Source organism: Eretmochelys imbricata, chromosome 2, assembly GCF_965152235.1.
Source record: "Eretmochelys imbricata isolate rEreImb1 chromosome 2, rEreImb1.hap1, whole genome shotgun sequence".
NCBI classification, from domain to species: Eukaryota; Metazoa; Chordata; order Testudines; family Cheloniidae; genus Eretmochelys; species Eretmochelys imbricata.
Genome location: NC_135573.1, coordinates 122,377,103 through 122,521,281, shown reverse-complemented (window position 1 = coordinate 122,521,281; position 144,179 = coordinate 122,377,103). Strand labels below are relative to the sequence as shown.

At 42.9% G+C, this 144,179-nt stretch overlaps 1 protein-coding gene across 1 annotated transcript; it reads right to left on the bottom strand.

Annotated features, from left to right (window-relative positions):
• Positions 1–84,244: 84,244 nt before the first annotated feature.
• On the bottom strand, positions 84,245–141,937 carry RNF152 (ring finger protein 152). Its single transcript, XM_077809147.1, has 3 exons — positions 141,759–141,937; positions 140,529–140,652; positions 84,245–85,474 (listed from the first exon to the last, which is right to left on the bottom strand). Exon 3 carries the CDS (start codon positions 85,299–85,301, stop codon positions 84,690–84,692), a length of 612 nt encoding a protein of 203 aa, XP_077665273.1. The 5' UTR covers positions 85,302–85,474; positions 140,529–140,652; positions 141,759–141,937; the 3' UTR covers positions 84,245–84,689.
• Between the last annotated feature and the right edge of the window lie 2,242 nt (positions 141,938–144,179).

Below are 144,179 nucleotides of genomic sequence, written 5' to 3'. Positions count from 1 at the left end.
CATAACAGGGAGATAAGATGCTTCCATTAGGACTACTTGCAACCGTACTAACATCAAAAAGACCCATCGTCACTTGTACCTTCTCTTCAGGACAGTCTACCCAGTGATCACTTCCTTAGATCAACTATTTTTTCTCCAGTTGTTTGACCAACATTCTCCCAGCGAAGCATGGATTCCAGTGATATATTTTCATACTCGTCTGGGTTAGGTCAGCTGTGCTGCAATCCGTAGATTAAACACTAGAATCTTGTTATGCAAGATTATTTGTTCGAATAAAGACATGTTCAAGCTATCTTTTGCCATCGTGTCTAGCATCTGGGATTTTTCAGCATCAACACGGCTTCCCCTAGGGTCTCAGAATGCATAAATCATATCTAATTCATATGACGTTAATTATTATGCCACTGTAGAGTGAACCCTGTGTCCAGCATCATCATTTCATCATCAGAATTCTTTAATTATTTCTAAACTCTGTATTTTGAGGGTAATCCCATTAGAAACTGAAACACAATGGCTCAAAGAAAGTATAATGCTTGCAAAGTCAAAGGTGAGATTAAAGGCAAAAATCAATCTTCTGTATCAGCCTTTTTCATTAGAAATAAAGTACTGAGGCCCAGATTCTACTTCTGATGTGAGGATGAAATTGTATGTAAAGGATAAAGTCCATAACGCCTCTCTCTCTGAAAGGCTCAGTCCCCTCCTTGCTTACAATATCTATACCTTGAAATATAAGGGATTGAGTCTATAAACTTTACACAGACAAAACTTCCACTGACGTCTATGTCAGGCTGTCTGTGTAATGACTTCCAGATTAGCCCTAAGTAAAGAGACCTGATATTCCTATTTATGGAATGAGTGGCCACTCTCAATAGTCCTTTCTAGCTTTGATGGACCAATGGTCTGATACACCACGGCAAATCCTTTCCTGTTATGTTTATTTATACTAGTTTAAGCACCATGGAGCATCTCATTTATCTGCCACACCACAGGGACATACAGTATATTGCCTATGTTTCTATCTTACCACATAGCATGTTTTACATATAACACACCCTTCTCTCTAATCAGACGCTCGAGGACTGAGGAAAAAATCCCCCTTATTCATGATAGGGAGTTAAGCACTATCCTGTCATAACAAAGTTGTCACCTCCCATGAGAGAGGCTCAGTAGGGAATATATTCAGCCTGGTCCCCCTTCACAGTATTTCCTGAGATCTTTTTTCCCAGTCAGGGGAGAAGAATAGGGTTTGCATTCAATCCTTGCCGTGGAAGAAGAAGGGAGCTCAACCCAAGCCTTGCAGCTACAGATAGCAGAGTCAGAGCGTTATTTGCACAGAGACCCTGGGTCTCCACACTGCCTCCTGGCTCCCTGCCTCTCTCTTTGATCTCCTTGCCCTTGTATCCCACCTTCACTGCAGTCATGTTGACGGGATTCTCCTTTCTGTGGGTAACAGCCCCTGGAACTGCCCTTTAAAGCCCTAAGTTTCTGAGCACATTCGCCATAAGAACAATGTGGCAGAACGATATGTCTCCTCCTCCTGTCCCTAAGCCCTTGCTCCTGGCCCCTCCCCTCCTCGGCCAGGAATCCATTCCAAGCAGAGCATCTCTAATCATCCTGGGAAATGGAAAGAGTGCTGAGAAGAGGGGTGAGCTGAAAGGAATGAAATCTGAAGATGGAGAGTCCCATCAGTGCATGTATGATAGGGTCAGTCTGACCATTCTTATGTTCCTCTGGGTAGTTTTAGAATCATAGCCTGCTTGGACCAGAAAAATCTCTCAAACCATCCCCACTCCTGAAGAGAAGAGCATGTTTTTCTTGAGATATGCCTCCATTTCTGTTTCAAGAATAACGCCAGTGATTATATATTTTTTTCTTTTCAGTGCTGATATGCTAGATAATAATGGGCTTCACAGAGAGAAGATGAAACAGAATGTTTTGTTTCACTCTTGACAATAGTTTATTAAAAGGTTCTCCCTTTTTTTTAGCATCATCATGACCTTATCCACTTCTAGTTAATTTCTTCCTCCTCCATAGAACCTTATTGTCTTTCCAACTCCATTATGTAACCCTTCTATTGAAAATCACAGATCTTGCCACAAAGGTGTCTCGCTCTAAGAAGATATTTTTAGGGCTATGTGCTGCTCTCAAGCCAGGCACATGACCTTCAATGGGACTTCTGTCACTAATTGACAGCAATCTCTGAAACTCTAAACCACATTTTCTTTTTGTCTCAATAACCTAAAAACCCCAGGCTCCCCACCATGGTTTGAGTTAAAATTTCTCAGTTTGATTACAGATATCTAGGGCCTGGGCCTGCCGTTGATCTATGTTCAAAGGGATAGATTCTCTTTTCTTGTTCCAGCCACTTTGCCCTGTTCAGGTGGCAGAGTGGTCGGAACTTGGCCCTAACCGGCCAGCTGAAACAAAGAATTTCACCGACATAGGGGAGCTCAGCTGGCATAAAGTGGGCACCATCTGTGCCCCCACTGGCATGGAGGGCAAGTTAGGGCTGAGTGGAGTGTGTTTGCCCTCCACCAATTCTCAGCTTGTGACCAGTGTTCCCTCTAATTTTTCCCACACATGTGCAGAATGAATTTTGTTATGTTCACCAATAGGGAGGTGATGTGTCACACTGGTGAACATAACAAAATTCATGTGGCAGGGGTGGGGATGAGGGGCTCAGAGTGTGGGAGGGGGTTCAGGGCTGGGGCAGAGGGTTGGAGTGCGGGGGAGGGGGAGGGTCCAGCTAGCAGTGCGGGCTCTGGGGTGGGGCTGGGGATGCGGTGTTTGGGGTGCAGGCTGCCCTGGGGCTACAGCGAGGAGAGAGGACTCTCCCCAGCTCTCTCTCCCTGCAGCAGCACCTGGCCTATGGGGAGGGGAGAGGTGCCTCTCCCCGCCATGGCAGCTCTGGGACTGGGGCGCAGGTTAGGCGCCTCTCCCCCCAGCTGCGGCATCTCTCCCAGCCTCAGCCCTGAGAGCCTCTGCAGTGCTCAATAGGCTGCTGCGCAGTCACACATCTCACAGGGAACTGAGCTTGTGACCGTGGCCAGCTCTGGGCTGCTTTACCTTATGCTGAGGCTCAGACCAAGCATACCCATCTCTCGAGCTCACCTCTCCTTCTCTTTGCTGTGCAGACATGGGCACAGGAGACAATTTGGGCAAAAATGTCATTGGCTTCACTTGAAAAGTGTTGCACACAAATAACAGGACTAGGCTCTCAAGCAAGTAGGGAAACCTTGGGGAAAACTTAAACACACATCACTGGAACAGAAATTCCCAAAGGAAAACCGTTTAAGCTGGCATTGACGTTGAGAGCACATACTACTAGTTTAAGGGTAAGAAAACATTGCAAGAACTTTGCTCTTATCCTAAAAATAAGCATTGGAAACCAGGAAATTCAGAGTCAAATGTAAAAGAACCTCAAAGATGTCAAGGCATGGAATCCACCCTTTCGAAAGTGTAGCACAAAATAATTACCGTAATGCTGAAGTAGGCACTCAGGTGTAATGACAAATGCAACAGAGAATAGTCAGCCAGATAATAACTCTCTCTTTCATCACAGATGTGAAAACTTAATAGTATAAAACCAAAACACTCCTGGATATGTGTAGCCAGACAGCCAGCCCCCCCTCCCCCTCAGACCAGCATTGCTGGAAACACAGGAGGAAGCCGGAACAGGGCACTTCCAGCACAGCCTTTGAAGCTGTGAAAGCACAGGTGTGCTGCTACAATGTGCCTCTGGGAACAGATACAACGATTAAGCTCACAGCAGGCAGAGGCCCTGTGACAGACATGGCTCTTAGCCCCTACTAAATAGCGTGATGTACACACACACCAACATCCTAGGTGGGAAAATATTTACCCTGATAAAAGAAATGTCCAGTAGTCGACACTTGTTGTTTCTCTCCCTTGCAAGTGTAAACTACTCTTGCGAAAGCTGGCGTCACCCAGACAGACCAGCCTCAATTTGGCATAAGAAAGGAGAAAGAGAATAAAGGAGTACAGAGGTATAAGTAGGGGACCTACAGCACCATGATTTTTGAGTGCTTTTCACTATCTATCTGCTGGTCAGATAAGTGACAGCCTCCCAAGGCTTCTGCAGCTAAGAGGGTCCCTAAGCCTTGTCCCTTATTCGTCTTTCCGCGGAATTGAGTGACCGATCCTGGCTTGGCACCGCTGGAATCGAGAGATGCAAGGTGGGTAAGAAGCACCCACACTGATCTCCTATCTTTAGTGTACACATATTTTGAAATAGAGCTCTATACTTTGTTTTCTTTCTTTGGGATTGTGGCTTCAGTTTTGTAACTTGTTTGTGTGTGTAACATCTCTACATTTAAATAAGTAGGCACTAGCAATTTTGTAACCACATGATTAGAATCTAGCTTAATAAATTTTGGTAACCATTTGTGCATAAGCCTGACTTGTTTTCTCTGGTTTACTGTAAAGCAGCCAACACAATTAAAGAACCTCAGCCGTTTTGGCTCTAAAGCCTGACCATTAGGTGAGAGTACTAAGAGCCTAGCGTTGAGTTGTGCCGCCTCCACGGGGCAAACTCTTGGGGCACCTGTCAGTCAATCCTGGCTGCCCGCTGCGAAGGAGCTCTGAGCTCTAGCAGTTAAAGTCACGGGTGTGGAGAGACTCTTAGTGCTGCCATTGGGGCACCTGTCAGTCAGTATTGACTGCCCGCTGCGAAGGAGCTCTGAGCTCTAGCAGTTAAAGTCACGGGTGGTTAGGACCTTGGGGCATCTGTCAGCCTAGCCCGGGCTGCCCGCTGCGAAGGGACAGTGCGTCCTAGCGGTTAAAGTCACGGATGGTATAAACGGGCATAGCTGGCACCTCACCAAACATCCTTGGCCGTCAGCTAACAATATGGTGATATATTATGAATTTACTTCCATGCAGGAGGCTTTTTACCATAATTCATACACAGAAGTTAGTTCTAGGACATTCAGCAAGGATTCCAAAATACCAAGTTCCTCATCACTAATAAAAGCGTTCTTCAGGCCAGATGTAAATCAGCATTGTTCCATTGAGGTGACGGTAGCTATACGGATTTACACCAGCTGAGGATCTAGTCTGAAATTTTGGTATTTACCATGATTTATCCAATGCTTATGTAAGATTCGCTCTTTGCTATCCTAAGGTGCATGCTTGTCTTATGTGAGAAACATTTCTATAGTGAAAGAAACATGAGTAAGGCCTCAGTCTGGCTCCCTTTGAAATCAATAGTAACCTTATCACAATCTAACCCTTATTTTTTCCACCAAAGGGTAACAAATTTGTTCCTACATTTTAGCTAGAGATGTCTCCATAAATAAGACAGCTTTTAAAATGAATTAACATATACCAGGCCAAAATGATCTTGCAAAAACAAGAATAAAGTTCCATTGGTTGGTATTCACTACGGGGATGCTGGAATTATTAAGATTGCCCAAAGCTTCCCATTTCAAGACCCTGTTTATGGGTTGCTTACAACTTTGTAGGACTCTAACCTTTTGGGCTGAATTTTCCATGCCAGGTTACTACCTCTGACTGATTTTTTTTTTTAAACTACTGTCGAAACAGTTCAGCTGTTTCTGAGAAACTAGGCTAGAGGGGGGAATCGGTTGCTTTTCCAATGTTACAAAGTAGTGTCACCACCCTTCAAAGGTGGTCTTAATTGCCAGGAGCTCCTTGTCCAAGATTTCATAGTTTCGCTCAACAGGGGTAAGCTTGAGCAGTAGGTAATGGGATGTAGTATTTGCTCAGGTCTATGACTCTGGGGGAGGACTGCCCCAATCACTGTACTAGAGGGGGCAGCTTCGACAACAAAAGTTTGCATCATATCTGGATTGTTCAGTACTGGAGCAGTGGTAAAGGCAACATGCTCAAATGCATGTTGGGCCTTCGCTGACCAATGGAACTGGGGGGTTTTCTGGTCTACAGCAGTGAGAGGCTTGGCTTGTTTTGAAAAATTCAAAATGAACTTCTGGTGAAAGTTCGGGAAGCCCAAAAAACGTTGTAGGTCACATATAATGCAGGGGGCTGCCCATTTCCAGACAGCCTGCAGCTTGCGCAGATCCAACTTGATTCCTTCCAGGGACAGGATTAAACCAAGGAACTTTGTTGAGACCAGACTGAATGCGTATATCTCAAGGGTAATGTAGAGAGCATGTTGTCATAATCTCTCCTGGACTGTGCGATCATAAGTGGTGTTCCCAGTTTTTTTAACGTTTCCTCACAGATCAGATTTTCTAAACTTTTGTCATTTTTATTGTTCTCCTCTGGACTCTCTCCAGTTTATCTACATCTTTCCTAAAATGTGGTGCCCAGAATTGAATACAGCAGTCCAGCTGGAGCCTCACCGGTGCCGAGCAGAGTGGGACAGTTACTTCCTGTGTCTTACATGCTCCAGTTAGTACACCTCAGAATATTAGTCTTTTTCTAAACTGCATCACAGTTCTGACTCATATTCAATTTGTGATCCACCATAATCCCCAGATCCTTTTCAGCAGGACTACCACCTAGTCAGTTATTCCACATTTTGTATTTGCACATTTGATTGTTTCTTCCAAGTGAAGTACTTTGCACTTCATTGAATTTCAAATAAAAAAGATAAACCAATTCTCCAGTTTATCAAGGTCATTTTGAGTTCTACTCCTGTCCTCCAAAGTACTTGCAACCCCTCCTAGCTTGGCATCATCTGCAAATTTTATAAGCATACTCTCCACTCCATTATCCAAGTCATTAATGAAAATATTGACTAGTACTGGACCAAGGCCTGACTCTGCAGTACCTCACTATATACAACCACCCAGTTTGACAATAAACCATTGATAACTACTCTTGGAGTACAGTTTTTCAACTAGTTGTACACCAAGCTTATAATAATTTCATGTTGACCACATTTCCCTAGTTTGCTTATGAGAATGCCAGGTGGTCATTTGAGTTAAAATTTCTCAGTTTAATTACAAATATCTAGGGCCTGAGCCTACTTTTTGATGTACATCAATGTGATCAATGTCTCAAAAGCCTTACTAAAATCAAGATATATCCTCTTAACTGCTTCCCCCCATCCACTAGATAAGCAACCCCATCAAAGAAGGAGTCTGATTGTAGGAGATCTGAACAATTCTGTTCTGGTTCTACATCCTGTGCTTTGACCCCTAACCCATGCCCTGTTCCAGGTCAACATACCATGAATAGATACCCAAACTGAACTGTGACCAACCTCCATTGCCACATGCTGGCCTGGAGCAGAAAATGAGGATCTGGCTGGAGCTTACTCATATCCAGCATCACCACGGCCGGTGGCCTATTGGAGAATCCAACTCATATTTGGGAAGCAGCCTCTTATGGCTGCTTCATGTGAGGGCATGGGGCTGCTCAGCAAAACTCCTTCCAATGCATAGGGCACTACCTAATGAGGCTTGTGTTTCATCATGAGAGTCCTGATTTCAACTGGCCCGCCCTGCGCTGAGGGACTGGAGCCCTTTCTCTGCAGACAGCTGGGATCTGAAATCATTAGCCACTCCTACTGTTGCTCCACTTTTACAAGGTAAGTTTGTTTGGGGCTGAGTTTCTGATTGCAGGACCAGATACTACAAACCTTTCACACTGTTCTGACAGCAGTAAAGGGGAGGTCTGTGTGAGCGAGGTCAATAGGAATGGTCCCCATCTAAAAGAGATTCTTACATAAATATAACCTTGTGGGCAGACCTTCACCCTCTGTATGCAATTCCACGGCATTGGAGATGCACAAGCAATTAGCTTTCAAGGGTGGAGGGGTGAGCTAAACCTATTAACTTTGAGATATTTTGATGGAAGGCATTAGAGATGAGTAGTTCATGATACACCGCCCAGTCCCAGTCTCTCCCTCCAAGGTGGGTCAGTATTATCCCTGTGACGGGATCCCCCCCGAGGTGCAGCCTGGGACTGTGGGACTCTCTCCAGCCTGGGCTGTCTCTCACAATGCCTTGCTAGTGACCAGCAGCAAGCCCCTTCAGCCGCTGTGATCACTCAGCACAACAGCATATGGAGCCTCACACCCAGCTAGACTGCATGAATTCTCCCAAAGCCACTCAGGAATCACACAGAGAAAAGCACCAGCCAAATAGCCAAATCCCCCCCTCTCCCCCCACACACACACCCCTCAGGAATATACCATCTAATGTATTAATGTTCACCACTTCAACAATGGAAAGTGGACATACACTGGCCTTTGTCAAACCTGAGCAGATTTGCCACACACTTCATACCAACTCACTGGTAAAAATAAACAATTAAACAAATGTATTGACTACAGAAGATAAATGTAAAGTGATATTAAGTGATAGACAAAAAGTCAGAGTTAGTTACCAAAAGAAATAAAATATAAGCATGCAGTCTAAACGCTCAACCCTATTAGATTGGGCAGCAACTAGACTAAGCAGTTTTTCTCACCCCACTGGATATTGCAGTCCAATAGTATACAGATTTCACCTTCGAAATCTGGGCCAGTCCCCTCAGTTGGAGTCTCAAGTCTTCAGCATCCTTGTTGCTTGCAGTGTATGTAGGTGAAGGAGAAAGGGCCTGTATATGTCCACTCTGTCTGTTTTATACCCTCAGTCCATGTGCTTGGAAAACACAAGTCCAGGCATGTCTGCGGGTATTGCCGAGTCTCTCCAAGCAAGGCTGAGCAATTCCGCTGGTGTGGCCTCAAGCAGGTGAGTCATTGCGTTGTAGCTCCCTTGCTGGACAATGGCTGTTGATGGGTTGTTTCACACCCTGCCCGGGTGTTGGTTACTTTTCTTGCTGTTGCCTCTTGGGAGCTAATATCTGGCTGATTCCCCAATTTACAGCATGTTTTAGTGACCACCATACAACACAATTCTCATAACTTCACATGCATTAATGATACACATATACGGATATAGAAATGACTTTCAGCAGATCGTAACCTTTCCCCTGATACCTTACAAAGCATGCTCTCTATGTAATATTGCAATTATATACAGATTAGGAATATGGGGAGTTACAGGGTGCTCCCCCAAGGTATGTAAATCACAATCCCTATTATCTAGGGGGGAGAAATGGAAAGTGAGTGGGTGCAAGGAAGGTCATACACAACATCATTGACACAAATAGGATTAAATCTCTGTACTGACTATCAGTCCAGCTCCACCCGCTTCCAGAGCCATAGAACCCAGGAGCCCTGACTCAGACCTGTGCCTTAAATCACAAGACTCAATATTCTCCCATTCAGACAGTCATAGAAGAGACAGCCTACAGAGACCCATTGCCACTGTCGGAGACCATTGCAAGTGGATGAGCAGGGAACTCCTTGGAGAGAATCCTTCGAAGTCAGGTTTCACTGTGAATTCCTGGGGAGCCATGTAAAGAAAAAAAATCTGCCTCTAACAAAAGATTTCTGTTCTCCAAATAATCAGCCAGGGAAACCCCTAGCAGGATGTGGTGATGGGCTGGATGATTCACCATGTAGGTGGCAGCAGCTGCAGTGTCTGGAGTCACCATAGGCCAAACCCTGAGGTCCTGACAACTCAGGCTAGTCTCCCACTGCTCTCAATGGGAATTTGGCTTAGGGACTTGGCTGCTGCTGCCTGTCTACATAGAGGACTTGGGTGTTTTGATGAGGCCAATCAATGGCACAGGCAGCTCTGTCAGGGTTCCCTCCCCACTCCGAACTCTACGGTACAGCTGTGGAGACCTGCATGAAAGACCCCCTAACCTTATATCTACTAGCTTAGGTTAAAAACTTCCCTAAGGCACAAATTCTTCCTTGTCCTTGGAACAGTATTGCTGCCACCACCAAGTGAGTTAGACAAAGATTTAGGAAAAGGACCACTTGGAGTTCCTCTTTCCCCAAAATATCCCCCCAAACCCTTTTACCCCCTTTCCTGGGGAGGCTTGAGAGTAAACAAGGTGAGCACAGACCAGCCCCTTGGGTTTTTAGGACACTAAAAACCAATCAGGTTCTTAAAAGCAGAATCTTATTATGAAGAAAAAGTAAAAGAAGCACCTCCGTAAAATCAGGATAGAAGATAATTTTACAGGGTAATCAGATTCAAAGCATAGAGGATTCCCTTCTAGGCAAAACTTTAAAGTTACAAAAAAACAAAACAAAACAAAAAAACCAGGAATAAACCTCTCTCTTAGCCTAGGGAAAATTCACAAGCTAAAACAAAAGATACTCTAACTCATTTCCTTGCTATTACTTACTGTTTGTATAATTTTAGATTTCAGAGTAGCAGCCGTGTTAGTTTGTATTCGCAAAAAGAAAGGAGTACTTGTGCCACCTTAGAGACTAACAAATTTATTTGAGCATAAGCTTTCGTGAGCTACAGCTCACTTCATCATTCAGTAGGAGATGGATTATTTGCTTGGTCTCTCTCTTTGTCTCTGGAGAGAACACAAAGAAAAACAAAACAAAAACCTTCCCCCACAGATTTGAAAGTATCTTCTCCCCTTATTGGTCCTTTTGGTCAGGTACCAACCAGGTTATCTGAGCTTCTTAACCCTTTACAGGTAAAGGAGGGATTTTATGCTACCCGTAGCTGTATGTTTATGAGAAGCTCTGTACAAATAAATGAAGAATGTAAATAAAAGAGCAAAGGTAGAACATCTGCTGAGCTCCTGCACTCAAGAGACCGCAGCCAAGAAAGAGATGATGGGAAACTAAGTTGGTGGGCAGCAACCCTGAGAAAAAGCAGTTTGGCTGTGAGGAGACTAGCCATGAAGGGTTTAAAATGTCTCTCTTTACTACCAAATGGAACTTTAATTTATCTTTGTATAATTGAAGGAAGGAGATCCATAGGTCACTCTAGGAGCTTGAAGGCTCAAATTCAATCCCAAATTCAATCACATGCTTCTACCACTTACGCTCACCCAAATGAACTCATCAGATAGTAGCAGTAGCGAGCTCTTATCCTCCTGGTGGACTGTCTGCCAGAGAAGGATACAATACATGTGGCTGAGGAAATACAGAGGCACAGGAGTCACCCTACAGAATTGTCTGTTAGTGCTGCCAGCATGGAGAGCACAGCAGGGTACTGGGGCTTGGGTCCACCAAACCTGCTCATCTTGAGGAACCAGAGACCTCTGTTCCAGATCCCAAAACTTCCCCAGAGCTTCTAAAACTGCACCTGGATTCTCCCTCACCCAGCAGCACAAAAGAAGCTGTTTGCAGATGTGTCAAGTGTCATCTCCTGCAACACTCACATGCAGGTCACTGACAAATTCGTAGAGTCCAAATATTCATCTGGGCTGTGGGAAGCAGGCAGTCTTGAGCTGCAATTGATTCTCCTGTGTACCTGCTGAGCAGGCAACCTCTCTGCTCCCTTTACTGGTTTCCAGCCTACAGGGAGTGCAGAAGGGTAAGGAGTGGGTGATGGACATGGCCTAGAGTTGGATGTTGGAAGAAGTTCCATTCCATCGCATCCCCCTTAGATACACACCAACAACCACCTGGGCACTTTTGTGCCATAAGCAGCATGCCTTAGGTTCCCATGGTTATTCCAGGTTCCCCCTCTACAACTGCTTCTCGCTCTCTTCAGGCTCGCCCGCTGCCCTGTTTTGAGGAAGGTAGGGAATGAGCTCCTGCATCCCCACAACTGCTCAGGGGAGGCCTTGCAGTGCAGTCAGTCAGTGTATGGTTTTATGTATATTTGCAAACTGATCATTGTGCATAGCTCGGCAAGAAGCTGCTCAATCCTCAGCAGCTGTATGTTTGGATCAACATCAGTGCCCACCTCGATGTCTGATAGCAAATGCTCAGGACCAGAGAGGAGGACTCTGTGGAATCCAGATGTCCCCCTGCTCCAATCTAGCCTCACCCCTTCTGAGGCTGCAGAGTCAAGAGGGAAGACTTGAGTGTTCTGTGGTAGCCTGCTGCAAAGCCAGCAAACCCTGCTGCTGCAGCTTCAGAGACATTGTCTTGCTCTCCCTACATCATCCAATGGAAGGAAGAACCTGACCCTTGATTTGGAGTTTTTCCCTGGATTACAGATAACCCATCCTACGTAACACACCTCTGCAGACATTAGAATGCTAGAGACTCGATCTCGGTCACATGGGCCAGGAAATAACAGGTTAATTTCTTTGGGTTATGCCAGCAGTACTGCGTGTCTGACCCTTACTACATGGCTCTGGAAGTGGGATTCACAGCCATGCCTCTAATACCCACTGACTCCAATGAGGCAGGAGGGAGGTTGGGACTGGGAAGTAATGGGGGGGAGGGGGAAGGAGGGAGACAGTAACAGACAGTCTGAAGAGGAATAAGGAAGGGGAAACTGGAACTGGCTGGGCAAGACAACTGTGGCTAGGTGCGGGAAGGAGAGACCTAGTGGATGGGGAGATTGGGACTCAGACGGCAAGCCAGGAATGGGAAACTAGGACTGGCTTTGCAAGGAGAGGAGACTGGGATGAGAAGTGGACAAGGACAATTTGGAAGGAATAGGGCAGAAAGGTCAAGCATAGGGAGGAATGAGCAGAAGAAACTGTGGCCACAAGAGCACATTTCCTTGCATAGCATGGAAGAGAACCCAACATTCCTCAGCTGTCAGCAAATACCTGTGAAACCCACTGGCAACGTGTATATCTCATCCACCTCCAGTACTGGCCCATGTAGAGGATGACAGCCTACTACTACTATCAGTTACTCTGTTAGCTCAAGCGGTGAGATCTGTGTGGTGAAATTTCTAGTTTTTCAGTTTGCTTTTTTAAAAACTAGGAAATTTCATGCAAAAAATATTTTAAAAAGCATTAAGGTTGTAAAGTCAAGCTCTCAAAAGATAGCACATGCCAGAATTAAAGTTGCCTGTGAAACTTTAGTTTGACTCTTTGTGCATATGTGCTATGATATAGTCTTTAATTACATTATCACACACTCCTTTTTTTTTCCACAGAATGAATCAGAGTTTGCTCGTGCCAGAAGCCATTGTCTGTAGGCCTCCCTGCATTTCTGGTAAAAGTTGGAAGGTGTGTAGTGAATGAGGCAGGGGGTTATAGGAAGAGAAAGACAAGTCTCATAGTTAAGGTAATTGAATGCTGCCCTGGATAACTGGATTCTCTCTCTGACTCTGCCAGAGTTCCTATGTGATTCTGGGCAAGTAATTTAATCCAGATGTTTGACATGTGCACACTAATTTGTGTTCTTCATTTTTCAGGTGCACAGCTTGATACCTGAGGTCCCATTTGCAGAAAAGCTGAGCACTCACAGCTGAAGCTGAAGTCAATGCGAGCTGTACTTTAAACAAATAAAGTACTCTGAAAAATCAAATCTAGGCATCTTAAATCAGTCACCTCAAGTTAATGGATACTTTTGACCTTAATCTCCAAGTGCCTCAGTTCCCCATCTGTAAAATGGAGCTAATACCACCCCCTTATCTCACAGGGGTGTTGTGAAAGTAAAATATTATTTGTGAAGCACTCAGATACTATACTGATGAGTGCCATAGAAAAGCCCATAAACTAATCAATATATTGGTCTTTAGAACAGGGTTTGAATAGAGTACAATAAATAAGCTCTGGGGGCCACACAAGAAACCATGATAATAATACAAAATATTGAATAGCTGCTCACTAAATGAGCACCGTCCCTTCTGTGCACTGGATGAGGCAGGAGTCCTGTGGAAAAAACCGTGTGTGATCAAGTAATTAAAAACGTTATCATGATGCAGGAGCTGCTTTAAAATTGCACAGATTACAGTAATTCTGGAATTCCCTATCTTTTGAGATCTTAACTTCCCAACCTTAATTATATTCTTTTAACATAGTTTTGTGTGTGTAATTAATGATAAATAATCATAATTAATAATACAGCAGAGCTTTGATAAGCCAACTATCATGGTATGTGGGGAGATTATATAAAATCTTGATTATATTAATTTATGTAATCTAGGGAACGGTGAATATAATTAACAAACATCATGGGGCATGACCCTGTTTTGGAAAACAGAGGGCTTAGAATAAATAGAAGTTTAGATAGCAGCACAGGAGTCATTTACACAGCAGCATAGTTCGCACAACCCTTTACAAAACGGATTCAAATATATTTCCTGTCCCTAGGAACCACTCTAGATTCCCCATGAAGTCAAGTCATATCCTACAGTGACTCCAATGAGAAAACAATCTCTACTATTTCTCACCGTGTAACTCTGCAGTGGTTCCACAGTATCATCCATCGACAGTTGTCAAGTTGGTGCTATTGGGAGAATCACTTTCTATTAGAAAAGTCGTGAGGGATTCATGCCTCCACCTTTCCTTGGGGGTTTCAGCTTTCCCTGGATTCCTGTTATGGAAGGTGTGAATGTTGCTTTTGAACAGGGTTGCGACTTTTTACTTGGTCCAAGTTTGTGGTCTCTCCTTACTTTAGGTAGTGGTTTAGTCTGGGCAGCGGCAATAAGGAAAGAAGAAGCAAAACCCATGACCTGTACATCACTACTGAACAAGAAAAATAATGGGCCTGATTCAAAGGCCCCTGTAGTTAATGGAAAGGCTCCCACGATCTTTGACGGACTTCAGACTGGTCCTATCTAGAACCAACCAATACAGCAAGAGGAATTTTTTTTAATTACCTTTTAGATGTTCATGTTCACATCCCCAAATAGTCTTATTTCCTGTTTTTGACTATAATTGTCTTGAAACACTGAGGAGGCAGGGTAACAAGTAGCAAAGCCAAGCATAAACTGTAACCCTGAATGTTTCAAACATTAACAGCCTGGAATTATCATAAAGAACCATGGCAACAACAGGCAATTAATTCACAATTATTCAGATTACCATAGAAACTGGACTGACATACCAGGAATTATCTATAATTTCTCACTCCAAACATTCAAGCATAGTCTATAATTTCCATAGTAATTGCCTACTTGTAATAACCACAGAAATATTATAAAATCTCTATAAAACTCCGGAAATTCTTAACCAAAATATATATATATATAGCAAAACAAAAAAAACACCTGCCAGCAATCTGCACAGCCTTAGCTTGCCTTATAATACACTGCATGGAATCCAAAAAGCTTTAATTGCATTACAGATGTTTAGGTTCTGACTGAGGGTAACTATTGTACCTACACTCTAGCCGACATCAGCATTCAGCTTTCACACTTAAATATAACTTCACAACCTCCAATCACTCCACTGCAAGGGAAATCTCATTATGAACTTAATCCAGCCAAATTTGAAGGAAGAATGACAAATCACAACACAAAGAAACTGCCAAATTGGAACAAGGCATCCACATGGGGCTTGCTGCTCTTCTTACTGACTGACTGTGGCATACAGGATGTAGCTATTGCAAAGCCTTTTTGTTTCTGTTTATTGCATTTGTACATTGTTAAGAATTCTCACCCAGTGCAGAGTTCAGCAGCCATTTTGTTCTCAGCTTGTTCTGGAGGAGACACACAACCACACAGACTTTACTTTTGTTCTTTCCTGCGGTTTAGTTTAATCTAAAATAAACCATTTGGGGCCTCAGTCCTATCATTGGAATAAGCGTGGATGGACCCTTCCACCCACATAAATTCCATTGCAGGATCAGGTTCTTAAACTGTCAGTGTGTTTTGGAATTTGTACATGGAAAAATAATGACTGTGGGAAAGTCTCTTTTGAAGAAGCAGCCTGACACACAGTCTGGATCTGACCTGAGATTAATTAAGGCTCAATATAAGAAAAACTAAAGCAATACACATCTAATTTCCAAACAGCAGTGTGTTTTGTCTGAGTCTACTAGTTCTGCAAAGACCTCACTGCAGGAAACACTATACCATCATGCAGTTTTTCCTATGTTCCTTGTACAGTTTCTCAGTTTCTGAAAATCCCTAACTACAGAAAACTCTACTAAAGCATCTAGCATAGGCTGCCAGGATTCCAGACCAGATGGTCTGTTCCACTAGGACTGTTCCTATGTAAAGTACACTTGGGAGCTATTTATATGGACTTTCTGGTAGGAGTGGCTGCTTCTGCTATTGTTAAAGAATTGTTTCCAGTAAAAGATTCTGTAATGATCAATGCTACTAGCAAAAGATGAGAAACTGCAGATGCAAAAAGAATTTTGAAAGTACCAAACACTGAGGAAATTATTTAAAAAGTGAATGTAAATTATTAAATATGCTGGAAAAGTAGATAAAAAGCTGGTCCCTAGTCTTTTTTTTAAAAAAAGAATAATCTAATGCAGCAGATCCCAAACTATGGGTCACAACTCCAAATGGGGTTGTGTCATCAGTGGATGGGGTTGCAATCCCATGCTCTACAAAATGGTGTTCTCAATGCTGTCTGGGGTCACAGGAAGCAATAAAGTCTGAAAATGAGGTCATGCTAGCAAAAAGTTTGGGAACCGCTGGTCTTATACATCATTTGAGGATGTGAAACAATACCTACTGGGGGGGTGGGGGGGTGTCTGTGACTGGGACACAGGCAGTTGTAGCCAGTGGTTAGAGCAGCAGTCAGGCCCCATGGGTACAGCAGGTGTCAGGAGTCAGGAATTGGAACCAAGGGTCAGAGCCGGAGTCAGAGGCCAGGAATCGGAGCCAAAGCTAAAACCAAGGGTCAGAGCCAAAGTGAGCGGTCAGGAAATGGAGCCGAGGGTCAGAGTCAGGTTACCTGGAGTATGGCAAGGCTGTGCCCAAGGCTAGGAACAAGCAGGCACAGAAGCTATTGCAGTCACGGTCAAGTGTTTTGAGCAGCCACTTTGCTGCTAATGCTACTCCTGTGGTTTAGGAGCCAGTCTACTGACTCTAGAAACCAATCAGGAGGTATAGCGGATCAGATGGCCTACGACAGGCAGCTGCACACTTTAGGTTGCCCAGACTTCATCCAGACTTGCTTTGCTGCAGGCCCTGATTCTTGACAGTATGCTTTATTATACAGTTTTGATTGACTGAGTTTTTGGGAAGTCACCCTTTTGGGAATTGTGAACAAAACCAAGAATTTCATGCTTTTGGATCAAACTGACTGGCATTTTCGGAATGAACGACTAGGGCCTGGTTTGACAAAGAGGTAAATTATAATTAGCGAACCTCCCCTCCCCACCAAATTGGAGCTTTGGTTCAGATCAATATCAACGTTTGGATGCTTTTCCGCTTCTTGTCAAATTACACAGAATTCCCAAGTCTGACAATTAGGAATGGAAAACACACTGTTACAGGGTTTCACCACTTCCTGCTTCTTGTGTTTTCTAAATTATCACAAGAACAGCCTATCAAGTAGTATTCTTGCACTTTTACTTTCAATCGAGTCTAATTAGGAAGTTTAGAAGAGCAAAAAAAAGTGAAAAATACTTGAAAAAATAGTTAATCCAAACTTTATTGAACCTCAACAAAAGTTTGGTTCTCTTTTGGTTTGAGTTCTGGATGAACAATCATACCAATGAGGCAGTGTAATCTAGTAGAACTAGAAGTCAGATGCCCTGAGTTATACTCCTAACTCACTGCGTGGCTTTGAGCAAAGCACTTAACTTCTCCAGGACGTGGTCAGTTATAAAATAGATATGCTTACCTTTCAGAGCTGTAGTAAGGCTTAATTAATTGATGCTTGTTGAGCACTTTGAGATACATCAGTAAAACAACTATATAAATGCAGAGTATTGTTAATTTTATCAGAACTAGGGTCCCTCCCTTTCTCCTTAATGTTAATTTACAGGGGAGCATAAGTGTGCTGTGCGGAAGGCACAGTTCTCTTCTGGCTACAAATGTAAGGTACGCCCTATATATGATACTTAACTTGAAATCTGTGCTTGAAGACAGGAACAAAATTATTCTATCTAAGATACTTATCATAGAATCATAGAATCATAGAATATCAGGGTTGGAAGGGACCTCAGGAGATCATCTAGTCCAACCCCCTGCTCAAAGCAGGACCGATCCCTGACTAAATCATCCCAGCCAGGGCTTTGTCAAGCCTGACCTTAAAAACTCCTAGGGAAGGAGATTCCACCACCTCCCTAGGTAACGCATACCAGTGTTTCACCACCCTCAGAGTGAAAAAGTTTTTCCTAATATCCAACCTAAATCTCCCCCACTGCAACTTGAGACCATTACTCCTTGTTCTGTCATCTGCTACCACTGAGAACAGTCTAGAGCCATCCTCTTTGGAACCCCCTTTCAGGTAGTTGAAAGCAGCTATCAAATCCCCCCTCATTCTTCTCTTCTGAACACTAAACATCCCCAGTTACCTCAGCCTCTCCTCATAAGTCATGTGTTCCAGTCCCCTAATCATTTTTGTTGCCCTCCACTGGACTCTTTCCAATTTTTCCACATCCTTCTTGTAGTGTGGGGCCGAAAACTGGACACAGTACTCCAGATGAGGCCTCACCAATGTCGAATAGACGGGAACGATCACGTCCCTCGATCTGCTGGCAATGCCCCTACTTATACATCCCAAAATGCCATTGGCCTTCTTGGCAACAAGGCCACACTGTTGACTCATATCCAACTTCTCGTCCACTGTAACCCCTAGGTCCTTTTCTGCAGAACTGCTGCCGAGCCATTCGGTCCCTAGTCTGTAGCGGTGCATGGGATTCTTCTGTTCTAAGTGCAGGACTCTGCACTTGTCCTTGTTGAACCTCATCAGATTTCTTTTGGCCCAATCCTCCAATTTGTCTAGGTCCCCTTGTATCCTATCCCTACCCTCCAGCATATCTACCACTCCTCCCAGTTTAATGTCATCTGCAAACTTGCTGAGGGTGCAATCCACACCATCCTCCAGATCATTTATGAAGATATTGAACAAAACCGGCCCCAGGACCGACCCCTGGGGCACTCCACTTGATACCAGCTGCCAACTAGACATGAAGCCATTGATCACTACCCGTTGAGCCCGACAATCTAGCCAGCTTTCTATCCACCTTATAGTCCATTCATCCAGCCCATACTTCTTTAACTTGCTGGCAAGAATACTGTGGGACTCTGTGTCAAAAGCTTTGCTAAAGTCAAGGAACAACATGTCCACTGCTTTCCCTTCATCCACAGAGCCAGTAATCTCATCATAGAAGGCGATTAGATTAGTCAGGCATGACCTTCCCTTGGTGAATCCATGCTGACTGTTCCTGATCACTTTCCTCTCATGTAAGTGCTTCAGGATTGATTCCTTGAGGACCTGCTCCATGATTTTTCCGGGGACTGAAGTGAGGCTGACTGGCCTGTAGTTCCCAGGATCCTCCTTCTTCCCTTTTTTAAAGATTGGCACTACATTAGCCTTTTTCCAGTCATCCGGGACTTCCCCCGTTCACCACGAGTTTTCAAAGATAAAGGCCAATGGCTCTGCAATCACAGCCGCCAGTTCCTTTAGCACTCTCGGATGCAACTCGTCCGGCACCCATGGACTTGTGCTCGTCCAGCTTTTCTAAATAGTCCCGAACCACCTCTTTCTCCACAGAGGGCTGGTCACCTTCTCCCCATGCTGTGCTGCTCAGTGCAGTAGTCTGGGAGCTGACCTTGTTCGTGAAGACAGAGGCAAAAAAAGCATTGAGTACATTAGCTTTTTCGACATCCTCTGTTACTAGGTTGCTTCCCTCATTCAGTAAGGAGCCCACACTTTCCTTGGCTTTCTTCTTGTTGCTAACATACCTGAAGAAACCCTTCTTGTTACTCTTAACATCTCTTGCTAGCTGCAACTCCAGGTGTGATTTGGCCTTCCTGATTTCACTCCTGCAAGCCCGAGCAATATTTTTATACTCATCCCTGGTCATTTGTCCAATCTTCCTTTTCTTGTAAGCTTCTTTTTTGTATTTAAGAGCAGCAAGGATTTCACTGTTAAGCCAAGCTGGTCGCCTGCCATATTTACTATTCTTTCTACACATCGGGATGGTTTCTCCCTGTAACCTCAATAAGGATTCTTTAAAATACAGCCAGCTCTCCTGGACTCCTTTCCCCCTCATGTTATTCTCCCAGGGGATCTTACCCATCAGTTCTCTGAAGGCGTCAAAGTCTGCTTTTCTGAAGTCCAGGGTTTGTATTCTGCTGCTCTCCTTTCTTCCCTGTGTCAGGATCCTGAACTCGACCATCTCATGGTCACTGCCTCCCAGGTTCCCATCCACTTTTGCTTCCCCTACTAATTCTTCCCAGTTTGTGAGCAGCAGGTCAAGAACAGCTCCACCCCTAGTTGGTTCCTCCAGCACCTGCACCAGGAAATTGTCCCCTACATTTTCCAAAAACTTCCTGGATTGCCTGTGCACCACTGTATTGCTCTCCCAGCAGATATCAGGGTGATTGAAGTCTCCCATGAGAACCAGGGCCTGCGATCTAGTAACTTCTGCAAGTTGCCAGAAGAAAGCCTCATCCACCTCATTCCCCTGGTCTGGTGGTCTATAGTAGACTCCCACCACGACATCACCCTTGTTGCTCACACTTCTAAACTTAATCCAGAGACTCTCAGGTTTTTCTGCAGTTTCATACTTGAGCTCTGAGCAGTCATACTGCTCTCTTACATACAGTGCAACTCCCCCACCTTTTCTGCCCTTCCTGTCCTTCCTGAACAGCTTATATCCATCCACGACAGTACTCCAGTCATGTGAGTTATTCCACCAAGTCTCTGTTATTCCAATCACATCATAATGGGGGCTTATATAGCCCCCATTAGCATAGTATCTGAGCACAATCACAATCCATTGACTTCAATAGAGCTATGACAATTTACACCAGCTGAGGAGCTGCCCCCAGGTTTTAGGGCTCATGGCCCCATTTCAGCAAGGTACTCAACTACATGCATGAGTCTAGGGTGACCATTCGGCCTGTTTTAGCCAGGACAGTCCCTTTTTTAAGCCCTTTCCTGGCCGCCCCAACTTTTGTGGCAAAAGTGGGCATTTGTCCCATTTGCTCTTGCCGGCTTAATCAGATACTCCCTTTTGTCAAAAAGGTGGGGCGTAGCGGATCATGGGGGTGGGGATAAGCGGTGATGCTAGCCCTGCACAGGAGAGGGGAATCAGGGCTCGGGCGATCAGCAACTGAGGCCTTGCGCGGGGGGCAAAGGCGGCTTGAGCAAGCAGCTCGGGCTAGCCCCATGCGGTGTCCCATTTTCCCTTTGGGAAATAGGGTCACGCTACACATGACTAAGTCCCTAAGTAATCCCACTGAAGTCACATGATTAATATTACATCCATGTTAACTTGGCATGGTATTTAAGCACACAAGTAGTAGGACTATTCACGTGCTTAAAGTTACACTCTTGCTTAAAGAAAGGGAGTACTTGTGGCACCTTAGAGACTAACCAATTTATCTGAGCATAAGCTTTCGTGAGCTACAGCTACAGCTCACGAAAGCTTATGCTCAAATAAATTGGTTAGTCTCTAAGGTGCCCCAAGTACTCCTTTTCTTTTTGCAAAGACAGACTAACACGGCTGTTACTCTGAACTCTTGCTTAAATCTTTTGTTGGAGGAGTGACCATATCCTCTGTAAACATGACATGAGAAGGACAACGCTCCCACTTGATCAGGTCTGATAGCCCCTCTAGAAGAGGGTAGTGATAACTTACACTACATAGCCTATTACAGGGCCAACAGAATCCCCCACTGAATTTTCACAAGGTTTCATAGAATGGAAAAGCTGCTTTCAAAGAACATTCAGAAGATGTGCAAACTAGCACCTTACAAAGAAATACATAGTAAAAGGGTCCTGAATGAGAAAGACTTGGACAATGAAAACAATTATCAAACCTTTACCTTTTTTCTTGGGCTTTTGATGAAAGCTGGGGCTGTTTCTCACAACCTTTCCTGGATTTTAGAAAGCTTTATAAAGGCTATAAGATTAATTGCTAGTCCTAGTAAATGGCAGGTGATTGATGGCTTGCTGTTATCACTCATTTGATCTCAGAGAGATCAATCCGCTTCTCACTTTTATCAGTGGCAAAAGGAAAGTGTTTGTGTTCAGCGTGACCCTGGGATTATACCCCCACCAGAGTTGAGAGACTTGTGGGAAGGAAGCACTCAGGGCCTGATTCTTCTCTTGCCCTCACTTGTGCAAGTTGTAAGTAAATCCACTGATCTAAAACCAATGTAAGTTAGAATAGGCTGTGGGAGCTGGAGGCAGTTAGTTCTCACATAATAGAAAAAGGAACATTTTATAAGTGACATTCAGAAATTAACCTCTTCATATGTGGGCAAAGGACTTATACAAAGGTCAGCCAGTTGGCAGCACAGTTTGTAAGTGAAATTCCTGATCAGTGTGGCCACTTCCACTGAAAGTAGGAGCTTAAATCCTATAAAGATCTGAGTCTGTGTGTTCTCACAAGCAGCAGCAGGAGAGTCCTATCAACATGATTTGGACATGAAGGCCTTAATCTCTGATAAGAACAGAACTTGACCAATGGTGTATAGATAGGAACATGGTAGCCTGAAATTACAGAGTGGGTGAAAGAATAAACCCAGTCTCTCAGCTCACTCCAAGCTCAATGGGAGTTATAAATTATCCTGAGAAGAAAGATCATTGAAGACACTCCCATGTTTTGTTTTTTCTATCTCTACAGTTCCCATCTGGGGCTTTGGGGGATATGGAGAACTAGCAGTAAGTGAGCCCTCACCCAGTATTGCTGGGTCTGGTTAATGATTTTGAGGAGTGATGGTTGAAAGCCATGTCTGGGTAATCCTGCCATTGTCAAGGATCAATCTATGATCACACCCATTTGCTCAATATCTCCCACAATGAACATGCCTGATACTGTAACTTCTTAAACCTGCCTCCGCTGCAGGAAGGGCTTGACCCCCTGCAAGGTGCTGAGTTCATTCAACTCCAACTGAGTTCACGGGGAGCTGAGGGCACTTTAGCCATTGACAAGGTCGAGCCCTAAGCATCCCTTCCCCAAACAGAGAAAACCTACAAAAGCTGATTTTTTTCCACTTGTTTTGCTGGTAGACTATGATGATGCTTGTGTGAAGTGACTGGCTGGCTGTTCCTTACAAATGGAAGTCTCAACGCACCCAAGTAGTTGATATAAGAAAGCAGTCAAATTTCTCTATACCAAGTGCATTGCTTTCAAAATACTTCATAGTGTCCAGGATTCTTCCAGCACACCACAGACTGTATTAAGTAACTTGCTGCACAGCTCCTTGCTGTCAGTAGCATACACAAATAAATCCTCTCAGCTGCACCTTAAAGACTTATCCAACATGCATTGAAGTCAGTGGGAGATCTTTAATTTACTTCCCTGGGCTTTGGACCAGACTCCTCACATATGGAAGTCAGGCCTCTTAAATCTGCTATAAATTCAGGTACTTTTTTCTCTTGCATGTTGACTTGTTTCAGAAGCTAAAACTTTGATTTTAGATATTTTTCTTGGGTGATTACAAATCTCCTTCTCTGATGAAAATTTGGAAAGGGTTCAGAAAAAAGCTACACCAGAATGATTCAGGTCTGGAAAACCTGCCTTCCAGTGAGACACTAAAAAAGCTCAATCTATTTAGCTTGTCCAAGAGAAGATTAAAAGTTGACTTGATCACTATCTACAAGCACCTACCTAGGGAAGAGGTTTCTTATTGCAAACAGCTCTTTAATCTAGAAAAAAAGGCACGATGATATGCAATGTCTGAAAGCTGAAATTAGACAAAATTCAGAGTAGAAAACATTTTAACAGTGAAGGTAATTAACCACTAGCACCATTCATATTCTTATCCCCTGCCCACCACTCTGGTACCCGAGAACCCAAATCAACCCCTTAATCCACACACAAATGCACCTCTTTGCTGAAATAGGTTATTTCTCTTCTCCTCCCTTCCCCCACTTTTACCATGTTCTTTCTTTTCCAAAAGGCTATCAAATCAATTTCTCTATGGGAAAAGCGAGAATAAGTCACTTACACAAGCCACATCGCTGGGGGTGTTCTTTATCTAAACAGAACCAGTTCAGACTAGTTTTTGTAAAACACCATTTCCAAAGCTCTCTAGCAAGAATATTAGATTACAAACATATCATCACAACAAACTCTTTGGTTCATCAGTGATTCTGAGGACTGGACAGTGTTGCATAGCAGCTTTCCAGAACTGGTTTTATAAATGAACACTTTGATAGGTGTAATCTACACTACATTTTGGTGGCTACCAAGTTTCGGGGGGTGGGGGGTAGAGTTAGGGTACAATAGATTTACAAATTAGCCAGTATAAATCCAACTATTCTATTATTAAAACCAAAGAGAAGGTAAGCAACGATTCATCTCCTATCACGAGTAACAAAGCTCTGTTATTCCGAATGGAAAACGGATTGGCTGACAATACATGTTGCTGGGATACTAAACAAGAACATGATCCATATAGAGCTTTAGTAGATTTGATTTATCAATTGATGGATATGAGACCCTTATGGAAAGAAAATAGTGAGTGTACTTTGAATATTCAGAAGGACAAAATGATATACTGTACAACCCTAGCCAGAATCTCTCTCTTTCTTTGATTTAGTATTTGCAAAAGCTAAACATAAAAACCCCAGCCAAGCGCACATTCTTTGTAGAAGGCAGCAAGACAACAGGTGCCAGTTTGTCATTACATGGTTCACTTATGTAATAGCAATTAAAATGCTGTTTTAAGTGATTGCAGCTAAGTAAAAATTTCCTCTAGTTACTTATTAGCCACAGTACCTTGCACCTGTAGAGCACATTGCACTGTGACAGGCAGAATTCACAAACAAGCAGTGGAGGGTTACAGATATATGTCAGAATCACAGTACCCAATATACACACTACTTTAGCCATCAAGAAAATACTCCCAGCTACTCAGATGACCTGACCTACTAGTTACCTGTTAAAAGTCTTAGGCCCCTTAAAGAGAAGGAGAAAAAACAAACTATTAACCTGAAGATAACTGGCAGAGAGTGGGCCAATTACTCTACATTTACTTCTCATGTCCCTATTTTTACTTATGTTGTCCATGTAGCATCAGCACCCATTGCTATAGCAGAGCAATGCAAGAAAGCATATAAAGAAAAAGCAACTGAAAGAGAGAATAGTTTACAGAAGGAAAAGGCTTCCACACTGCAGTGTGACATTTCTGCCTCTCTGATGGATTCCCCATCCCAAGCCACCCTATGGAAAGCAGGTGGTTAGTGCTGCAAATAGGTCAGCAGTGCACGCACAGCATACATGTCTAGCACACTTTGTGCATTTGCGTGTTCATCAGAAGCATTCAGATTTTTGGGACTGGAGGAATCACAAACAGTTGTGGAACAGACACTAACGACAGATCTACACTACAGGCCTAAGTTGACCTAAGTTACGCAACTCCAGCTACGTGAATAACATAGCTGAAGTCGATGTAACTTAGGTCGATTTATTGCAATGTCTACACCATGCTGGGGAGAAACTCTCCCATCGACTTACCTTATGCTTCTCGTTCCAGTGGAGTACCGGAGTCAAGGAGAGAGCGATCGGCAGTCGATTTGCAGGTCTTCACTAGACCCGCTAAATCGACCCCTGGTAGATCGATCACCAAGCATTGATCCCCTGGTAAGTGGAGACAAGCCCTAAGCCTAGCTGCTACAGAGGAAGAGTGAGAGAAAAACACAGAAAGAGTAAAAAAGGGAATAAGATGCAAATTAGCCCCCCCTCTAGAAACTTGGAATGAAATCTACAGCAGCTGGGTCTTTTTTAGATCTCTCTCTCTCTATTCTGTGTTCATCATTGTAGTATCTTGTCAACTTATAAAATGACATTGACAACAACCACTTATAGTAAATAATCTGTTCAAATCTTGTATTTAGTAGTGACGCTTTGAGTTAGTTTGCCAGGCCTGAAGAAGTGCTCTGTGTAAGCTCAAAAGTTTGTGTCTCTCACCAACAGAATAAAAATATTACTCACCCACCTGGTCTCTCTAATAGACAACAAACAGTAAAATTATAGTTCTCTTTTCCCCCACCCTCCACCCCTTTCCTGGCAGGTAGTCACGGGTATTTTTTTGTCCTTGTAATTACTAATATCATATTGTGTGAGAAAGCCATAGTGAAGAGATAGGCCTTGCATTTCATCCTGAAAGAAATAAGAGTCATTGTCATTCTAATCTCTTGGAAGAGTTACACAAATGTGGGCCAGTTCCTGAGACAGTATGAAGCCCTGCTCTTGTAATCTCACTCACGCTTGCTGTTGGCTATTTGATTGTTCCAAAAAACCAGCTTGGGAGCTTAAATTCATTACTCTGCTCGACACTAAAAATCATGGACTGAACAGAGACACTGAATGTATGGCTTGTTACAACAATCTGTTACCCATTAACCCCTTCTTCTTGTCCTATGATTGCAGAGGTTTTAATGGGCCACTCTACCTTGAATGGTCCCTTACAAAATATGCTAGCTACTTTTGCTAAACAATCTGTTCCACCTTGCATTTTGCTGTGACACTGGGAGTTCCTTTCCCAGACCAGAAGAAGAGCTCTGTGTGGCTTGAAAGTTTGATTTCTCTCACCAAAAGAAGTTGGTCCAATAAAAGATATTATATCATCTAACGTATCTCTCTGTGCCCGGTAAATGCATTTGTTGTGGCAGAACCTGACTGCAAGAAGAGACATGGTACCTAATGGAGCCCAGCCCACTGACAGTTTTCTCCATCCTAACTTAGTCACTGAAAACACACCAGGAACAGATTAAGGCCAAAAGTGGCCCAGGTTGACTAAAGCCACAAAAGCTATAACAGTAGTCATTAGACTCAGTGGTCACTGACCTTGTCACAAAACTAGGCATAACTAGAGATGGTCTACATTTTTTTAATCATTGTTGTTGAAAATGTTTTAAAAGATAAAATTATTTTTGAATTTGAAGGAAACAAAATTTTTCACTTCTTTTGAAATACTCTGATTTGTGTACCAAACAAAATGAAAAAAAGTTGATTTTTGTTTTGTATCACTACATTTTGTTTCATGTTGGTTTTTGAGAACCAAAATATTTTTGGGGTCTCCTTCTCTTTGTCTCCCGTTTATTCCCCCAAGGTGTGGACCATTTTTCCTAGAAAAATGGGAAAGAAAGGGGTGGGGGGCAAAGAACAAAAGTTTTTAAAATGTCAGTTTCAAAAACTGAAATGAAAATTTTCAATCTGAAATAAACCAAACATTTTCATGTTTATTCATTTAATTTAAAAAAATTCAGAAAAGTCTGAAAATTTTCCACTAGAATTTTGCTATGGAACCAAACTCCTGATGAGTTGGTAATATAATGGCCCACAATGAAATGGGTCATTTCAACAAATCTCTGATACATCAGTTCACATACATCACACCTAGTCCTTAATTAACTGGGTTAGCAGAAAAGTCAATGCAAATACCAAAGAACTTGCATTTTTAAATACATAAATACATATATACATACATAAAATCAACTCCCTGCCAGGTTCAAAAAATTTATATTTAGAATTGTTAGAATATTACAACTCACCTCACAATGCTTCATTAGAATCATCCATTCAGAGACATGTGGGCAGAAGGACAAAAACTTAAGTCCCCAAACCATTGGCTTCTTCAGCCAAAGACTATTCACCTGAAGTAGGTCCAAAAGAACTAAATCCTAGGGAACTAGAACAGAAGAAATACCATGCCAAGAATACTCAAGAGTTAATCCCATTGCAAATGGGAGAGAATCTTAAATTTCAAACAGAAAGCAGCTGGAACATGCCAAGGTAATAGATATGCCATATACACCGAAGTCTTATATCATAATTACCTCTGAGGCCCAAACCAATTGGATGAGCAAAAACAAGCTCACAGAGGACATTGGGGATCAGGGCGGAGCAGGGGACGGCCCTGATTAAATGTAGTGTGCCTTATAAATGAAAGGAGGAGGAACTCTCTTGCATTGAGTGTGTGCTAAGAACAGACTTAGGCAGCAAGAAAGATAGGCAGGTGTTGCAGTTAGAGAGCAGCCGTGAAATAGGGGCTGTGTTTAGAGCTAACAAGCAAAAGGAGTATGAAATACTGTACTGGATTATGATGATCTAGGAATCATTGCATGCTGGAGCAGCAAAACCAGTAATAATAAAAAGCGATGGTCCCAGATGGACACCTAACCAGGAATCCAACCCTGTGAACAAAGGATGAGATAAATACTGTAACACCATTGTGGATTTATGAGAGGATTGCGTCAATGACCAGCCTGGGGGCAGTGGCAGTAATTGTCATGGGATCTTATTGGGTGTAGTGGGAGAGGACCAGGGCAGACACCAAATGAACTTCCAGAGTTGCTATTCCATCTTTCTCCCGGCTTGTCCAGTGCCACTCTACTCTCTTATGCAGAATGTTGTAGAGTAGGTGCTAAGAGATTCAAAAAGTATAGTATTTCTCAGAAGGTATGATGATTAGGAGAAGATATTCCTATTTCCAGTTCATTGATTGGATCTCTTTCAGTACAGATGACTCAAATAGAAGGCTACTTCTTCACATCAAAACACCCAAAGCTTTATCACTCCTACCAGATTTCCTGGCAGCTTCCTTCTGTATAGTCACAGGGAGAAGAAGGAGAGAGGGCAAATAAGTTGCCTTCCCTTTATTGCAAAGGGATATGCACCATTGTGGTGAAAATGTATTCATTACAATAGGAAGCCAGTTCTTTGCCTCTATGGAAGACTGGTAGCTGTTCTATTGGACTATGGTGGTTAAATGACAGAACCAAACAAATAGCAACTTACAAAGCTTACATAGAAAAACAGACATTTGTCCAGTGTTAGAGTCTGTAAATGGGCATTAGGTAGTTTAGCATGTAGTACATACTTAGTAGTATGGTTTCCAAAGTGGGGTCATCATGAACAATATGATCCAGATATCTCCAAATATTCCACTAAGCACTAAGTATTGGATGCAGGTTAGACTGCAAATAAATAGCATCCTCTTGACATTAAATCAATTCAGATGAGTCAGCAAAGCTAGAACTGCTAAAATAATCTACAGCTATCTCTGGTGGAGGTGAAATACAGTGAATACCTTGAAGCGATAGCATTGTACTGCTAATTCTTTTGCTGTGGGCAGTTAACAGTCTGAAATCATGGCCTTGTTTATGTTTCTAAGACCCATGCACAGCCAGAGCCCCCTTACTGACTTCTTGGCCATAACATTAGAGACCTTATTTTCCTGAAAGATAGGTCTGATTTTCCCCAGCAGGAGAATGACCCTCTTTTTGAAGAAAATTAGTGTAAATTTAATGAGTGCAAAAACAAAAGTTACTTGATGTGGAGGTCAGCAAGAGCTTGGCTCTGTTTTCTGTCTCCCCATATTCATGGTATGAATAATGTAAGAAAACAATAATAGCTTTATTTTCGTTAATCATTTTAGCTGGACTTTTGTTTTTTGGTTAGATGAAAGAACACCAAGATACGGTACTGGCAGGAAGGGGAGCTCAGTGTCATGGACTATAAACACAGCTCTCGCTGAGAGGATAACAACGCCTTTGTTTGGTTGCACACAGCAGAGGCAGAAGATGTCACTATAACAAAGCTGATTAAAACACACCCAAAATATTCTTGTTTCTCTTTCTTCCTTAGGTCAAATTTACTGCTGGCATAAGAGATCAGGATTCAGAAGAACTCAGGAGATCACTCCTTTTAAGACTTGAAGTCTGCCTATCTCAAATGTGACTTTAAACCATTTTCCAACCACCTGTTAAATTATATTTTATGCTCGTATAGCTCTTCTAAGCACTTCTTGCTGTTCCTTGTTTTCTTTACAGTCATAGGAAATGGACGCTTTGGAAGAAGATGCCCACGGAGTATTAGCTCTGCCTCCATCTTGAAATGGTGATGACTTTTATTTGCAAGTGTTCGAATCACACGACAGCCTGAAGGCAGAGAATGGTTGAACCTTCTTATCAAAGAGAGTGGGGTAATATCCTTTATTGGACCAACTTCTGTTGGTGAGAGAGAGCAGTTTTCAAGCTACACAGAGCTCACCTTCAGGTCTGGGAAAGGTACTCGGCATGTCACGACTAAATACAAGATTGAACAGACAGTGGCTCTTCCCCTTGAATGGTTCCTTAGAATATGTGCTAAGTACTTATGCTAAACTACCTGTTTGATCCTGTAGTTAGCTGAGTACCTTTCTCAGACCAGAAGAAGAGCTCTAAGTAGCTTGAAAGCTTGCCTGTCTCATGTAGGGCTTGTCTACACCAGGCAGCTTTTAGTGATAAGGCTGGGTCAGCACAGCCTTGTTGCTAAAAGTCAGCGTGTGTAAATGCTCTTTTTCCGTACTCTGTCGGCACAGCCCCCTGAGCAGTGTTAGTTTTGGCAGCAGGAGAGCACTCCTGCCAACAAAGCCACGTTCACATTGCCACTTGAGTTGGCAAAACTTGTGTCTTTCTGGGGAGCGGGGGGAGCTTTTTTAAGTACCCATGAAAGACAAAAGTTTTGTCAACAACTAAATAATGTAGACACGCCCTTGGCCCGATAAAAGCTGTTACCTCACCCACCTTGTCTCTCTAATGTCCTGGGACCAACAAGGCTACAATACCACTGCATGCTTCCTATCAAAGAAGCAGATTTAGTTTAAAAGCAGGGAACTAGAAGTACCTACTTTGCAGAAAAGAGCTGAGGATTTTTCAATACATTCCTAGCCTGAAAACTGTTAAAGTGTTAAAATGTTGATGACCATTAGTAGAGAACAGGAAATAAACTGTCCTGGGGCCAAATTCAGCCCTAGTCTCCTTCCTTTTCTAGGGGGCAGTGTTGCCAATTATACTGTCCAGAACATACACAAACTGGTGCTAAAAAATTAAATGGTAGCTCCCAAATTGCAACTACTAAGCCAAATACCTGCTATATTCCACATATTCTCCACCCAGCCAGCTCCAATGACCTGCTCCTCCTAACCTCTAGCCTGGGAATTTACCCCAGTCATAGGCACTGACTCCGTGGGTGCTCTGGGGCTGGAGCACCCATGGAAAAAAAAAATGGGTGCTTAGCACCCACTGGCAGCTCCTCCCCCCCGGTCAGTGACCCCACCACACACATCTCCAGCGCCTCCTGGGGCCCCACCGATCAGCGCCTCCCCCTCCCTCCCAGCACTTCCCTCCTGGTGCAATCAGCTATTCCGTAGCATGCAGGAGGCACTGGGGGTAGGGGATGGAACAGGGCAGGGAGAGACAGGGTGCGGTGGGGCCTTGGGGAAGGGGTGGAGTGGGGGCAGGACCCGAGGCAGAGCAGGGGTCAGGTACCCCTAGCATCGAAGAAAGACGGTGCCTATGGCCGCAGTTGTAATAATCAGTAGCCAAACACCAGTGGCTTAACGTAGACAGACAAAGCGACTCTTTGCTTCAGCTGGAATTGGACTAAGCTGTGCTGATGCAAATCATGGCTTACACAAGTTTATCTTGTCTACATTAGGGGGTTGCACCACTGAAGCTGCATTGGTGCCTGGCCACTGAAAGCTGTAATTGGGGAAAATTCCCACTGTAGAGGAGGCTTGACCTGCTAACACCCCTAATATGGTGACCCTGTTCCCACTAGAACAGGAGAGATCCATTTCTTAGGAAGCTCCCTAATAGCCTTGTTTGGAGGGTTCTGTTTCTTGTGAACTCACCTGACGGGTCCAAGCCAGTAGGCAGCCTCTGAGCATGCCTCCTGGATAGGGCCTGACTCACAAGTTAGGCACCTGAACACTTGTCTTCCCCAGTGTGTAAATCATTCTGGGGCTTAGGCAGAAGAGAAGTGCGACAGGTGACTAACAAAGACATGTTAGATAACCCACTGTAAAATCCTAGTGGAGAAAAGGCACCTGTATTTGTTACTGAGAGGTAAACTATGTGATGTCACCTATGAGGTGAGCAGTGTAGGGCTGACCTCACCTGGCTCCCAAGGGTGCAAACTACGGGAACCTCAATCAGTTATCCTGCTGGAGAAAACAAAAAAACAAAACACCTCTTTTGGCAGTGAAGAGAAGGCCAAAGTTTGCATTCCCAGAATGAGAGCAGAGTGTCAGACTTCTCACATGACAAAAATCAAACTAGTTTTGGCACTCGAACGATAGGATACTATAATTTACACTCCGCTATCCTGACCAAGAGATTTTAATGTAAACGCCATGCCAGCTGGCCAAATACATGAGCTATTTGTTATAATATGGCCCACCTCCCAAACACAAACCTGCCTACCATTCTTCACTGGGGGTGGGGGTGGGTTTCCACAGAAGCAAACAACAAGGGCTTGGATGTTGTGGATCCATCAACCAACAAAGGCAGTGTCTCAGAAGCAAGGGGTGCCTTTATTTGTACACTACTGTTTCCATTACTGGCTCAAATAAGCTTCTGCAAGCATGGGCGACACATGAACCCCCTGTTTGGGGAGGCAAGCCCCTTGCCCCGCCCCTTCTGCCTGAGGCCCCAACCCTACCCTGCCCCTTCTTCCCCACCTCTCTTGCCCCAGCCAGAGGAGTCCCGGCTGAGCCATCCCCAAGCTCCAGCCTGCTGCCATGAGTCCGAGCCCACCCACCCAAGCCCCAACGCACCTAAGCCACCTTTGGCCCACCGCCCCAAGCCACTGCCAGTGGAAGGAACTCCAAGCCCCTGCTGCCCGGAAGAGATCTGAGCCCTGCCATGGCCCAGCCCCCAGGCCATGGCAGGGAGCATCAGTAGAGGTTTGTGGAGGCTTAGCCTCCCCAAGCTTCCCTTACACATCGCCCATGCCTGCAAGCTATTTGAATGGCCAGCAGAGTCCATTTGCAAAGCACACACTGGGCCAGATTCATCTCTGTGCTGGTATCTCTTCCTAGCAGAGGTTCATGTAGTCCCCCAGCCCAGGTAAGGGCAGCCTTGCAATGACCCTAATTTGCACTCTTCATCAATGGCCAGAGGCTTCACATGGGTGCAGAATTCCTAGGGCACAGGTTAGCCACGCCCTTTCCTTCTGCTCTGTGCTATGGTGGTCAGCTTTCTAATGTGTAAAAACTGGACCCTCCCCACTACCCACCCTTTTGCCCCCTGAGGCCCTGCTCAACTTCTTCCCCCCAAACCTTACCACCACTTCACCTCTTTCCCCCAGGCTCCATCCTGTGCTCACTCCTCTCCCACCTCAACTCCAGTGTGAGCAGCCCCAAGGAACTTGCAAATCCCAGCAGGCCACCTGGGAGTGCAGGTCAGAAAAGTGCTGAGGCCACATGGGAGTAGCCAGGCAGCTCTGCTGGGGAGCCCTCCTGCATGGTGACACTGCCACGGTCCCTTTTCAACTGGATTTTCTGGTAAAAAACAGGACACATGGCAACCCTACAGTCTGTGCCCACCTGCCTCCACCCTACTCCCACCCCAGCCAACCACAGCCTCTATGCCACCGACCATACAGGGGCTCTGTCCCAGGGGGTAGAGGCCCTCTGTATTGGGGTATTCCTGAAATAGCCTAGCTGGCCAAAGGGGTTGCAAGGCCATAATGCATCAGATTCACTTGCAGGACATCAGAGCAGTTAGAGGTAGGGTTGTCAACTTTCTAATTGCACAAAACTGAATACCCTAGCCCCCCCCTTCCCTGAGGCGCAACCCCCACACTCACTACATTCCCCCTCTCTTGGTGGCTTGCTCTCCCCCACCCTCACTCACTTTCACTGGGCTGGGGCAGTGGGTTGGGGTGTGGTAGGGGGTGAGGACTAGCTAGGGGTGCTAGCTCCGGGGTGGGGCCAGAAATGAGGTGTTCAGGGTATGGGAGGGGGCTCCGGGCTGGGGCAGGGAGTTGGGGTGCATGAGGCTCCAGCTGGGGTTGCGGGCTCTGGTGTGGGGTGGAGGGATTTGGGATGTAGGAGAGGGCTCTAGGCTAGGGGGTGGGCCCGAGGATTTGGAATGTGGGTGGGGGCTGCAGGTTGGGACATGGGACGGGGTATAGGCTCTGGGCTGGGGGTGCAGGTTCTGGGCTGGGGATGAAGGGTTTGGGGTGCAGAAGGGGGCTCTGGGTTGGGGGGGGCTCAGGGCTGGGGCAGAGGGTTGGGGCTCGAGGCTTGGGTGTGGGCTTACCTTGGGTGGCTCTCAGTCAGTGGCGCAGTAGGGCTAAGGCAGGCTCCCTGCCTGTCCTAGCTCCCCGTTGTGTCCCAGAAGCGGCCAGCAGGTCCAGCTCCTAGGCAGGGGGGCCAGGAGGCTCCACACACTGCTTTTTCTCACAGAACCCTCCCCTGCTTCCATTGGCCATGGTTCCCAGCTAATGGGAGTGCGGAGCTGGTGCCTGGGATGGGGGCTGCACACAGAGCCCCATGGAGCAGCCGGACCTGCTGGCCACTTCCAGGGCACAGCGCGGTGTAGCCCAGTGGGCCAGCTTACCTGTATTATATTCATTGCTTTCTTATCCTGCTTTATTATATTTCATAGTAATGCAAGTAATGCTTTTATCCTGTAAGATTTGGCTTTAGTAGATAGTGTGAGGCTTGAAGCCTATAACCTTTGGTATAGATAAGCTTAAGTAACTCATAAGTTATGGGCAACTGAAAGTAGCACGCAAGAGGGGGAATTCTGTCCAGAATTCTGACATTAGCCACCCACATAGCTGATACCAGCACAGAACATCGCTGACTCCAGCATCTGGAAGGTTCCGGACAGAACCTCCGACCGCTAAGGAGCCATGACAGCAAATTGACGTGTATGCTAATAGGGTAACATCATACATAAACTAACCTATAGAAAACGGACACCTTAAGGGGAATACAGATAAGGATCTCTATTGAACATGCATTGGATATGGCAGCGGCAGTGTAACCTACTATAAAAGTAACATCCCAGGGGCAGCAGATAGGTTGGAGAGATGTAGACCAGAGTGATGGCCAGCAGGGAAGATGAGGACGATGATGGAGATGAGAAAGATAATGGTTAAATATGAAAGATAATGGTTAAGTATGTAAGATAATGGTTAAGTAGGTTAAGAAAGATAAGGGTGTAAGTCTGGACGTCCAAATACTTTCTGTATTATCTCTATCTGCCTTGTTGATCTTAAGTGTGTATAATCTTTGCTAAATTATTAATAAATATATATATAAAGAGTTCCAATGGTGTGAGTGTTGCACTGTGCACATCGGGGTTCCCAAATTTTATGATAATTTTACAATAATCTTACTTGGTCTGATCTTGGGACAAGAACCTGTGTATCCTCAAGTTACGATTATATACACCCAACTTTGGGTCAGGTTGGTGCCAGGACTGGTGCCAGGACAGGTAGGGACTAGCCTGCCTTAGCCCTGCAGCACCACTGACTGGAATCTAACGACTCAGTCGGCGGTGCTGACCAGAGCCGCCAGGGTCCCTTTTCGACGGGGCGTTCCGGTCGAAAACTGAACACCTAGTCACCCTAGCTAGAGGCCTAAATTCAGAGTAAAGGCAGAAAGATATTTTCAGCTCCTCTAACTTAATGGCAGCTCATAATCCTCATAGTTGCATGCATTACTACCTGACATCTCTTGCCTCCCAATTTACCCTCTCCCACCCTCAACCTGGAAGGTTTCAAGGGGCACAACACAGGGCCATTTACAGCAACTCTACCTTGTATATGCACTGAGGGATTCCTTGAGTCAGCTGCAGGACACTAATGGCACCTTTAAATGATATAGTGCATAGCTGGTCCAGAGCAAGGACAAAATATATCCTTCAGTCTGTCTGTGTGCCTCCCCACTGCATTGCAATATCCACTAAGCTCTGACAGCACAGTCCAAACACTCTGCCATGTGCTGTTCATAGGACAGCAGAGGGCCGGGGAAGAGGAAGAAGAGATGAAGATGGGGGAAGGGAAGGAGGAAGCAGCTACCTCAGAATTCTGAATTCTGTACACCTGCAAAAAATTGTATTAGTGCATTTATGTTCAGTAGTAATACCCTGAAGGACTTTAGTCCAAGATCCTTTCACAAACGTTAAACTTCACAGCACCCCTGTGTGGGGATACTGAGGTACAGTCTTCAAGATCCCATTTCAGCTAAGTATTTAGGCACGTATGTAACTTTAAGCACAGGAGTAATCCCAGTGAACTCTATGGTGTCAAGTATCAGGGGGTAGCCGTGTTAGTCTGTATCCACAAAAACAACAAGGAGTCCGGTGCACTTTAAAGACTAACAGATTTATTTGGGCATAAGGTTTTGTGGGTAAAAAACCACTTCTTCATATGCATGGAGTGAAAATACAGACGCAATCTGTACAGAAAACGATCCCTCGCTCTCTCAGACCTTGGGAGACAGGCCAGTCCTCGCTTACAGACAGCCCCCCAACCTGAAGCAAATACTCACCCGCAACTACACACCACACCACAGAAACACTAATCCAGGAACCAATCCCTGTAACAAACCTCGTTGCCTACTCTGTCCCCATATCTACTCTAGTGACACCATCAGAGGCCCCAACCACATCAGCCACACCATCAAGGCTCGTTCACCTGCACGTCTACTAATGTTATATATGCCATCATGTAACAGCAATGCCCCTCTGCCATGTACATTGGCCAAACCGGACAGTCCCTGCGTAAAAGAATAAATGGACACAAATCAGACATCAGGAATGGTAACAAAAAAAAGCCAGTAGGAGAACACTTCAATCTTCCTGGACATTCTATAACAGATTTAAAAGTAGCTATACTTGAACAAAAAAAGGTCCAAAACAGACTTCAAAGAGAAACAGCAGAACTAAAATTCATTTGCAAATTTAACACCATTAATTTGGGCCTGAATAGGGCTGGGAGTGGCTGGTTCATTACAAAAGCAGCTTTACCTCTCCTGGAATTGACACCTCCTCATCTATTATTGAGAGTGGACTATATCCACCCTGATCGAATTGGCCCTGTCAACACTGGTTCTCCACTTGTGAGGTAACTCCCTTCTTTTCATGTGTCAGTATAATAATGCATCTGAAGAAGTGGTTTTTTACCCACAAAAGCTTACGCCCAAATAAATCTGTTAGTCTTTAAGGTGCCACTGGACTCCTTGTTGTTTTTACTGAACTCTATGAGACTACTCCTGTGCTTAAAGTTACAAGCATGACTGAATCTGTCTAACATACTCCTGTTATCAGAATATCCATTACCATAATATCTCAGCATCTCCAATCTTTAAAGTATTTTTCAGCACAACACCCCTATAAAGTAGGGTATATTTACTCCATTTTACAGATGGGGAACCAAGATGGAGAGGCTAAGTGACTGGCCAAGGGGATACTAGAAGTCTGTGGCAAAGAAGGGAACTGAATCTAAATCTCTGAAGTCCCAGTTTAGCTCCCTGACTACTAGATCATCCCCAATCATAGGCGGAGTAATTTGCCAGGGTCATACAGCAATTAGTAGCGGAGACAGGAACAGAAACCAGGAGCATCCCAACCTACCTGCTCAGTAACATTTCATTTAACACAGTTCAGTCTGAAGTAAATAAGTAACTATTCTTCCCACTAATTACAAATTTTGCTTTGGAAAACATACTTTGTGGTACCTACTGTTTTTCATATTTTATTTCAAACAGGATTACTCAGAAGCATGTGCATTTGTGTTGGTTGTAGCCTAGTAACCATCAAAACTTCACAAAAAAACTACTTTCATGTCCCCTAACTCCTCATTGAGATCTGACTGCTAACTGTCTTCTGAGGGGTGTTTTATTATGATGATGATCGAATGTCTATAAAACAGAAAATGAAAGTCACCTGTATTTTAGGAACTTGTATGACCCTATCAGCATAACGTAACTCTGAAATTTGTATATTTAAACAAAACAAAACAAAAAAACGATCTATGACCTTGATGGGCAGACCCCTGTGCAGATCACTACAGGAGTCAATGAGGCTCTGAGAGTGAAGGGATCTGGACTCCTGGACCTCTTTAGAGGTTTGCCACCCACAAACATTCAAAAATTATGAGCTGGGGCTTTAAGAAAATATCAAATAGCATGAGATGTGAATAAATTCCTGCGAGATGGCAACACTGTGACATTGCAGGATCAGAGCCTATGTAACCTTGCACTGTGATGTGACAAACAAAATCTTTATTGTTTTCATAAATGTGACTTTTACATTTTAAAAAAGTGCCTTGAGTACTTATCTTATTGCACAGCTTCTCCTGCTGTCTGCAAATAACTAACCATTTTTAAAATTAATTATTCAGGTTAGTCATTTCCCTGCCACAAAGGGATATTTTTTCTCAAACGGCACTAACCCCCACAGACTTTTAAACAAAGCAAGAAATCCTATTTTATTTGATTCACTTTGAGATGACATGAAAACCACTTCAATATTACATACTGAACAAACACAAAGAAAACCTCACCCAATGGAAAATGGCAAGCAAGGCAGTGCCAGTCTCATTTGCCTCCCAGTGTCAGACAGAAAACTCAGCATGGCAGTGCTATCAGCACCAGGGACATATGTCTAATTAAAAGTTTTGGGGTTTTTTTTGTATTTAACATACAGCTAGCTTAGCAGAATTCTAACTATAGATACTGTCATAGATGAGTTAGCTAGGGTATAAATGGAAATGGCCAAAGGCAAAACAACTGTTAAAGTAGCAGGATTAGAACAAATCAGCATTTTATTCCTTTTCTATTAATAAAACTTCTCTGCAGATAAATCACTGATTAAACAATGAAGGTATTAGATTAGACTGCATAATTAATGGGGAAGTGAAATGCACACGACAGCCTGTTGTCCCTGTGCACTTTGGGAAACATTCTGCTGGTTTGAATGCAGATGAATAAATGGCTGAGCATATGCGTCGATGGGAGGGCTTTGGCTTCCTTGGCCATGGGATTCTGATTTTGGAAGGAGAGAGAGGTCCACCTGACCAAGAAGTGGAGCAGGGTTTTCAACTAAGTTCAAAGCAGACAGGTAACTAAAGTACAGAGGTAAGCATGAATAAGGTGAATTTAACAGAGGGCTAGAAGTTGGTGGAGGAGCGGTTAAATCATAGGGTCATAGAAGCAATAAGATGGAAAAATCACTGGGGGAATCTGCTCAACAACTTAGATGTCGATACACAAATGCAAGGAGTATGGGGAATAAAAAGGAAGTATTAGTAGATAAGCTCAATTATGACAAATTAGACAATTGGCTTCACAGAGACTTAAGGGGGATAAATCTTGTGACTGGAATATTGGTATAGAGGAATATAGCTTGTGCAGGAAGAACAGGTAAAGTAAGAAGGAGGGAGATGTTGCATAAGGAATATATACAGTTAGGGTGACCAGATGTCCCAATTTTATAGGGACAGTCCTGATATTCAGGGCTTTTTCTTATATAGGCGCCTATTACCCCCCACCCTCTGTCCCAATTTTTCACATATGCTATCTGGTCACCCTATATACAGTCACATGTTCTGAGGTGCAGAAGGAGGCAGACCAGTTCAAAGTCCCTGGGTAAAGATAAAATGGGGAAAACTATATGATGATGCCATGGCAGGGGTCTATTACAGACCACCAAATCAGGAAGAGGAGGTGGATAAAGCATTTTGAGAAAAAATAACAAAAATATCCAAAACACAAAACCTGGTAATAATGGGGGACTCTAACTATCCAGACATCTGTTGGAAAAGTAAAGTGGCAAAATATAAGTTCTTGGAATATCTTGGAGACAACTTTTTATTTTAGCAAGTGGAGGAAGTAGCAGGGGACTCAGCCATTTTAGACTTGATTCTGACCAACAGAGAGGAACGAGTTACAAAGGTGAAGGTGAAAGGCAGTTTAGGTTAAAGTCATCATGAAATTATAAAGTTCATGACTCTAAGGAAAGGAAGGAGTGAGAGCAGCATAATATAGACAATGGACTTAAAAGGCAGAGTTTAACGAACGCAGAGAACTGGTAGGTAAGGTCCCAGGCGAAGGAAATCCAAGAGACTTGCAGGAGAGCTGGCAGCTTCTCAAGACACTATTAAAGGCACAACTGCAAACTATTCCAGTGTGAAGGTAAGATAGGTAGAATAGTAAGAAGCCAATATGGCTCCATCAGGAACTCTTTAATGACCTGGAAAATCAGAAAGGTATCCTACAAAAAGTGGAAACATGGATGAATTGCTAAGGAGGAGTACAAAAGAATAGTTGTATGCAGTGTTGTTGTAGCCATGTTGGTCCCAGGATATTAGAGAGACAAGGTGGACCAACTTTTCTTGGTGAGAGAGAGAAACTTTTGAGTTTACACAGAGCTCTTCTTCAGGTCTGGAAAATGTACCCAGAGTGTCACAGCTAAATACAAAGTGGAACAGGTAGTTGAGCACATATTTCAAGGCCCCATTCAAGGTGAAGTGGCTCGTTAACATCCCTGTTGTCGTAGGACAAAAAGGGGGATCAGCTGGTTGTAGGTTGTTGTAATAAGCCACCTTGTCTCTCTAATATTCTGGGATGAACATGGCTACAACAACACTGCAAACAACTATTCTTCTTCTTTACTGGGATCATGATTTTTAGTTTCTGGAAAAGTTACGAATTTAAGCTCCCAGGCTCATCTTTTGAAAGTGTTGTGAGGATGAGGACTGATAGGCCAGATATAAAGTGATCACTTTGTCAAAAGTGTTCACCCACAGGTGATAGGGTGTTTTTGTCTTATCATTCCCATGTGAATTCATTCGAGAGCAGAGTAATTGTCTAGTTTCACCCACATAGTATTTATTGGGGGCATTTAGTGGTGTACCTCATCCAGAGCACATGCTGTAATAGGCATGTGTGTTATGAGGAGTAGCTGTGGAGATATTTCTGTAGGTTTTGCACCTGTTGTTCTGGTAGGGTCTGGTGCTGCTCTGAGTTGGTGCTAGGAGTTGTTATAAAGAGGATGGTGATCAATTATGCTTTACCTTCGGTGGATATGAAGTAATGGGCTTAATCTGCAGAAAAGGAGATTTAGGTTAGATATTAGAAAAACCATTCTAACTATAAGGATAGCTTCCAAGGGAGGTTGTGGAATCCCCATCACTGGAGGTTTTTAAGAACAGGTTAGACAAATATCTGTCAAGGACGAGCTAGATATACATAGTCTTGCCTCAGTGCAGGGAGCTTGATTAGATGACCTCTCGAGGTCCCTTCCAGCCCTACTGTGATGTTCTGTACCTCAGGGGAACACCTTACACCCCCATGTTCATCCTTATGATTGTGTGGTAGCCAATGCAAAGTTTGTCATGTCAGGTGTCTTCAGAAGGCTCATGATACACTGAGCATTGTTGTTATAGTAATTTTATAGGTTGTGATTTCAAGTATATAGTTATGAGGCTGACAATGTGTCCTCATGTTTTAAAGCAAGCCCAGGCAAAAATTCTCCAAGAGCAGAGGGGCAGTTCACACCTCATCAGGGCATGTATGGGACAAACCCAGCCCAGTCTCACAGGAACAGAGGACACTGGCCTAGGCAATAACAAAGGATCTGTTGGACTCTTGAGTGAGTCACCCCCCTTCCTTTGGTCAGTTTGGGACAGCGATGAGGTAATGCTCACCTGACTCTGAAGGGGGGGGGCAAAGCCAAGAGGGAAGAAAGGATATAATAAAAGGGAGAGACATTTGCCATGCACCCTCTCTCTCTTCCATCTCCATCTCCAGACATCACCACCAAGCAACTGAAGCACTGATCAAAGGGGAGAGCCTGGGTGAAGGGCAACCAGCCAGCCTGTGGTGAGAAGCATCTAAGTTTGTAAGGGCATTGAAAGTGTTAAGATCAGCTTAGAATACGTTTTGCTTTTATTTTACTTGACAAAATCTGACTTCTTGTGCTTTGACTTATAATCACTTAAAATCTATCTTTGTAGTTAATACATTTGTTTGTTTATTCTACCTGAAGCAGTGTGTTTGGTTTGAAGCATGTCAGAGACTCCCTTTGGGATAACAAGCCTGGTGCATATCAATTTATTTGTTAAATTGACAAATTCATATAGGCTTGCAGCATCCAGTGGGCATAACTGGACATTGCAAGATGGAGGTTCCTAGGGTTGTGTCTGGGCCCAGAGATATTGGCTAGTGTCACTCGGTTGTACAATCCAAGGAGCAGCTTACATGCCAGAGGCTGTGCATGAACAGCCCAGGAGTAGCGGTTCTCACAGCAGAACAGGGTAAGGCTGGCTCCCAGAGTCGAGGATTAGAGGGACCTAGCAGATCACCGCTCCAGATAACACCAGAGGGGCATGTCACACCTACATTTCTAAGAGTCTATTAATCTAGCAGCCATGCCAGAGCCACCCAATTCCTGAGTAACAGCTGTGTCCTGATATTGATGATACATGAAGAGTACATGACTAAAATCTTGGCTGCAATACTGATAAATTGTAAATCTCATGAAACAAGTGTGTCTGAGGGGTACTTTGTACAGGAAAAATGATCTAAGTTACCAGTGAAATTGGATGATGATAGTCATATGTTGAAGCTAATCAGTATCCATAAACATATGCCCTCTGTGGTATATATTTTTGTCTTTAACTGTAAGATGTCTGCCTGCTTGTCTGCTAGTGGCAGAACTGTGAAGAAATGATGGATGATGGAGCAGCTTACAGAATGGAAGACAGTTTGCTCTCTCCCCTCAGGATTTTATAAACATTCTTTCTTTCTTTGTTGTTTTTCTTTCTTAATCTGAAATAGAAGACCCACATACATGGTACACATTTTGCTCCTTGGAGGGGGCTAACATTTCACGTGCATGTGACAGTGACCTGCACTGCCAGGACAGTGGACTAGGTAATCTAATAGATTGTTTCTATCTCAATCATTCTGAGACTGGAAGGATAGCCACATGGCTAAAGTCATAGACTTGAACTTCGGAAATGTGCATTCAGTTTCCAGTCCTATCCCAAATTTTCTGCCTGATCTTGGGCATCACACTACAGCTTTCCCCGCTGCCCCTCCCCTCTGTAAAATGGGGACAATTATATTTCCTTTTCTCTATCTTTGAACAGTACATAGCACAATGGGTATAAAAGTAAGCTGTCAAACATGTAGCTTAAGTCTGTTAATATGTGCCCAGCATCTAGCACTGACTATGACTAGGGCCCCTATACACTATGATAATACACGTAATAATAAGTTAGCACCTCTTGGGTGGGGTCTGTGCTAAGTGAGCAAACCTCTTCAAAAGGCATTTTCAGGTCAAGAAAATATTTAATCATTAGTTTCAAAATATGCAATGTCCTACAACCTAAGCAGCACATTTTAAACACGGGGATATGCAAATAAATCCAACATTTGCATGTGTGTTTGAGCCTGTGTAGGGGATTCAGTGTCTTATACAGAGCATTGAGAACCCGATATGTTTACTAAAGAATCCAACATAAGCCCTGAAAAAAGCAGACATACTGCAGTGCCTGCAGAATATGTGCAACTGGAAGATATGAAAGATTGCAGAATACTTAAATAGGTGCTTCTCAACTTCTGAAATGCCTGAGCAGCAGAGCTTCCATAACTGAATTATACATGCATTTCATTATATGTGAGCACACTTTAAAATGGAATAAGATTTAGAAAAAAGAGATTACAACGGGCATTTTTTTCAAATCAGAAGGAAAAGCAGAGGGTGTCACGCAATCACTGAAAATCTAAAGATTTGCCATTCAAAACATTTCTAATTGTTGTCATGCCTATATGCTCCTTTGACTATGGCAATAAAAATGAATGGTGCTCACCTTTGTGGTGATGGAGGGTTTCCTTCCCTTCCTTATGCTCTAGGGGCCTGGCAAGACCTATAGAATAAATAGAGATAAATACCACTCCAGGGATGGACAGCACACTTGGTGAATCAGGAAGGGGTCTGAAGTGTCTTTACATAATCACCAGATAGGGTCTCAGGGCTTAAATACATTTTTATATACTTTTTATACATTTCTATACACTTCTACATACATTTTTATATACTTTGCTCTGATTTTAGTTCTGCTGTGGAAAGAATTTAATTTAAATGGCATTTCATCACAGCAAATATGCTATTACTACCTGGAGCCCATAGTTAGTTAATGGCCATTATCTATAACCTTTCCATTTACTTTACGGTGAAAATTCCAAAGTTTTTTGTCTTTCTAAATTAGATTCTCACCCCCATTGCTGGGGCCAAGGAAGGCAGCATAAGCTAGACCCCATGGCAGCTTCTCTTCTTCAGGGGTGCCAGAGTGGGAAAGCGGGAAGCACATATATTGTCTTAAATGCACATTGGCTCTGATATTTTCAGCCTGGCACAATTTATAGACAATTTGCACTGCCAAATAGAAAGAAATTGGTTGACAGTCTGCATATTGACTTTTAAGGAACGCAACACCTGATCCAGTCTCCCAAGTCATTCACAAGCACAGTTGAGACCAGCATTTCATTACTAGTGTCAGAATTATAGTGAGTGACAACTAGAAAACCTTGTTATGTATTTCAGCAAGATTGCAGCTAAGCTTTGATTAATATTTAGGCATCCACATTTGCAGAAGCAACATTTTTTTATTTGCTTTTAAAATGCTTTTGATATTATAGCCCAGAATTTATAGAGAGGTATTTTTCTACAAGATGCTTCCCCCCACTTTAATAATTTATGTTTTGTTTTGTCTTGTCTTGGTTTCTGCCAGATGAAAGATTTTCCATAACTTTGTGAAAATTCTGAAGCAATTTTTATGTACACAGTGATCAAAGTTGGACTGCTGGACTGATGCAATTAGCTGCTCATTAAAAGCCATGGGGCTGATGTATTCCCATTGATTTGACTAACCTGATATTTTGTGCATTATAAAACTAAAAATACTTATAAGTCACATAATATCATCTAGCAATTTACAATATTCTTCAAGTTCACATTGTACTTGAACATGTTCCATGTAGGTCCAGCATGTATGTACTATGCCGCTCTATATATGGAATAAGATATGCATCTAAGGCAATTTCATGGCATTTGTGGAATTCAAATAATCTGTGTTGGAGTCTGGCACCTTCTGCTCTTTTTGCTGCTGCTCCTTGCCTTTCAGTTTGGTTATGTTTTCCACAAGGTTTCAAACAATAACATGATCTTTACGGTCTCTTACCATTAATGTACAGCATGTGTTTAGTAAGTTCATTTATTCTCTCTGCTGTGTGGTTCAATTTCCTTATCATGTACAGAAGCTGCCCCAAAATAATTCTATTACCCATTTCAGCAACCGCATTTCCAAGCTTATAATAAGATAGTTTTACTTCTATGGTTGGTGTTGAAAAAAAAAAGGAAATAAAGGAGTCATTTGAAAACTAACCAAGCCAGTGAACTCTTCTTATTTTCTTCAAACTTGGCTTGCTTGGTTGATCTCACTGAGATATTTTAAGTCATATACAGATATAAGGCTTAACTTTGAGCCTCAATTCTGCATTTCCTGACTTGAATTTTTGATTCCACAGCCTTCATATTTAATTTTGACTTTTGAATGCTTTTTTACCCAACCTTAATGTTGCCATTAATTACTTTCTTTAAAGCCTTGCTTGTTTAATGAAAAGAATAAAAAGTAGAATGTGCAAATTCATTAATCTCAATCTATTTAGTATGACGACTTTCAAACAGGATCATTCTTAACAAAGGCCTTCCCCGACATATCCACGTTTAGGTCAGCAGAGAGTTTAGATCAATCATAGCTAAAGACCTTCAGAGTTCCCCAGTATTCTAAGCTGCTCTAGGGTTTTTCATTTCAAAATTATTAAAACAAAACAGACAATTCTACTTTCTCCATGAAATTTTCCATTTTCAAATCTTAACCACTGAACCGATTTTCTTTAGACTTCTGGGCTTGTTCTTTATCTCTTAATTACTTCTGTAAAACAATCCAAGTTTGAAAAAAATCATTTCTACCATTTTTTAGTTAGAATTTTGCCTGCACAAAATATCTGATGTATACCTCTGAGCAGGGAGGGATGGTTATTTTAATATCCATTTCCAGAACAAGTCAATTGATTTTTATTAGAATTTCATTTCCACCACTCAAAAAAATGGCCTATGGACCAAGACCAAATGTGGAAAAAATTAACAACCAAGTAGGTTGCTTGAGAAAATTATGAGCCGCTGAAGAAGAAAAGTTAGAATGGAAGTTGGAACTACTATGCCTCTTCCTCATTTGCATAGGAAGTAATTCAGGGAAGTCCCATGGCATGTATTGTACTGGAAGTCAGAGAAGATGACCACAGCAGTCCCTCTGGGTTTTATAATCTTATATTGCGGTGCAAACAAAAGTTATTCATCTCCACAACCCCCCGGGCAGTAGGTAAGTATTACTGACCCTGTTTCTCAGCTAGGGAAACTAAGGCAGAAAACTTAAATGGCTTGCCCAAGGCAATCAATGTCAGAATGAGGACTGGAATGTTCAAGCCCTTTGCTTTCAATCCCATGCTTAGAGCACTAGATAATGTTACATCTCTTGCCACTTGAGCAGCCCCCTGGCAACATACACAGTGCCCACTGGCTGCTCAGCAGAAGAGCCACAGCTGAGTTGTAATCATTGGCAAGTAGCCATGGAGGAGCTTGCGATATTTCTAAGTCCAGTGATAATAGCCCAGGCTGCACTCACTCACTCTCACAGCTGTGAATTGCTCTGAGGTCCCTCCAGATGCCAAGGGACCTGTAGCCATGGGTTTTACAAATTTTAGGGGCCTGCCTTGATTATCTGCGAGTGAGGGGATTCAAAGTGGGTGACTAGGCAGTGATTTTTCTGAAGAATCACAACTGCAAATTTTCGACTTTCCAGATAGCTTTTTCTTTTGTGGAGAAAGCCTCAAAAATGTGAAATGACCTATCAATTTTCTTTTTGAAATGAACACTGAAGTTAGCTGTGACATGTTCAGAGTCCCAAAACTCAAGCAGGGTCCAGCTTTGTGGTTTCAAAAGGCCATTTCTACCTAGGATAAATAACAAAGAAAGGCCTACTTATATGCAAGGGAAAACACAACTAATGGATTTCAACTGTATATATTTTACACTTTTATTACATAAACAATAAAACTCTTGTTTCTCTTTTGAGTAGCACAAACCAATTTGAATTAATCAAGACTTAGAGGTCTCTTCTTTGACCAGCTCTTGCATGGATCACTTCCTAATGTTAATGGAATTATGCATGCATGCAGTGAGAGGGAGTCTAGATATCTGAGATGCTGGGACAGATCCTCAGCTGGTGTAAATTGATATCTTTCCTTTGATGTCAACAGGGTAATGTTGATTTACATCAGATGAGGATCCAACCCTTTACCTGAAGGTGAAAGCATGGCCTCGTGGAGAGGGCACTGACCTTAACTCAGACACCTGGGTTCTACTCCCTGCTCTGCCATTGGTCTGCCACTGGCCTTAAGCCAGTCCACTTCCTCTCTCGGTGCCTCAGTTTTCCCATCTGTAAAATGAGGATAATGATACTGACCTCCTTTGTAATACATTATGAGAGCCTCATGAAAAGCACTAACTACAAGCTAGTTATCTTCACTACCTCTATTGGGACGTCCACAAAGTAGGATCTAAAAAGATCTTGAAAGATTAATCTTCTTAATGAAAGAATGGGCTTTCTTTGTTGCAGCTCTTATCTGCTTTGCCTTACATCTGCCTTTGTCTACATCTGATAAATTTTCCAAGTGCTCTCTGTGTATTGGCCCTTGCATCCAGGAACTTGAAGCTGCTTTTTTTATATCTCAAAGTGCTGGGCATTACTGCTCAAATGGCAGGTGAAATATAAACAAAAAACAAACCATGATGAAAATAGTGCTATTTATCCTGAAGCTATCACTAAAGCACAGGAGAGCGTGTTACTGCCAAACCACACACAGCAAAGTGCAGAGATTATAAAGAGAGTTAAGTGGCTACCTATGAATATGAATCATATCTTGATGGAAATAAAGCAGAGGGAGCTTCATGCCGGGAAATATTCCATGAATGAGTCCAATGTAGTCATTCTGTATGATAAAGGAGATGCCAGTTTGTAATTCATAAGGCTCTTCAGTTCTGAGAACCTTAAATACTGAGCCAGAAAAGGCTTCGTTAAGGGTCCTACAAGTCTTACTCAGGCAAAATAAAATGGAGTTTTGCCCAAGTAAAGAGTTCAGGATGCCGCCATAAGAAGGAAATATTGCTCAATCCTCAAGAAGGGAGGGCCTTAGAGACTAAGGAGCCAGTGTAATTCAGTGGTATGAGTAGCACAGGACTTCTGGAACTTGTGCAGGCATTAGCGCCTCTGCCATATGCTCCTCCATGGAGAAGGTTAGGAAGGAGACCATGGAGGGAAAGACGATATTGTCCCCACTGACCCAAGTCCAAGTACACAAGCTGGTGCAGAGGGGGTTTACACATAAAGCAATAACACACTGAGAGACAGACAGACAGTGTGGGTGTGTGTGCTCCTACCTTCTAGCACCACAGAAATTGCTTGGACTCCACTGGCTGTGTATCCTCCCCATGCTACTTATTTACATTCCCTCCACCAACACCTTTAACAATCCTGTGCAGCAATACTGTGTTTTCGGCCCTTTGCCTAGGGCCTGTGAGGAGCAGAGGTCTCCCTTCTCCAAGATCTCTGTACTTTGGGCTCAAATATTCCTGTTCCTCTCTCCCCTCACTTCCTTCCTGTGCGCTCCTTATCAGTCTTGAGTTGGCTCTTTAGCTCACCCTCCACACACTCACACACAAACAAACACAAACACACACCCATCCCTGATTAGATAATTAATTTCAATTCCCCCTTAGAAGGCTAATTGGGATAATGGATTGGTGTCAGAGGGATCAGAGTGGAGCCTCACCTTTTAACTGCCAATACTCTGGGCAAGTCTACACTACAAAATTAAGTCAACCTAAGTTATGTAGACATTCAGCCAGCACAGTAATTGAATCGGTTTTACACGTCCACACTACGCTCCTTGTGTCAGCAGTGCACATCCTCACCAGGAGTACTTGCACTGATTTAACTGCCAGTGTGGGGCATTTGGGGGATGGTTTCTGGAAGGTAGCAACAGTCAACTTAAGCAATGAGATGCCTACACAGACACAGCATTGGCCTTACTCACGGAGGTGGAGTTATTAAGTCGGTATCATGGGCAACTTACGTGGGTGGGTGGTACATTTTAGTGTAGATGCTTACAGAGTTAGGTCAACATAAGCTGCCTTACGTCAGCCTAACTCTGAAGTGTAGGCCAGGCCTCTGTCTCACATCTCTCCCCCTTGCCTAGCTGTTAAGCTGTTCCTTCCCCACGCACTCCCTTCTTAAAGAGGGCATTAGGCTCTTTGTGCTCACACTTGCCCTACAGGGTGGCTCTTTAGCTCACTCAGCCCTAGCCCCACCTGATTAGATAATTAACTTCAATCACCCTTATTGGGGGGAACTGATTGATGTCAGAGTGATCAGAGTGCAGGCTCACGTGTTATCTCCCAGCACTCTGTCACAGTTTGTGTATAAAATAATTAAGCCCTTTTAAATGGATGTACTATGTATTAGTTCTAAACACCATGCTTCTAAACATTAGGAAGGAATCAATTACTTTGTCTGCATTTATAAGCTGAAGTATTTATTTGAGTTTATATGTAAACTCATAGATCGAGATCCTTAGTTTTTACAAATCAGCATGGTTCATTGATGCCACTGGCTGAGGGCGAGGCCCTTTCATTGTATACTGAATTCAGACAAAATTCAATGAGAAAATTAATTCCAAATAAAAATGAATAGCCAATGGAGGAATACACCTATTGGAGATGTATTTCCAGTGCACTAAAAAAGGTAATATATATATACACACCTGGAAAAAATAAATTTGAGAAGACAGAATAGCAAAATTCAAGATCCAGGTCTGTATTTGAACGCCAGGAAAGCTGATGGACCCCACCCAGGCTCTAGGATTTCAGTTTAGCCCATTGTACTGGCAGGGAGAAGGACAGTCCAGTGGTTAGGGTACAGCCTAAGATTTGAGGCACATGGGTTCTGTTCCCTGATCTGCCCTGATTCCCTTGTGGGAGCGAGTCTCCAAGCCTCAATAGACAGACTTGCGCTAGCTTGTATTGAGCTAGTGCGCTAAACATAATGATGGGAGGTTACTGCTCAGGCTAGCCTCCCAAATTCTGACCCACAGGATCAGGTGGACTTTGAGAACCCAAACTACAGCATCCACACTGCTATTTTTAGTACACTAGCTTGAGCCAAACTAGCACAAATCTGACTACTTGACCTGGGAGGCTCTTTCCCAGCTGCAGAGTAGACTTACCCTTAATGACCTTGGGCAAGTGTAGCGAGGCACATGCTGGGCCCCTCTACTTTTGGCCCCTATTGCCCTCTCCAATCAGTCAGGAATGCCTCGGCTTGATGCAACACCAGTGTTCTTTATTTACAGTTGTTTTCCTGCCACCACTTTCCATCTATGTACAGGGTCTGCAGCCAACTTTGCCAAGAGCAGGCCTGGCCAACAATAGACCAGGCGGCTTCCTACTTCTCTCTGTGCCTGGCCTTTCTCTTCCTCCTCCTCTCTAGCTTCCTCCCACCTTGGTAGCCCCTGGCTAATGAGGCTGGCAGGTGCTGCCTGTTACCAAGCAGGCACAGGGCTATCCAACGAGCCCCAATCCATTCCCCTTGATTGGGGCTGGAATGGCAGGGACTGATTAAGTGCTTCTCACTCAGCACCCTGTCACAGCAAATCACTTCAACTCTCTGTACTTCAACTGATGGGGCAAAATGGGGATAATAGCTCCCTACCTCAAAGGGGTGCTGTGAGAATACATCTCTTTAAAAGGATTCGGAGATGCCCAAATAAGTATGTTCCTAGGATGGATAGATGGCAGCATTAATTTAGGTGCTCCCCAGTCCTGCAGTTTTGTGAGTACTGGCTGAAAGGGGGGACTCACTGACAGTTCAGCTCCATCCAGTCTACAGGGCCAGGGAGCCAGGACGGAGGCACTCAGCCTCTATGCTAATCTGCCTGATGTCCTGAAAACGCAGTTTGTCCTGAAATGTGCTGATTGGCTTGGGGAAGTACACAAACTTTTCAAGTCTATGTTTTTAACGATATTGGGTAGCAACTGAAGTACTATAGATTTTTTTTTTCCTGTTGAGTAACGGCAGTGTATGTGAATAGGAAATGAATGATCTACTCATTTTTTATGTTGTCCGTCTATACTTTTTCCAAATTTAAGCATGCAATAATAAGATGAAATGGGCAGTATTAGTCATATGGGGATGATAGTAAGTGACCCAAGTGCATATTAAATTTCAGTTGGATCATATGGGGTGGGAGACAGAGCTAAGGGGAAGTAAAACCTTTGGTTTGCAAGGAGAAGCTAGCTTCATTCTTATCTACAAAGCAGCTACTACCGCTGTGTAGTCAGAATTTGAAATTGCTTGTGCAATTAACCTCAAACTTTCGACAAAAAAATTTCCTCAGGGCTACATATAAAAAAGTTTACACATAATGGAGCTTCCACCCCCACCTCCCCTAGAATATCATAGGGGAGGTAATTATTCGGTTTATAATGGAAAGTGTCTTACAATCTTAAATAGAGAGACTCTGCTGTGACTCCATAATATTTTTAAAAGATTTTCTCCATTGAATTAGCAATTAAACAGCAGCAGTCCATATTTTTTGTCCCCCCACATGTTTTTTGTAAGTTGTTCATTTTCCACAATAGCTAATCAGCAGCATGCATGTTATATAAGCCTATCCACAAGCTTGTTTTACACTGTTTTCTGAAGTCATTAAAAACTCAATATGTATTTTATTGTTAATATTGAATTTCTATCCTATGTACAAGTTAAGTAAGAAAAATAAATAGTAATTATTCCTTAATTTATATAGCATTATTAATCTCAAACAGTCTCAACATGCTTTGTATCATACCCAAACCACATTCAAATCAATAGGAATCTTTCCATTGACTTCGGTGGACTTTGGATCAGGGCCTGTGATAAACGAAGATGGGGGGGGAAGCTCCCTTTTATGGACCCAGCCAGCCAGCTAGCTATAAAATCCCCTTAGCAGCTGTTCTCTACTTGCTTTACCTGTAAAGGGTTAAAAGTCCCACTGTGATGCATAGGTAAAAGGCAGTGAGTGCGCACCTGGCCAATGGGAAGACTAGAACTTTTTAAAATTGAAACAAGACTCCCCTTTTGTCTGTCTGTTGTTGTTCTCAGGGAGAAGCAAACACAATGCAACTATGCTGTAAGATGCTTGGGGCCAGGTATGAAAACTCATCGGTCTCATACCTAGAAACTACTCCTCATTTGAAACCCCAGATATGTAAGTAGATCAGGAAATGTCTAGGAAGACACGATTGGGTTTATCTCCTTTTATTTCTTTATGGCTTGTGGACTCCTCTGTGCTAACCCCAAATGCTTTTGTTATGCTTGTAACCTTGTAAGTTATTCTTGATGATTAATCCTTTTTTTTAAAACTAGCAATAGCCTGAGTTTCCAGATGTATTTTCTTTTTGTTTTTAATAAAATTTACATTTTTTTAAGAACAGGATGGGGGTTTTGTATCTTAAGAGGTTTGTGCACGTGTTGTTTAATTAGCTGGTAGTAACAGCAGATTTCCTTTATTTTTCTTTCTCAGTTCTTCCCCAGAGTGGGTGTGTGTATGTGAAAGGGCTTAAGGGTACCCCACAGGAAGGAATTCCCAAGTGCACCTTCCTGGGTTCTCAAAGGGGTTTTGTACTTGGGTGGTGGCAGCATCTATCCATCCAAGGTCAGAGAAAAGCTGTAACCTTGGGAGCTTAATACAAGCCTGGAGTTGCAAGTATTAATTTTTAGAGTCCTTGTGGGCCCCCACCTTTTACACTCCAAGTCCTAGAGTATGGAATCAGCCTTGACAGGGCCTTTGTCAGGATCCCTTACCCAATACTGAAATTCAGACATCTGAGATGGAAAACAGCCCTAGTACTTAGTTTTATGGTAGGGATAAGAAAAAAATAGCTTCTCTAATTGAATCTACAAGGCACAATTTAGACAGGACAGTGTCCGAGTATACATATGAATTTCTATTTTCTGGAAAAGGAGACACGAGAGAGAGTGTGTACGTGTGTGTATGTGTATATATATATATATATATAAATAAAATTTACATACAAAAAAACTGTGTTCAAGGATCATGATTAAGGACTTGTCTACAAACAAACCACTACAGCAGCAACACTGCAGCTGCGCTGCTGTAGCACTTCAGTGAAGATGCTACTTATGCCAACGGGAGGGCTGCTCCAATCTGCACAGGTACTGCTGGCTGCACCGGAGGCCAAGGAGTAGGTTGGTTTAACTGTGTCACTCAAGGGTGTGGATTTTTCATACCCCTGAGTGATGTAGTTATACTGACCTAATTTCCAAGTGAAGACCAGGCCACAGGATGCAGTCAAGGCCTCCAAAGTTAGGAAATGCCAGATTTATGGTTTCCTGTACAACCTTTAATTCATCCCCCTTATACATATGCATTCCAATATTACTTTAATTATTCTGATAGTCTTTAATTACATGATCAGCTGCTACTTTTAACACAGAATCCGTCTCATTCAGTGCACAGAACAGAACTGCTCTGAGTAGGAATAAGGGTTTGTGTAGCAAAGGAGACTTGTCTGTAGAACTACTGCGTCAACTGTTATAGAAATTGGAAGGCTTATAGTGAGTAAGTCAGGGCTCTGCAGAAAGAGAAAGGATGTGTAGCAATGTGCGTGGAGTTTGGCAGGAGGCGCACAGGTTGTAGGAGAGAAGAGTTTGGAGGAGGTCCCAGGAAGTCAGTCTGTATGCACATGGCTAGAATGCTAACTGCGGTTGCATTTTTCTGTAAATAGTTTTCATAAAGAGCCAGTTTAGTTTTACTAGCATGGAGTCATTGTGTGATTACCTAGCACATGGTACATGAGACAGAATGGTCCCATAGTTAAAGCAATTGAACCGAGAGGTGAACAGAGGAGAGGCCAACAGAGGGAGTTTGCCTGGGAACTATGGCGAACACTGCATTAAGGGGGCTGTGTTGTCAGCTGGTGGGGTGAATATCCAAATATCTGTCTGCTGTGACCATTTGTTTGACAGTGTGTCTGTTTGAAGCTAGCTTGAAAAGTGTGATCGTGTGATTGCTTGTTCCAGATGGGCCTTGAGTGGTTGATTAGAGGGAAGGCTTTAAGCCAGGGCAACTGCTTTGAGCCAGCTGCCTTATAAAAAGGCAGCCAGTTGTGAACCAAGTGAGCGGCCACCCAAAGAGAGGCTAACACAGGGAGTTTGCCAGGGTGGAGTTCCCACAGAGGTTTTTTGTTGTTTTTGCCTTTCAGGCTTCTATGAGCAGTAAATACAAAATCTGAAGAGGCTCTTAGAAGGAAGACAATATGGACAGTGAGCGATCAACTGTTGTGACCTATACAGGATGTGCCATGTTTGTCTTTCTCCCAGAGGATACAAAGTGACTTTGTCTATATGAAGTGCAAGCTGGCCTTGATAGTGGAAGAGAAGGTTAAAGAACTAGAGACCCAAGTATCAACCCTGTGTTGGAGAAAATGAAGACTTTCTGGATAGAAGTCAGTGTTTGGTACTGCAGGCACAGCATGCTGAAGAATCAGAGAGGGAAGTGCAGAATGGGAAAGAAAATTGGTAGTATGTGACTTCCAGAAGGAGAAAGAGGAGAACCCATGTACCCCCAATGCAGACGGAGGTAAGAAACCGTTCTCAGGTTCTTTGCATACATACTACAGCAGAGAATGGTTTCGAAGGGATCAGAAGGAGATCCCATCAACCAGAAGGCATGGGATGCATTGTCCTAGGGATGGGGGTTCCATGACCACCACTCTCAAGAGGAGACGGGTGGTGGTGGTGGTTGGGGACTCCTTCCTAAGGGGGACAGTCATCCATTGGACATCCAGACTGGGAAACTTGAGAAGCAGGCTGCTTCCCTGGAGTTAGAATTCAGGATGTGAGGGACTCTATGCCAAGACTGATCAAGCCCTCAGACCGCTAGCCTACCCCTTCCTGCTTCTCCACGTGGGCCAAGAATGACCTTGAGCAGATCACTGCAGACTATGTGGCTCTCAGAAGGATAAAGGAGTTTGAGGTGTAAGTCATGTTCTCGTCCATCCTCCCTGTTGAAGGAAAGTGCCCAGGTAGGAACCATTGAATTGTGGAAGTAAATGCATGGCTACGCAGGTGGTGTTGGAGAGAGGGCTTTGGATTCTTTGACCATGGGATGTTGTTTCTGGAAGAAGGATTGCTAGGAAGAGATGGGATCCACCTAATGAAGAGTGGGAAGAGCATCTTCGCAGGACAGGCTTGCTAACCTAGTGAGGAGGGCTTTAAAACTAGGTTCACTGGGGGATGGAGACCTAAGCCCTGAGGTAAATGAGATACTGGGAGGAAACAAGGAGAAGGGTGCAACAGGGGAGGCCACCTGATTCATACTGAGAAAGCAGGGCAATCGGCTAGTTATTTTAGGTGCCTGTCCACGAACGCAAGAAACCTGGGAAACAAGTAGGAAGAATTGGAAGTCCTGGCACAGTCAAGGAACTATGATGTTATTGGAATAACAGACTTGGTGGGGTAACTCACATGATTGGAGCACTGTCCTGGATGCATATAAACTGTTCAGGAAGGAAACGCAAGGGAGAAAAGGTGGAGGAGTTGCACTGTATGTAAGAGAGCAGTATGATTGCTCAGATCTCCAGAATGAAACTGGAGAAAAGCTTGTTGAGAGTCTTTGGGTTAAGTTTAGAGGCGAAAGCAACAAGGTTGATGTCATGGTGGGCATCTGCTATAGACCACCAGACCAGGAGGAGGTAGACAAGGCTTTCTTCAGACAACTAATAGAAGTTTCCAGATCACAGGCCCTGGTTCTCATGGGGAATTTCAATCACCCTGACATCTGCTGGGAGAGCAATACAGCAGTGCACAGACAATCCAGGAAGTTTTTGGAGAGTGCTGCAGACAACTTCCTGTTGCAAGTGCTGGAGGAACCAACTAGGGGCTGTGCTCCTCTTGACCTGCTGATCACAAACAGGGAAGAATTGGTCGGGGAAGTAGAAGTGGGTGGCACCCTGGGCAGCAGTGATCATGAGATGATGAGTTCAGCATCCTGACTAAAGGAAGAAAGGAGAGTAACAGAATACTGATCCTGGACTTCAGAAAAGCAGACTGAGTCCCTCAGGGAACTGATGGGCAGGATCCCCTGGGAGGCTAATATGAGGGGGAAAGGAGTCCAGGAGAGCTGGTTGTATTTTAAAGAAGCCTTATTGAGGGTACAGGAACAAACCATTCTGATGTGCAGAAAGAATAGCAATAGCAAATATAAATATGGCAGGCGACCAGCCTGGCTTAATAGAGAAATCTTCAGTGAGCTTAAACACAAAAAGGAAGCTTACAAGAAGTGGAAACTTGGACAGATGACTAGGGAGGAGTATAAATATATTGCTTGAGCATGCAGGGGTGTAATCAGGAAGGCCAAAGCACAACTGGAGTTGCCGCTAACAAGGGATATCAAGGGTAACAAGAAGGGTTTCTGCAGGTATATTAGCAAGAAGGAGGTGGTGAGGGAAAGTAAGGGACCCTTACTGAATGGGGGAGGAAACCTAGTAATGGATGATGTAGAAAAAGCTAAAGTACTCAGTGGTTTTTTTCCTTCGGTCTTCACAGACAAGATCAGCTCCCAGACTACTGCACTGGGCAGCACAGTATGGGGAAGAGGTGAGCAGCCCTCAGTGGTGGAAGAACAGGTTAAGGACTACTTAGAAAAGCTGGACATGCACAAGTCCATGGGACCAGATGCGCTGCATCCGAGGGTGCTGAGGGAGTTGGCTGATGTGATTGCAGAGCCATTGGCCATTATCTTTGAAAACTCATGGTGATTGGGGGAGGTCCCGGACGATTGGAAAAAAGGCAAATAGTGCCCATATTTTTAAAAGGGAAGAAGGAGAATTCTGGGGAACAGACCAGTCAGCCTCACCTCAGTCCCTGGAAAAATCATGGAGCAGGTCCTCAAGGAATCCATTTTGAAGCACTTGGAAGAGAGGAAGGTGTTCAGGAACAGTCAACATGGATTCACCAAGGGCAAGTCATGCCTGACCAACCTGATTGCCTTCTATGATGAAATAACTGGACCTGTGGATATGCAGAAAGCAGTGGACGTGATATACCTTGACTTTTAGCAAAGCTTTTGATATGGTCTCCCACAGTATTCTTGCTAGCAAGTTAAAAAAGCATGGATGGATGAATGGACTATAAGGTGGATAGAAAGCTGACTAGATTGTCAGGCTCAAAAGGTAGTGATCAACGGCTCGATGTCTAGTTGGCAGCCGGTATTAAGCTGAGTGCCCCAGGGGTCGGTCCTGGAGCCGGTTTTGTTCAACATCTTTATTAGTGATCTGGATGATGGGATGGATTGCACCCTCAGCAAGTTTGCAGAGGACGCTAAGCTGTGGGTGGGGAGAGGTAGATACGCTGGAGGGTAGGAATAGGGTCCAGAGTTGGAGGACTGGGCCAAAGGAAATCCGATGAGATTCAACAAAGACAAGTGCAGAGTCCTGCACTTAGGACAGAAGAATCCCATGCACTGCTACAGGCTGGGAACTAACTGGCTAAGTGGCAGTTCTGCAGAAAAGGACCTGGGGATTACAGAGGAGAAGAAGCTGGATATAATTCTAAGTCTAAATACTAAACATATTCTTATAAGACTAATACCTGTTTTGAGCAAAACTAACATACAGGTGCACTGGTCTAGTCCAACTGTGAGTTAGTCAGTTCTTAGCTAATGCCTGCAATCTTGGGACGAGCTGGCACCTGGCACAAAGAGAGTATGGTTCTTGGGTTTGTTTTCTGTTACTGTTTTTTTCTCTGTGTGTATATTAAGCTGGTTTTATTACCTATTCAGCACAAGATTAGTTCAACTTGTAGGGTTGGATAGGGCAGGAGTCCCGGGGGGCCCATCAGGGGGCGAGAAGCAGGGAGGGGTGGTGGCTGGGCCATGCCTCGCCGTTTGGGGAGGCACAGCCTCCCCTAACCAGCCCTCCATACGATTTCCAAAACCCAGTGTGGCCCTCAGCCCAAAAAGTTTACCTGCCCCTGCCCTAAAACAACTCAGACCACTACACTGCCACCTCCCTGCCACTCTCTTTTCAGAGCGGCATCTAGCTCTCCTTGACTAGGTCTGTAGCTCCTCCATCTGGTTACCCTTTATGTACCACCAGCCCTTATCTTTAGCTCCTCTCCCAGGTTGGTTAGTAATGGTGCTGCTATGGAATGCCAGCTTCTTCTCAGGGTCACCTGTATTCAGTTCTAGTTCCCTTCTTTGTCAATGTTTCTCCACATGCCTAGCTCTTCTTCCCCACTTTCTTCACATGCTCCACCCCACGTTGCTCCAGTTTCCCCTGCCCAGAAAGTCTCTCACACTTGCCACTATCCCTAAGATCCCCCTTCAGGAAACCCCCTTCTACTAGTTACTCTACACCTTCACCTCTGGATCTAAAGTAATTGGATATCACCTATTGGTGAATATAGCCCTGTACCAAATAATGGTAATGCAAAAGTTCTATGAGAGTTACACTTCTTTAGAGTAAAACTCTAATATAGAAGTCAGGTTTCATTGTATAGGACATATTTCAGAACAGAAATTGCTGCATTATATTCATTAGTCACAAGACACTGACATCTAAAGTGTAGCGCTCCAGATCATAGTATTTTGGAATTGTGAGTGATAGTAAACGTGTCAGTCATGCAAAAAAGCTACAAATTGTTAAGCATTGTTTAACCTAAAACCTGGGTCTGTGTGACAGGAACGCTGACTTTATCTCCAAAGCCAGTGATACCATTCACATCTGTAATAGAAATACTTCATTTAAATGATGTGACAGTAACAGCAGTTACAGGCAGCATGACAACCCAGTGCCCAGAGTTTCAATTCTGGGCTCTGGGCCCAAAGGAAAGGGTCCTGAATGCTAAAATAGGCAAAGAATATATGTCAGTTTTTTGTCCAATATGCATGATTTATAAGAAGAAAGCTGGTCAAATAGTCAAAAAATAATCCTACCCTCATTGATGAATCCATTTGTGATTAAAGTTCACCAGGATTCCTGGTATCATGCTATTTGTTATTTGCAATTATTGAAACAATTGGAAGTCTTGTGAAAGCTTCATGAATTTACCATATGTGGATGATTGTTCAAAAATCCATGCATTGCTTGTTATTGAATATTTGTTACACAGGTGTTATTCTACCTAAAATATTTCCGTCATGCAATCAAGGAGCACAAACAACATCATGTGGCTTACATCAGGTGCCCTACCAGACAATACAAATAGTCAGAGAACAGCTTGTGAACAACCCACAATCTGAAAATTAGTAAATACATATGAAGAATGATTACACTAGAAGGAAATTAGGATAGGTTCACCAACTGTTAACTAACCAGAAAAACAGGGCTAGACTCATCACAAGTGTAGTCATGACAGATAGTAAATGTCTCCTGAGCTTTGAGCAATACTGGAGATCTGGAAGAATGTCAACACGCCTTAACACCGTATACAGTCAATCAAATGAATTATACAAATAACTGCTTCTCAATTGGCTGTGCTGAGTTCCTTGAAAGCTATAGTTTCACTCCTTACAAGGGAATAGGGTTTTTAGGCTTCTTACTTCATCAACTTATTTTTAGAACTCAATTATAGGAGGAAACCTCCTGCTACTTCCTGCCATTAGCTGACATGCTGTCCTAGCTACCTGACCAATTCCAATAATGAATTGGTGTAAGAATGCATACAGTAACCTATTGTTTTACTGAAAATCAACATTTAATATGTCTTAAGATAAAGCTTCACCCTTGACGATATTTCTCAGGTCAATAAATCTTGATTTAGAGCTCACTTATAGTGGTATAAAGTATCAAAGTACTCCAAAGTCAATGGAGCAAAACTGTAGAATAACTGACAGCAGAATCAGGTGCAATCTCTGCTTATTACTTTGATGACCAAGCTTCTCCTGTTCTTACGTTTCTGTCAGTGATAATGGGAGTGTATAGCAACCATATCTATTGATGGGAGTTGCTTTTAAAGGCTTGGAAGTTTTGTTTGAATAAGCACCGCCTAAAGTTTAGATGTTTATAAGCCTGATCCCGCAGCTTTACCATTAATTTGGATGGACGCAGGGCCGAGCCTCTCTGAATGAGCACTAAAATTCTGAACCTCTTGAATCAGCAAAATAAGACTGGAAATTCTCAAGATTTCTGATATTTACTGTGTCCAATTGTGCTGGAAATACTTTAATAGCCTGTGTATTGATGCTTCAGCAGAGGCAGAAATGCTGAAATACTGCAAGCAAACTGATACAAGACTTTAGTTACATTTTAAAAAGAGAGAGCTTGGATTCAGATAAAAATGTAGGGAACTTTGGATTTTATCTGAATGAGTTCACCCATTTCTTCTGATGTCTGAAAGCTACAAGTACATTTGATTTTTGTTGCTGCAGTAATTATTCTTTTGAATATTTCACTCAAGAAGTTAAAAATTGGAACCAACATGTTCCATACACCACAGGAAGGAACGAAAGGATATCAATGAGAGCATCTGAGTCTGCAGCCAAGCCCCTCAGAACCAAGCTCTTGCTGTGATCTAATGTATTTATTGACTTTGTTAAACAGGACGAAACTATTCAAATATAAAAGCTCATTTATAATGTCATCCCCAGATCAGCCTTCATCAAACAATGCAAAGCCAGGGCACTTTTCTGTTCAGTGAATCACGTAGTGGGTTTTGAATATGGAATGTGAATAAGCTCATTATGGAGGGGAAAGCAATGGGCAGGAGTGCCAACAAATGGAGAATGTGGTTTGAAAAATGAGATTGGTTTTGGATCCGGTGTAAGGACAGAATAGTGCTCTAAGAGGAAGCACTGGGAGAGTGAATGGTTAGGAGTATTAAAAACAAACCAAAAAAAAAGTGATCACTTGGCAAAGAAGAATTTATTTCCTACAATATGCCAAGGTTACCACCTGAATGGCAGTCTGTGTACCCTGCATACTTGACACGCACAATTTCACAAACTCAGGGTTGGTAAGCTATCAGTATGTAGAATGCTACACTCTTAGGCCAAGATTTTCACAGGTAGTAGTAGGGACCTCCATTTTTGGAGGCCCAACATGATATACCTTAAAGGGGCCTGATTTTCAGTGACTGGAGCACTTAGGATTTTCTGAAAATTGGGTCCCTTTCATGCGTCTCAAGCTGAGCCCCCTCAGAACAGTTGTCACTTTAGAAAATCTTGGCCACAATATACTGCGATTACAACTAGATATTAATCAAGCCATAAAACTCCTAAAGCTAACAGCTTTGTTATGTGAATAAACATACCTACTATATAGTCAATAAACAGCAACCTCATTACAGCAAGGAAAGTTATTTTTGTTTTAGAACTAAGCCCATCATCCAGCATTAAAGGCATAGGACTAGATATTCATAACTGTACATGCAATTGCAGCCATTATGCACACAAACTGCTATTGTGCTTGCAACTGTGGGAGTTTTGCCATTGACGGGAACAGGAGCAGAACTATGCCCTAGCTGCTAATTCTGATACCTTTTATTCCCCTCAAGCAGCAAGTTATTACCCGAGTAGCTTCACTGATTTGACTTGGGGAGTACAGTGCTTCTCAAGGTGAGCAAGGGTGCCAGAGTCTGGCCTTGAATATTTTGTGATCCATCCACTGAGAGAACAAACAATGGTAAGATTTTCTAATACTACAGAGATCTGACATCTGGCCAAATCCCATAAAGCTGTCAGTGAGGAAGACTGGCAGATATGGCTGAAAGTCAATACAACGAAGTCAGGCAGGTGAAAAGCTGATAGGAGGGTAACTGTCCACTGGTTCAGAAATGGGAGGGAATGCTAGCATCCCATGGGTAGGAGGTTAGTTTCTAGGCAGCAGCTTCTCTGCCTCTTTAAAAGCTCGAGGGGTTTGTTTGTTTTTGCAAATGCAGTTTAGTTTTACAATCACTGATCTGCAGAGCAGCGTAATACAAATGGTTCTTTTATCTGGAGGTGAACATATTTCACTATGATTTCTGAGTCTGGGGTGCGAGAGGTTTCATCAGAGCCTTGAGTTTTTTGAGTGGGGCGTTAGCATGATTAGGTCTATGCCAAATTACAAAAGGAATGAAGTTCCAGGGCTTGCCAATGACAGAGACCCCGCCAAGATTCCCAACAAGTTTAGGTCTGTGTTGGGAGGAGCCATGAAAGCTTGAAGTGAGACCAAATAAGTATTATGGCATAGTGGCATTTTCTGACAACCTGACATCTTGCTTATAGCAGCCCTCTCTCCATATCCCGCAGTGCTCCCTGGGCCCAGGCTTTTTCCTAGAAATGAACACTGCAGCATGTTCCTGCAACCGCTCTCCCAGGTGACTATCCCTCCCCATTCTGGCAAGGGGTGGGGAGGCAGTAGTGGGAGAGAGGAGATTTATAGCTTACAAGTAGTGACTTTCTGTCCAGGCTAAGGCCATTTTGCACTGATGCTGAGAATGCATGGGCAGGAGAGCTCAGAAATTGCACTTTTCTTCTCACAGGCAGCTGCATGGGAGGGCAAGTCACCACAAGGAAAGGTCACATGGTGCATTGTGGGTGAGGAAGAGGAGCTTTTTTCATTTTTGAAGTAAGAAGCCTGCAGAGGGATTCAAACAGGGAGTGACATGATCAGAGAAGTAGGAGAGGAAAGTTTCTTCAGCAGCAGGATTTTGGAAAGGCTGGAGAGGAAACAGCTAAGATGCACTACAGCAAAATAGAAGATTACATTAATCAAGCAGCGGCCTGCCTGTGGACAAGAGCTTACACATGCACACAGCTTGCAGTGGGTGAAATCTGCTGACGAATTCCCATAGACAGACATTCAGTTATATTTGTAAATGAGTTCATTACTAAATGCTTGCTTGAGTTTGCTTTCCTTGAATACTCCAGCACACAAGCTTAATCACGGGAATATTTGCAGAACCAGCACATTTTAAGAGTATATTTGTGGGTGACAAGTGAATTTTGTATCTGTATTCAAAACCAGAACCCTAATTTTCATCTAACCAGGGAGATAGAAACATTATGTGACCAACTATATATGCCAATCAAAGCTAATCACAGTTTGGGTTTCTAAACATCAAATACATACAACTAGCTATTTGTAAACAATCTCTAGACTGGAAATTGAGCAAGTAATCACAAATACATATGAAAACAAATTGTGGTGTTCAAAGATACTACATGATAGAAGCGTTAACCTTATTATGTTAGATTAAAGTTTTTTTGTGAGATGAAATTTTTGTATCCTTATGAACACACATTCTTTGCCAGTGAAGTTTCCCAGAGAACGTTACAATGAATTTTACCACGTGCTTTGTTATAAGTATTATCAGTTTGAACATAGCTTGCTGGGAATGCGAAGGAACACATGACATTCTTTTTGTAATAAGCAGTAACATTTGGATAAACTAGGCTGTAACTGTTAACAACATAGGCTTATCTAATGTCTGATATTACACCTCTCTCTTCCTTGCTGTCAGATTAAAACTGTGCAATCATAAGGAAAGAATAGTCCATTAAGGCTGATACCTACATTACTAAAGGGAATAACAAAATTGTGTTTGGCTGAAGTTTTTTTTTTGTTGTTGTTGTTTTTGTTACTTTTATTTACCTGTGTAATCACCAAATATTAAAATACGCTCACAGGTGATGTGATCCAGTTCAGTTCATTAATATACAGTTTGATTTTGCAGCTTCTCATATACAGTCCATATCCCAAAATGCTTTACAATATTGAATAATGCAAGACAATACTTTAAGCAGGTTTTAAGTAGTTCATTCAGAATTCACCCATGCATCCTCCAGTGGCCTACAGTCAGTCTTTATTTAAAAGCAAAACCTGAGCATGTTTAAAGACAGTATTTTAGGATAATTCCTGCAACAGATCTAAGATTTAGGTTGTTTTTTTGCTTTTGCCTATGCTACATTTTAAAGAGAATAAATCTCATTGAGATGTCACATCCCAGAAATCAAAGGCAAGTTAGCTGGAGTGGGGGGGGGGGGAACCACATATTTGTAATTACTTCACTTAACAGACAAAATGTGTTACCAGGTAGTGATGCTTCTCAGGGCACCCAGGGTTGAGAGTCACCTTGTTACCACCTATCTCCAGCACAAGGAAGTCTTGCCTGTACTAGCTGGGTGTTAGCTCCCTAACTTAGAGTCACTCATACTCTATCCTCTGGGCTACACCAGCCATGTCTTTGCCTTGCAAATTGATAACAGATGCACCCTACCCCTTCCAAAGCATCCCTGTGTGGTCCCTGATCACTGGATACATACAGAGATCCTCTGTTGTCAAAGGAACCATGTACTGTAGACCACTGCTCTTGTGATGTACACAACATGTAGTTCATTTATCAAACAAAAAGGAAACTTAAGAAAATTGAGATTCAAATAAAAACGAGTGAGAAAGATGGGGACAAACGGTTTCATATAAAACATAACTCGTTCTAAAGCCTGAACTTAACTGACAAGTTATCCTCCTGCCTATAAAAAGTTTCTCACCCAAATTTCTCTTCAGTGTTTTCCACCAACCCTGGTGAAACTGCTTCTCATAAGATCAAGCCTGCTGTCTGCTTGTTCTCATAGACTGAAGGAATATCAAGGGGATCAGCTGTAGCCCAGATACAGTTCCAAAAGTTCATTGCCTTTCCCCTAAACAGGATTGTCATAAATATAAAGGGAAGGGTAAACCCCTTTGAAATCCCTCCTGGCCAGGGGAAAGCTCCTCTCACCTGTAAAGGGTTAAGAAGCTAAAGGTAACCTCGCTGGCACCTCACCAAAATGACCAATGAGGAGACAAGATACTTTCAAAAGCTGGGAGGAGGGAGAGAAACAAAGGGTCTGTGTGTCTGTCTATATTCTGCTGAGCCTTTATCTTCTCCACCTCCTCCACATGCTTCCTCTCTTTTTCCTTCTCCTCCTCCACATGCTTCCTTGCCTCCATTTCCCTCTTGTGGGCAGCCTCCTGTACCTCCTTCTCCAGCTGCATGAGTTCTATCTGTCTTTCATGTTCCCTTTGTTTTTCCTCAGCCTGAAATTTGGCTAATTCCAGCTGTAGTCGAGCCACGGATTTTGTCATTCTAACCTCTCTGTTTTTAACTAACTTTACACCTGAGGTTTAGAAATAAACAAAAAAAACTTGGCTGTAAAATTTTGCTGTGCTGGAATAGAATACCTATTCTCTGATAGTGATTGTCAGCCTACAGAAAAAGACAATTCCCTTGTCTCTGCTCTGGGCCCAAATCAAAGCAAAAAACCTACAACTACTTGGAAACCTGCTTACCCAGCCCAAAGAAAAAGCAAATGGGTAGAACACACCCCCCGCTATTTACTTTTAGGAAAAAAAAAAAAAAACCTCTGGGTTGGAAGACTGTGAATTTCCCTGCAGGAGTTAAGTACCCTGCCTCCATGCAAAGAAAACCTGCAATTCACAAAGATAATCCCCTTTTGTCTCTGCTTGGCCACAAAGCAGAGAAAAAACAAGCTGCTTTCAGTTTCAGCTGCTTTCTGGACTTCCTTTCCAAAGGAAAAAAAATTTCCTTTTTAAAATCTGTATTTCTAGTTCAAAAAATCTCAACTGGATCTCAAAATGATTTCAGGTTAATCCCACCTCTGCCACCATGTCAAGGTTCCTCCCCCACTCTGAACTCTAGGGTACAGATGTGGGGACCTGCATGAAAAACCTCCTAAGCTTATCTTTACCAGCTTAGGTCAAAACTTCCCCAAGGTACAAAATATTCCACCCGTCGTCCTTGGATTGGCCGCTACCACCACCAAACTAATACTGGTTACTGGGGAAGAGCTGTTTGGACGCGTCTTTCCCCCCAAAATACTTCCCAAAACCTTGCACCCCACTTCCTGGACAAGGTTTGGTAAAAAGCCTCACCAATTTGCCTAGGTGACTACAGACCCAGACCCTTGGATCTTAAGAACAATGAACAATCCTCCCAACACTTGCACCCCTCCTTTCCTGGGAAATGTTGGATAAAAAGCCTCACCAATTTGCATAGGTGACCACAGACCCAAACCCTTGGATCTGAGAACAATGAAAAAGCATTCAGTTTTCTTACAAGAAGACTTTTAATAAAAATAGAAGTAAATAGAAATAAAGAAATCCCCCCTATAAAATCAGGATGGTAGATATCTTACAGGGTAATTAGATTCAAAAACATAGAGAACCCCTCTAGGCAAAACCTTAAGTTACAAAAAAGATGCACAGACAGAAATAGTTATTCTATTCAGCACAATTCTTTTCTCAGCCATTTAAAGAAATCATAATCTAACACATATCTAGCTAGATTACTTACTAAAAGTTCTAAGACTCCATTCCTGGTCTATCCCCGGCAAAGACAGAATATAGACAGACACACAGACCCTTTGTTTCTCTCCCTCCTCCCAGCTTTTGAAAGTATCTTGTCTCCTCATTGGTCATTTTGGTCAGGTGCCAGCGAGGTTACCTTTAGCTTCTTAACCCTTTACAGGTGAGAGGAGCTTTCCCCTGGCCAGGAGGGATTTCAAAGGGGTTTACCCTTCATATTTATGACAAGGATAATTCCTGCTGTTTACTAGTTCTTGTTAATTTCCTCTCTTTGAAGATTTCATGAGCCTTCATTTGCATTAAACTCACACTTTTGAGTGGATGACCATTGTGAACCATAAAATTCTCAATCTGTATATGACCAGGAAGAGTATATATGCCGGCCTGTGGATTGCCTTTTCGTGAGCTGTTTTACCTTGCAGACCTAGAGAACATATTTTTTAGTACATCTACATAACTCTTCATATATTTTCCATACAAATATCTTACAATGATTATGATGACCAGTGTGACAGAGGCTTTCATTAGAGACATTACATGACATTCTTTTGGTGAAACCAGGGAAACTCTGTGTCTGTGTTGCACTCTGACTGATGGCTTCAAGAGGTCCTTGGATCACACGTGTTTGCATTCCCTCTAGAGATGCCATTTCCAAACTTTGGAGAGAAGAGCAAATGAGAACATCCTGACAAGGTGGGGGTCAGATTAATTCAGAGCTGACCGAGGCAGAAGAGCAGCAATGAAATCAGGAAAAGCTGCATGATCCTGGAATGATCTGAGTAGAGGTACAAATTGGAACCAGAAGGGCGAGAGACATTTGGATAAACTGCTATAGGAAATTCAGTGAAGGATCAGATGATCACAGAAGGCGAACGTCCTATCTAGGGTGGAGGATGTTGCGGAGAGAGTAGATTGGTTAGTAGAGGTGTGTGGCCGACAATGGGGGTTGAAGTTAAAGTGGCCATGGGGGAGGGAAGTTAAAGAAAGGGTGAACAGTAGGGAGCCAAAGCTGTGCTGGTGGAAGAATTAAGAGACAGGACTAGGCTCAAGGTGGCATTAGTCAAGAGGTGCAGGGATTCAGTACTGACAGAGTAGGATGAAGGCAGAGGGGAGATGCCGAGGCAGAAGAATAGGGAGCTGCCACCCCAGCAATGGGGAATGCTTTAATCCAAGACAGTTTCAGTGTGCTACGACAGTGGTGTCCCCTATGCAAGGAACTGATTGTTGAATTTTTTTTTTTTTTTTTAAGAGCTACACTGATTTACATCAGCTGATGATCTGGTCCAATTTTTAAAATTTCAACCGGTCCCTTTAAATTGTCCCCGGGGTGGTTTAGCTTAAAGAGTTGTGTTTGCTTCATAACATGTTTTTCTTGTTCTAGTTTGCCCTGGAAAGGTAATTCCAAACTAAGCCATTGCAAATTTGCTTTTTTGCCTTGATATGTTAATACTTCTAGCCTCACTGAAGACAATAATAGCTTAATGACTTAAGTGTTGAACTCCATCCAGTTTGCTTTTATTGTACTATGTTACTCAGACCTTATCCCTGCCTGTTTAAATTTCCTTTTTATCAATATTTGAATACAAACACACAGAAAACAGAAGAAAGAAATGGGCAATTATTTGGAAACCATAATCTCAGGGTATTAATGGTATAAAATGCTTAATTTTAGATAAGAGCTTGGCATCATGTATTAATCCACTAACAAATGGCCCAGTTCAGTCACGCTTGTGCCAAGTTGTGTTTTACTCTGTAATTAGTTTCAGTGGTTTAAATAGATCTCCTTATACAGCAACCTGTTCAGTATGAATGAGGGTGGCAGAATTGGGCCTTAAATGATTTATCCACCACCATATGCTTATCGGCAACACAGCAATCTGCCAGTTGCTCCGTTCTTATTAGTAGAAGTGACTACAACCAGTTAAAAGTGATATATTGTTGCCATTAATGTTCTAGCCTGCACCTGCAATCCATTAATTAGTCAGGGCACACTACTTTGCTGAAGGGCATCATGGGACCTGTTTGTGTAAAACAAATAGTTGTAGTAATGAATAAAATCACCTATGATTTTTATTCTTGCAAACATTCTAAATCAGTGTGTTTCTGGATTTACTTCTAACCTTCAGAAGAAGGAAGGGCCATGCGCTCTTGTGGTTGGAACGAAAAGCTGGGATTTGGGGGACTTCATTCCATGTAGATATGGGCTTCTGGTCCTCCCAGATAAAGTTTTTTTTCCCTCCTGCTGATAATAGCCCAGCTTAATTGATTAGTCTTGTTATAGTGTGTATGGCAACACGCATTTTCTCACGTTCTGTGTATATACATCTTCCTACTGTATTTTCCACTGCATGCATCCGATGAAGTGGGTTTTAGCCCACAAAAGCTTATGCCCAAATAAATTTGTTAGTCTCTAAGGTGCCACAAGTCCTCCTCATTCTTTTTGCTGATACAGACTAACATGGCTACCGCTCTGAAAAGTGTAACCTTAGAGAATTTTTAGCTGAATTTTCCATCCCAGATTCCCAAGCTGCAAAATGGTTATAGTCTTACTTATCTCATAAGGGTGTTGTAAGGCTTGAATTCATCCGTGTCTGTTGAAAGTTTTTATATCCTCAACTCCAGGTAAAAGATAGCAAAGAAGTGTTACTGTATTGTATGTGAGCAGAACATCCACTAACACTGCCAAATATGGCAGATATATTTGGGAATAGTCATGCTTGGAATAATACCACCATTTTACTCACAAGGAAGTTACACCAGTGATTAATTTGGTCCATTCTGGTTTGTAATCAATCTCCCATCCACACACACCATCACAGACACATAAATTAGTTCTCTCACAATTGTTGGACAGCACTAACATGTAACAGGAGAGGGAGAGAAGCAACCACAGACTCTAAAACTAAATAACCTCTGATCATCATCATGTAAGCAATAATGCATGACATCTAAAACCAGCCCAGGGATCCCATTTGAATAATATCGACACTAAAGCAAATCTGTTTTATGTTCTCTCTTGCAATCATCCCAGCCTGTTTGCAGCTATGCAACTAAACTGTGCAGTGTGCCTCTCCCCGCCCCCCTTCTGGCACTGTAGAGAATATCTCACAGGAACAAAAAGATTAAAACAGTGACTGCTGAGCCTAAAATATCAACAAAACATTGCAATCCTAATGCGTCTACCACAAAGGCAGTTTGCAAGCATCAACATTCAAAGGAGCCTGGACAAATCTCCCCAACATCAGTAACAAACAGCAAAACAGAAACTCAAGTGAAATGAGAAGCAGACACTTCTCTAAGGACATTTAAAAAAAAAAAATCATCCAGCATAGGAAGCGAGGAACAATGGGCAGCATGAGGAAGCATGCTCAGTTATTAATACACAAAGCAATTCACCCATTTGGGTAAGGCTTAAGCATTCAGTAGATAATACAGTAGACAGCTGGGAGTAGATCACTCCTTCCAAATCAGTAGGAAGAGAAACTTTTGAAAAGCTATCAATGTGGCCACAGCGACGAATTTACTCATGATGAAAACAGTGATTGGCTGGACCACTTAACTCACTGGAAATTCACTTGGGGGCCTGACTTGCAAAGGTGGTTCCAATGCCACAACTCCATCTGAAGTCTATGGGAGAAGCTGGTGCTCAGCAGCTCTGAAACCTCTGCATTGCCACTCACTTAGGGCCTAGTTCTGAGGCCCTTGCTCATGCTGACTAGTACTTACTATCCCAAATCAATGGGATGACTCATGTGGCAAGGCACAACTCATCCTGAGTAAGAATACTGGAATCCAGACCCCAGGGTTTTCATTCTGGATGTGTTGACACTGCAAATCACTAGCAAGTGCCTTTCAAAAGACATTCACTCAGGTTTTTGTGAGCCAGTTAATGGACGGCTGTGCACTTTGGGGCAGATTTGCAAGGCATTTAGGCATGTAAAGATGCAAATATGAGTCTACTGGGATTTACAAAAGCACCTAACCCGTTTAGGTGCTTTTTGTGAATCCAATTAGGTGTTTATTTGCATTTTTAGGAGCCCAGATACCTTTGAAAATCCATCCCTTAATCATGTGTTCAAGTGGAACCTAGAGAGGTAAAGTGCTGCAGTTGAAATGCCATACCTTTTACAACCTTGAGCCCCACCACAATTTCACACCAATCCAGCACACAGCAATAACTCCACTTCCTTCAGTGAAGATACTCCTGACTTACACTTGGACAACTGAGAAAAATTCAGACCTATAACAAAGACCCATTTCGTTTTCTTACCTAGTCGATTGTTTTCACTGGCCTTTCATTTATCTATACTTGTTGCATTTTATTTGCCTAGGACCTGGATTCTCTTTTCAATTGATTATATGGTTATACCTTATTTCATTCAATTCAATAATTTGACAGAGAGGCAGCATGATCTAGTGGGCAGGCCCCTGAAGTGAGAACCAGAACACCTGGATTCTCTTCCCACCTCTGACAGTGATCTACTGGGTGATGGCAGGCAAGTCATTTCACCTCTGTACGCATCAGTTTCTCTTCCTACCCTTCTATTTAGATTGTAACTTCTGGGGGAAGGGATTGTGTCTCACTATGCATTTGTACCTTGCCAGCACAATTTGGAGTATGAATTTTGGCATGATGCAGTATAAAAGGCTTCTCCACATTAATACAGTATATCACGGTCATGAGCCTGAAGCAAATCTCACTGATGCTAGATTTACACCGAATTCCATTCACTGTAGTGGAACTTTTTCTGATTTATGCCAATGTAAGCGAGTTCAGAATCAAGCCATGTGTGTCTAGGTCAAATATCACAGTGGTAATGGGCCCTGAGTCTCCTGTCAGAGAAATTTCTTTTCAGCAGAGATATATTAAAAATAATGTGATGGAAGCACTGAGGTTGTGTTTTAACTTAGCTTGACTGTAGCAGGGGGAAGGTCAAAATATGTTTTTAGTTTAGTGTTCCAGAATTTGCAATAATTAAAAAGTTTTAGCTTCCAAATGCCCCATATCCCATCCATTGATTGCACAGGAAAAGGAATGCTTCCTACCTACCAATCAGGCATGAGTGACAGCTCATTGGAGCCCATTTGCTTTGGTAGCAAAGCTTCCCTTCTTAACACTCTTCAAAAGGTTACTTTTCCTTCACAACTTTCCTAGAGATTTACGTTTTCTGTTTGATACATCGTATTAGATTGGGCAAGCCATGTTTAATTATGTGAAGTTGCTGAATGCAAAGTGACACACAAAAGCTGTCATGTGACACACAAAAGTGTCATGCAGCGTTACAGCAGCAATTCAACCTCTGTAGATGAAAGCAAAACTCATCTCATCCTTAACTATGGAATTGCAGCTGGTGTCTACATAAAAATGCCAAATGGGAGGGGGGTGGATTAATGTTGCAAATGAGTTAAAAAAATCATTTTTGTTCTTATCTACTGCAATCTCACTCATTTGAAATTTAGGAACTTTTCAAATCTCTACGATGCTTTTCTATACATTTTGGGCCAGCTCCTCAGCTGTTGTATATTGGCAGAGCTGCCCTGAAGTCACTGGAGTTATCCCCATTTACACCAACTGAGAGGATCCACTACTTCCAAAAATGTATAGTGAATGAATGTGTAATATGAAGAGACTCCTTCTACGTGGTTGGGAGTTCTGGCATTTGCACCTGAATCAAATATGGATTAGGTAGCACTTAGCAGTTGCATGGAGGTTACCCATGAAAGGCAAAGGAACTGGAATTGCACTTTGTTGGAGAGACTTCCATATCTTTCTTTTACTAATGCATAAAGAAGGCTTTCTTTGGCCTATCTGATGGTCCACTTGAAAGTCACCTCCACATACATAAAACTTGGCTGAGGATCACAGTTCTTTTATTACTCCACAAAGGTATTAAAATGCTCAGTGAAACTAATGAGTGAGAATCCTGGCCAATTTTTTTTTTTATTATTTAAGAACACACACATGCCCCAGTCTATTCAAAATCATTTTAAAGAACTTTAATCATACCAAATGTGTCAGAGCTGTTCTCAACATTTCCACATATACAAAGGACAAGACGCCAGAGGTCAACATACAAAAATACCATATATTAAAATTGGGGCCAGTGGGGGAAAACCAAAACCTGATGGACTTTCTAGACACCATCTGGGACAGGAGGAGCAAGGAAAGAATGGTTTTTAAAACATTCAGCAGCTTGATATCCCCTTTGAAAAGTCAATATTTGGCAGAATTTTGACGAGACAGCCCTACAGCTCATATCCGAAGGGCTATTTAGCCCTTTAAAACAAAGTTTGAGCTAAATTATACACATTATTGCAAATGAACTGTGTCAAGGACTTTAACTACTGAGCAATATCAACCTACCATTTGATTAGATTATTATTAACCTACAGGGGGAGGTGGGGAGAGAGAGTTGGAAAGGGCAAGGGAACATACCTACTTAGCATAATACAAGAAGAGAAGCTGGTGCTGCAGCTATAGAGGAGCCATGGCAATACCCTGGGTGCCTCCAGGCTAAAATCAACCTTCACAACATCTCATGGACCAATTAACAAGACAAAGTGATTTGAAAATGTATTGGAGGGGGTAGGGATAAGAAATAAGGAGTTGCAAAATATAACTGAATGAGGCTTCTTACTTTGATTTTAATTGAAACCAAGCACATTTGTCTTTACAAAAATGTGTATACACCCCGTATTATTATATATCACGGCCAGTCTAAAGACTTAGAAGTCTTTGTACTGGCACTGAGAGGTACTTCAGCTGTCATGATGATGCTGGATTGTTTTGTTTACAGCTCCTGAAACTTGTCTGTACTGATCAGGACAAGTATCCTCACTCCTTCCTGAGGAATTTGCCAATACACTAACCTTTGCTAATAAGGTTAGTTCAAAATGCAAAGGAACGCCAGCCAGGACTACTGGATTTCTGAGACCACTTAGTTTACAGTTTGCTTGAAACACTCTTGGAGGCTGGAGCTATTAGCAACAGAGTAGCTGAAGCAATAGGATCTGAAATCAATTGCAAGTTACTTGGACTAATGTTGGAATGCTGACAATTGACTTCCCTAGAGAACATATCTATGTGAACTGACTCCATCATTACTCTTTTCAATGTGCTTCCCATACACCCTGGTAGACTACTGGCTTCTCTTTTGATTGTCCCTTAGAAAGGTCAGCTCTTGTATGTGGGGAGTCACCTGGCTAGATCCCACAGCTGCTCCCTTTGAGTTTTCCTGCAGATGTGGAGTACTTGCTGATCTCATCACTTTACTTCCAGGGCTTAACACACACGCATGCCAGTCAGGTTTAGTTTCTGCAACAGGAACCCTGCTGGCACTCATTTGAAGCACAGATGAAAAACAGGGCAACCACTGCTTTCCTGTGACAATATTTAAATAGCCATAGAGCAGATGGTGCAAACATGACCTGCATTAACAGCTTTACTCTTCTTTGTATCTCTTGTTGGACATCGAAGAAGAAAACAAGTTAAATCAAGGAGGGGGAAAAGGGAGGGGGTTAGAAGCCACCACAAAACATTATGTAAGCGGCACAATAACCTGAGACTGCTCAGAAAAAGCAGCAGCATTTGACAGGTATTCTACCTATTTCTGGGCAACTTTTTCCATGTCACATGAAGATGTATAAAGGAAAGCAGTCCCTCATTTCTTGGAATATCAAGGTATAAGGAATAGGTCTAACTACTTGAAAACCTGGAAGAGGAAGCTTATGGCAAGGATCTCACATTTCCCTTAAGTTCATCTCTGGAATAATTTTTATGGTAACCACTAGGCAACAAAGCATAAGACTGCAAAAATGTTATCACAGATGTATTTGACTATCCCAGCTATGGTAGAACCTATAGTATGTCCTTACAGATTGATTGATTCTAGAGAGAAGGAAAAATTGTAGTAAGAAAGTTCATACTTCATTTCAGCACAATGGGCCAAATCCTGTTTTTTGTCGTCCCCCTCCCCCACACACACAGGTAAAAAGTCCAGTTGAGCCAAATCCTGTAGAAGTGAATTAAGGCTCATCTACACAGGGACACTCAGGAAAATTAATCCTATTTAACTATGGGTGTGAATTTAAAAGGGATAGGATAAATTGCATTAAACCCCTGTGTGGACACTCATTTGGAATTTAAATGGTCTTAATTCAATTTAACTTGGTTCATGGTCCTGAGTGTCCGAGTATAAAGTCATTTATATAAAATGTCCTTTCCTCAGGCAAAATCCAGGTCACTAAACTGAAGCAAAGATTTAACAGTCTTTTCAAGAGACAAGGAATTTATTCACAAACCTGGCTGATCTGCAATGAGTAGCCATCTATCGATAAAGATTTATAAAATGATAGCTACCTTTACATACATTACACAGCATATAGATTCTCATTAGCTGAGCCAATCAAATGGCTTAATGAAGCAAAAGGCCTGATTGCTGTTGTTACACAGGTGAGACTCAGGACTAACACCACAAAAATCACTACAAAGGCTCAAAGACAATAAAAGCTAAGTTGTTCTGTGCCGTAAAAACTTTCCTACCTTTCAATAAGCATTTTAAATTTAATTGGCAACATAGGAAATTTTATTAAGATTTTTGGTGTCACAGTTTCCAGCTGTTACGGTATTTATGATGTACTGCAAACAGAAGCTCACATGTACACCTGAAACTCATCAAGGACCGTGTACAAGAGCAGACTCACCCCTGCAGCACCTCCTGCTGGTCATTGGGAATTAGCTCTTTTCCAGCCTGGAGTGCCCTCTACAGCCAGTGATCCACAAAACTCTGGCCCCCATGTCCCTCACAGACCCCTGTGCCCCTTTCTCTGGGGTTCTGCCCCCTGGCAGTACCCCCACACTCTGCCTCTCCCCTTCCTAGGGAACCCTCAACTCACTATCCCCACCTTGCCTCCATCTGGGCCACTGCCAGTCATCACCAAGCCCCCGCTCTCTGGGGCAGACTGCAGTGTAAAGAGCACTCATCATAGGCAAGGGGGTTTGGACCTGTTGCCTTCCTCTGCCTCCCAGTACCTCTATGGGCCTCAGAGCAGGCCTTACAGCTTGGGAAGTTGCCAGCCTGGAGCACCCAGCTCAGCCTGCTCCTTCCCCAGCCCTGCTTCATTCCCAGTACCAGATAGACCCTGCTCTCTCCTACCCCAGGGAAAGACTCCTTAGGTCACTGGCTCACAGCCTTTTTATACAGGCCAGCTAGGGCCTAACTGGGGTGTGGCCCAGCTGTGGCTGCTTCCCCAATCAGCCACCCCCAACCACAGCCCTCTCCAGGGCTGCTTTTAATCCCTTCTATTTTAGGAGCAGGGTAGCCACCCCACTACAGACTGAAAATCCAAATCATGAATTTCTATTTGTTTACCCCCCCCAAAAAATTTAAAATTACAACACTTTTACCACTGATGCACTAGCTTTAAAAAAATTCAGTTCGTTTTCAAATTACAGTTCCTATACTATCTTACTTTTGAAAAACCAAATGTGAAAATAATATCTTGTTTTCTTTTTGTTTGTTTTTAGAAAAATCAGGGTCATTTCAAGGGTGAAATACTGCAATTTATCCATTTAAATAGATGATGGGACTGGTGATGGAAATAGCAGACTGATAAAAACGACAACTTTTTAAGTGTGTTGGTGAGGTTCCATGTTCCGTAGTACATTGCTTCCACTGGTTAGCCTTATTATCATTCAGAATGCTGCAGCATAAAGGTGTGGCACTTATTTATGAGTAATTTATCATCAGAGAGGCAAATTTACAAAGAAATCCAGGGCCTAAACACAGGTCAGAAAAGGAGAAAGGAGACTGCATTCATGTAATGAGGAAGAATATTTTTGTGCGTGCTGTTTCTATTGTGAAAGATACAATCAGAAGGACCCAAACCAAAAAAAAAGTCAAATGGATCAAACATCACTAGCAACAAATACAGACAGTATCTGGTTGTTTTGTTTTGTTTTTAAATTATCTGTTAATCTTGGCAATATTCCACAAGATACTTGACCTGCCTGGGTGACTGACCCAGTCACCTGCCTGGGTGACTGACACTAAATGTTGCAATAATTTGTATACCACAATATTACTAGTGGTCACATTTTACAGCCCTTATCTCCCTGCTAAATCCAGACATGCAGCAGGCCTGTCTTGTCTTGTCTAACCCAGATGGGAAAAAACAAAAAACTTGCAGCTTCAGTGTAGTTAACTAGTTTAGCAACTACCAGCATTAAGCGGAGACTCAGCTATATCAACCTATAGGTTTAGTAAGTGCCTTAGCTCATCTCAGCAGGAAAAGGTCATTAGAATCTCCAGAGTTTTGTTATTTTTCTTACTTAAGATTTTTCTGTGAGTTGAGCGTTCTACAGCAGTGGTTCTCAAAGTCGGTCCGCCGCTTGTTCGGGGAAGGCCCCTGCCGGGCCAGACTGACTTGTTTACCTGCCGCGTCTGCAAGTTCGGCCGATCGCGGCTCCCACTGGCTACGGTTCGCCGCTCCAGGCCAATGGGGGCTGCGGGAAGCAGCGCGGGCGAATGGATGTGCTGTCTGCCCTTCCCGCAGCCCCCGTTGGCCTGGAGCCACCATCGGCCAACGCAGCAGGTAAACAAACCGGTCCGGCCCGCCAGGGGCTTTCCCTGAACAAGCGGCGGACCGGCTTTGAGAACCACTGCTCTACAGGATGCGAATAGTGGGCAATTAAAAATAGAACTTATAGGAAATTAAAAAATCTTTAGGTATGTTAGTACAAGCTTCTATTTTCAAAGGTTTGAAAATAGTGCTGGTTGGAACCCAGAATTCCCATTTGATGGGAAAACCCCAAAAAATCATTTTTTAAAATTCTGTTCTGCATCAGAACAAAAACTCACAATTTCAAAGTTTTCCATGGAATCCAGGGGAGTCTGAAATTTTAGTTTAAAAAAAAAATCAAAAATTCTATCTGGACTTACTCAAAACAAAATTGGTGAGGTTCCCTAAGCTGCCCAGAGCAGGCTGTCAAGAAGCTGGGGAAGCCTAAAAACCAGGCTATCAGAGTCCTGGTTTTGCAGCAGCTCATGAAGCAGGCAAGCTGGACGGAAACCAATGGACAGGTTCCTGAAAAACATTTTAATTTTGACGAATCAGCATTTTCTGGTAGAAAAATGTCTGATCAGAAAATTTCCAACTAGTTCTACTCAAAAACAGCTGTACTATGGGATTTACAGTCACAAAAGCATCTGCCTGTTAATCCTTCTTTTAAGTTGCAAAATAAAGTTTCTTCAAGGCAAAGCTACTTTTCATATGCTTTTGAAAATCATTCAAAAGACTGAGCATGATTCAAGAAAGCACCTAAGCCCATGTTTAAATCCATCCCTATGCAGAAAGCACTAAAGCATGTACTGAATTTTAAACATGTCCCTAAGTCCATTTGACTGGCTTAACTCAATGCATAAGAGCTTCTCAGGTAGGGATGTTTTCCTGACTCAGAGCCCAACTGTTTAAAGAAAAAGATTTCTTAAGCAAATTTTAGAATTTGAGAAGCATTCATGTCCATTATACCAAATTATTTAAATGTGAAACTATACATAAGCAGTTCAGCAGGTAGATTGGCTCAGATGCTTTGAAAACTGGGCATTCCTTTCCCGTAGTGGAAATTGGAGCCTTACTACTATGGGACAAGTTGATTTTAAAAATGAACTAACATCAACCTATCAGCTCCACTTTCTTAAATTCCATATCATCTTTCTCTGGAGTGGAACCACAAAATTTCTCCCCCCAAAAATAATAATTTATCACATTTATTCCATCAACAGAGGTAAAAGGACTAGCTACAACATTTGTATGTTACTGAAAACTGACCCATGATCTCAGAGATATGAAATAAACAGAATCTAGTTATTCATAGTAATAGGACAATGAATTTCCAATTCTTTAGGGACTACATACAACTTAGATTTGGAACTGAGAAGTGAAATTTGAATCTGAAGTCAAGCAACCTAACAAGTTGGACAAGTTCTCAGATATTGATCGAGACTCAGATCCCTCTTTAATGGGTCCCACCCCAGAAATTCAGAACCATTCAGTGCATGCAACTGCAGATAGGTGATGGAAATTTTCAAGACTGGTGCAATGACATAAGACACGCTTTATAATTCTTAAAATAGGCAGGTAAATACTCTTGGGCAAGTAACTACTCGACTTTCTCAATTGCCTTATTTACATCAAATTGAAAAACAAAACAGAAAAACCCAACCCTCTTATATCACCCTAATTTTTTCTTACATACAAATGTGAAGTACAGCAATACTGCCTTTGTCTTCAACTAAACGACTTCTTAAATCAAACAGGCGTGACAGTGACATTAACATGGAATGCCTAAAGAGCTTTGTGGAGTTTTTCTGGGCTTTTCTTGCCAATTTTGTCAGTGACGTTTATTTTTGCACTGGGATATGACCATCTCCTTTCCATACCTTTGGCCTTCAATAGAAGCATGCTTGTAACTCATGCTATTCCCAGGATTTAAGGGCTTCTCAGAACCTTAGAACAGCCCATGCACTTTGCAAGTTTCTTAATTAGGCAGAAAACTTAACTTCCAAAATACTCAGCCTCAAAACTCAAAGGGGTCCAAGATCTGAATTAACCAAAATTTCAAGTTGCCTGGCCAAACCACTCTTGAGCTATGTTATAACAAACCATCCAACTCCCAGGCATCAGAAATAACTAATCTAATTCTTCTCAAATTTGCCTGATAAATGTCTCCACTCACTGCAAATACCCAGTTCTAAGGTTTCAGAGTAACAGCCGTGTTAGTCTGTATTCGCAAAAAGAAAAGGAGTACTCGTGGCACCTTAGAGACTAACCAATTTATTTGAGCATAAGCCTAATCATCCCTCCATTCAATTTTGCCCCTCCTCCACATCTCTTCATCCCAATCAGTTCAATTCATGACACTTCCAGCTCCCTGCTAATTTCATGAGCCTCTATCCAGGCCCAAATACCCTTTCCTCTTGCTCATTTGACGAACCCCTAATAACTCTCAAATCCAACCTTCCAGCCCTGCTCATTTCAGGGCTTCTCATCCCACCTCAGGTAGAAGCCTCTGTACAGTGCCCAGGCAAGCAGCAGTTCAGAGGCTCCTCACCTGAACACCAGGAGGGCAGTCCCAACAGGATCCAGGAACTACAGTGTTTGGGGAGAGGTCAGTTGAGGGGGCAGCAGCCAGGGCACAGGTTAAGAGGCAGCTTATCACAAGGAACTGAGGAAAAGGTGTGGACTCCTCCACAATGAAGAAGCTGCCTCAGGGGGTACGACACCCCCAATATAACCATATAGCTTTCGTCCATTCTTGGTTACTTATAATCCATTCAATCCTAGGTAACAGAGATAATCTTCTGAGCCTTGCTGTGTGAGTGCTATGGGTTTAGTATAAATAGTTTCTTCCAGCTGTGAATCCTCCCTAATGCCTGCTTCTGGTATTTGGGAAAATACTTAGTGAAAATTTAGCTAATGTTTAGATCTAAAATAAAGAGATATTTACTGAAGCATTAATTGAATGCTGTAAAAATGCATTCCCTGGACATTTATGGGGCTTCAAATTTCAACTGCTTAGACGACACGTAAGTGCTCATTTGCTAAAGATGCTAAGGGCAGGTTGAGAAATGGCAGCTAACGTTCCGAAGCGTGAAACAAGCTGTGTAGTTTGCGTTGGGTCAATACTGGCATGCAAAATGTTAAAGTGACAGAAAGAAAGAAGAACAATCCCAGCTGTCAGGTCTAAGGACAGTGTAAAGGAAAGGAAAGATCATTAATATGCTGTAATTCCATTGCAGCATTCCAGTAGAATCTTGCCCTGCTAAATACTCAAACATAAAGGTCTTTGCTTTAACTGTATATAAATCCTTCTTATAGCCTCCTGGGTGATGTTTGGATTCATTTGTCATCATGCATTCCCCCACAAAAGAAAGAAAACCCCAAATTTAAACCCACATGCCCTGGGCAGCTGGCAAGAGGAAACATTTTAAAGCCAGCATTAGACTAACTATATTTACTAGACATATGGATGTCTTCTGTACGAATTACTGTGTTGTAATACAGCTTGAATTCACAGAAGTGTGTTTAGATCTGGGATTTTTGATTCTGGCCAATCACTGAGGAACAGGTCACAATGTTACCTTAGTGCAATAGGTATTAACACACACACAAAAAAAAATCAAGATAAAGTAGATTCAAATCATGTATCAGTCACAAGTGAAAATAAACTGTTTGGTCTCATCCTCACCCTGTTTGCTTATTTTGCTGTGAATTTGTTACATGTATAATCTCCATTCAGTAAAAGCCTCATGCCTGTAATACTAGCAGGGGATGGGGGTTGGCTGATCTGGATTAAGGAGCACTGGCATTATCTTTTTTTGGCGGGGAAGTGACACATACCTGCCTGAACAATACATGCTCAGGCTAATGCCAGTAATATCTCACTTGTGTAAGGAGTAAATTCACTCACAAATTTGAAATCACTTGAACCAGAAGAGAAAATCTTTGTAGCTCTGTGGTCATCAGATGTAATTTCTACTCAAAAATCAACTATTTAACAACAACAACAACAAAACCACTACCCCCCAACACACACACACACACATTTTGAAAATGTGCCACAGCCCATACTTTAAAAATTTGTCTTGAGGAAGGCAGCCAAATGCTAGCTTTGGTTACACCAGTGTAAATACAGAATAATTCCACTGAGTACTCACTGTGCTGTTCATTTTAAGGTGAAGGACTAGAGAAACCATAATTCACTTGATGTATTCATTCTATTCCTGCTAATATTTTATTCGTACCAACCTTCATTAATAAAGATGAAACTTTAGGCTCCCTGTTTACAAAACCACCCATGCTTTTTCCATATCATTTAAGCACAAACACTTAATACACAATTTTCTAAAAAATCGCACATACCAAAATTGCTTATTTTGAATTTGTAAAATTCACTGAACAAACTTTCACAAAGTGTACCCTATTTCTGTCTCCCAGCAAAGCACAAGCTAAAAACTGAAGCTGAGACCTTTAAAATAAAAGAAGCTGTACTCTCTGTTAAACAAACAAATAATACACCTTCATAAAGGGTATTTGTTCAAAAATGTAGGTGCATAAATAACTTCAGACAAGATTAGTATAAATATATACTATATAAATAGTATAGTATTTAGTATAAATAATGTTTGCTCAGCTAGTACTTATGCCATAAAAAAATAAAAGTTTGTCTTCCTTTTTCAAGAACTGAGTAGTGATCAAAAGAGTTGCTGATATACAAGGATTAAGAACCTACCCAGGAGCTGATCATTTGGGCATGAAATTGGTGCAGAAGAGGGATATTATGTGAGTTTAAATGTTTTTCCTGGGAATAATTTTTCTAGCACGTTTTGCAAAGTTATAGCCATAGATAGCTGTCTCCTTTCTGAATGCCAAGTATGGGACTGAGGAATATAAAATGGAATAGAGCACACTGCATTTTAAAGTATGAATATTAACCTAATTGAGAAATGGTCTAACACTGTCTATTGCAATATACTACAGCTCATCAGCATAAAGCTATGTGATCTAACATGATATGAAGGTTGCAAAATTTAAATGAGTCGCACTGCCTAAAGCAAAGAAGAATCTTCCCCCATAAAATTATATTTTTGAATAGGCGCTAACCCACAAAAAATCTTGAGGTTTTATTTATTGCACTCACACAAAGACTGTAAAACAGGCAAATGTCGGAATCAGAAATTAGGTCAGCCATGCATTTCAGCAGGCTCTTAACAGTACAAGAAACTCACACTAACAAAACAATGCACTGTGTTAAGTAATACAATATGGCGTTCTGGTCAGATGATGCCTACATCATTAATACCAGATTAAACCCCATATTTGCCTGTTAAGTATTGTGTTATGCAGTGTAGCATTTTAACCTAATTTCTGGTTTATCCTTCCAACTACACTCTTCATGTGGGGAAGGAAAACCAGCACCTTTTATGAGAGACATTATTTGAAAAGATCAAAAGAACCTGCTTTGTCAAGAGCTTAGGCATTTTATGGTCATTCCAATGTTAATATTATTAGTATTGTACTCTCAGGGCCTTCTACTCTACTGTCTTGCACCTTGTCTAGTCATTTACACTTGTGCTCAGTGAGTGTAAAATCGGTGTCAAGTAGCTGATCTAGTAGCATGTCATGCCCACGCCCCCCTCACGTGCCACGAGGGTAGATGATTACAAGGGGCGAGGCAGTAGAGCACTATGTCCTCTAACTGTACACTAGCATGGAGTCTTACGAAGGCAGAAATATTAGCGGGCTACAGTTCCATTACATGCTAACATGTAACATGGATGGAAATTGAGTTTTCCTTACAAGACGATGCTGCAGATTAACAATTTTAATACCGCATCCGTTTGGAATTAATATTCCTTTCTATTACACCCCACGTTCACTGATGTCCAGGAGCTGAATGTTTATAACAAGCGTTTGTAAACCAGGTTCTCTGCATATTGCATATGGTTCTGCATGTGCTTTTCTTAGTGGAAAAAAGGAGGTATCAAATGTGTCACCTCTGGGGTATTTTCTTTGTTATGCCCACGCAAATTACAGTAGATAAAAGCAGGCACAGTGCACCAGGAGCTTTATCTTCACGTGTAACCTTACATATACTAACTATATATGCCATTCTTTAGAAAACAGACATGGGGGGGAGGGAGAGAGGAGAGAATCTAGCACAAAGGAAGATATGTGCTCTGTATTGTATTTTCGAACGAGAATGGTGTTCATAATGAGCCAATTTTTCCTCAGTTGCACTGGTGCAACACCACGGACTTCTTTCATGTGCCTAACTCAGTTCTCCAGTGTTATTACATGGGATTGAACTATCTCAAATTAACTATTAGAAAGCATATTAGTAATAGATTAGAGATCATTGTTCACTGTGCTTACACCTGTGTAATTGTCCATTCTTCATACTAACAATACAAATCAGGCAAACCAATAGTTTTTTTCTGCCACAAGTCCCACTCTGACCCTTAAAAAAAAAAAATCAAACAAATCCAGACTTTCAGCCAGATTCTGATACCCTTACTCATGCTGAATACCTTACTCCACAAGAAGCCCCACAAAAGGTGATGAACCTTCTTATTAACTGAGGTGTTAGCATAAGTATCCTAATCTGGCCCTTTATGAGCAATGAACTGCAGTCACATGGGCTTTGTAATATCAACATGCAGTAAAAAATATATCATTTTCTCTTGGTAGTTTCACATTTGGCCCTAAGAGGAATCAAGGTTTATACTACTGAAAGGAGGCACAGGGCCTGATTATGATCTCACACAGGTTTTACACCAGTCTGACTCCAGGGGGTTAGGAGAGGCAGCATGGTCAAGTGGCCTGGGTTCTGTTCCCAGCTCTGCCACTGACCTCATCTGTGACCTTGGGCAAGTCCCTTTCCCCTCTCAACCTGTTTTCCATCATTGGTCTCTCCTATCTATCTAGAACATGAACCCTTTCTGATGAGAGCTGTCTCTTGCTAGATATTTGTACAATGCTTGGCACAATGAGACCTCGATTTCTGTTCAGTCATCTAGGCATCCATAGAGTTACTGTCAATAATGACACAGCTACAACTATGACTGAACATGGAGGCGAGGCTGGTCCCAAATTCTAAAAAATAATTTGCTATCCAGTCCTTGCAGAAACAATGTCCAGCACTTCTATGACCCATCCCTTCACTAATCCCCAGGCAGGCCAGAGCCTTGAGAAGCCCGCCTGACAGACCAGAGGTGAAACAGCATGTCCACTGTTTACACTTCAAAGCCATACTTCATGACAGGGCTTACACAGCAAAATTTTGTCTGCACTTTTAGGTAGCCCTACTTCTTCACTTTCCTGCTCCTCTGCTTGGATCTTGCTTTAGCAAAACACTTGGAAAGGACACTTCACTACAGGTGGAAACAAAATGAAAGTATATGACAAAACACACATCACATATGAAATACAATCGCTTGTAAAATGTTTCCTTTTAAAAACTATTATGCAACTTTCAAACTTATTTTAATTAATGTGCAATTTAAAATATATAAAAAGCCTTACCAACTAAATGATATTTTCTTTTATACAGTTCCCCTTCAACCCCCATTAAAAAGAATATGTATGGACTGGCACTGGAATATCTTTACTGAGTCTTACACTGATTCTCATGTTCAATTCTACTTATACATATAGCATTTTGATTTTAATCTACTGCATTTAAAGACAAAGTGATCGTATCATATACTTTTACAGTATAACCAGCTAAATAGATGTCTTTAGTCTCATAACATGATAAAAATCATTAGAAGTTACAGTCCATTTGATCAATGAGGAGGGTGACGCATGCAGTCTTCCTCAATGCTGTTACCATCAGATGCTCATTACGATTTTCTCTGTACTCTGCTGAGAGGTCTCACATTTCGCCTTTTAGGATTGCCTTCGGACTGTCAAACAGCTGTCTAGTGTCAAGCGTTCTGTAGTAATTGGTCAATGTTGCAGTGCATCATCTCAGTCAAGCCTGTCATCACCACCACCTTCCCAATCCCTAAATTATCCCATCGGAGTATTCTGGGAGCAGACCCTTTTCAGCCGCAGGAAATCACAGTGAAACGCTTGGAAATGCAAGACATATTGTGGAGGACAATACCAAGGAGAAAAACCAAGACACACGCCACCAAGATCACAGTGCAAACACCTGACCAGGTGGAGCTTTTCACAATGCCCCTCCTGTCTTGCTCCTCCTCTCCGACTTCCTGCGGGATCCCTCCTTGCAGGGGCTGCTGCTCAGCTGGGATTGTCATCACAGTGACTGACTTTTGCTGACTACCTGGCAGGAGGCGACAGCCAATGTCTCCTGGCAACAGCGCTCTCTCCTTGGAGATGGGCAAGGGCAACATGTAGCACCCATTGCTAGGAAGTTTGATGAACACTGGAGTGTGCTCTGAAGTATGGGGAATTGCAATCACAGCAATCACCTCTGGGTCATCAGGCAGCTGGGATACAGAAAATCCCGGTGGCAGTTTAGTGATACCTCGGCACCAGGGACATCTCAGGTCCTTCTGGCTTGTTCTCATCTGCTGAAGGCAAACAGAACAGCAGGTATGCTTACAGTCCAGCAACTTGGGCCTCCGTCTGGGGCTGTAATAATTGAAACAAATCTGACATTCCAGCAGAGAGTCCTGGGACAGTGTCTCCATTGTAGCACTAATGGAGAAAACACCCAAGTATCTTACAGAGTCTTGCTGTATAGTCCAAAATCTGAAGCCTGGTGTAGTTCCTCTCTTCCTGCGACTTCTTCCTTTTATCTCACCAGTGAAGGACGATGGTTAGGCAGTTTGTAGATGAGCATCTGACTTTAATCTTTTGGTATCTGAGCAAAACAGAAAATTCAAATGAACCAGGTTAATTGGGAAGACCAAACAAAATGCAGAGAAAAACAACAACAGATTTTAAAATGCAGGAGAATAGAATCTGCATCTCTTAAGATGATTAATAACTAGTGTCCTTTTTTAGATCCAAATTTTCAGGTCAGTCTTTATTGGGCTTCCATTTTTGTAGCTACATGTAACCACCAACACAATTTTGCAACGACAGTTTATGCCCGCAAAAATGGAGGCTAGAGTCTGAAACCCTGCCCCTTAGCCCACCTTTCACTTAACACATAAGTGAGCTGTAGCTCAAGAAAGCTCATGCTCAAATAAATTGGTTAGTCTCTAAGGTGCCACAAGTACTCCTTTTCTTTTTGCGAATACAGACTAACACGGCTGTTACTCTGAAACCAGATTTTTAGAATTTCCCAATTCTAAACATTTCTGCACCTTAATAATCATTTCCATTTAAGCTTTTAAACCCTTAAGAATTTTTAGCTTTTCCATCCACGACTAAGTCTGTACATGAGATAAGAAATGCAAATGCTTAAAAAGAATAAGTTTTTCTAGGCACCTAAATTATGCCAGTAAAACATATGCATGAATGAGCAAACAACTAATTTCACTGATGTGACCCTAAAAACCCCTCAATGCCAACTGACAAAGGGATCACTGTTCTGTAACAGTAACTCTTGACAGGCCTGACAAACTCACTACACCTAACACATTGCTTTCATTGCACTTACCGAAAAAGGGTCAAGTGGGGTTTCTAATAAGCGCTTATGTCATACTGATACTCATAATCATTGTGAGATGCACTTACAGATTATACTTAAGGAGTTGTGTGTGTATGTACTGAAAATATGTTTTAGAGACTGTGTCCCAGGCTGGCTAGGCAAACAGGTTTTTGCCAGACAAAGAGATGTATCTCCCTTAGTAGATTACGCATTGTAAGCCAACACAGTGAGAGCCCCATTTTGCATACAACATGGAGCCAGCACACCAGGGAATGAACCATAGGGGATCATCCTGACTCTGCGAGCAACACAATGAATTTTGGAGTATATAAGGAGCGGGGGAGGGGGAAAGACATTTTGTTATCCTTCACTGAAGAAGCAAAAAGTACAGCACTTTCTGCATGCATGAAATGGAGGATCCCAGCCAGGTTGTCTGAAGAAGCTGGGGAATTGCTTTAGGTGAGATAAACTACTTTAGACAAAGGTTTTAGCCTGATATAGTTAAGTTTAGGCTCTAAGAAACATGTTATACTTTTGTTTTATATGTAATCATTTGTGTTTCCATCATTCACTCCTCTTAAGTCTTAGCCTTTGAAAATAAACTTATGATTGTTTTCACTGTAAACACACCTCAGTGCTGTGATGTTATATTGGAGCTGATATTCATTCAGTTGAATCAAACAAGCTGGTGTGTGCACTGTTTCTCTGGGGACATCTTAGGTGGTAATTTCTGTGAGTGTCCTGTGACAGGGGCTGGACTTTACAAGAGAACACTTCAAAGAGGATTGGGGTGCACCTCCTATTAACCTTGCAAGGCAAAGCAAGAGATGAAAGAGCCCTCAGGACATTGTTTGGGTTGCTAACAAACTGGTGGTGTCAGGGAGTGGACATCCAGTTAAGCACAAGCAAATCTTCCTCTCATTGAGGCAGGAGGATAACAAGATAACTCTCACTCCTGGGCACCCCAAGAAAGCATCGCAACTGAGAAGTGCATATTTGTGTGCAAATAAAAGGGAACTACCTGCTTTTCAGTAACATTAATTCTTTGTATAGCTACAAGAATACTTTGTGGGCTGAGCTGGAGTTCTTTCCTTTGAAAATTTAGCCCAATAACATCAATTGAAATTGAGCTCAAGACTGTAAGCAGAATATGACCCAAGGATGGCAAAAAGCCATTAAGTTGTGTACAGTGATATAGTAATGCACTATATTAACATATTAAAGAACTAATATTTATTAATACTGTTTTCCAGCATTAATAATTGTACTAGTTCTATGTACTTTTCAAGATGATTCTTTGATGTTTCCACCTATTTCTTAGTTCAGTACATTAAAGATCATTTATTTCCTTCACTATTGTTCCATGGGGTTTTTGTTTTGTTTGCCTATGATTTTGCAGGGATTGTGAGGCATGGGGTGGGGACATTATGTTTTTCATAGATTTAATCCCAGAAGGGACCACTGTGAGCATGTAACTTACTATAAAATACAGGCCCTCGGACTTCCCTGAATTAATTCCTATTTGAACGAGAGCATGTCTTTTAGAAAAACATCCACTCTTGATTTTAAAATTGCCAGTGATAGAGAATCCACCACATCCCTCAGTAAGATGCTCCAATGGTTAATTACCCTCACTGTTAAATAACTGTACCTTATTTCAAATCTGAATTTGTCTCACTTCCTTTCCCCAAAGGCCTCAAAATGTGATCACAGATTTATTTTGACAGACTAGCTGGAACATGCAGTTAGTCTAATTCCAGGAGAAGATTGCTTAGGAACATCTAAGAATGGGTTAAATATTAGCCTCTGTCATCTAACCCATTGGCCTCTACTGAAGTAGAGCTCCTGACATCATTTTGGAGGTGCAACATTTGACATAATGGCAGCACACTGAGTAATTTTACCTCAAAATATACTGAAGCCCCACAACACTCATTCCTTCTGCCACAGCTCAATTTTAAAAAGTAAGTCATCACCTGTAGTCAGAATTAAACAGGGAAACAGCTACCACACATTTGGCTCACTGTGTGTTGGTGAGGACGGAAGGTAAATCACATGAGATCTTACAAAACTTATGTACCATTTCAGTTTAATGAATGTGTCAACAGTTAAGTGTTCCAACTGAGAGCTTCTTTGGCATGGGATTACCATCTATCTCCATGCTTCCTAAATCAGACAAAAGGTGCTGAGTTGTTCAACATGAACAGCTGGTCCAAAGGTTTAGTCAGGCTGGACTCTTCCCAGAGCAGGGGTTTGCACAGCCTGTGGAGCCAGTCAGGTCTCATATGAGGGCATTGCTGACGTCAGCAGCAGTCAAAAATGTTGTTTTATCATTAGTTGCTCCGATTATCAAGTGACAGCCAAGAAAAAGTTGCTGACAGAGAAGAGCCAGTAAAGACTGTCAGAGTATCCATAGGGCTCTGAAGGAGAGGGGAACATGACAATGAAATCAGACATACAGACAGAAGCAACTGGAATTATGATTAATAACCCTGAATGGTGCAGATCTGACAGCAAGCTCTGCAGGGCTGAGAGACAACTAGTAATATTAATAAAAACTAATGGGGTAAAAAATCCACAAGCACCAAAACAGAAGTGTCAGAAAGGTGCAGAAGCAGATGAGAACCAGAGAGGAATATGTAAAGCAGATGAATCCTGCAATGAGAGATCAAAGTGAAATGGAAGAATGGACGGCTGAGAACGTGACAGAATGTCCCCCCACACACAAACACACCCCAAGAATTCAGGCTGATATCTGGAATAGGTAACAGTTTTTAAGATTTGAGCAAGGATGTGTGATTAGAGAGCAATGGAAGAGGAAGAGCTCTGAAGATGCTACAATAAATAATTGCAGTTTGCCAGGCTTGACATCTGCTCAGCTAGTGCGATGTCAGAGACCTAGGCTGGTCTCCATCGTTCCTTGGGTCAACAGGAAGTTAGAAATGATAAGGCACCAACTTCCTGTTTCCAGACAAGCAATAAGGAGGGACTGGCATTTCCTGTTCTTTTTGCAGCCAGTTGCAGTGTGGGATGATGGTATTGCACAAGATAGAGGTAAAATTCATAAGGTGTATGTTGCAGCTAGTGCAGTATATCTGGAGGAACTTGATAAGAGAACATTGAACAGGAATGGCAGATCAGAACAAAATGAGGCTTACTGCAGTGAAAGATCTGCAAGAACCATAGTTAGACTGGCCCAGAACTGACCCCAGCAACAGGATCAGGTGGATCTTTGGGCTCACTGCAAAAAAATAAAGAGATTAAAAAGTCTCGTGTCTGCAATGAGATTTGGTCAATCAGTAGAGAATACAATAGTATTTATTTGCCTGTTAACATAATAATCCTGTCATGTAAGCATGATATCAATGAAATTGGGCCACTGAAGTCAAGGAGAGTTTTCCATTAATTTTTTCAATGGATTTTGGCTCAGGCCTACAATTAAGAATTATTTTCATGCACAGTTCATAGCTTAGTCAAAGTTCTAAATTATATTAACTTTAAAACCTGTGAAAAATAAATTAAAAAAAAATACTTGTAGAATGAAATACAATATGCAGAAGATTAAATATAACAACACATTTCAAAGGTTGATTTATGGGCATGGATATGCCACTGACAGCTTCAAACTTTGGACAAATTTATGCATGCACATATATACCATACACCAAGGTTAATATCAAACTTTTAGCAAGGGAGCATATTGTAGCAGTTCACCTTTATGAAGGAAGGTTCATTATGTAAACTCCCCAAACACATTAAGCATTCCTTGAAAGCATTACAGAGTATGTATGATTTATGATGAAGAGAGTTCCATTAATTTCAGGTGCCCTAAGGCTAGAAAGCAGATATGGGGGAACAGCCTTTTCTCAACAGGGGAACTAATTGCTAGAATCATCTGCCCTCAGATATGAAAGGAAGTGTCTGTTGGAGTCTCTTCAATTTAGAAAAGACGGAAAAATTATATATTAAAAAGTTTGGCAATGTTTTCACATTTGTGCATGTTTCAAATAATGTTATATTATAGCATTGCTGTTGTTGTGCATGCCCGGTGTTTACTATCTGATTTCCTCAGATCTTATTTATGTAACTAAGTAACTGAGAGCATCACAAACATTAATGAATTTATTCCTCCCAGCACCTTTGTTAGTGAGTATTATCCCCTTCAACACCCAGGGAATGGAGGCACAAAGAAAAGAAGCAGTTTGCTCAAGGTCACATAGTAAACCCTCAGGAGTAACAAATGCAACCTGGATTTCTTGAGTCTGAGTCCAATGCCTTCCCCACACCACCACCCTTCAACTCATGAACCATGTCTCAGACAGAGATGGCAAAGTTACAAATAGAATCTTTGGGGCCAGATTCTGAGTTGCAGTCTGGAAGCACAAATAAGCAGGAAGCAGATGGATTTTCCCAACCACAAGATTCCCTGAGCATGGGGGAGTCCCCAGCTGAAAGGGAATCCATATAGCACAGCGGGCATTTTCCACTGCTTCCAGTGCACGCATGAGCTTTCCCATTGACTTTGAAGTCAGGGTGAGCCTGTGAGCTGGTACTTTACAAAACCTGCCCTGAAACACAGTTCACACATGATACAGAATCCTGTGGTTTGGTTTTATGAGCAAATAAATTAACAATGAGACAATAAAGTTCATCATACCTTGTCCCTAGACGCGGCTACTCCCAGGGTTGCTCCCTCCAGATCACTCAAGTCCACACCCGAGATCCTCCCTCTCTGCATAGTTATTCACTCTTTTGTAGAGTGAGTATAAAGAGGACGCAAAATGTGCTATTCTTATTTGGTGTCATTTTACACTCAATAGGCCAGATTCTTGGCTGTTTAATTGTCATAGCTCTATTGACTTCTACTGAGCTATGACAATTTAAACAAGTTGAGGATCTGGCCCAATTTCCACAAGTGTATATGACTTCATTAGGTGGAAGGTACTGGAAAACCAAGCCCACTGAAACTGTAGTACATGAGACTGGACATTTCTAAGGGCTAGCTACATCCTGGCTTTTGCTCCAGATGATTGGTGCTGAAGAAATTTTGGCAAATATGCAAAAAATTTCCCCCTGCATGAGGTGACTGGAGAAGAAGCTGAACGGTAGGCATGGCCAGGAGAAAGGGGGCATGGTGGAACGTCTATCCTAGCCAGTGTAAAGCTCTCTGAAGTTGCTCTACTTTGCCAGTAACCGGGCCAGGGGCCTGAGGGTAGCTTGAAAGTGTAGCTCAGACATAGCCCAAGGTCTGGGCCTAGAAGTTTTCCTTGTGGAGAAAAAATGAGACAAAAACAAACTCCAATGTTTACAGCTGCAGTCAGTATAGCTCAGTGGTTTGAGCATTGGCCTGCTAAACCCAGGGTTGTGAGTTCAATCCTTGAGGGGGGCCATTTAGGGATCTGGGGCAAAAATTGGGGATTGGTCCTGCTTTGAGCAGGGGGTTGGACTAGATGACCTCCTGAGGTCCCTGCCAACCCTGATATTCTATGATGCAATTTTTTCTATTTGCCCTCACTGACCTTTTTCCTCCTTCCTTTTATCTGCAAGCCTAGAGAAACTCTCAAAATGTTCACATTCCCTGGTTCCAAGAGTTCATTTTGGTTAGTCATCACTGAGAGTAAGCAATACTATTCTAACAGCAACAGTACTAGACACCTGTTACATTCCTGTTCACCAAAACATTGATATGCTTATGCAAATGGAGTCAAAACACCACAATTATTGCTGGATGGAAATTGTCAGACCAAATATTGTCAGAAAATGCCAGTGTATCCAAATCAAAACATTCCACGAGAGCATGCAGATTCTGAGGAAATTCCAACAGAAAACAGGCAGGTTTCCTGCCAGTTCACTCACTAAACTTCTCAGCAGCCTGGTGAACTGCTGGGGAGCCCCAATTCCCAGGCTCCCAGCTCCTTGTCAGCTTGGGTTCCCAGGCTCCTCAACAGCCCTTCCCACCATCAGACTTAGGGCTTCCTTCCCCCTCAGGAGCAGCACGGGCAGACGGAAACCTGGGACAGGTAGCAGTGGCACCAGTGTGTTGCAAACTGGAATATTTCCTTGTGTGCAAAATTCCAAGGTCTGAGGTTCTGTTCCAATTCAAAACGAAACAAAATCTCAAATCCTTGCAGTTTCGCTCAGGACGGATATTGAATTTTTCAGCCAGCTCCAAGTAAACCCATACGGTTTTGTTATCATTCTCCGTCCTTTGTTGTCGTATCTTAATTATGTCCTAATCACTCTAAAAACACAGGAGAGAAGAAAATCATCTCTCCCACAGAATCAGAAATTCACTTGATAATTCTGGTTAATTTTAATAGGAATGATTGGGAGTGGAAGGGTGTGAATTTATTCCACAACCATCAGAAGTAATTTTGGTCAAGACATCAGGAGTAGGTGACCAATAAGAAATATTTGGAAGCTGTTCCAAATATACTGCCACAGTCCTGCAGTCGGAGATTTGTCTGAATAAGGACTGTAGGATTTGGTTATTTTGTGCTCTAAGTTACAGCTTTTGATTCCAATGCAATATCTTCTTCAAGGAGCTTTTCATGTACACCACTAGAAGGCTGTAGCACTGAAAGCGCAAAGGCTGTTTACTGCAAGGCTCTCTATTGTTTCAGAACAAGAAAAAGAGATACCCACAAATAAAGCAGCCTCTCTCACCTGTGCTTTAGAGAACCTTATTAGTTAGATGACAGTTCCCTCTCCCATTAGAGCTCTGTGCTTTGTCTGACATTGATGGAGTCTTTCTGATACCAGAAGAGAAACTTAATTAAATGCGCTCTCTCTCTCTCTCTCTCTCTCTCTCTCCCTCACACACACACACACACACACACAAACACATTTTGGTATTTTACTTACAAATAACAGTCCATGCCCCAATAAATCTAAAAGGGAGAGCTCTAATTTAAAATAAATCTATGACACACATGTACCTCACCAATATAGGTCAGTGGGTGGTTGAGCTGGAATCAGCTTGAATTAATGTATAAGACAGTCAGTCTAATACATAAGAGAATTCTCCAGCTCTGGGGTTATTGAATGACTTATACTAAAACTAGGTCAAATCCTACCTGCAAATAAGCCCAAACAATGGAGCAAAGAAGGGATTCAACGCTAACGTAAAAAGAAAAGGAGGACTTGTGGCACCTTAGAGACTAACAAATTTATTTGAGCAAAAGCTTTCGTGAGCTACAGCTCACTTCATCGGATGCATTCAGTGGAAAATACAGCGGTGAGATTTATATACTCAGAGAACATGAAACAATGGGTGTTACCATACACACTGTAACCAGAGTGATCACTTAATGTGAGCTATGACCAGCAGGAGAGCGGGGGGGAAAAAACCTTTTGTAGTGATAATCACGGTGGGCCATTTCCAGCAGTTGACAAGAATGTCTGAGGAACAGTGAGCGGTTGCGGGGCGGGGATGATTTGGGGATAAACATGGGGGAATAGTTTTACTTTGTGTAATGACCCATCCACTCCCAGTCTCTATTCAAGCCTAAGTTAATTGTATCCAGTTTGCAAATTAATTCCAATTCAGCCGTTTCTCGTTGGAGTCTGTTTTTGAAGTTTTTTTGTTGAAGTATTGCCACTTTTAGGTCTGTAATCGAGTGACCAGAGAGATTGAAGTGTTCTCCAACTGGTTTTTGAATGTTATCATTCTTGACGTCTGATTTGTGTCCATTTATTCTTTTACGTAGAGACGGTCCAGTTTGACCAGTATACATGGCAGAGGGGCATTGCTGGCACATGATGGCATATATCACATTGGTAGATGTGCAGGTGAATGAGCCTCTGATAGTGTGGCTGATGTGATTAGGTCCTATGATGGTGTCCCCTGAATAGATATGTGGGCACAGTTGGCAACGGGCTTTGTTGCAAGGATAGGTTCCTGGGTTAGTGGTTCTGTTGTGTGGTGTGTGGTTGCTGGTGAGTATTTGCTTCAAGTTGGGGGGCTGTCTGTAAGCAAGGACTGGCCTGTCTCCCAAGATCTGTGAGAGTGATGGGTCATCCTTTAAGATAGGTTGTAGATCCTTAATGATGCATTGGAGAGGTTTTAGTTGGGGGCTGAAGGTGATGGAGAAGTCACCTACTACAGGACAGGCCCAACAAAGAAAATAACAGAACGCCACTAGCCATCACCTTCAGCCCCTTAGGTACAATTTCACAGGTACCTAAGGAAACAATGCTTTTCAAATGAGAGTTTTAATTGTGGCAGTTCTACCCTGTTTTCCTGTCACTTAGACTATTACACTTGCTTTCACTCACACAAAGCATGATTTCCTGAGGAAGTGATTGGTTCATGCCGTTATTCTGGTGTATTTGTTTTCTTCAACTGATAGGAAATGAAGCAATAGGACTAGGGGCACAAAAGAAATACATTTTTCCCTACCCAGCTGATAAACACATTAGATAGGACCATGATAAGAGCATACTGAGTTATAGATTTCATGATGATAGTTAAAAGAATTCTCTCTCTTTAGATCATAACTAAATGAAATCATTTATCAGTAGGAGTTTTTCTTTTTAATGTATTTTTCCCCCCTTTTTCTTCTGCTTTTGTGTGAATTTAGTGCTTGTGAACTGTATTGAGAGCCCAAGAGATCAAAGTCCTCTTTTTACCCAGAGAACACATGTAGCATGAGCTATAACCCTCTAGGAGTTTGTCTTTAAAAGAAAATTATATATAGTTAGGGCCCTACGAAATTCAGGGTCCATTTTGATCAATTTCAAATCATAGGATTTTAAAAATCATAAATTTCATGATTTCAGCTATTTAAATCTGAAATTTCAGGGTGTTGTAACTGTAGGGATCCTGACCAAAAAAGTAGTTGGGTGGGGGGGTGTTGCAAGATTATTATATGGGAGTTGCGGTGCTGCTACCCTTACTTCTGTGCTACTGCAGGCGGCGGTGCTGCCTTCAGAGCAGGGCAGCTGGAGAGCGGCGGCTGCTGGCCGGGAGCCCAGCTCTGAAGGTAGAACCACCGACATCAGCAGTGCAGAAGTAAAGATGGCCTGGTGTGGTATGGCCACCCTTACTTCTGTGCTGCTGCCTGCAGAGCTGGGCCCTCATTAAGTGGGCGCCACTCCCCGGCCTCCCAGCTCTGAAAGTGGCAGCACAGAAGTAAGGGTGGCATGGTATTGGCATTGCCTCCCTTACTTCTCCGCTGCTGCTGGCTGGGCGCTACCTTCAGAGCTGGGTGCCTAGCCAAGAGCTGCCGCCCTCTGGCCACCCAGCTCTGAAAGTGGCAGCACAGAAGTGAGGGTGGCAATACTGTGACCCCCCCCAAAAAAATAACCGTGCGACCGCCCCTGCAACTCCCTTTTGGGTCAGGACCCCCAGTTTGAGAAACACTGGTCTCCCCATGAAATCTGTATAGTGTAGGGTAAAAGCACACAAAAGACCAGATTTCACAGGAGGAGACCAGATTTCACAGTCCGTGACGAGTTTTTCATGGCCATGAATTTGGTAGAGCCCCGTATATAGTTAACTAACATGAATCCTTAAGCTTGTACTCTAACATGGTCTAATTTTCTAGTGCAGACAAGCCCGGGCAGTGAGTTAGTACTTCACTCTCCACGCCTTTTCAGCCCCTAACACCTCTACTAATATTGCCAGCTAATACCAACTGCGGTGGTGGCTCTTGTGATGTACAAACTAGCTTTCTGCAAATTGGACTGAGATCAGCAAACTTGTTTCCCGCTGGACAGCAATTGCCTGGTAACAACTTTTGGCACTTGATATTATTAATACTCTGCTCACTTTCTAATTTAGGGTTCAGTCCAACTCCTGCTGAAATCAATAAGAATCTTTCCCTGGATTTCAATGAGAGATGGCGCAAGCCCTTGCTGAATAAGTATTTACTATCTCCAATTTCTGAGTGATCCATTATCCAGATTTCTAAAACCATCTCTCCCCCAATAAAACCCCTTTTAAAAGCTCTCGTGGTATATACCACATATACGAATTTATTTCACGTTTTACAACCAAAAGGTGCCTACCCTGGCTATTGACATTCTATAAGGTCCCAATTCAGCCAGATCCTTAAGCACATGCCTACCTTTAAGCATGCAACTAATCCTAGTGAAATTTGTGGGACAACTCACAAAGTTGCTCAAAGTTAGGCACCTGTGTAAGCACCCTGCTGAGCTGGGGCCCAGAAGCATGATCAATTAGTACAACAGTAATACCCAGTAATCACAGAAGAGATAGATTAATAGATACTAAGGTCAGAAGGGATGATTATGATCATCTAGTCCAACCTCCTGCACAACACAGGCCACAGAATCTCACCCACCCACTCCTGCGAAAAACCTCTCACCTATGTCTGAGCTATTGAAGTCCTCAAATCGTGGTTTAAAGACTTCATGGAGCAGAGAATCCTCCAGCAAGTGACCCGTGCCCCATGCTACAGAGGAAGGTGAAAAACTGCCAGGGCCTCTTCCAATATTCCACTCTCTCCCACAGACCTGTGCCCCTCTGAAAACACGCACCCCAAGGCAACTGCACCTTCCCGAAAAAAGCTGGAGCTAATAGGGTGGACTTTGCATCGTGCCCGACAGTTTAGCCATTTCAGAGCAAAGAGAGGGGAATGAATGCCAAAGCTGAGAGGCCCTCCCAGAAAATCCCAACACAGTTTGATCCAAAGTCGACTGAAAGACTTCCATTGACTTCAGTGGGCTTTGGATCTGGCCCAAACAGATGGGGGGGGACCTCTAGCTCCAAGCATCTCCACTGATCTGCAACTGAAGTGGTGTCACATGTGGAGAAAGGCATCTCGCAAGTATGCAATATAGCACTCTCCTGTTTGTGGCCATGACTAAAGGCTAAAGACTGTTGGAAACAAGCCTGCCATGTGCATAGTATCACCATTCCACTGTCAGGAAAGAGAAAGATAAATTAGATACCTGAAGGCTAAGCTCAGAGCTGCAAGCTCTGACAATCATGCTTGAAGAAAGCCAGGCATTCTGAAGTTCAAATTCTAAGGAGCACTAAGATAAACAATCCCTGTAGGCATCACTGTAAACCTACTGTTGCACGGCTTCCTCGATACTGTATTCGATTCCAACATTCATTCATTTGCTTTAGCCCACAGATGCTTTAGCTGCAAGGCATTTATCAGAACTGCCAATGTTCTCCAAGTCGTATCTCATTCTCTACAGAGAGTTTCAAAGTTCAGAACAGATGATGCTCACTGTATTTCTTTCAATCAGATGCAATCAATGCTTGGCTGCTTTCAAAATCTCCTGGTCTGATATATTTAATTTGGCTATATTTACCCAACTTCACTGGATTTATACTGTTTGTGAGAGGGACATGGCATGAGTGAAAATATTGAGAAAAGGCTGTATTATGCCTGATTGCTGCAGGAATCCTAAAACAAACTAATTCCCTTACCTCTTGTTTTGGGGCCTAATCCTGCAGTGATGACAGATTGGCAATTTACCAGCACAGGACTGGGTTCTTGGCTAGCCTGAATAGTATAGCAAAGGAAGTAATGGATTTAGAAAACGTAGCAAAAACAGATCCTTTACCCCCAAAGATCCAATGTGCCCCAATTTACCAATTTTACTTTAAACTACCACTCCTGGAAACCACACAGCACTTGTGAGCACTTAGCTAAACAAACTTACTTTTGATTTATTTTAAGAAAGGGTAAAGATTTAACTAGAAATGAGAGAAAGTGGTGGAAACAAATGGTTACAATATAAAACAAAATCATAACACACACACCTGGGTCTATACTTATTAATAGCTGCCTTTCCTAACTAACAAAGTAGGTTCCTCCCTCCCCCCCAAAAACGCTTCATCTGTTGAAGAGTTGGCTGGTTTCACAAGAACAAGGATCCAAACATTCATGAAAACACCGCTACTCTACAAGGGTTTGTGAATGGATCCAGAAGATCTCTCCCTCCTCTGTGTGATAGAGTCTTTTTTCCCTAGTCATATTCAGAGTGATCCTCTGTTTTGTAATGTTCCTTTTTTACTTGCAAGTGGTGTTGATTGTTAGCAGTTGCCTCTGGTGATTTTTCATTGAAAGTCTAAGGGCTGGTCTACACTAGGAACTTACATTGGTATAGCTACATCTCTGGGGGGGTGGGGAGGATGTGTGAAAAATCCACACTCCTAGGAGAGACATAGCTATACCAACCTAACCCCTGGTGTAGACAGCACCTAGGTCAGTGGAAGAATTCTTCTGTCAACATAGCTACTGCCTCTTCGGGAGGCTGAGCACCTACACCAGTGAAAGAACCCCTCCTGCCAGCATAGATAGTGTCTACACTGAAGCACTACAGCTGCACCTCTGTCGCATTTTAAGTATACACTGAGCATTGTGCAAGGCTAAACAATTGAGCCTTGATTTGCATCACTAGCTAAACAGGGTGGGATGACAAATCCTTCCTGCCTGAATGTGCCATCACCAAGACACATTATTATCCCCCAGTGATTAATTTTTATTCCCAGTCCATAAAGCATACTTTCATATATACCTTCATATATACCTTCATACTTTCATATATACCTTCATATATCTTCATAAAAAGAAAAGGAGGACTTGTGGCACCTTAGAGACTAACCAATTTATTTGAGCATAAGCTATAAGGTGCCACAAGTCCTCCTTTTCTTTTTACGAATACAGACTAACACGGCTGCTACTCTGAAACCTGTCATATACAAATACATTATTCCTCAAATAGTATCCATACATTCATCGCACAATGATTAGGAATCTCAGCAAGTTATGAGCTTTCTGTAGATACGTTATATGTTACTCTCTATGGAGAAATATCCTGTAAGATGTGTTTGGTGTGATGAGTTTGTCAGGTCTGAGACGAGAGTAGTTTGCAAAGAACAGGAGACCCTTCTCTTAGGAGCGTCTGTGTTGGAATCATCCCCATCAGTTTATCTGGTACAACTTTCACCTGATGTAAACTTGCTATTGTTTTCCTTAGATCTGTCGGGTCCCAGAGATATGAGATCCAACTAGAGAGGGCACAAAATTCCAGCATCACAAGTGAGAAAGGGTTAGTTCATGAAGTCAACTGAAGTAGTCTTAAGAAGTAAAGAGTGATCTCTGTCCTCGAACTGGTTCGTGTGCCTTTAACAGTTACAGGTAAAGCCCAGGCTCGCATTTGGTGCCTAAACTTGGATTGTAGCATACGCCTGTCTGGAGCAATAAGGGTGAGGCCTTTTTTTTTTACCCATAATCAAAGCATTATATACAGAAAATGATCCTTGCTTTAAATAGCATTTAAAAGTTGAAGGCCCTTCAAGCAGGCTTTGCAAACACGTGTGGGAGTGTAGGAACTCAGCCACTATTCGTGATCTGAAGCTGAAAGCTGCTCCTAATAAATCCATACTATTGCGTTAAAGAACTGGGTCAACACATTTTCACTCTTATGCTAATAAGTGATGCAGTCAATGCAGGGGAGTCCTGGGAGTACTAACACAACAAAAGAGGAAGAGACAGAGGGCGTCTATACATACAGTGCTGCAGCTGTACCAATAGAGCTGAGCCACTGCAGCACATCTGGTGAAGACGCTCTCTGTTGACAGGAGAGAGCTCTCCTGCCAACACAGTAGCTGTGCACATGAGCACTTATGTCAGTGTAACTTATGTCTCTGAGGGGGGTGAAATATTCATACCCCTGAGCAACATAGGTTTTACTGACGTAGGCTGTAGTGTGAAATAGCCAGAATGTGTCCACACACATGCCCATGGAGCATATACAACAAAGTGTTGTCCTTGTAGCACAATATGATTAACTGCAGCACAAAGTGTTTATGGCTTAACAGACAATGCTGAGATCTAACAGTTACCACAGCCAAGTCGTAAGATTAAAGTGACTTTTCAGCCTGGCTGGGTAAACTAATCTTAAAGGTGAGCTGTGGAGAACAAAAACCCTCCATTTTGTACCCTTTTTAGGGTACAGGGGCAAAGGGGAATCTTTATACATCATGAAAGAGCAAAAAGGAAAAAAAAAACCCATACCTTTTAAAATCTTCTTTATAGGTTGCCTAGTAAAAGAAGTAATCAACCATATAATTTACTGGTGATGTCTGCAACTAACTCATAACAGTTATATAGATTGGAGCAGGAGGGGAGAGAAAAGGTTATCTAAAAATGAAAACCCGAGTAGCTTTGACTTGCCAGTGCCTTAGTGTCTGTGGAAATCTTCTTACTACATGGCAAAGCAACTGTCATATCCAACCAGTATTACAATTATAATTAACAATTATAAAGGGTGAAATCCTGCACAAATCCTACCAGTAGTTATTTAGAAACTAAGGTGATGGGTGCCTAACAAACAAACACGTGGCCAGATCCCATTGTAGTCTATATAGGTTCTTATACTGCACTCATCACCGTAGTATCTGAGTGCCTTCCAGTAGTGCAGGGAGCTTAGGTGGTATAAATTCATGTAGCACCTCTGAAGTAAAAGGCTCTATCTACACTGATTTTACACTAGCTAAGCTCCTGGCTTACAGACAGAAGTTCAGCCAGGTAGAATGAAGTTACAGACACCATTCCTCCCCACAGCCACAACATCTGCCTGACCCAGCTGAAATATTTCTGGTACAGAATTAGAGTTCCGTAGTGAATTTAACTGCGTTCTAGTCAGACAGGTTCCCAGGCCATATCGATTATTAGCCAGCTTTATTGTTAATTGATTGAAATTTTCAGAGTTTTATTTTTTGCTATGAAATTTTTTGTCAACTTTTTGAACTTCAGAAGAAATAAAAAATCAAGTACGAACTTTCTGTGAAAGATTCAACCTGGTTTTAAACTAGCTACTGAGCTGGCCAAACTAGTTTGAATTTCAAATTGTCAACACAAAAAATATATTGAATTTTGATGGGAAAAAATAGGGTCTTGTGGGGGAAAATGTGCCATATTTCAGCTATTTCTATTACTGATCCATGATCTATATATTCCTTCAGTAGCAAGCTTTGGTGGCCAGGGACCATCTTTATGTTCTGTGTTTGTACAGCATCTAGCAAAATTAGGTTCTAGTTTGTGACTGGGGATCCTAACTGATACTGTGATACAAATAAAAAATAATAATCTATATTGATCATTATGACAACTATTACTCTGATCTGTGATTTTAAAGGGTGATTTCTTGTCCTGTGGAGGAATAGTTATGAGGGGTGGGGGGGAATGAGGATCTATAAATAACATGTCTGTATAGATGTAAACAGCTAATAAAATGCCAATTGATGAGACTCAGGAATAAGTACCATTGTTCTGGGGTTTTGCAGGACCATTAACACTTCTTGTTCGGCACTGCAAATGGTTTGCTCTCATGTCTTTACATCAGCCCTAACCAGGCACCACATTGGAAGCAGAAAGCCAATCAGTACCAGTCATGCTTCTTTCTATCACGTCATCAGGCCAACGAAGGGTAGGATGGCTCCACTGCATTCCCACTGCTAGGTGCATTGTACTTTTCCTTTTCAAAGGAGCAAGGGGTGCCCACAGCTGGCATATGATGTTAACCGCAGCCAAAGTGCTAGCCAGCTAGTCATGCTCTGATTGGCTTGGGGGCAGCATACTAGGCAGGGTCCACCCCACCACTCCTTTGAAAGGTAGGTAGAGAGCCTGACCGGCTGCTTATGCTTGGAAAGTCAGTGCTTCCTACAATCTCTTCCACCCACCAGTCTCCTATATTTCCCCCAAACCAAGTGCCGAGCAAGATGTAGCCCAAAGAATGTTATTTTCTTTCCTGCTTAAGAAGAAGAAGAAGTCAGTCAATTTCCCTTCCCACTTGATCTTTAATAATACCGCACACACATACACCACTTTCCTTGCCTGTATGGTTCCGATGTCTCTCTGGAGACAGCTCGTCAAACTCCTGATAAAGATTACCATCTTCCACTGAACCCCCCACAGGCATGCTTCCAATAGCAGATTCAATCAAGCTGACAATCCTTCCAATTAAAACCTGGCTGTCAGTGGCAGTCTTTACATGGTAAGTTTGACAGCTGAAAGGGGAAAAAAACCCAATTCAGAAGGCTCTGCTTCACCCTCATTCTTTATTACTCTCAATCCAACCATGACAACAGCTTCTTATTTTTTCACCATTCAAAACCTCCCAACCTAATCTCTCAGGTTTGCCGACATGGGAGCTTTTAAAAAACACATGAACTTTAAAAATACCTAACATATAAACCTAGGCATAGGCGCCGACTCTGTGGGTGCTCTGGGGCTAGAGCACCCACAGGGAAAAAATGGTGGGTGCTGAGCAGCCCCCGCTATCAGCAAATCCCCCTCTCCAACAAATCCCCCTCATCCCAGCGGCTCCTACCCACTGGTGGGCCCTGCCAATCAGGGCTTCACTCTCCCTCCCCATGCCTCCCACCTGCCGCAATCAGCTGTTTCGCAGCATGCAGGAGGCTGGAGGCAGAGGGGAGGAGCATGGACGTGGTGCGTTCAGGGGAGGGGTGGAAGAAACAGGGTGGGAAGAGGTGGGGAGCGGGCAGGGCAGGGGTGTAGCCTTGAGGGAAGGGGTGGAGTGGGACTGGGAGTGGGGATGGGGGTCTGGGGCAGAGCCGGGGGTCGAGCACCCCCCAGCACAATAGAAAGTCGGTGCCTGTGAACCTAGACTTTGTCTACACTAGCACTTTTGTCGGCAAAACTTTTGTTGGTCGGGGGTGTGACAAAAGCGCCGGTGTAAACAGCGCTATATCGGTGGGAGACACTCTCCTGCCAACATAGCTACCGCTGTTTATTGGGGGTGATTTAATTATACCAGTGGGAAAGCTCTCCCCCACCGGCATAAAAGAGGCTACACGGGAGACCTTACAGCAGCACAGCACAGCTGTGCTGCTGTAAGGTCTGTAGTGCAGACATAGCCCTAGTTGTGCTACTCACTTAGAAAACAAGATTAAAACCATGAGATTCAAGAATCAATTATTTTGTTCAGATGTCATACGCAGTAGTTAACATTTAGCGAGGTGATGAATTTTTCCCACGGGAGAAAGACATGGTCTTATCATTCCATCCACTGCTGGGGGAAATTTGTGATATAAAGCATTAAAGCTCATGCAATTTGATGGAACTGCATTTTATACACACCTAGGTCTTGTGATACTTCAGCTGAAATATAAACTGGCAAGAACCGTTCTGTAAAGAGTTAATTGCCCTTTCCCTCCATTACAGTTGAGTAGATCACCAACGCTTTTCCCCCATCCAAATTGACTCCAGATCATAAGTCGAGACAAAACTTTAAAGTTTAAAATCACCTTTGGGTGTAAACTGAACTAAGGACAAGAACAATGCTGACGAGGATTTTACTCTGACAGCGGACAATGTTGAAGAACTACCAAACAGACAAATGTGGTTTTCATTGCTTGTTATGACATTTTTTGCATCTATAATGCTAAAGCTTTTTCATAACCAAGCAATGAAAATCACATTTGTCCATTTTAATATGTCTTCAGCATTGTGCACTGAAAGAGTAAAACACATTAAAGTCCCCATCCAGCCCAATGTTTGTGTTGTGTACAAATATGTTTGCTGCAATATATGATTTTAGAGTCTAGCTTAAGTCCACAAACAAAGAAACAGCAATGGAATGCCGTTCTTGCTTACTCTGGCTTCCTATCAACTAGCCTGATGCAGATTTGTGCAAAAAAAAAAATATTCACATGCAGTAAAGCAAGTAATAAGAAATGTAATTATAATCCACATCCATCTTCATGCTGGAAAAATGCAAGAAACTAACTGGCTGGTGATCATCATGAGACATAAATATTTCCAGGTTATGAAGTTACTGCTTTAAGGTCTTGTTCTGATCTCTTTTTCCCCATGGATCATCTGTGTTGCTTGATGTGTGTGTTCTTTTCATGACATGCCACCCACCTGCCATGAAACTAGTTTAGAGACATCTCCTTTCAATCCCCAAAGCACACTCCTATGGAACAAATTTCCTTCTCTAATGAGCAACTTCTCTTGATATGCCAGACCGCAGCTGGTAGGACTCTTGAAAATCTATAGAACAAGATAAGATGTAAGTGACATCCTGAAACTCCTGATTGCCTTAGAGGGATACTTTAGAGTTGCATCCCAGCATTTGGGAAATGTTCACTCACAACCTGTTTCCCCATCTATTTCATACATAGTCATCTTTTATGATTAAGACGTCAATCCAAGTCAATGCTCTACGTCAGTCCCTATTCTGCATCCTATATATAGGCATAAACATAAAGGGGAAATGAGAATAATGTACCAGGCTGCAAGAGGTCAGCTTCCCAAACAAAATGCCGTGATGTATCTTGAGTCCTTGGCTTCTGGAGTCTCCAGTGCTGCAATACAATACCACGTAGACAATATGTTCTCTTTTTATTGGATAGAAGCATGGTCCCCATGTCTAAAGTGACTCTAAAAATTGCAGTGTTGAGATTCCATGTTTACTATCTCCCAATTACTCCCAGGCTACAAGGTGGCGTTTCTAATGACTACTCCCACCAGCCCAACTTGGGTTCTGTAAGTAAAGAAAGGTTCTTTCTACCTCAGGAAACAGTTCCTTGTGAATGGGTATCCATCACAAATGGCACTAATTGGCTGTATTAGCAGAGAGGAAGTGGATTGAATAGGTGTGGAGATCAAACTGCTTTTCACCCTGAGGCACATTAACAAGGCAGCATGTGGGAAATGCACTGCCACTGTGGGCACTGCAGTGGTTATACAGATAAATAAAGGGATTCACTTTTCTTGCAAGCACTTCCTTCACATTAAACCATAGGGGAGACAATATTTATTTTAGTGGGAGGAATGAAGGAATGCTAACAGGCCAAAAGTTTCCTTCTTCAAGCTGATCATTTCAGCAAAGTATATTCTCTTTGAGCCTGATATTCAGATTTGGAATATGCAATTTTGGGCTTGCATTTAAAAAAGTGTGTCCTCAAAACAGATAGTTAGAAGTCTAAATGATACCATTTCTAACCACATATATCTGGGCAAAACCAAAGGCCTGTTTGAAGCCCTGTTTTAAAAGTCCATCCATAATTTTTTTCCTACCCCTATTTCTCACCACAAAACCCCCTGCAGTATATGAAAAAGGTCATTGACATGTACATGGATTTGTTGATAGAAAAATGGTATTGTGCCTTGTTTAAATTACACAAAAGAAACAAGCAAAATAAGGTTAAGGAAGCAAATTTAAAGCTTCACGTCACAGCTATTTTCTTATTTAAAAATTGTACCTTCTAGAGTATTGCATCCTCACCATCTCAATTTTATTTGAAAAAGAAAGTTTTATCACCTTATTACAGGACAAAGTTGTAGATCCCTGTTGCCTTGGTAGATTGGCTGGTACTTTTCCTTTTACGTTTTGTTCTTGTTCTAAATCTACATAGCATAAGGGGATAACATTTTTACTCAGGCATAGGGCCAGACCCTCCCTGCCTCCTAGAAGAGAGTAGAACCAGACGCAGGCACTCAAAATATCATGAGGCTGGTTACAAAAACCACAGGACCTTAAAAATTAATAAACAGTTTTTAATCCTTTTTAAATCTACCTTCTGGTTTTTGAGCATTTGGGTGCATGTTTTCAAGCTTTTCTCTGTAACCATTAGGGTTAGAAACTTGTGTTTGTTTTAAGTGAAAGCTGAGATCCTCACACAGCTCCAGGACCTGGAGCTTTAAGACACTCACCAAATATTGAAACACTGCCTTTCTGAAGATTTATGCTAGTTAGGGGCAACTTTAATCCCTATGATGTATACCAACAAAGGCTCCTAGAGAGGGATACAAAGATTTAGCAAATCCTCAACCACCCTTCACCAGTCAGCACGATCCATGTTCAGGGCTGTGCCAGCTGCGAGTCACTTGTCAGAGGATATTTTGCATTGCTGCAACTCTCCCTCAGTGGAATTTGCACTGTCAGGACAGATTCTGGATAAATTTACCCCACTGACTAATGTTCCTTCTTCAACCTGTAGAGCTTCTGAAGTCAGTACATTGAACCATGGATTGAATGAGAAGAGAGATGACAAGAGTTTAGATTAAGAGATTTTAGGAGGGAAATAGGGAACTTTCCTTATTTTTTCTAAGCCATTTTTAATCACTGGCATAAAATCCTCTTGAAACTCACATTCCCTTATCAAAATCCTTTTCCTCCAGCATCCCCTGCACGTTACTCAGCTAGTTCATGAGTATTACAATGCTGTCAAAATTACTTTATTTTATGTAGAAAAATAATTTTACAATTTATTTATATGACTTACATATCTACACAGACTTTGGAAATAGGTAGGTGGAGGGAAGTAATTAAATCATACCAAACTTGAGGTCTACCAGTTTTGACTGTGTTCCTTTAAATAAGAAACAGATTTTTTTAAATTCACTGGAGACAGTTAAGGCTCAGTTCTGAAATGATTTGTTGGTGTCAGCAGTCCCTACCCAGCCAAAGGTTCCACTGACATCATCAGCATCATTTTCCTGGAGTAACGGTTTTCAGGGTGGGACTCAGGGCCAGATTTTGCCTGAAGGTAGCATTTTATAGCATGAGTAGTCTCCCTTATGCTTAGTATTTTTTTCCATTGAAATCAGTGGGAGTACTCATGGAATAAGATACTATTGCATGGAAGGAGTGTGGCAAACTCTGGCCCTTACTTTGTAATCTAGCCCTGGATTCATTAGCCACCTTTGATATTATCAGTCTGTTATATATGACATTTGGAGGCAAATGTCCCTCTTCCTGTGTATCAGATCACCTTCCTCTCCTTCAAATCCCACCTCCCAACACACTTCTTCCACTCAACTTTCCAAAAATGGCTACCACTGGATTCTTGGAGCATCTCTAAATCTTCCCAGAATGGTCTATATTGTATGTCTGATCAATTTAAAATGCTCTCTGAACTAGTATTATTTATTGTTTCTATAGAAGTCACAAAGATAAAGAGAGTGCCAGCTTCAAAGAGTTTATAATCTAAAAGACAGAGAGAAAACACTGGGAAATTGAAAGAAGAGAATAAAAGGATGGTGTTTTCTCTGTACTCCGTACCTATGGAAGAGCATCAGCTCCTTTGGAGTCTGTCTTATATCCTTGGTTCTATGCAGTGTAGTTGCAGACATGTAGGTCCCAGGATATCAAAATACTACAATCCTGAAACCCCACTTCTGGTCTTCAAACAACTCCTCAACCTCTCCAAGCTCATCATCAGAAACAAGCTCCCCAAAGACCAGGACACATCAACTCAAAGCAGCACCAGATCCTGACAGAACAACAGATACAAAACCTGCAGACATATCTCCACTGCTACAATAATCAATGCCCCACCCCACCCCCAAACACACAAAACACCTTTCAAGATTTATGGGTCCTACATGTGGTGCACCTCATCCAGTGCACTAAATGCCCAATAACAACTATGTGGGTGAAACCAGTCAATCACTTAATTCTTGAATGAACTCACACAGGAAAATGATAAAAGACAAAAATACCCTATCACCTGTGGGTGAACACTTTTCACAAAAAGAAAAGGAGTACTTGTGGCACCTTAGAGACTAACCAATTTATTTGAGCATGAGCTTTCGTGAGCTACAGCTCACTTCATCGGATGCATACCGTGGAAACTGCAGCAGACTTTATATATACACAGAGAATATGAAACAATACCTCCTCCCACCCCACTGTCCTGCTGGTAATAGCTTATCTAAAGTGATCATCAAGTTGGGCCAAATAGAGACTGGGAGTGGCTAAGTCATTATGCAAGGTAGCCTATTTCCCCTTGTTTTTCCCTACCCCCCCCCCAGATGTTCTGGTTTAACTTGGATTTAAACTTGGAGAGTGGTCAGTTTGGATGAGCTATTACCAGCAGGAGAGTGAGTTTGTGTGTGTATTGGGGTGGGGGGGTGAGAAAACCTGGATTTGTGCTGGAAATGGCCCACCTTGATTATCATGCACATTGTAGGGAGAGTGGTCACTTTGGATGAGCTATTACCAGCAGGATAGTGAGTTTGTGTGTGTGTTTTTTGGGAGGGGGGTGAGGGGGTGAGAGAACCTGGATTTGTGCAGGAAATGGCCCACCTTGATTATCATGCACATTGTGTAGAGAGTTGTCACTTTGGATGGGCTATCACCAGCAGGAGAGTGAATTTGTGGGGGGGGGTGGAGGGTGAGAAAACCTGGATTTGTGCTGGAAATGGCCCAACTTGATGAACACTTTAGATAAGCTATTACCAGCAGGACAGTGGGGTGGGAGGAGGTATTGTTTCATATTCTCTGTGTGTATATAAAGTCTGCTGCAGTTTCCACGGTATGCATCCGATGAAGTGAGCTGTAGCTCACGAAAGCTCATGCTCAAATAAATTGGTTAGTCTCTAAGGTGCCACAAGTACTCCTTTTCTTTTTGCGAATACAGACTAACACGGCTGTTACTCTGAAACTTTTCACAAAGCCACCACTCTATAGCTGACCTATCAGTCCTCATCCTCAAAGGGAACCTGCACAACACTTTCAAAAGACAAGCCTGGGAACTTAAATTCCTAACTCTGCTAGACACCAAAAATCATGGACAGAACAGAGACACTGGATTTATGGCTTATTACAACCATCTGTAACCCATTAACCCCCTCCCCCCCTCTTTTTTTTTTTTTGTCCTATGACTGCAGTGATGTTACTGGGCCACTCTACCTTGAATGGCCTTTTACAATATGTGCTAATTACTTATGCTAAACAATCTGTTCCACCTTGCCTTTTGCTGTGATGCTGAGAGAACCTTTCCCAGACGTAAAGAAGAGCTCTGTGGGGCTTGAAAGCTTGTGTCTCTCACCAACAAAAGATACTACCTCATCCACCTGGTCTCTCTTTATCTTTTGGTGCATGCTCAATATACAGCATATTTTCAAAACTGTCAGCATGATTAATAGAAAAATTAATCTGGGAGTGATATTACTCCTTCAACAATTTCTCACCAACTCATTATTACTGAATGTTTATTATCTTCTGGACATACTTCACTAACTTCACAAACTGACAGGTCCTGCTCCATTAGCCTTCCTGTCTTGCACTCCTCAGTCAGTGTAACCCCAAGCGTCTATTTAAAAATCTAATCTGTTTCAAAAAGGTAGAATTGTATGAAATGTACTTTACATCTTAGAATTGTATGAAATGTACTTTACATCTTGTTTCCTTTCCTACTCCATTTCCTTGCCCTGCTACAGAAATGGTGCTTGTTTATACCACAGAAGCACCCACTCCTGGTGCTGAGATATCCCCTTTTAAGGCAGGCCAAGTTTTCATCTTCATGTTCCTTACCCTGACCTTATAACAAATTCCAGAGTTCTGCAGTTACATTAAATATTCTAGGCCAAGCCAGCTAAAACCAGGCATTTTGCTGCCAAGCAAACTAAACCAATACACAAGAGCTGGTCAAAAATTTCAGTCAAAACTGTTTTTTGATAGAAAATTAAGTTTTCAACTAAAACAATTTTTTGTGAAAAGTGTCTGCTTTCTGAGGAAAATTCTCACTTTTTATCAAAAAACTAAAAAAGTTTTAGAAATCAGAAATCCAAAATTTGGAAATGTTGATGTGGTACCTCAGGGGAGTTGTAGTTTGGGTGCCTCATACTCCCATTCTGCTCTACAGATTGGGTTTCCCAGCTAGACTATATCTCCCGTGATACATCAAGCAACTGGACTTTTATGACACACCATGGTGGATCAAAAAGGAGGAAAAACAGTGATGAATCATGGAAGATGTAGTCCAGCCAGGGAGCCTGGCCTATGGGGGCATGAGGCACCTCAATTACAACTCCCATGAGGCAATGTGATAGCATTTCCAAATAGAATTTTTTCAGTTTTAGATAAGTTTTTTTGCTGAAATTCTTAAACTTTTTTTGTGAACGTTTTTGAAGAATACATTTTTTCCTAGTTTTGTTCAAGTTTTCCATTGGGGGAAAATGGTTTTCTGATCATCTCTGTGGCAAACCAACTGTACTTTAGTCCAACAGCAAAATTATTCACCCCACTCCCTCAACCCCCCAAAAATTCCTTCTTTAGGAATGTTCCTGAAGTGGCAAAGCAATGCCCTGTTCTGTCTACTATGGGCTGTGCCCTTGTGGTACAATCCAGCCCTTTGTTTAAAAAAATCCAAAACCCCTCACTGCCAAAAGGCCCAATTCTGAGGTCTTTACCCAGGCAAAACTTCTAATGACTTCAGTTGGGTTACACCAGTGTGGCTGAGAGCAGAGTTTGGCCTATAACTTTAAAATGATCTTAAATTGCTTGACATAGAGGTGAACCAAGCAGAATTAAATGGGATTCAGGTGTTCTGGATGCCAAAGAAGGCCCATTTCTCAAGTTACTAACATCTCTTTCCAGAACTAGAACATATGTGAGTTCATGGGTTGATGTTTGGCAGTGAAATCAAAACACAGTGCCTTGTTAAAGAGAGAAGAAAGTAGTCCCTTTTTGTAATCTTCTGATACCAGTGCCACCTCCCTAAAGCGAAAAGACTCAAACAGGCAACTAGACCGTGGGCTTGTCTACCCTTACATTTTATAGTGCTCCAACTTGCTGACTCAGGGGTGTGAAAAATCACCTCCCTGAGCACAGCAAGTCTGAGCGCTTTAAAGCGCTAGTGTAGACAGGCTCCGAGTGCTGAGAGCAGTGCTCCAAGCTAATCCCCTCATGAAGGTCTCACACTTCAAAGCACTGCTGCAGGAGCATTCCCACGACAGTGCTTTGAAGTTTCCAGTGTAGCCATGCTCACAAACATTTCAAACACAGACCCCCACCCCCACTTCTTTTTTTGTTACTTCCTATGGGCTTGTCTACACTGGCAAGTTTTGTCGCCAAAAACTGCCTTTTGGCGACAAAACAGCAAAAGTATACACTCCAATGGGACTTTAGTCATGAAAAACGCCCAGTTTTGGCGACAAAAAACTTCCACCCCAGGAGAGACTTTTGTCCCTTTATTGTTAACAAAGAGCCAGTGTAGACACTGCTGATTGTTTTGTCAACAGAACTGGCTTCCTCCAGTATCCCACAATTCCTGCCCTGATTGTTCTGCTCAGTGTTTTGATCTCTGCTGCCCTGCAGGCATGCACCCCTCCCCTTTCAAAGCTCTGGAAAGTATCTGTGGGCTGCTCCAACAAACAAAGAGCACATCATTGGAATGCTCCTGTTCTGCCCAGCACTAGGAACACAGCAGCTGCTGCAGGGCTTGGGGGACAGACAGCTGTGCTGCTTTGCGGTTCCCCAGCATGGAGAGCTCATAGAGCTACTCATGATGCTGCTCTCAGCAGCTAAGGGGGCTGTGGGAGAATTGAGAGAATCCCAAGATGTGCGGCGATCAGTTCTTCCTTCCCACAACACTGCACTGTGGGATACATACCCACGGTGCATTGCTCACCCTCTCAGTGATGGTGTCCCTGATGTGGATATGATCTGTAGACAGAGGGAGCAAGTGTGAACCCCTTTGGCGATTTTTGTTTTGTCGACGTTTGGATGTTGACATAAGTTTTTGTGAACAAAACTTAGTAGTGTAGACAAGCCCTATGACTGGAGAGGTGTTAATGGGCCACTTCACCTTGTGCTTATGCTAAACAATCCATTCCATCTTGTATTTAGCTGTGACACTGAGTATTTCCTAGACTTGAAGAAAAGCTCTGTGTAAACTCAAAAGCTTGTTTCTCTCACCAACAGAAGTTGGTCCACTAAAACATATTACCTCATCCACTTGTCTCACAAACATTTCAGATTGATTAGAAATCTCATTTTTTCAGCATAGTTCAATACAATGAATTCTTGTAATGTTGACTATGAACTATTCTGAAGGTTGCTTTGTCCTTTTCTTACATACATATATGACTCTAGGCTGAGAAAAAATGTGGGTTTTGAATAATCAGGTATTCAAGTAATGAGTAATGAAGGTCTTCAGGTAGTCTTCTCGTAGCAATGGTCCATATGAATTATGATATTGCCCAAGGTCATTAACTTACAAAGCATCACTGATTTTTTTTCTCTCATACAAAACCTTTCCAACTGTCACAATCAAAAACCGGAAATAATATATTTGCTGCAATGCTTTGGCCCCATCTGCATTAGGAAAAGTCCTTTCTGGCTGATCCCGTTTTCAGAAATACATTCAGTCTAACACAGGGTTAATTCTCAGGGGACCGGGATTTCCCAAACTCCTTGCCACAGCAGGCTTCAGTTGAGCTAGGCAGCAGAGGGATAAGGTCTTAAAGCTAGGAAAGTATCATTACAGCTGCCCAGGCTGAGGGAGTCTTCACTAGCTTTAATGGGCATTTAAATAGTTTTCATATTTATACTCAATGAATGGCACACATTCAGTGAGATCTACCCTACCCCTCAGTGAGATCTCCTCCCTTCAGGATAACTTCCCAGAAGGGTTTCCATTTGCTGTAAAGTTGGCCTGAAGAGAGTAGGGTTCCTTAGCCATTCAAGTTAGTCTGATTAATGACTGGAGTTTTTCTTTAAGTAAGGTAGTTATTGAAATAGATGTGTTTTGTCTGGTTTTCCCCATAGCAGCTATGCTGTTGTGACAGACAGTATTCAGTCTGACCCGCATGAATTTTATCTGCAGTATAAATATTGATGATCTTAATAACTGGGGTTCTGTATATATGCTCCTTACAGATATAAATTTCTCTGTCTAGACTTCCTGCAAAGTACTCACTTTCTTTTGCATGGTAATGAAGTATTTCTAAAGGTGTCATTTAAAGTTGTTAGCCCTGCACAAGAATGAGTAACAGCAGCCTCGGGGGAGGGAGAGTGAACAGGACACCAGCTTGGACTGTGAGGAACAGATAGTCCCAGAGAATACTGACTTGCTTGGCAATGAGGCAGCCAAGCTGGTATTCAGAAAGCAATGTGTTTTATTTTGCTAACATGAGACATCATACAAGAGAAATCACTATCTTGGGCCTACTAATGAATACTAATGAAAAATACTAAGGATACTAATGAAAAACCAACGACATGCAAGGCCAAATTCAGGCAGGGTGTAAGCAAGTCTGTTACACCCACTTAAGGCATTATCCACAAAGGAAATTTTTACTGGCTATACGGGTATAACCAGTGGTGAGCTGGAGCCGGTTCACGTGAACCAGTTATTAAATTTTGAAGCCGGTTTAGAACCGGTTGTTAAAGGGGTGGGCAAACTCCAGTGGCCCCGCAGGACCGTCCTGTCCGGCCTGCCTGAGCTCTCGGCTGGGGAGGCTCCCCTAAGAATCCCTTTTTAATTTTTACTCACCTGGCGGCACTCCGGGTCTTCGGCGGCGGGCCCCTCACTCACTCTGGGTCCTCGGCAGCAGGTCCTTCAGGGTCGCCGAAGACCCGGAGCGACTGAAGGACCTGCCGCCAAAGTGCCGCCGAAGACCCAGAGTGAGTGAAGGAACCGGTTCTTCAGCTTTTGGCAACTCATCACTGGGTATAACTACAATGGTAATGTTATACAAATGTAATCCCCCACGTGAACACTCTTACTCCAGAATAAGAGTAGCTTTTTTTCAGTTTAGTTTAAACCCCTTCCCCAACGACAAACTAAAGCCACTGTTATACCAGTGTCCACATTGGGGATTATACCAATAGAACTGTAAGGTTAAATTTATACTTTAACTCTATGGCTCTCTACTTTTCCAGACTACTGTACCCCTTTCACAAGAGATTTGGCTTGCATACCTGTGGTGTTTAGATGCCGCTAGTAATTATTAGAACTGGGAACACTGGCTGTTGGAAGTCTGAAAGGACAGGAAACAGGAAGGAGGGGGGGAGGAGCTGAGAGGCTGGGAGAAAGCTACAGAGGGTGCAGCAGCAGCTTAGATTCATAGATACTAAGGTCAGAAGGGACCATTATGATCATCTAGTCTGACCTCCTGCACAACGCAGGCCACAGAATTTCACCCACCCACTCCTGCGAAAAACCTTTCACCTATGTCTGAGCTATTGAAGTCCTCAAATCATGGTTTAAAGACTTCAAGGAGCAGAGAATCCTCCAGCAAGTGACCCGTTCCCCATGCGACCGAGGAAAGCGAAAACCCCCCAGGGCCTCTTCCAATCTGCCCTGGAGGAAAATTCCTTCCTGACCCCAAATATGGCAATCAGCTAACCCCTGAGCATATGGGCAAGATTCACCAGCCAGATACCCAGGAAAGAATTTTTATATTTATACTGCAGATAAAATCAGATCCCACCCCATCTTACATCCCATCACAGGCCATTAGGCCTATTTACCATGAATATTTAATTACCAAAACCATGTTATCCCATCATACTATCTCCTCCATAAATTTATCGAGTTTAATCTTAAAGCCAGATAGGTCTTTTGCCCCCACTGCTTCCCTTGGAAGGCTATTCCAAAACTTCACTCCTCTGATGGTTAGAAACCTTCATCTAATTTCAAGTCTAAACTTCCCAATGAACAGTTTATATCCATTTGTTCTTATGTCCACATTGGTACTGAGCTTAAATAATTCCTCTCCCTCTCCAGTATTAATCCCTCTGATATATTTATAGAGAGCAATCATATCTCCCCTCAACCTTCTTTTAGTTAGGCTAAACAAGCCAAGCTCCTTGAGTCTCCTTTCATAAGACAAGTTTTCCATTCCTCGGATCATCCTAGTAGCCCTTCTCTGTACCTGTTCCAGTTTGAATTCATCCTTCTTAAACATGGGAGACCAGAACTGCACACAGTATTCCAGGTGAGGTCTCACCAGTGCCTTGTATAATGGTACTAAAACCTCCTTATCCCTACTGGAAATACCTCTCCTGATGCTGGTAAAGAGATTTCCACTTTGAAAATAAAGTCCTGTTGAAGCTTGTTAGTACCTTGCCTGGTTGATACAACAGTACCCCAAGTTTCACCTCACTTAAAAACTACTTGTTTACAAAATCAGACATAAAAATACAAGTGTTACAGCACACCATTACTGAAAAATTGCTTACTTTCTCATTTTCAACACTTAATTATAAAATAAATCAATTGGAATATAAACATTGTACTTACATTTCAGTGTATGGTATATAGAGAAGTATAAACAAGTCATTGTCTCTATGAAATATTAGTTTATACTGACTTCGCTAGTGCATTTTATGTAGCCTGTTGTAGAATTAGGCAAATATCTAGATGGGTTGGTGTACCACTGAGAAAATCTTTGGGTACCCCTGCTTGAGAACCACTGCCTTCACTTATACCAGTATAACTTGCCCATGCAGACAAGGCTTAATGCCAAATCTGAATTCTGCCTGTGGACTTCAAAGGCCCACAGTGTATAAGACTTGAAGGCTTCTCCTTATACGGACATACTTTTTTTGGTATGTAGGACCTAAAGTATGAGCAGGGATAAAGTGATACTTTGGAGTTGTGAGTCAGGAAACTAAAGGCTTCCCTATACAGGCAAATTGACCGGAACAGCTATTCTGCAATAGCTCTTCCACAATAGCTCCCTGTGTGGACATTCTTATTCTGGAATGAGAGCGTCCACACAGGAAGCTATTCCGGATTAGCTACTGCACTTCAAATTCATACCTTATTCTGGAATAATTTAACAGGTAGACAACCCCTAAGATTTTTCTGCCATGTGAGATTTTGAGGTAAATTATATGACAGAGTTTAAGTTATATTTATTATAATATGTATTCCTAGGATATCCATTCACCATAGTATCTTGGCAGCAGTGCTTTATAACTAGTTGTGGTTTTATATTATTTATATTCTTTTCTCTCCAATATCTGTAGCACTTAAAAAATCATTCACAATTAACTGAATTGCACACAGGACCACTCAGGGAGGATGCCAGGGTATAGGAGGTGGCATAAGAAAAGACAGTGGTAGTAATATCTTTCTTGGATCAATTTCTATTGGTGAGAGAGACAAGCTTTCAAGCTACACAGAGCTACTTCTTTCAAATAGCTTGAAAGCTTATCTCTTTCGCTAATAGAAATTGGTCCAATTAAAAAAAAAAATTACCCCCTCTTCCCCGGTCTCTCTTCCGGCACCAACATGTCTACAACAGCACTGCAAACAAAAAACACAGTGCCAGTTATGGGGGCAGAAGACCAGGGAATCAATAATGTGAGTGCAGTAGGTACTGGCAGGGCTTGAGGGAGGGGTTAAGAGCATTTAGGGATGAGATGTAGGCAGGGCAGAACTTTGCAGGGCCTTGAAAATGAGAGTCAGAAGTTTGTGTTTGTTGTAAATAAAACCCTGGAATCCTGCTTTCCATTCTCCTGATCAAAAAACTACACAACCTTTCATACTGACCAATACTGTCTCGTTATTTCCTTGTACGCTTCCATCTGTCTATATCCATCTGTTTTCTCTCTCACCTTATGCATAGACTGTAAACTCCTTGAGGCAGGAACCGTCTTTTTATTCAGTGTTTGCATAGCACCTAGCACAATGGGGTCCTGGCCCACAGTGCTAGCTACAGTGGCTACAAATAATAAAAATACCCAATAAGCCATTCTGCAGTTATATGTGTGTGTGTGTGTGTCTGTCCATATTTATATACAGATACTCAACATTCACTATACTTAGTACTGGTGTGCCACATTGTATCAGCATGGAATCCAATATTAAACTATCAAAGGTTCTGGTACAGCCCTCATCATCATAGCAATGTGCACAATTAATTTCCCTTCAAGCTTTCTGTAGCTGCTTTTCTTCTTCCATGATTTATATGGCACTATGGGATTTAATATGTTACAATCTTTAATGACAACTACTGTATATCTGAAACTTGACAGAAATTGCTGCTGGTAGAAAATTAAATGCTGAACTCTTTCCAGTAATTCGGAGCATTCCTAAATGTAACACTAATCCATGCAATATATTCTAATTACAACAACAGGTCCATTAAAAAAATCTTCCACCTGACCTGTTAGTCTGTCTGTTGTGCTGAAACATTTTGGAAACCATCTGAAACAGAATCCTAGAGAATACTTTGCCATCAGTGCTGAATTACGTTGCATCGAGAAATCTGAATCTCTATTATTACAACCAATTACAAAACACCTTGATTTAGGATGACCAGGTGTCCGGTTTTCAACCGAACGCCTGGTCAAAAAGGAATCCTGGAGGCTCTGGTCAGCACCACTGACCGGGCCGTTGACTGTCCGGTCGGTGGCACCACACAGCGGGGCAGGCAGGCTCCCTGCTAGCCGCTGTGCTGTGCGACTCCCAGGAAGCAGCCAGCATGGCCGGCACCTAGGCCCAGGGCAGGTCTTTGTGCTGCCCCGCTCCCCGCCCTCAGGCGCAGCTCCCATTGGCCGGGGCAAGGCAGGGCAGGGGACAAACTAGCGCACCTAGCAGGCAGCTGTTGAGGGGTTGTGGCGCGCGCCTCTCCCACTGCTGCTGGCCCTCTTCTCCTCCTTGCGCTCCTCCTGTGGCTGGGCTTGAGCTGCGGCACATGCCCTGCGGTGAACCGCAGTCTGTCGCCCCATTGCCTGCACCCAGGAGTTGAAGATATGTATCCCTGTCTCCGAGTGCTGGGAATGGGGCTGTATTCCCATCCCCCTCACTGCATCCCTCCCCATCCCAACCCCCTTCACCTCCATCCCTCCCCGTCCCAACTACATGCCCCTCACTGCATCCCTCCCCTGTCCCATCCCACTCCACCCTCCACATCTGCCCATTCCAGCCCTGTACCTCTTACAGCGCACTCCCACTCATCCTCTCCACCTCCCAGAGCCGCCACACCCATGTCCCTCACCCCCCACAGCCCTGCAACTCATTCACCTCGATACACTGCTGCACACCCATTATGTCCCTATAACCCCTGTGCCCCCCCACATCCTCGTGCACCTGTAGCCTTCTGCTGCCCCTTGCATCCCCATCCATCCCACATACCCCTCCTCTCTCCTTCACTGCCCCCTCTCACCTCCACCATGCTCTCGTCCTTGGCCTCTTTCCCTACCCATCCTCTCTCTTCCACCCCCACATTTTCCCTTCAGCCCACCCTCCTCCCTTCCCAGTTGGGTGTGTCTGTGTAGGCAAGTGTGTGCATGTATGCATTGTAAGTGTGTAAGAGACTGTGTGTCTTTGTGTAGGGAGGTGTGTTTATTGATGCATGTGAATAAAATTTGCAGCCTAACTCTTTGACTTTTGTTCCTTTTGCTAGCTTGCACACAAAAAAATGTATCACATAAAATATGTGTGTATTCATTTTATAACAAGTTTAGAAAGAAAGAAAGAAAGAAAGAAAGAAAGAAAGAAAGAAAGAAAGAAAGAAAGAAAGAAAGAAAGAAAGAAATTATTTCTTAAAAAGTGAATGTTGTTGACAAGTAAATTGCAGAAGAGCCAACGTATCATACATTTCTCCCCACCTTTGACTATCTAGATCATAAACTCTCTTTTTATGTGTATGTCCAGCACTACCACCGCGGAGCCCTGGACTTAGTTGGGGTCTCTAGGCACTAAACAATAATTGTAATAATAAATAATGTGGAAGTATGTGTTAGTGCAAGCCAGATGTGTGCATATGAATATACATGTATATCTGCATGTAGGTGTGGGAGTCAGTTTTTACAGATTTATTTATATAAGTATATGGACAGGTGTGCATTTATGTGGTTGTGCTCTGTGGATTTGTATTTGATAATGTGTGTGGTCATAATTCCACACATAAAGTTACAGTAAGTTTAGTGAACAAAACACATGGAGCTGGTTACGAAAAATGGGAAGAGGATAGGGAAAGAATCATGAAAAACTTTGTGAAAATGTCATTTTTTAAAAAAATTACTCTTTTGACTTTTTTGCTGCCAGCTCCAGCGTCCTGTAACAAATAAAACCTGAAATTAGCATAATACATCTGTCAAAACAATAAATATGCCTGTTTGGGCCTTGCGGTGAAAATGAGCATATGAGCAAGGGTGGGAGAGAGCAAGCAACGGAGGGAGGGGGGATGGATGAGGAGGGGCGGGCTGTCAGGTAGGGGTGGGGCCTCAGGGAAGGGGTGGGGCAATGGGCGGGGCAAGGGCGTTCAGTTTTCTGGAATTAGAAAGTTGGCAACCCTTCCTTGATTTAAAAAAAGAATCAAAGAAGAGACAATCTTGTGGCTTCTACTCAAGAGCCAATTTTCCAAAGTGGCCTCTAAGAGCTTGTCCACACTTACAGAGCTGCACCGCTGTAGCACTTAATGAAGACGCTGCCTATGACAAGGGGAGAGCATGTCCGGTCAGTGTAGGTACTCCACTCCCCGAGAGGCGGTAGGACAGGAGAAGCCCGCTGGTCAACATAGTGCTGTCTACACCGGGAGTTTGGTCAGTATAACTGCAAGTTACCTTTACGAAAATAAGTTTGTAGCGTATACCATGGCTGTGTCTACATGCGCATTTTCCAGGTCTATGACATTTGCATGCATTTGTTGAAATGTTCTCATGCATCCAAAAAAACCTCACATTTGTAAATTCAAATATTGTTTAGTTAGGCACTGAAGACCTCGTCTACACCTAAAACTTAGTTTGACATAGCTCTGGCACTCAGCTGTGTGAAAAATCCACACCCCTGAGCACCACAGCTATGCTGACCTCATAGCTAGGTCAAAAGAAGCACTCTTCCATCAAACTAGCTGCCATCGCTCAGGGTGGCGGAACAGAACCGCTTCTTCCAGCTTTCCATCAGTGGAGAGTTCTTCTCATAAAGTGAATTCTCCACCAAACTATCCCTGGCCCTTTTAAGGCCTCTTTGCTTAAACAGACCAGTAAATCCAGTCCCAGAGTGAGTGAAAGTGTGGACACAGAATAATCTACTCTAATCAAATCCAGTTACATTATGTTCTCTTGAATGGAGATATGGGGTACCAAATGCATTGTACAGTAACTCAGAAAGGCCTAGTAACCAACTCCTATTTAAAATTCCAACCAATCTTTCTGCAATTCTGCTACGTTCACAAAATGCTGTTTCTTCTAGCTCATCGTTGCAAAAACTCCCAGTACTTCCATTACTGAGGAAGTTGAAAAATTGGGAAATTTACAAGTTTACAACAGAAGGGAGCCTACTTAAGAGAGTCTCTCTCAGTAAATAAACCTGTGATGTTTTCTGTTCAGAGATAAATTTAACAGCTTCCTATTGTGCACAATGTGGAAGCATTGCTTCTTTCATTTCATCTGCGGATTATTTAAATAGTTCTAGGGTGGGCTAAAAGGTTTATCCTTTCGCTAATATTTAGCTTTCTTGAAAATCTTTACTTTGGTAATGTTTTCCTACGATCCAAAGATATTAAACATAACTGCATTACACAGGGGGGAAAAAAATCCATATTCACTGGATGCCCTTGCTTTTCAGAAAAAGCTGACCCCTGACTGACTTAGTTTAAAAACAACAAAAAACCCACTAAAACAACAACCACCCAATCTATGTAAATACATGTTTTATGAGTAGGAATAATGAAGAAAACTAATGGCCTATAGTGAAGCAAATCAGTTTAGTACTGCCATTTTAACTACTTCTCCGTAAAGCATTAAGGAGCAATTCTGATCTTACTCCACTGTAAAACTGGTGTAAGTAACTCCACTTGTGTAACTCGAGTCCCTCCTATTTACACCAGTGTGAGAGAAGAATCAGATGAATAGCACCTCAGAAATAGCCTTTCGCTTATTTCAGTGTTGTGAACACTGTCGCTTGCAAGTTTCCATCTACATGGAGAGTTTTGAATGGATGATACTGATATACCTAGCTGTTTGGGGCCAGGTTGTACCACTAGTCGCCTGCTGAGCGAAGATCGTAAAGCAGACTAGAAGGAATCAGATGAAGACAAGAAAGAAGTGAGGGCATTACAGAGTGCTGCAGAAGGCTAATTTTATTAGGGTCAGAGTGGAATCTTCTTGGGCTAGGCTTTCTAGTTGAAAAAGTTCTCTTTATTTTAAGAGCAGTGGTTCTCAAACTTTTGTACTGGTGACCCCTTTCACATAGCAAGCCTCTGAGTATGACCCCCTTATAAATTAAAAACACTTTTAAATATATTTAATACCATTATAAATGCTGAAGGCAAAGCGGGGTTTGGGGTGGAGGCTGACAGCTCATGACCCCTCATGTAATAACCTCCCGACCCCCTTAGGGGTTCCAACCCCCAGTTTGAGAACCCCTGTTTAAGCGGTATGTTTACTTATACAAAGCTTCACAATTTCTATTCAATTCAGAATTATACAAGTGTTCATAGATGGTATCTTTGACCTAAATGCTTGCATACATTTTCTGGAGTCCTTTTTAAGTACAAAAAAGACACCGTCTTTTTACCACTGCATGTTGTCCTCTCCTAGTCAGTTTGAGAATTGCATCTCAAGAGTATCTAAAATATTGTACAAGTGACTGCAGATCTTCAACAACAGTGTTTGGCTATTGCCTCAGTCATATCCTGCCAGCTTGCTTTGGAAGTAACCCGATCTATTTTCTTTGCGTATGGACAAAGTTGTCTATCATTAGAAACTGCAGATTTATGATACTCTACCCACACTGAAAGATTAGCATATTGTAAATTTTAATGCCTCTGAGGTTACCACTGTAAAAATTACAGGGCAAATTAGAGCAATCGTATTAGCACTAATTCACAATCTTTTAGCCAGATAAGCATTACTAAACACATATCAGAACTAGAAACAACGTGAAATGAAACTTTTAAACACATATACAGAAAATATGCCTATTAGTACATTTGTACGATCATTTAAAAGAATATCGCACTTGATTCTTTATTCCATCCAGGCCCGCCGACAGAAATTCCAGGCCCCAGGGCCAGGGCTGTCCCGGGGGGGACAGAAGTAACGAATCAGTCACTTCCGGGACCATCTATGTTGGCCTGTGGGGGTCCCCCAAAAGTGCAGGGCCTGGAGAGGTCTCGTGCGCCTAGGTGCCCTGCGGCCCACCGGGCCATTTAAAAGGGCATGGGGCTCCTGGCCGCCACCGCTACTGTGACAGCAGCCAGGGACCCCTGGACCCTTTTAAATCACCCGGTCCCCTGGGAAATTGCCCTCTTTGCCCTCCTTGTCGGAGGGCCTGATTCCATCAGACCAGTTTTACACCAGTGTAATTTCCCTGAAGCCTATGGTGATACACATGTAGAAGCCAGGGTAAGAAAGTGGAGAAGCAAGCCCATTGTTTAAACCACATCAAAAGTTACTCATGATGAGAGCTGGTCAAAAAAAAAAAGAACAAAGTTTGAGAACATTTTTGAAAATTTAAACATTTCATGAAATTTTGCTGAAAATGTTTGAATTTTGATATTTCCTGCTTCCCCCTTCATTCTCTCCACCCCCAATTTTGCCATCAAAAAGGATGCAAAAGGGGGCAGAAAGAGAAGAAAAAAAATAAAACAAATGGCAAATTTCAACAAAAAAATTGGGTGGTTGGGGAATATGAAGTTTTCATTTTCAGCAAAGGCCAATTTCATCTGAAAAATTTTAGCCAGCTGCATCCATAACAAATATTGGAAAGCATCAGTCCTGGAGCAAAGAGCCTGGCTGTAAGTATGGCATACATCAGCTTTCCTTTTAAATTTCACATATAAAATAAGAATATAAAAGTCACGGAAATCCATTCAACATTGAAGATGATCTCACTTTGCATTTCTCCTACAGGCAGGGGCCACACTCCATTGCCAATCAACAGGGATGCTAATACCGTATGAGTCTCAAATCACCTTTTCTCATTATGCTGTAGATTCCATTCTATGCAACTGTTGACAAAAGTCTACTAAACATGTCCATTTATCTTAGAGCCAAGATAAGTTCCAAATGCAATGACAGATGATGGACCCTTTCCATGCCTTCATGTCCTCACGAAACAAAGAAAAACTTTACAGTGCTTAGATATTATCTTAGAAACATTATGATGAAATGAAATGGGAGTTGTTTCAGATATAAGAAAATAGCTTTGTGTCTCTCATATTGTATCTTTAATAAGCTGTGTGGCCTAGTACACTGGTTCTCAACCAGGAGTACGCGTACCCCTGTGCTTATACACAGGTCTTCAAGGCGGTACATCAACCCATCTAGATATTTCCTAGTTTTATAACAGGCTAGGTAAAAAACACTAGTGATGTCTGTACAAACAATTTCATACAGACAATGACTTGTTTATACAGCTCTATGTACTATACACTGACATGTAAGTCAACAGGAGCTGCAGGTGAAGAGCGCCTTTGAAAATCCAGCCATTGACTTTAAATGGGGATTGCTGTAGCAAGAGTAAGAAAATACATTTCAAGTGCTTGAGAAATAATATAGTTAAATTTATTAAAAGTAGATTCCCTGTTAGAAGAGAGTGAACAGCTCACAACTTCCTATCCCATTGATATACTATGTTATGGAAATACAGCAGCCACCATTAAAAGTTAACATTTTCTTACAGGTATCACAGCTATTTCCTTCACTAGTTATATGGAGAACTGTAGTATCGTGAATGCCACCGCTGGCAAATTTTGACATTCTAATGGCTATTACTGTATAATGGAACTCCTTCTATCAGCAATACCATATGTGGCTAAATACCACATCTGGCAAGTAACAACATACTGCAACACCTTAACATTTCTGTATGTAAACAGTATATTTCCAAGAAAGACACTGAGAATATTGTCAAAGTAAACAGTACAAAGATTTTCACCATCTAGGACATCAGAAGGCAGTAGTGATTTGCCACTCATTTTCAGTGCTTACTGTTTACAGTAACTCCTCACTTAAAGTCGTCCCACTTAATGTTGTTACGTTGCTGATCAATTAGGGAACGTGCTCATTTAAAGTTGTGCAATGTTCCCTTATAACGTTTGGCAGCCGCCTGCTTTGTCCACTGCTTGCAGGAAGAGCAGCCCATTGCAGCTAGCTGGTGGGGGCTTGGAACCAGGGTGGACTGACAGTCCCCCTATCAGCTGCCCGCTCCCCTAAGTTCCCTGTGCAGCAGCCACTCAGCAGGCTATCAATTGCGGGCAGTTCAGCTGTCCCTCCCCCCACTGAAATGTGCTGCTCTTGCCCTCTGCCTTGGAGCTGCTCCCCAAGCCTCCTGCCTGCTGTGCAGGAGGAGGAAGGGGGGACTAATGTCAGCATGTCCCCCTGCTTCTGCACCCCGCTTACCCCTTCTCCATATACAACAGGGTGGGGGGACAGAGAGAGACAGAGAGAGCTTGGGGCAGCAGCTGCTGTCTCAACTTCCTGATTGACTTAAAAAGACAATGTACTTAAGAGTAAGGTCAGCGTACTTAAAGGGGCAATGTGCATCTTTCTCTCTCCCCCACTCACAGGGTATGTCTCTCTGTCTCTGTCTGCTATGCTGTCTCCCCTCCCTCCATTTGTGCTGCCTTGTAGAGTGTGAGGCTACATTAACAACACTTAAGGGCTCAGCCGAGTGCTAGTTCATCATTTAGCAGTAAGGCATTCCCTGGGAAATATCCCACCCACCCTCTTCCACCCTCTAACTTCACCACCTCAACCAAGCTTCACAATCATCACCACTGCGTATTAATTCTTATGTGGAAATTGGATTCACTTAACATCGTTTCGCTTAAAGTCGCATTTTTCAGGAACATAACTACAACGTTAAGCGAGGAGTTACTGTACTCGACTAGAAGCTACTGTAACTCAGAGAGACCATGCTACGCTCTGCCATCTGTCCCCCATCTTAAAAAACAAACAAACTTAATTTTGGAAATGTTCAGATAACCAGCTAAGACCAGAATGGGAAATACAGAAGGAGAAACTAGAACTAAAATACAGCAAGTGAGTCTGTTCCAACCAGCTTGATCTATAAGCACAGAAGGTGGAAACCTTTTAAGAAAACCTATTCTTACAGAATTTCCAGACCAGTTGCACAGAGACAATGTTTCAAAGCTGATTTGCCATCATCATGTGGCATGCAACCACATATTGCAACTAAGTGAGACCAAGAGTATCAGAGAGGAGAAAATAGATGGGCACAAAAACCCTCTTATTTTGGGGGGGAGACGGAAGGGGCCAATTGTGCAATCTGTGTCAATATCCCTACAAGAAATGCTTATCTGTGCCGTACCTTATGAGCAAGACCACTGAAAAATCCTGAATGCAATTAAAACATTTATATTTATCTTCCCTCTGAAATTTTATAATCCTCTCATCCATCAGTTTAGAAAGAATATTAATACTGGCAATGGCTGCTCCCAACCTCTTCTGCTGAGCCTGCTTTTCCAAGCTGTCCCAGCCTTTCAGCACCAAGCCATACCTGCTAAGAGGAGAGGGGACTCTTTGGTTCAGAGTAAAGAATGGAGAGAGGACAAAGTCAAGCACAGCACTGGAGTTAATCTACAACAGGGCAGATCCTGATTCAATGGAGCCGTGACATTTTACGCCACCCCAGGACTTGTCCAAAGATGTTCAACTCAAGAAAGAAAAAGGAAAAAACCAAGAGACACAAACGATACCAAACTGTCAGCATTAGAGATACACTAAAGTCAAACAATTCAAACCTGGATCTGACCTTACACCAAATTCAAGGTGGTCAGACATGCAGCTTTGATTCAAGCCCATCGAATATTTAGAATGTCAAAAAGTTTTAAAGCTCCTGTTGGTAATTCTCTCTTACTCAAATTCATGGAGTTATAATGCTGAAGTACTGCTCTTAGCATGACATCATATGAGCATCATAAAAATACATGGCAAATTGATTTATGTAAGCTTAAACACCTGTTTCATTATTTTTATAAGTGTGTGCAGCTTGTTGAGTCAAAAAATGTTCAAGACATTCAGTTCTATGGGGCTCAATATTCTATGATATAATCTACATGTTTTATGTCAGCCATGGTCCTAAATTAAGCCAAAACTCCTCAGCCATACAGGACTAGTTAAAATGCAGGTTTTTAATGTGATTATTTCATTTGTGGCCTAGCTAGTCTTTTCTAATGGTGGTAATTTTTTTTCCATCCACATCTCCTCATGCATCTCTACACTCTGAAACAACAATGGACAAAGAAAAAACCAGCTGTTATGTCGACTTGATGAGAATCAGAAATTTCCATTTCCCTTCCTCCCAATTCATTGTGGGGTTTATAATTGCTTTTGTTGACAACAAAAGCATCAGCAACTAAGTCAATCAGGGATTGAAATTTAGACAGAAGAACACCTCACAGCTTGTTCTGAAAGAAGCAAATGTGGCTCGTTTACAAAACAATGTGCGCTCCAATAAGTTGTTGGCGCTTCATTCAGCTGGAAACAAAGTACTCAGTCCATCAGATATTCACAACATTGGTAGGAAGAAGAAAAGGAGTACTTGTGGCACCTTAGAGACTAACCAATTTATTTGAGCATGAGCTTTCGTGAGCTACAGCTCACTTCATCGGATGCATACCGTGGAAATATGCATCCGATGAAGTGAGCTGTAGCTCACGAAAGCTCATGCTCAAATAAATTGGTTAGTCTCTAAGGTGCCACAAGTACTCCTTTTCTTTTTGCGAATACAGACTAACACGGCTGCTACTCTGAAACATTGGTAGGGTTATCACTTTTTTTTACTCAGGCCAATACCAAATAAAAGGAATTTCAGCACCTTGCCCCAATCTATCTCACTCTCCAGCTAGACTCTCCAGCTAGGTCTATACTACACAGTTTAACACCTCTGAAAGATAAAGTTTTGTCGTTCAACTGCCAGTGTAGACATAGCCAGAGCCTATTTTAAACAAATCACACACAGCCATAAAGGTGGCATGTTTAACTAGGTTCCACTGTAGAACTGGGTATGTGAGACTGAATACTGGAAGGAAAGAAACTTTGGAAAAAAGGGTAGAGCACAAAATATTCTTTAGGTATAAGCCATTTTTACAGAGTTGGTCTAAAGCTGAATGACAGGTTTCAGAGTAGCAGCCGTGTTAGTCTGTATTCGCAAAAAGAACAGGAGTACTTGTGGCACCTTAGAGACTAGCCAATTTATTTGAGCATAAGCTTTTGTGAGCTACAGCTCACTTCATCAGATGCATAAAGTGGAAAATGCAATGAGGATGTTTTATACACACAGACCATGAAAAAAAGAGTGGGGTGGGGGGAGAGAAAACCTTTTGAAGTGATAAACACCCATTTTTTCATGGTCTGTGTGTATAAAACATCCTCACTGCATTTTCCACTTTATGCATCCGATGAAGTGAGCTGTAGCTCACAAAAGCTTATGCTCAAATAAATTGGTCAGTCTCTAAAGTGCCACAAGTCCTCCTTTTCTTAAAGCTGTATGGTCATTTTTATCCATTGCTTGATCTCATAGGAAATCTCAGTAGAGATGGCCCTAAAATATGAAGCAATAGATATCAAAACCCACAAAGATTTTGGCTTAAAACAGCACGAAATTCAGATCAGGATTTGAGTTCAGGTTCCACACAAACCCCAAGGAGCATCTTCAAGGGACCTTCAAGGCCATCTCTTGTTGACAGATTTTTCACATTATAGGCGAAGCTGGTAGCGCCACTTCCAGTTAAGGTTTCCCAACACTTCCATTTTCAGTTACTTATAAACTTTGTTAAATTTTTAACTGTTCAGGTTAAAATTTTCCATGCTGGCTGTCTGCCACAGGCTGAATTTTTGAGGAAAGTTGTACCCAAAATGGTTCTTCCATTTCTGAGAATGTGCTTAGGGGAAAATAGGTCATTTTGTCCATGTCAAAAAAATTCTTACAATCCTTTTGTTCTGCAGTTGTAAAACCCCTTTTTCCAAATTCAGCCAGGAACATTGCAGCATAGGAACAGGAACATATGCTCACTTCTTGGAATTTTGCAGCTAAATTCCCCAAAGATTCCTTTTGTACTGGGTATGCACCATCCCCACAGAGCAACTCAGCATGCTCCATCCTGGGGCTGCAGTAACTGAGCAGGACTTTCCTAGTTGCTGCAGGTTACTGTGAAACCAGATGTTGGAACACAGTAGGGAGATTCTCTTCGGTGCTCTTAATCCCCTCCTGCCAACCCCACGCAGCAAGAGAGGAAATCTACCTACCATATTGACATGCAGAGGGCTGGAAATTGTGATGGAGGACAGGGTGAGTAGGCGCTGGGACGGTGGTAAGAACAGGAATCAGTGGGGTGGAAAGATGGGAAGGAGCAGAGGAGGTGGATAGGAATAGGGATGGAGCCATTGTTGAGAGTTTGGATTGTAACAGAGCACATGGAGGACAGAAGCAGAAGCGACTATAACCACTGAATATTCCCCTCCAGAGCCTGGACTGGAACCCAAGATTCTTGTGTGTGTCTTTCATCACCCACCTCTAGTGACTGCTCCACACACAGGATAACAACCTACTACTACCAGTTACTCCATTAGCTCATGTGGGAGAAGTCTGCTATGGATCTAAAGGTCTGAACCCTGATGGTGGCCCAGATGGAATATTATTTTTTCCAGGGTGTTTTGTTTTGGTTTGGTTTGGTTTGTTGTTTTTTTTTGGGGGGGGGGGGGGGAGGGGCAGTGGAGTTAAGAAATTATATTAAAAAACCCTATGTTAAAAGAATGCTAAGGTTGCACAGTCAAGCATTCAGAGGTTAGGAAATACCAGAATTAAGGTTTCCTGTTCCACTTTAGTTCAGCCCCCTTGTGTGTATGCATTGTGATGCAGTCTTTAATTACTTGATCATAAACTATTTTTTCCATAGGCTGAACCTGCTCTGGGGATGAATCAGGACTGTGCCGTAAAAGACAATGTTGACAATGTTCCTTGCAGAAGTTGAAAGTCATGGAGCGAATGCGGCAAGGAAATGCAGGAAAAGAAAGGATGATCTCCTGGAATGTCACGCTAAGAATCAGATTCTGTCCCTGCCTTTGCCACAGAGTTTCTATGTCTTAAACAAAAATTTTCACAGGTGGTTACTAATTGTGTGTTCCTCATTTTCTGAGACCCGAGACACCTGGAGCCAGATTTGCCAAAATGCCGAATGCTCAGAGCTGCCATTGAAGTTGATTGGAGCTTTACTACAAAACATATGAAGTGCTATGTAATGCTAAGTACTCTAAAATGGTCAGGCTCTAGGCATCTTAAATTGGGTAACCAAAATTAGTGAACTCTTAACAAATTTAGCCTTAATCCCCAGCTGTAAAAATGGGGACAGTAATACCTCTTATTGTCACAGAGCTGTTATGATGAATTTATCAGTGTGTGTGAAGCACCATATACTATGGTGAATTCCCATAACAAAATCAACAAGAAGTCCGGTGGCACCCTAAACACTAACAGATTTATTTGGGCATAAGCTTTCGTGGGTAAAAAACCCACTTCTTCACCCACAAAAGCTTATGTTCAAATAAATCCGTTAGTCTTTAAGGTGCCACTGGACTCCTCGTTGTTTTTGTGGATACAGACTAACACGGCTACCCCCTGATACTTGAAAATCCAGAAGTATTAATAATTTTATATTCAGGGCTAGGTGTGGATGATGTGGCATAACTAAGGTTTTGGGCCACACATTAAATGTAGAGGATAAAAATAAATGTTAAATAACTACCCATTCACTGAATGAGGCAGGAGTCCTGTGGTAAAAAAAATGAATTGCCATGTAACTTAAGATGGTGTCAGAATGCACAAAGCGGCTGACTTAAGATAGCACAGAGACCTGAATTCTGGCATTCCCTAACTTCTGAGTTCATGACTTTGTAACCTGAATCTCATGCTCAAATAAATTGGTTAGTCTCTAAGGTGCCACAAGTCCTCCTGTTCTTTTTGCGGATACAGCCTAACACGGCTGCTTGATTTGGGGGGGGGGGGGGGAGAAAACCTGGATTTGTGCTGGAAATGGCCCAACTTGATTATCATACACATTGTAAGGAGAGTGATCACTTTAGATAAGCTATTACCAGCAGGACACTGGGGTGGGAGGAGGTATTTTTTCATGCTTTGTGTGTATATAAAAAGATCTTCTACACTTTCCACAGTATGCATCCGATGAAGTGAGCTGTAGCTCATGAAAGCTTATGCTCAAATAAATTGGTTAGTCTCTAAGGTGCCACAAGTCCTCCTTTTCTTTTTGCGAATACAGACTAACACGGCTGTTACTCTGAACTCTGAAACCTGACATTTAAATATAATGTAATTACAAACTCAATTTCATCATTAATAATGTGTGGAATAACTAACACTGTGCTTCCAGGGTGATTGTCATTCACAGCCATATGCTGTATGTATCATTCTTTTTCTTCCACTGGGATGCAGAAAGAGGTATTTTAATTATCCTTTAACTTTATTTTCATATACAGAAATGCTATTGTTTTTCTAATGAGTAAGCCAAGATTGATTAAAAAATCAATTATATTTAAATCGGTAATAGCAGATTGATATTCAAAAATCAGATTTTAAAATCAGAGTTTGCAGTTTTATAGCACCTGTAGAGGAGCATCTCAAATCACTTTACAACTAGGGGTAGGTGTCATTATCCCCCTTTTACAGAGATGGAAACTGAAACAAAGAGATCTGAGGTGTCTTGCCCAAGATTAGAGTGGGACCTCGTAGGGAGTAGAATCCAAATGCCCCAAAGAGCAGCCCTATATTCAACCCACTGCACCATGCTACCTCCCATATTTAGACTTGTTTAAATATAATTATTCCCTTTAACTAGCAATTTATAGTCATATGACATGGAAAATACAAGTACAAGCAAATGTAATGGGTATGCACATTTATCTGAATAAAAATAATTTGTTATGCTGGTTTTTAAAAGTAAATTAAACAGTGGACGGAGGACTTCAGGCAAGCTGCCAATGTGGCCTCCAGAGCTGCAGCAGTTGGGTCATACGACTTCAAAAGGGAAAAGAAGCAACAGCAACAGCTTAACTCATTTTATTTGCAGCTGATCTGAGCTGGCAAAAGACACAGCATCTACTGGAATATTCACTGTATATTACTTTTTTTTTTAAAGGATCAAATTTATCAGTCACTATTCAGAATATAATGTTTAAAAAAATCACTTAGATAATAAGGTAAAAATATTAGTTAACACAGTGGTTCTCAACCAGGGGTACATGTACCACTGCGGGTGTGCAGAGGTCTTCCAGGGAATATAACAACTCTTCTAGATATTTACCTAGTTTTACAATAGGCTACATAAAAAGCACTAGCAAAGTCAGTACAAACTAAAATTTCATATAGACAATGACTTGTTTATACTGTTCTCTATACTATACACTGAAATGTAAGTACAGTATTTAGATTCCAGTCGATTTATTTTATAATGATATGGTAAAAATGAGAAAGTAAGCAATGTTTCAGTAACAGTGTGCTGTGACACTTTTGTATTGTTATGTCTGATTTTTGTAAGCAAGGAGTTTTTAAGTGAGGTGTAACTTGCAGTACACAAGACAAATCAGACTCCTGAAAGGAATGCAGTGGTCTGAAAGGTTGAGAGCCACTGATCTAACAGGTGTAGTCAGCAATTGTTGCATGCTATACAAGCTCTTTTGCCCTAGCAAGGTAAACTTAATTCCCATCATGCCTCATCATCTGAAAACAGAGATTGCAACTACTGGGGTTACTGAATAAATCATCATCTTGCTTTCAGCCGGTGGGATCCTGTTGAACGTTCCAAGCACTCGAACCTTGCCATCGTTTTATGATTTAGTCATTTTTTAAGTTCAATTGTGGAGAAGTAACTTGATCAGAGCACTGCAGTGTTTGCTGTTTTGGTATCAGACTCACAGAGCTTTGTGTAGAATGTACTGTGCAGAGCAATATGGTATTAATAGCGCTACATTTATTTATAATGATAACAAGAACATCGAGTTACAATAACAAAGAATTAAAAACAGCAAGAGTTTTGGAAGGGATAGAAGAAATCTGATTTCAAGGCATACACCAGTCTCTAATAGATTAGGGTTAGGAAGGAGCTTTCCCTGTGGGCAGGTTATCCCATGCCTGCCTACTTCAGGATTTCTTGCACCTTCCTCTGATGCATCTGGTACAAGCCACTGTCAGGGAAATAACTACACAGAACATTGGTCTGGTCCACTGTGGCAATTCCTGTGTTCCTATGTATAATATAAATACACTAGATGAGAGTATCCATGGTATTAGTACACAATAAAGAAGTGAAATAAACTAGTAGTTTTCCCACCTCCCACAGGGTACCATACACTTCCCAAATCCCCTACACGCATACATGTGTGACCCACTGGTCAACATGTCCCTCCCTGTGCCCAATCCACAGAAGATGTGAGTCGCTTCCAGCTTGACAGCCTAACTCTTTAGGTCAAGCTGAAGAAACTCATACTCTAGCTGTGGAGGACCCCAGTTCAATCCCTGGGGTCAAGGTGGCATCTATCAAATAAGTAGAGGCTCTCAGCAGTATGAATCTTAGATGAGCTCCACTTACGTGACAGCTGCTATCTTGACACAGATGATTGAACCAGAGACATCCAAATCTCAAAGTCTGAGTTTAAAGCTGTAGCTGGGGCTGTAACAAACATATTTTCTGTGAATTGGAGTACAGACAGAGGAGCATAACACACCCTAACCCATGGGTTCCACATACACCCCAGGTTTGCCTCCAGAGTCCCAGCACACTTACATCCTACTCCTAGGTCTGAAAGAATCCCTCACTCTCAGCTTAGCCTAACGCCAGGTGTACACTTGAAAAGGTTTACCAGCATATCTACCAATATAACTATATTGGCAAGCCCTCCCAGTGGGCACAGCTTACCCCAGGGGAAAAGTACTTTTGTCAGTATATCTTATACCAGTCCCCCAAACAAAGTAAGCCATACCAGCAAAAGCACATTTATGGCAGTATTACTGTGTCTACCCTAGGGCTTTTGTCAATATAGAAACATCACCCTAAAACAAACAAACAAACCACCACTCTGACATTGCCATACCAGCAAAGGTTTCTAGTGTAGACTTGGTCTAAGATAATGCTGGGGGAAGAATGGGGTGGGTGGGAGGAACCATGTTCTCCCACATTTCCAACTTTGAGAGAACATTTGGAGCTTAATCCCATCTTCCCAGAACATCCCAAATTGCCATTGAAATCAGAGGCCAACATCTGTAAAACATCCATGGGGCCAAAGCACCTGATGCACACATGGGTTGGCACACACCAACACCCTTGCACAAATCCAACCCCAACTTATACATGCACTTTTTCACAAACACTTTTCCTTGTGCATCCAAAATACCAAGGCCTAAGTTGGGAAAGTCAGTTCTGGACTGAGATGGTTTGCCTGCCACCTTTCACAAAAATCTTAGGAAATTGAACTCTACTTAAACCATAATTTAGATAAACTTTGGGGATCAGATTGGCCGATGAAGATTCCATGTCCTGTAATTATCTTCCAGTTAGCGATCTCTATAACAGTCTCTTCCCTAATAAGGTCTCTTCACCATATAACATGCTTTTCAAATTAATTTTATACCTCTTATGATTTCTTCTCAGCTATTTTAATGACCCTGGGGTAGCTAGTAGGAAGGGACAAATTACAAATTCATTAACATCTGTACAGTTAACATCTGTACATTAACAAAGTACAGTACTTTGAAGAGCAAAAAGGCCAGGTCAGGAGCTAAGTATTATTACTCAGCTTTAACTATGAAAGCTGCTATTGCGTCTCTATAATACATTTTTGTATTGTTAGTTCCTCAGAAGTTTTAGGCAGGGAGCTGATCTTATCCCAGAAACTTTCTCTTCCTTTTTCCCCCTGCTGTTCTCTAGGGAGGCTTTATGAAGCCACTTCTGTTCTATGCCACGCCTGCTCTCTGTTAACTTCACTCAAAGAAACTCTAGTGAGACAGGACTCAATTCCTCACAAAACATTCAGGGCTTGGCTACACTTGCGAGTTACAGCGCAATAAAGGAGCTCCGGGCGCCCTAGCTCACTCCCCGTCCACACTGGCAAGGCACGTAGAGCGCTCTGACTCCGCGGCTACAGCGCTCCTGGTACTCCACCTCGGCGAGTGGAATAACGTTTGCTGCGCCCCGGCTGGAGCGCCACAGCACCAGTGTGGACACCCTGGTCTGTTAGTACGCTCTGATCGGCCTCCAGAAGTGTCCCACAATGCCTGTTCTAGCCACTCTGGTCACCACTTTGAACTCTACTGCCCTGCCCTCAGGTGACCAACCGTCAGACCTGCCCTTTAAATTCTCTGGGAATTTTGAAAATCCCCTTCCTGTTTGCTCAGCCAGGCGTGGAGGGCTCTCAATGCATCTTTCCAGGTGACCATGCCTCCACGCGCCAGGCGATCCCCAGTCTGGAGCAATGGGGAGGAGCTGGACCTCATCAGTGTTTGGGGGGAGGAAGCTGTCCAGTCCCAGCTGTGCTCCAGCCACAGGAATTACAGTATCTTTGGGCAGATATCAAGGGCCATGCTAGGAAGGGGCCACGACCGGGATGCACTACAGTGCAGGGTGAAAGTGAAGGAGCTGCGGAATGCCTACCGCAAAGCCCACGAGGCAAACAGCCGCTCTGGTGCTGCCCCCGCCACCTGCCATTTCTACAAAGAGCTGGACGTGATACTTGGGGCGACCCCACATCCCTGCGGAGTACCACCATGGACACCTCAGAGGTCAGTGCAACAAGGCAGGAGGAGGAGGAGGAGAAGGAGCAGCAGCAAAGCGGGAGCGAGGATCGCTAGATGCATGCAGTCAGGAGCTGTTCTCAAGCCAGGAGGAAGGTAGCCAGTCGCAGCAGCCAATGCTTGGGGAAGGACAAATACCAGAGGAGGTGCCCAGTAAGCGGCTTTTATTTTGGGAAGGAAGTTATTCCATGTGGGCTCTTGGGGCGAGGAGGTTATGGCTGCATGCATGCCTAGATGCGGAATAGGGTATTGATGTGCTCTCTCACATCACGGTAATTGGCCTCAGTGATCTCGTCAAAGGTCTCAGCCAGAACTTGGGCAATGCACTTGCGCAGATTTTTCAGGAGAGCCACTGTTGTCCTCATCCCAGTAAGGCTAACTTGTCCACGCCACTGTGCCGTGAGGGGCAAGGGGACTATTGCTACACACACGCAAGCTGCATATGGGCCAGGGCAGAAGCTGCATTTCAGTAGAAGACCCTCCCTTGATTCCCTGGTCACACTCAGCAGCGAGATATCTTCCAGGATGAACTCCTGTGGAAAATGTGGGGACAGTGTTCAGTATAGGGGCCCCCTGCAGCTGTTGGCTCTCCCCAAGGCACAGAAACCCAGAGGACAGTACTGCCATAAAACAATCAGTCACGCTTGACCCTGTGCTTATTCACCATTTTGGGGCTCCCGTGCATTATGTGAGCTTGCTTTGGGACAGGCAAATTATACTATTGTGTAGACTGTGCTTGCCTTTGTATATGGCGGAATCATTGCTCTGTCTGGTGTGAACAATGCTGCCTCTGTTAAGTGTTGCATTTTGCTTTTACAGATGCAGCCTTGAGATCTCAGCCGTCCATGTTAGCAACAGCCGAGAGGCTGCAAAGAATCGGGAAGAGACCATGTAGAAGCAAAGAGGGCATGCTGCATGAAGTCATGCAGCACTCCCTTAATGAAAATCAAAAAGTGCAGGAGTGGCGGGACAGCGAAAGGAGGGTCCACCAGCAGAATGCGGATCGCCAGCACCAAAGCACAGAGCAGCTGATAAGCATCATGAAGCACCAAGCGGACTTGATCCAGGCGCTCATAGCCATGCAGGTGGAGCACTACCGTGCCCCCCCCGACCCAACCCCCTGCAGCCCTTGTCCCAAAACTCTTTCCCTTGTGCCACCATGTCACCTCCAAACCACTTTCCTCAACATCTGTGTTCTTACTGCCACCCACTGCATCCAACAGCTGAAGCTTCACCACACAGCCCTGAAAACTACGACCCTTATCCACTGCACTCAACCCCCATCACCATGCAGTATAGCCATCCTGAAGTGCTGTACGCATTGCACAGCACTCCAGACAGGACATACGCAAATCTGTGACTGTACCGTTCTCCACCCCACCCCACCCCACCCCCTTGTCCTTTGTGTTTCCCATGCAGTTGTGTTGTGTTTTTTTTCAATAAATTGATTTTTTTGACTTCGAAAACATTCTTTATTATTGCATAATGTAAAAGAAACCTTAGCCCAGGAAAGCAACAGGCACTGCAAGTCAGTGTATCATACGTAGCAAACACAGATTCCTACCCCACTTCACTCCCGTGCAGGGCACCACACCAGACATTACTGTTGGCTTTCAGAGTCAAATTGCTCCCTCAAGGCATCCCTAATCCTTGCAGCCCCGCTCTGGGCCCCTCTAATAGCCCTGCTCTCTGGCTGTTCAAATTCAGACTCCAGGTGTTGAACCTCCGAGTTCCATGCCTGAGTGAATCTTTCACCCTTCCCTTCACAAATGTTATGGAGGGTACAGCACGCGGATATAATCGCAGGGATGCTGTTATCGGCCAGGTCCAACTTCCCATGCAGAGAGCACCAGCGACCCTTTAAACGGCCAAAAGCACACTCCACAGTCATTCTGCACCAGCTCAGCCTGTTGTTGAACTGCTCCTTGCTGCTGTCAAGGCTCCCTGTGTAGAGTTTCATGAGCCACAGCATCCAAGGATCACAATGGGCATTTCAACTTCCCCTACCGTGATCTTCTGGTCTGGGAAAAAAGTCCCAGCTTGCAGCTTCCTGAACAGGCCAGGGTTCCGAAAGATGCGTGTGTCATGCACCTTTCTGGGCCAGCCTGCGTTAAGGTCAATGAAACGCCCACGGTGATCCACAAGTGCCTGAAGAACCATAGAGAAATAGCCCTTCCAATTAACTTACTCGGAGGCTAGGTGGGCTGGTGCCAGAATTGGAATATGCGTCCCATCTATCGCCCCTCCGCAGTTAGGGAAACCCATTTGTGCAAAGCCAGCCATAATGTCATGCACGTTACCCGGAGTCATGGTTCTTCTGAGCAAGATGCGATTAATGGCCCTGCAAACTTGCATCAACACAATTCCAACGGTCAACTTCCCCACTCCAAACTGGTTAGCGACCAATCGGTAGCTGTCTGGAGTTGCCAGCTTCCAGATTGCAATAGCCACCCACTCCTCCACCATCAGGCAGCTCTCAATCTCGTGTCCTTGCGCCGCAGTGTGGGGGCGAGCTCAGCACACAGTCCCATGAAAGAGGCTTTTCTCATCCGAAAGTTCTGCGGCCACTGCTCAACATCCCAGACTTGCATGACGATGTGATCCCACCACTCAGTGCTTGTTTCCTGAGCCCAAAAACAGCGTTCCACAATGGTGAGCATGTCTGTACATGCCACAAGCAAACTTGAGTTGTTTGCATTACTCGAGTCGCTATCATCGTCGGAATCCTCACTGTCACTTTGGATCTTAAGGAATAACTCAACTGCCAAAAGTGACGCACTGGCGAGACTCGTCAGCATACTCCTCAGCACTTCGGGCTCCATTCCCGCAGACTGAAAGGGAAGACAGACCGCGCAGTACAAAGACTGTTGAAAGATGGCGCCAAATGTGGATGGAAGCAAAGGGAATGCTGGGGTGCGAAACAATGCATCATGGGGCATTGGGACAGGACCCAGAATGCCCTGCACTCCCCACCCCCTTCCCACAAGCCACAGCGCCAGAATGGGAAGAGGTGCTGTGTGGGATAGCTGCCCACAATGCACCGCTCCCAATGCCACTGCAAGTGCTGCAAATGTGACCACGCCAGTGCGCTGTCAGCTGTCAGTGTGGACAGACTGCAGCGCTTTCCCTGCTGCACTCTACGAAGGCAGGTTTAACTCACAGCGCTCTACATCTGCAAGCCATGCCCTCGGTGTGGAACCTTCCTCGGGTCTATATCTTCTACGGCTCTTTTGGGATTGTTTAGATCTGACCCCCAACCTGCATACCTAACCCACTGATGGAGTTTTCACCCCATAGAACTCTTAGTGCTTGCTCTCAGTTCTGGTGCAGTGAGTGGGTGCCTTGGAAACCCTGGCTGGCAATCAGAGTCACAAGCATATTTTTTTTTTAAATCACCTGTTTAAAATGTTAGATCCTGGATAATCAACTTAAGAAGATGAAAGCTGAGAAGGTTTTTAATGCTGTTTTCTTTGACAGAAGATTGTGCAACACAGTCACATCCGTTTCAAAGGCTTCCACTCCCCTCCTCACAGAGCTGAGCAGCAGAACAGCGATTTGTATAGAAAATGGCATCAGCAAAGAAGGCAGGCAACTCTTGATAGGCTCAAAAACAGCTGTGGAATTTCTGTAGAGGATCTATATACTGTGGAGGGGGAAAGGTCCAGGCTCAGATCTAGTCTGCAACCCACACGATAGCAGCAGCTAGAGGTAGAATCTTAAAAACAGTACAGAATTTGAGTTGTGCTGGGATCCCATGTTTTTGAAAATACTCCTCATGTTCTGCCAAAAGCAAAATCAACGGGCCCAACTCTGCAACCCTTACTCAAGTTGGCTGCTAAATAAATGGTTTTGTTTGCTCGTTTTAAATAAGTGTCAGTTATCCCCATGTCACAGATGGATGGCCCGGTCCTGAAAGCATTCTCTATTACTATTTAATGTTTATATTACAATAGTGCCAGAAACCCTAATCAGTATCAAGGCCCCATTCTGCTAAGCACTGTACTAGTATAGAAATAGATACAGCCCATGCCCAAAGACTTGCAGTCTGTGATCTTGACCCTGAAAATACATGAGCACAAGATCAATTTTACACAATTTTGTATCTCCCTACCTTCAGTGGGACTATTCACCTGGGTAAAGTCTTAAATGTGCTTAAATGTCTAGTAGATTGGGACTTATGAAAGACCCTGCTGAAACGCCATGCAGAATTACCAGTAGCAGCCCTACATGAAGAGCACTTCCAGGAGCAGGCCTGGAGGAACTGAGACTCAGAGAAGCTAGCGATGTTGAACACACAAGTGAATAAGTGTCAGAGCCAGAATTAGAACACCGAAGTCCATGCCTCCCAGCTCCAGACTCAGCTGGCTAAGCCTTGGATTCTCTTATGATGAGCAGCCTGTTCTATGTTATTACATGATCCATATAATTTACACACACAATACACAGATTGAAATAATATTTATTATCCTTCATGGCATCAGGATACCTAATCTGGACATTCCAAAGCACTGGCCGATGCTTCCAGGGAAACTATTTGATGTGCAAACCATACTTTTGTCTGGTGTGGCTGAAACAACTTTTCACGTACAAAACAACGGCCCCCATTTTTCTTGCCAGCTGTACCAAGTGTCACCTTTAAAAACTGACGGACGTTACAGGTGAAGCACTGAACTCTTCATTGAGTTCTTTACCTTTATTGTAAATGAAGGTATGTGTGTGGGGGGCAGAGGGCATTTTCCACAGATCTATGCCCTGACAATGTTGTGAATGGCAACAATACAAAACGGTTATAACTCTGCAGTCCTCAACAGTGGTTCCTTTTATATTTACCTTCTCATTCAAGTTAGCAAAACCATAATTACAATGCTAAGGACAGCATTTTCAAGAGCAGGAGAGGGAAAAAATGTTGTCATTGTCCCATGAGTTATATATTATTTCAGTCTCAACAGGCACTTCAGAAAGGCCTATGACCTCAACCTGGACATATAGGTTGACAGAAAGACCTGTGCATATATTGAGTCTGAAGGTTACAAATATTTTTAAATGGCTTACAGACAACCCCAACACTTGAGCAAATGTCAGTCAGAACAGAATTACTGTGCTTGTTTGAAGAGGAGCAAAACAGAACATGGACCATATTTCTGAAAGGGAGAAGAAGAGATTTACTGAGAGAACAAGGAGCTGACGATGAATTTCAGCATTTTATAGTTGAATTAAGGGGTCTTATCAAAAGCCTGCTTTCTTTGTTCTCTTTCTTTTGCCACACACACAACTAATAGCTCTCCCAAGAACAACTTATTGCATACAAATCTTTCACTGTGTTTTAAGCAAAACCACAATTTAATTTTTTAAAAGGCAAACAGTGAATTACTTCCAAGAAAAGTCATGCCAACAAATAGCATAGCTGAAACAAAGCACTTTGGTGCTAGTCCTTGGTAACATTTGTAGACCATATTTTTGGCAATGCTGCCTTTCCAAAGAGGCAATTTCTAATTTGACAAGAACAAAGCCAAATTCTGTCACTATTAACATATTTAACCTTTTATTCTTTTATTATTGTCCGTTAAAAAATAATGCTTAAAACCCATCAAAACGTTTTAATAGGAACGATGGGTTTGAGTTACTGGATATTTTCTCCCTAAATGGCATTAGGAGAAAAATAAAGGAAAAAAGAGATCAGTCTCTAAAGTCATCTGGATTTTTTGCTCAGCAAACCTCACTTAAACAACGTTGATGCAACCACAGACATCACCCAGACAGAGTTCAACACAATCTCCACGCATTGCACTGCTCCACAGACATGAGCACTGACAGTTACCGATAGCGAGCGTATTTTTGGTGTATTACCTGAATCTCTCATTGCGTCTCCTTTCTCCCTTTCTGCAGGATGATATCAAGTGGAAAATGTTCAGTGGTTTGCAGGCAGGAGGCGACAACCAGGAAGCACAGTTGTGACAGAGCTTTGTTCTGCCTGCAGTGAATTACACGCAGCAAGGGTTAGACAGCAGCAAATTCTGAAATCAAAGCATCCTTTTAGCCTGGATCTAGAACTATGTTTCAGGGGTGCAGGAGGCGGGGTGTGACATGCTTCCAGATTCATTCAGACTAGAAATAAAAATAATGAAAAAAAAATCGATTCCCTGTCTCCAAGTTCCCCTTTTTTGAAAGCAGCCTCCCCTTTAGCAACTCCCTCAGTGCCGAAAAGGGAAACAAACACCCTGTGGCTATTCCATGTGAGAGTTGATGGGTATAGGAGACAGTTACACAGATAACACATGCACGCACACACCAACGGATCAGCTGGCATTTCAGACATCGCTTTACCATCCCTACCACTGTCCCTCCCCTCTTTTAACAGGCTAAGCCCCTTTTTAAAGCCTCACCCTTCCCGAACGCAGGAAACATGCAAAGCCTACCCCCTCCCCCCAGATTGCAGGGCTTGTCTCCCCCCTAAGCTCCGGCTCCTTGCCTTGCCCTTCCAGCGATCATTTCACCCCTGCCAAGCAGAATCGGCCAGATGAGAAGCCCTAACCCTCTGTCTCTTCTCCTCCTGGAGGCCCCTCCTCGGGAGAAAGGGCTGGAGATAGAAAGCCCAGCTGGCTGGAGATAACAACCCCTCGGTGAAGAAACTATTTCTTTCGGCAAGGCCCGGGGGGCAGGAAGGAAATGCAGCCCCCCGTGCCGCTAGAGACAAGGGGGAAGGTGGTGGGCGGAGGGGCTGGCTTCAGCCAGGGCTCAAGGAGGCATCTGAGGACACCACCGACTCAGCCAGATGGCTGTCACCCCACGCCAGAGCCGGCACTCCCCCGCCCCATCACCCCCCTGCCCCGACACACCAGCAGCCCGACCTAGTTCCGCCCGCCGCTGAGCGGGCCGAGAGATTCCCCGCACCCTCCTTTGCAACTCCGCTTCCCAACACCACACACACACACACACACACACACGCTGCAGCCGAGAACCAGCCCTGCCCGTGAGCCACGGGGGGTCCCCTCGGAAACCACTAGCTGGCGGCTGCTGGGGAAGGCTCCCTCGCACACACCGGCAGGAAGAAGACGGGGGTGCAAGAAGCACACTGACCTGCTTTTCTTTTATTTCGGGCTGCTCGCCCGACGACACAAGCCGCGTCTGCCGCCTCTGCGCCCCTGCCCGCGCCTCTGGCGGTGCCCCGCGCTGCCGGGCCAGCCCCGGGCACCCTGCTGGCGGCGCGCTGGCCTCGCCGACGGCCGGGAGCAGCGCTCACCAGGCTGGGGAGGGAAGGGCAGGAGAGCGGCTCTTTGCTTTTGAAACACACGTGGGCTCGCACGCCCGATCGCAGCCTCCTCCCCACACAGGGAGCGAGCCCCCCTTCCCGCTCCCTCGTCAGTCTCACAGCGGGCACCAAACCGCAGCGGGAGCCCTCCCGGCCTTACCCCCCCCAGAGGCGGGCACGGCAGGGGCCGAGGAGACTCCGCCCCTAGGGCCCGCCCCCTTCTTTCCCCCCCTGCCCTGCCCCGGCAGCCTGCGGTTGGCAGCAGCGATCCCCCCGCCAGGGGTGGCGGGGGAGCGGTCAGGTGTGGCAGCCCCACGGGCAAGGGATTATAATGGTCGCCCCTGTGAGCCATTCCTGCCGGGCGATGCCACAATAAAATCCTAGCGTGCTGAGGAGCAATCAAAAGCAAATCACCATCTCCTAAGACAGGCTTTTATTTTCCCTGGCAGGCAAGTGTGTCTAAAGATCCAAAAGGTACCAGCAGCCTCAGGCGGGCTTGTTTGGCCAGTTGCGGCTGCAGGTTGTGTTTTCCGGCTGTGTGTGTGGGGGGGGCTGAGCAGCAGCAGCAGCGAGGGAGCCCCGGCCTGGGCAACGGGGTATGTGGGGTGGGGAGCCCGGGCTGGGACTTCTGTCTCCTCTCTCCAAAGCGCTTTGCAGGCCAGGGAGAACTTACCCAGGCTACGGTAAAAGTACAGCACCCTTCAGCACTGCTGCTCTCAAACAACCCCCTGCCTAAAAGCCTGGGGGGAAGAGTCATACAAAGGGAATCCTGGTCCCCACTGTGCAGACGAGAAACAGAGGGGTTAAGAGGCCTGCTTCTGGTCACACAGCAACTGTGTGGCCGAAATAGAAAGAGAAGGCAGGGGTTCTTTCTCTGAGCTTGCTTCTCTGGGCAATGCTGCTAGGCAAAGTGCAGGGGTGGAGAATAGAGCGGCCAGAAGGGCTACTATTTATAGGGGCTATTTATAACTTTTTCGCTTGGGGAACTGTAATAACCTGAGGTTTTAAGATATATTTTTATTGCTTTTTAATAGGGAAAGGATGATGGCACTTTCTAAAAAAATACTTAGCCAGTGTGTGTTAGGTATTCCCTTCAGTGCCTGATCTACAGAGGGTATGGGTCTGCTTTAGCTCTCAGCTTAAATTAGGCTCTCACATTATAGAGTCTATTGCTTTTCACTTTGGAGGTCCCCAGCCAACATGGCAGTCATCACATCACTGTCGATGTACATTAAAACAACAGAAGAAACAGATACATGACCCAGTGCTGCTTACTCAGAAAACAATCCTATTTCCATCAGTGGCTGGGGACAAAAGTGTTCAGATGTCTTGGCATCACACATGAGGTCAGCTAGTGTGAAACAAGAAAGTCCATAAATTATCAGATAATTAATTAAGATAAAAGAAAAGGAGTACTTGTGGCACCTTAGAGACTAACCAATTTATTTGAGCATAAGCTTTGGTGAGCTACAGCTCACTTGATCGGATGCTCAGGAAAGCTTATGCTCAAATAAATTGGTTAGTCTCTAAGGTGCCACAAGTCCTCCTTTTCTTTTTGCGAATACAGACTAACAGGGCTGTTACTCTGAAACCTGTTAATTAAGATAAGTTTCTCCTCTGTCCGTTGAAGAAGTTCAATATTGTGGAATACATTCATCTTCCAAAGACAGAGTTGCTTCTGATGTGATGATGGCAAGTTCCAAGGAACTAGATCTACAGACATATTAGTATGACCCCAAGAGCACCCTATGACCAGAGGTCAAGGGGTTCCCTGGTACGTAGCAGTGAGTCTCAGCTGGCCTGACCAGTCCAGTGCACCCCAGGTACTGTCATGACATTTATTTAAGAGGTGTCTTGTAATGTATCACTGGGAGACTAGTAACTCACTGATCAACAATATTCTTGTGTGAAGTACATATGGTTCACATGCAACAAACGATAGAGATGTGCTGGAATGGAAATATATTCCTCCAATCTGTTTGGCAGATAGTGCCTAACCCCAGATGGCCCTAAAAAGAATGCTGTTTCACAGACAACGCTGTGTCTCCTATGTAAATTAAGCAAGGTGTGACCAAAGATAATGAAAAGCACATTTACATGCAAAGTAAACAAAGCAAGAAAGTGAGGGAAAATGACTACTGAACAATCTCCATGGGGGATGGAGACTGCACCTTCCAGGAAGCCTTCCTGTCTCCTTTGACAGGGTCTATGAACTTGGAGAAGATGAAGAGAAGACAAAAGGTCATTTT

What these genes read in the sequence shown, in the direction of transcription:
- RNF152 (XM_077809147.1), bottom strand. Translation starts at nt 85,301, where the DNA reads ATGGAGACACTGTCCCAGGACTCTCTGCTGGAATGTCAGATTTGTTTC.